This window comes from Panthera pardus, unplaced genomic scaffold (genome assembly GCF_024362965.1).
Source record: "Panthera pardus isolate Hobbes unplaced genomic scaffold, ASM2436296v1 HiC_scaffold_1, whole genome shotgun sequence".
Classification (NCBI taxonomy): Eukaryota; Metazoa; Chordata; class Mammalia; order Carnivora; family Felidae; genus Panthera; species Panthera pardus.
In genome coordinates this window covers 33,609,572-33,753,750 of record NW_026526654.1, presented here as the reverse complement: position 1 = coordinate 33,753,750, position 144,179 = coordinate 33,609,572, and positions in this window count along the sequence as shown.

Here is a 144,179-nt window from a genome sequence, read left to right as displayed (position 1 = left end):
GTGTTATATCATAAAGTTAAACAATAACAAACACCACCTAATTATAGCCATATTATAGTAGAGATAGTAACTCTTCCACTAATTCAGGTAATACTTTTTGGCATTTACAATGTACCAGAGATGCTCCAACTGGCAAGATTTATACACAGAGAGAATATCAATCATGTGAAAGTTTTATCAATGCCATGATGGTATATGCACAAAGTACTTCAGCAACAGGGATGTAATACAGATTGAGAACTGATCAGAAAAGTCTCTTCAGGGAGTAAGGGGACACAAACAGAAAGAATAATTGGGGTTTGCAAGGCATAAGGGCAAAAGGATCTTTCAAATTAAGGGAACAGAATACGAGAAGGAAACCATGCCAAGGATCATGGTAAACATGGGGACATCCTTCTGCAAGTGAATCATTGCTTCCCTGTCCTTAAATTATACAATGATACTGGTGAACATGGAAAGTTCTCCTACTCCTGATTCTTAGTAGGTATTTTCTCACTAAAAACATGTTTTTATATTATGACATAAATTAATTGACTACTAAACATATTCAAGACACCTTAAAATAATAGAGTGCTTTATGATTTTCAAAAAGTATCAACTTTCTTCATTTCGTGCCCCTTAAGAAATTAAGTGAGGTGTGAACAGTAAATATGATCTCAATTTCAGAGATAGACACACGGTAAATGATTTGTTCAATAACACAAACCTAGTAAGTGACAGTTTTGACTCTAAGACTCTCTTTTAATCTAGGGCATAAATAATACACTAGAAAACAGAGGATTTTAATTTGGATGATTCCAGATTATAGTTCAAGATCTACTACTTAGTTGGAATGTAATCTTCATGGGCTTTATATAAACATCTCTGAGAGTCTCCTTATCTGTGAAATGATAGCAGCTTCTGAAAGAATGAAAGCAAAACATATTTTTGGTCACTTAGCATATAGTACAAACTAAATTAATATTATTTTCATTCCTCCATGTCATATGTTCATAGAAATTACATTAATAAATATCTCAGTTAAATTGTATTATATAAAAGATATAAAGTTTGGGCGCCTGGGTGACTCAATCGGGTGAGCATCCAACTTTGGCTCATGTCATGATTTCACCATTTGTGAGTCTGAGCCCTGCATTGGGCTCTGTGCTGACAGCTCAGAGCCTGTAGCCTGCTTCAGATTCTGTGTCTCCCTCTCTCTCTGCCCCTCCCCTGTTTGTGCTCTCTCTGTCTCTTTCTCTCAAAAATAAACATTAAAAAAGAAGATATAAAATAATAGACCTTATATCTCCATTATATCACTATCACAAAAGAAGATGTATTGCTAATGAGGTTTTTTCTTTCTTTTTTTCTTTTTTTGAAACAATCATGCACCCATCATAAAATAAAAACAACAGATCATCAAAACAACAGTTTTATTTTAAAGTGACCAATAATACTACTGAAAGGCTTTAAAGAATAATCTCACCTATTAATAACAGAGTGAGAGAATAGTAATAAGGAATCTCATGAAATCTTCATGTCCAGGTTAATTTTATGTCATGGGCTTTATTAAATCTCCTTAATAGAAGTAACTACTTAGATATTTTTTTGTACTTAACAACATATACACTTGCAGAATATTCAGGGCAATCAGTGTATATGCAAATTCAACTACTAATGTATTCATTTCAATCAGTAAAGTATGCAGAAACCTCACAGTTGAAGCATTCAGCTTAGGTAGTAAACAGTATGCAGCTGGTTCTATAAAAATAAAATATGACTATGACATAAAGGGAATTTATAAAATGTTTAAATCCCAAAACTACTGTCCAAATTTTCAACTATATTATTTGATAAATATGTTAATTAGCAGCAAATCAGAACAATTAACAGTTTGGTTTTACTGTCAGTTTCAGTGACATTCCCTTTATCAAATGAAGCAATGTATGTTTGTAAAATCGTAAACCAAAAGCAGGAAAAAAATGAAAAGAAAACACGTCAAAATGTTGAATGTTACGATACATTTCTGTTCTACATGTATAATCTTTTTGGGCTCAAACCTCATGGCATATGCTTGTGAATAACTATCATAAAACAACTACTGGCTTTTCATAGTTCCTCTTCTCTGGGTGAAGACATGCAAATTTTGGTTGCTACTATCGGGTATGTAAAATAAATGTTTAATATTTTCAGATGTCTCAAGATTTGAATCTAGATCATTTATTTAACCAAAGCTGATAAAAATTGTAACTCTAGAGATTTAGTTAGTAATGTTTTAGTTTTAAAGCCTTAATTGACAATATGTTGTCATAAGGGAAACATCCTTTAACCTGTTGTATTTAGGTAAGAAATCTATTTACTACTTTTCCTTAAATAGCTCCTTTGATTAAAAATAATTCATTGTTGGGGCGCCTGGGTGGCTCAGTCAGTTGGGCGGCCGACTTCTGCTCAGGTCATGATCTCGCGGTCCATGAGTTCGAGCCCCGCGTCAGGCTCTGTGCTGAGAGCTCAGAGCCTGGAGCCTGTTTCAGATTCTGTGTCTCCCTCTCTCTCTGACCCTCCTCCATTCATGCTCTGTCTCTCTCTGTCTCAAAAATAAATAAATGTTAAAAAAAATTTAAAAAAAAAAGAAAAAAACAATTCATTGTTCTTTTACCTTTTTTCCTTTTTGATTTGTAAATACAGATTTATCAGTTTGACTTTTAAAACTACGTTTTTATATTACTTCATGGATTATCTGCATATCAATCCACTTTACTTTTTTTTCATATTTTTTCTTATATTAACCATTTAAGCAACTATAAAACATTATCTATCCCTTGAAAAACTTCCCTTGATGGCATAATATTATGAACTATCACACTTCCATGCCAATCTCCTAGTGGGAGGAAAGTAGAAGGGTAAAAACTGTATTTCATACTGGTTTTTTTTGTTGTTGTTTTGTTTTGTTTTATTTTGTTTTGCAATCAGGGCTGTGGCAGTTTAGTCTAGGAAGATGAGCTAGTTAAGTTTTGCCAATCAGATGCACTCCCATGAAACTGGAATTCATTATTAGTTATGCACTGAGAGGCACAGGGAGCGGAAAATCCATTTTACTGTTATAGATTATGGCAGAGGTGATGTTTAGAAGCCAGAGACAACGGTAGCAGCTTGGTTTTTGACGAGGCACAAGGTCTGGAAGCAGTATTCACGGTGCCAAATGTAATATTCTGCCTGATCTTTCTGCAAAGGCAACAACTTCTATGACCAAGTGCTATGGAGGTTTGAGATTTGTTGTTGAGGCACCAGGTGATCATCTGTTGAAACAGTCCTCCAGATCACCCTGGGAGAATGCTTCGACTTTGCATTCTCTTTTACTTGAACTGGCCAGAGAAAATTAAGCTCTCTTAAATTGAGAATACTGATAAAGAAAGTAATTAGATACAAGCAGTGTGGCACACTGATCTTCCAATTAAAAGTGTGGTCCTATAATAGCAGTACTGGTATCAGCTGGGATTTTGTTAGACATTACAGGTCTCGGGGCTCACACCGGAACTTCTGATTCAGAACTTGAATTTTAACAGGCTCCCCAGATAATCTGTATGTACATTACAGCTGCAACCTAAAAGAAAAAAAAAAAAGTGTATATATTTCCAATGAATTAATGTAAGAAAAAACAAAAAAGAATGTTTTGGCTTCGTGGAGGTAAGCAGGAGGTGGGTGGCAAGGGTTCAGATACTACGGTTAGAAAATGTCTGATGCACAGTACGGGGTGGCAAAATCATCAGATTGTTTCCTGCTGTAAGCTAGAAGGCAGACAGTGTGCTTAGGCAGTCAGGGAAATAGAAGGAAAAATTAATAATATTGGCATGTTTAGGGTGTTTCCCAAGGCTTTTAGAAAGATACCAAAGAAAGAGATATTTCAAAAAACCTAGATGTGTTTTCTCTTAAGTGAAAATGGAAAAGTACATGGCTACAGAAGTCCTGAGGACTGCAACCTAAGTTGCCCAAAAGTTACATGATTTGGAGCATTCTATGGCTGAAAAACCAATTGCAGCCATACTGCAAAGTGCTGAAGCAGTAATGAAAAGTGGCTGCAGAACTGCACGTTAAGTAGAAGTCAAGACTGGAGGCACGGTTTTATTTTGCTTCTGGGCTTGTGCTTGCTTTCTGTCAAATGTTTGTGGAAAGACAATGGGATCTAGCACTCCAACTAAATCAGATAAAATGTGCCATGTTCCCTCCAAGGCTTTATGAGAGCTGTCATTCATTTGAAGAGAGGAGAAGGGAGCAGGGCACAGAGACTGCATTTAAAAGACGGGAGTATTCAAGGTTCAGGTCTTTGGGTGTGGTAACTTCCCCCATGGAATTGATTGAAGGTAATAAAGAGACACTCTTTTCCTTCGGAGATAGTGAGGTAACTATACTAACAAAGGAACTTGTATGTGGTTTGTACAACTCACAAAGTAGTCCCCATGCTGCCCAAAGCTCTATGTCCAGGAAGCATATAGTTCCCAAAGACTACCTCAGATGTGACCACGGAAAACAGTGGTCAAGGAGTAGCTTCCAGGAAGACAAAGCCAGCAACAAAAGACAGGAGAGTCAGTCCTCAGAGAGCTTAATCAGAGACTGTTAGACAAGCTGAGCACCTCATTCTGTTGCCACATTCCTGCTGGCAGGGTCTTATTACTGCTAAAAGCACTGACCACTGTGATTTTCCAATTCTTTGTTTCCAAACAAAAGTTGTTTTTTTATTCTAATTATCATTTTCCCTTTCTGATTTACTGTATTGGGTATATGAGGATAGATACCTGAACTTTTAGTTTATCAGTTGATCTTAGGATGTACCATATCCCACACCCATACCTGATGGGGAAGATAACATTGACACTCATTTGTGCCAAGTTTGTTCTCAGGGAGGTTTGGGGAAATTATTCCTTTGGTTCAATTAATATTGTAAGTCAGTTCTGTTTATCAGAAAAGGAATATATGTGGAAATGTGAAGAGCAAAGGTGTAGATTTTGCAGAGGCTGTTTGTTGTCAAACCTATTATAATATTTGCCTTTGTCCTTTGTGACAGAGCCTCAATTTATCAACAGGAAAGAGGGAGATGATTATGGCCCTATCCTTTCAAGGAGACATCCTTGAAGTCCTACTTCTGATCTTTGCCCCTCGTTAGCCAGAAGTTACTCACTTGGTCACATCTACCACAAAAAAATTGCTTCTTCCTGCCCTGTTTTCTGCTTCTGCTTCTTGCTTAAGAAATTGTTTTCCTGGATTAAACTGGGTGCTCCTAACCTCTTTATTAGTTTCCCCATTTATTAAAAAAAGGGGTCCTCTCAATACATTTTAATAATAAAATAGTTCATTTACACTCTTTTTTATCTCCCTTTCTTCCCTAACACTTATATATACATAAATATATACACACATATATATACACATATACACATATATATAAGTGTTAGGGAAGAAAGGAAGATAAAAAAAGAGTGTAGAACTATTTATATACATATATAACTACATATATATATATATATATATATATAACTACATACATAACTATATATATAACTATATGTAACTATATATATTTGTAACTATATATACAATTACATATATTTGTAACTATATATATATATACTGTCCTAGACTAACTCCACTCATCCATCAGTTGTATTTCTGCTTTTCCAAATGAGTCTACAAGAAACACTCCCTCAAAATTACCACCAACAGTTTCACAAATCAGATGGTTCTCATGGTATTTGATTTATCTTTAGACTTACTGTCATGATTGGCCACATGGTCCTTGGCATGTTCCTTCACCTTTGATGACGCTATACTCTTTTTTTTTTTTTAATTTATTTTTGAGACAGAGAGAGACAGAGCATGAGCGGAGGAGGGGTAGACAGAGAGGGAGACACAGAATCATAAGCAGGCTCCAGGCTCTGAGCTGTCAGCACAGAGCCTGATGCGGGGCTCGAACTCACGAGATGTGAGATCATGATCTGAGCCAAAGTCGGACGCTGAACTAACTGAGCCACCCAGGCGCCCCTGTGACACCATACTCTTGTCCCATTCCTCCACGTGAAGGTGGAGATACTACCCCAAAGTTATCACCTCTCTTTTCTTCCCTTGCAATGTATCCCTATAAGGACATGAATGTTTCAACAAATATTAGTTTATTATATGTGTCCAGAAATGTTAGATATAGACTTACATTTATATGCATGCTAATATTATTATTTATATTAATTTATATTATTTTAGGTTGAATAGGGGATCAAAGATATAATGTATAATCATAATATCGCAGTGATACTGTGGTTACTATGTAGTAAATGTAACAGAAGCATTTAAAATATGTAGATTGACTACAGCCTATCTAGAGAAATGTGTGACTGAGTTTGCCTGAGAGATTCAAGATGACTTCGAGATAATGAAACTAGGGACATCTGGCTAGCTCACTCACTGCAACGTGCCACTCTTGATCTCAAGGTTGTGAGTTTGAGCCCCACGTTGGGTGTAGAGATTACTTAAAATTAAAATGTTTTAAAGAAAGATAGTGAAACTAATTAAGGCAAAACAGAATTTATTAAATTTGTTGGTCAAGGGACTGCCTCTCTCAGTGCTGGAACAGATCTTATATATGTTATAGAACACAGCCATTGAGAATTTTCATTGGCTCCAAGAAAAGCGGGAATAATTTTGATTGGCTTTTGAACCAGAGGGAGATGCTTTCGCATTCTCATCAGTCAGTTTATTTGGGGCTTGCAGTTTATGATTTAACGTAAAACAGCAAAGTATTTCAAAGACTTACATTTTTGAAGAAGAGATTTTCTTGGAGTTGTTTTGTTGCTGTTTCATTCTTTCATATTCACTCAACTGAATTAATTTTAAAATTTTATAAGCAAGAATAGAAGCATCCTCCTCCCAGGCTTCAAAGACTTGAAAATTTCAAATATTACTTCAAACCTCTTAATTAAAATTAGCCATTTTTAGCTTTTCTTTTCTGCATATGAAGCATAAGAATTATTATTATATGTTAAGTCAAAATGCCTCTACTCGGTGTGTAGCTGTTAAGTATCTGTATCCTTAATCCATCATAAACTTGCCCTTGATATTGCAAGATCAAGTTTTTAATATCATGGCATCCCCCTCCCATACTTAGAGCTTAGCTCTTGCAAATCAAAAAAGCTTCTAGTTCCACATGATTACGTCTATAAGGGAATGAAGCCTTTTTATTTTATTTTATTTTATTTTATTTTATTTTATTTTATTTTATTTTAATTTTTCAATATATGAAATTTATTGTCAAATTGGTTTCCATACAACACCCAGTGCTCATCCCAAAAGGTGCCCTCCTCAATACCCATCACCCACCCTCCCCTCCCTCCCACCCCCCCATCAACCCTCAGTTTGTTCTCAGTTTTTAACAGTCTCCTATGCTTTGAAGCCTTTATATTTTAAAACTCAAAATTAAAGTACAGTATTTTAGTTCTACCCTGTTACTTTCTCATTGAAATAATATTTGAGTAAATCGATGGTGAGCTACAGTATTACTTGTATGAATTATCCTCCAAAAATGTCAATTAATATGTCAAAATATGATGTCCCACATGGAATTTCAGCTACCTATGTGTTATTTCATGTGTGTATTTCACATGCAGACTCAAGTGACGTAAACATAGAATATGTCTTCTGGTACCTCATTTCCTTATCAACAGTCCATTATGGAGGGTCATGGAGTAAAACCACAAGAAAACAAACACTTAGAAAACTTTATCACTATTTGAAAAAGGTATGTTTGACATTCTAATACTTAGCAGAGATGCTACATGTTAGAGATACTTAGTTTGGTTACAAAATGGGTGACAAAAACAGTAAAGTAAGATGTGTGGAGGGAGGAGATCACTTGCTTATCAGACATAGATGGCCTAAAGATAACTCTGGGCAAAGTATAGTGGTTTTAGAGTTTATCACAGAAACGGAATATAGAGGCTTAAAACTTGCAGCACTTCGTGAAGAAGCATTGTGGAAAGTTCTTAAACTTTTATGCCATGGTATTTCATTCACCTCCTTATCATTTCTTCTAGGCCAATATTTATTAAACTAGTTAGTTATCTTGGAATTCTTAAACAAAGGGTTTCATGTTTCTCATAATTATTTTCATTCACATTTTGATATATTTTACCTTAAAATCTACTATCAAGGACATACAATATAAAACCTAACTCTTACTTTCTTTGGCAAAACATCAAATATGATGTCTTTTATAATTTCTATTGAATTTAAGGAAATGGGTAGTTGTGCTGTTAAAAGTACTGGATGCAAACTGATTATCTGTGACCTCACTTTTTTTTTACTTGACATGAGCTTCCGGTTAAAATTACAACTCAAAATATTAAAACCTCCATTTATCATTCCTTTCAACTCATCATTCTTTTATTTGTCTGACACTGATGAGTAGCATCATCTACCATCTCTGAGATGACAGTGTGTCTCACTTATAGGTGATCAGTAACTAACTGTTAGGCTGAAAATCACTGCATCTTTACTTTTCTCACTGTTCATATTCAATGTATATTCAAAATATCAATTAAATTTCAATATTTTTATAACTATTCTGCTTATTTATTACTATTCTCACTATGCCACTTAAGTTCTAATAATCCTTGCCTAGTCTACTATAATAGTTAACTAACAGATCACTCGATTTCATTTTCTCCACTCAGTGTTATGAAATTGTTTAATTTCAAAACAAAAGCACCGTCTTTTCACTGTTTTGTTCTAATACTATTAATAGCTTCTAAACATGTTCAAAATTAAGTCCAAACTTCCCAGCCTACAATGCAAGCTTTTCCAAAACTAACCCTAAGAACTTTTTAAACTTGGGTGCCTGGATGGCTCAGTCAATTAATCATATGATTCTTGATTACAGCTCAGGTCATGATCTCGTGGTTCATGGGATTGAGCCCCATGTCAGGCTCTGTGCTGACAGTGTAGAATCTGCTTGAGATTTTCCCTCTCTCTCTTCTCTCTCTCTTTCTCTCTGCTCCTTTCACCTCAAAAATATATAAATAAACATTAAAAAAAGAATTTTTTAAACTCATCTTCCACTTCACTGGACACCTATGCAGTCTTACTAGATCTTTTTCCATTCCTTACCGACAATCTGTTTTCCCTGCCTGGTTCTGATTTTTCTTTCTTTATCCTTAGATCAGTATTATTCCCTTTACATCTCCAACTGGCTAATATGTTTTTTCAAGACAGTTTACATAGTAACACCTCCAACAAATCTACTTTTACTTCTATCTGTCTTGTACCATATTACCTACATTTATTATTTTTACTACTGATAATCATTTTATTTAGCCACCAGGTATATCAGCTTTGTTGTCATATTTTGTTACAGACATATCCAAATCTCAACTATATCATAAAATTCTTGAAGAATAATTCAAGACATTTATCTTGACATTCCCTCTGAGAACGTAAAAATAATTTTGCAATTATACATTTTCCAAAATGTATACATCTATGCCAAAGGAATAGAAACAATACTGATAAATTTTCCCATAGAAAGAATAATGAAAAAGAGATTAACCTGGAATGAAAATACCTTCTTTCATTCATTTAATAACATTTAATTAATTGTTTCCATAGCCAAAGATTATGTGAGTCAGTCAGAAAGAAATATTTTTTTTCAAGAATGTATAATAAATTATGTGGGGACAGATACTAAAATATAAATATTTTATAAAAATGTTAGAATATTTATAAAGCAAATAAAAAGAGAGTGGTTACTTCCCCCTGAAGCCAAGGATGAGGCAAGGAAAAGTTTCACAGATGACTGAACCTGAGTTGAAATGTAAATAGATATGTACAAATAGAAAACATGGGGAAATCATACTCTGGGTAGATTAAACAACATAAACAAGATCTTCAAGTCATGAAACTATATTATGAACCAAGGAGTTAGTGAAACTGGATCATGTAGGTTTGGGGGTCAAGACAAGTAATATGTCAGTACTAGAAATGGTGGAATTTGACTGTCACAAAAAGCATTTTGACTGTATACTGAAGGCAACAGAGATAAACACTTGATTTTAGAAAAGAAGTGGTACTTTCTATAAAGATTATTTTAATATAAGTGCAATTAAAATATAAATAAAATAAAGAAGACAAAAACTCTCTTCTAGCCCCAAAATAGCAGGTCAAAAAAGGAAAGAAGTAAGCCCCTCATGTTCTAGCAGGTAAAATATCATGACTTCGTTCATAAAGTGGATTTGAGGGGCACCTGGGTCAGCTAAGCCTCTGACTCTTGATTTAGGCTCAGGTCATGATCTCACAGTCATGAGACTAATCCCCATGTGGGGCTCCACACTAGGCGTGGAACCTGCTTAAAATCTCTCTTTCTCTTTCTTTCTTTCTTTCTTTCTCTCAAAAAAAAAAAAAAAAGTAGATTTGAGAATACAGAGAAAAGCAGGTATTTAGACTGCCTCAGATTCTCAGATTACTGGTTGATAATTGAGTGAATAACTGTGTCTTTTATTTCGTCTACTGAGAGGGACAAAGTTTATTTTAAATATTTGGCATTTGAAGTACGTAAAAGGCATAAAGGAAATCTATTGGAATTTGGAAACAGGACTTATATTTTGGTCTGGCTCTTTCTAAATGGAAACCTTAAGCTATTTTAGTTTCACCTCTCATACTTTACATCTGTAGTATGTATGAAACAAATGTGATAAAATTGTTGTGAGAATGGTACATGCATGGTATAATGCCTGGGCATAGTAGAGGCTTTACAAGTGATAGATGATAAGGAAAACTATTATCAACACCTAATGGGATGTACATGGCATTTTAGGATACTTGTTTGGGTTTAGAAACAATTTCTGTGATAGGTGGCAGTTTGTAGCCTAGAGCAGATATACATCTTCAAGATCTGGAACAGTTAAGTTTATTGTTATATAGCCACAGGTGATCAAATGCCCTAGCAACTGTGAACATGAATGTAATAAGAATATAGCTAAATCATGAGAAGTGTTCTTTAAAAAGCTCATCATTTTGTAGGGGGAAGATAGACCTGACTTCAGCAGCTTCTATTTAAACTGATTTAAAAAAATAAGCAAGCAGATTATACTTTTCTCATGATTTATTTTTAGATTATCCCAATCTTCCCAATTTCTTTTAGTTGTTGTTGATTCCAACACTTGATTCTCACAATCTGAGGTCCATATCAAAGTTATGGGACAGCTGTGCTACACATACTTTTCAGATACATCTTAAATGTTAAAATATACATGGAAATCGAATTAGCAAATGTATCTCATTTTCAAGGCAATGTTATACAGACAAACAAAAACACTTTTGTAAAAAGTTCAAATTTAAAGCCAAAATGTTAAATACCAGTGGAAACATTTAAAAAATAAAAGAAAATATTCTATCTGTTTTTCTAAAGACTAGCTGTATTTTTCATAGGCCGGGTAGATTTAAGAAAGGTACAATCCAAGATTGGGAACAATCCCAAGTGAGGGAACTCTTTGATTCTGGAGATTTAAATTTGGACGAACTTCAGTGGCATTTTAGCACCTTCCCAACATCACACAATTATTGTAAATTATCTTCTCTCTCTTCCTATCTTTACACAAGATTCCATCCTCGTTTATGGCTTTTCTCTTTGTAGAGGACTCAAAAACCTACACTTCCAACGCAGACTATTCCCCTGAATTACAGACTATAGTCAATTGCAACCAGCTACCTCCACACCTGTATGCCTCAGCACACATTTATCCTCTAAACTGCTTCTCCCAAATAACTTAACAGGTGTGTGATACAACCTGCTTTCACCCATCAGAAACTTGATGACCATCTTAGGAACTCCTCTTCACCATAACACAGCCATCAATTATTGGCCAGGAACTTTTGATTCTACTGCCACACCATTTAGAATATATTTTTCATTCTTTCTATTACTAGTTTCATGGATAAATTTCAGGGTCTTATATTTTATCCAAACCTTTTCCCTGCCTCAATTATTAGTCTTCCTCAATTCATGTTTCTGAAAATGTATCTTCTCTTATCAAAAACAAATTTTTGAAAACATAACTATTGATTATGTAATTTCCTACATTAAAACACATCAATGGCGTACAAATGTCTATAAGAATAGTCTTCAATATATCCTATATGGATTCCCAAGATTTAGCTCTTTCCTGTGTCTATGAGCTTTGTATCTTGCTAAATTTCCATTCTATTTTGCTCTTCCCAACTACATAAAGTTCCCCAGCAACTTCAGATTCTGTCAAAGCCTGTGATTTTTCTTGCTTCTAAAATTGTCCTGAGATCATAATTCCTAACCTTGGCCCCTCCAGTAAAACTTTCTACTCTCTTATGTGTATCTCCCATGTTTCTCAAACATTATTTTCCATTATCAATTTGTTGTGCTGTTATCTGCTAATATACTTACTTTGCTTTACCAGATTGGATATCTTTATGGTAATATGCTGATAAACAAACTCAGCTCCCAGCATCTACTGGTAATAATAATTACCACTTATTGAGTTCCTATAATGAATCAGAAAATGTTGAGGAACTGTGACTATACTAACTCATCACTCTGTTACATGCAATTTATTAGACAAAAAGAGGTTACAAAAATTAAGCTTCTTCATTGAATGAGTATCTATGCCCAAACTTGAACTGAAGCATACTGGCTCCAGAATTTGTAACTACCTCTCTTGCTGAGGCCAGTGATTATTGACTAGATGACTGAAATGTATCAACACCCTTGGTTTTGTGCAAGAGTTGATGGTTTTCATTTTTACTTCAGATACACGTAAAAAGAAGTGAAATGTCACAAGTTCTCAGTTATTGTGATTACGTGAGTTGATTTCTGTGAACTACTTTGAACACTGTTTAGTATATATGTAGTCAGTAAATTACTTCTACTATCACATCTGCCATTTTTTTGAGAACTTCCCATAAGCTAGGTGCTTTCAAAACCACTTTACATAGATTATCTATTTTTATCATTTTAGTAACTTTGAAAGCGTGATATTATTTTCTCCTGTTCATCAGAGACAGAAGGCTAAAACTTAAGTAATCATCAAATGTCACACATATAGTAAATGTCAGAGGCAAGATTTTAACAAAGGTCTATCAGTATCTAAAACCCATGTTTCCCGTAGTTCAGATGATCCACTAAGAAATGTATGTGAAATTTCTGATTACATTATATTATGTATCTGATAACATATATTATATACACATACATACATACATAAATACATACAGAGAGGGAAAGACAGAGAGAAATTGTTATTTAAAATTTCATGTTATGTCTTTTGCTTTATCATTTAACTTTGAGACAAATTCTATACTTTTACCTGCTGATTTCTATATGCATCAGGGAAAATATGTTAACTATGGTGAAATAATTGATATAATCTCTCATTTTAAAGTAATTTTTATTTTTCATGTGCAAAAATTACTATCAACATACATTTAAAGTTTTTAAGTAGAAAAAATAACTGGAAAAATATTCAAGTTCAGAGAGTGAGCCCTGTTAGCATACTTGATTTTTCTGTTAACTATATTATCTTTGAAATATTATTTTAAAACTCTGAAAGTCTTATTAAACTGAACACATAGAACTTCAGTTTCTATTTCCAGACCTAGATACCCCTCAACTGCTGTCATCATGCTGTTAATTGAATGTTTGTGTGAAGATGATAGCATTTTCAACAGCAAGAGCAAAAACATTGTTTTCAACTCTTTGATTTTTGGTCTCTTCTTTTTTTGGACGTATCTAAAGCTGGTTATAACTTTATTTCTCAGTCTCTATTCACTTAATGTTGGCTTTGGCTTTCTATCTGACAACTTCACTTTGGTGTGTGCCACTGCTTGTCACTCTAATATGTTTTTCTTCAAACTTCAAACACTGCAGCAGTCTCTCTAGCATCAATAATGAGACAATATTTTTAAAAATAGAGTTATAAAGAAAAATGAACAGGGCAAATTAACTCTGAAGAATGGAATCTTCTTGACATGTATGTTCATCATTTTAAAAAGCTGATATCATACCAACAAATAAATACAGTGTAATAGGGAGAGTCAAACCTGTAGGAAGTGAAAAAAGACTCAGTGAAAATATTAGGATAGAGGATTCTGGGAAAATAGCAGAATAGGAAGTGTCAAGAATACTCTCCATGGGGGTATCTGGGTGGCTCAGGCTTAGGGTAAGCATCTGACTCTTGATTTAGGCTCAGGTCTTATCTTAAGGTCCTGACATTAAGCCCCCTATTCCCCACATCAGGATCTGTGCTGGAACCTGCTTAAGATTCTCTCTCTCCCTTTCCCTTTGGCCTTCCCCTGCTCACATGTGCACTCTCCCTCAAAAATCAATAAAATAAAATAAAATAAAATAAAATAAAATAATATAAAATGAAATAAAGTGAGATAAAATAAAGAATACTCTCCATCTAAAGGATAATATGTGTGATGTAACTATTTTGGAACTCTAGAATCTATTGATGGCATGCAACTTCTAGGGGAAGGTTTAGACACAAATTGTAGTTAATTTCTGTCAATTTCATGACTGAATCCCTCAAAAACCCCTGGACAACTAGGCTCAGGTGAATTGCTTGGCATCACTTCATACATTCTGCCATGCATAGCAGAAAATTGAGTGCATGTCTATGTTACTCCACTGGCAGAGGACACTGGAAAGCTTGCATCTCAGTTCCACTGACCTTCAACCCATGTACCTCCACCTCTTCCCTTTGCTGATTTTAATCTGTATTATTTTGGTGTAATAAGCCATAACCATGGTTACAATAGCATTTTTTAAGTGTTTATTTAAGGGCACTGCGTGGCTCAGTTGGTTAAGCGTCGTACTTCAACTCAGGTCATGATCTCATGGCTCATGAGTTCAAGCCCCACTTCGGGCTCTGTGCTGACAGCTCAGAGGCTGCAGCCTGCTGGGATTCTCTCTTTCTCTCTCTGCCCCTCCTCTGCTTGTCCCCTCTCTCTCAAAAATAAACATTAAAATAAAATTTTTAAACGTTTATTATTTATTTTGAGAGAAAGAGAGAGAGAGAGCAAGAGAGGGAGACAGAAAGGGAGGGACAGAGAGAGGGACAAAGAAAATTCCAATCAGGCTCCGTGCTGTCAGTGCAGACCCCAATGTGAGGCTTGATCCCTATGAACTGCAAGATCATGACCTGAGCCCCTATCAAGAGTCGGTCGCTCAACTGACTGAGCTATCTGACGCCCCTACAATAGCATTTTTGAGTGTTAAGATTTCAAGTGATTATTGAGGCTACAGGTGATTTTAAAAATTCCCAAGGCAACAGGATTTACATATTAACGGATTTTTTTCCCATGTCACTAAAAGACATAAGCCTCTCCATTCAATTTTCAATGGGTATTTAGTCCATGTGGTAAGTAAATCTAGAAGTAAATCTAAGTAAATCAAGGTGACCTATTATTGTTCTCGTCTCTTCAATGTAGCAAGAGTAGGTGAAGTGGCCTGGACTTGCCTTGTCACACTGTTAATTTTCCTTTCTTGGAAAAATGTATCCCTTCGAATGACATTTTTCATTTTTGAGTAGATATAAGACTTTCCTTAAGCTTTAAACATACACTATACATAACAATTAGGCTTCTATTGGAGCTGTGAATTGGAGGAAAAAGGGACCTTGAAAAAAGACTGTAAAAGGAGTATTTTGAATCTATTGTTTTACCTCATATGTATAGCTCATTGGTAACCTCAAGGAATAGAAGAGTAAATTTGCTGGGGACCATTTTGTTCTAAGATTCTTGGAAGCTATAACTTCAAGTAATACCAAACACTAAATTTTATAAATGACAAGACTTACAAAAATGCTTTAAGTCTTGCAAAATGAAAGAACAATGCTAACTAGTGCTAATTAATTGTAATAGATATGTCAAATAGGGAAAGTACTCAGTAATTCTCTTTTAATTTTTTGGTCATGAGAACTAGTGAGTCGGGTGATCATAGTCTTTTTTTTTTCTCTTCAGCCATTAATTTTTGTGTCATTAGGCAATTAACCTCTTTGTACTTCAGATTTTCCATCTGCTTGGTAATAATGTTGATTTCACACGAATGTTATGACAAACAGTGTTACATTTTAGGACATCATTTCTTCCTGTTACTCTGGACTTAAATATTGCTCCTTACTCTCAGCCCCAGAAGCAAAAGACATTGATAAATTTTAGGGTGCTACTTAAATGTTTTTCTTTTGGGCTGTGTGTTGAAAAACAGGACCAAATAGTCAGATCTGTAGCAACAAATTTAGTTGTCTCTAAGTGGCAGTGCATGTATGACTGTTCCCTCTGTAAGGATGCCATACTTTATCTAGAAAGCACTTGTCTCAAAGAGAAGATCACACAATGTTAATCCTACTTTATGTAATAATAATAAATTATCTCTAGAAAAGCAAGGTTAATGTCAGTATCTCATAACTAAAGACTATTTCTTACCAACTCCGATGGACAAAAATGTTAATACATGTCTCTTCTAAATACACAAATCTCAAATGACTATCTGTCCACTTTTGGAAAGTTTATAGTCAGTTCATTATTAGTTCCTTTGATGTCATTTTCACTAATTTATTGATGTATCACCAGGTAATTTTCTCAACTTATTTTCAAATGTGTGGTAGGCAATTCAAATTCTTGGAATGGATTCCATAGTATTATTATATCTGCTAACATCTTCCATTCAAAATTCAAAATTCAAAATTTAACCTTAGTTAAACCTACCAAAGTAGAAAACAGCATGCCCTAATAAAGAATTATTCCTTCATACATTCATAGTACATGGAGATACACACTCAAGCAAAGTGGAAATTTTATATTTACTTAAGTAAGTAATATTATCAAGTCAGATATATTTCTCAAAACAGCTCTTTTGAGGTATGATAAATTAAAAAAAACAAACATATTTAATGTATACAATTTGATGAGTTTGGAGAGATGCATATACAATGAAACCATCATGACAGTCAATGTAATAAGCATATTGATCACTTGCAAATGTTTTCTCCTACTCCTTTGTTTTTGTTTTGTTTTGCTTCTGTGGTAAGAACACTTAACAACTGAATATTTTATCCACTATGTTTGCTTTAGCTATTTATATTAAACAAATTAATCTCTAGAACTTTACAAACACTTCAACTAAGAAATCAAAACCATTATATTATGGTGGTCTATTTGGTGATTCCCATTTTGTGGTTTTCATCAGTAACATGCAATAATGGTAATAATAGTGAATATTTATTCTGTGCTTAGTATAAGAGTGTACTTTCTTAACAGTAATGTACAAACTACGTTTATTCATAATTCACAGGTGAGAAAGCAGAAGTCAAGAGCATAAAACTAGTAAATAGCAGAAACCGTACGCTTAGCTCAAGCCACTTGATTCTAGAGGTGGCACTCTGAACCACTTACCCACGTTTTCTTCCTATTTATCTACAAATCCTATGCTTCCTTCCTATTCATTATCAAATGAATGATTGACTTTCATAAGAATGGTATTAAAAATAAAAATGTTCAATGTATTTTTAGGATAAACCATGGTCTGTTTGCATTATTTTATAAGACATTAATGCTATTATTCAACGTATTTTGTTTTGCATTCATTGTTGTTATGCTTGATGAAGAATGAGTATCCAATACTGAGAAATAGCCTAACTGGTTAAAAAGTTAATTGCAAAGTTATCAATTATATTTCCCATCTTGTCCCACTCATTGCATTTTTCATTCTTTCACCAATGTAATGAAATAAAAACACCAATATGTGCTAAGAATTCACTGTTCATTATATTTAAGAACGATTACTTGTATTAATGTATTTAATGCTATTCATAACTCTGTGGGTAGGTATTATTTTTTTGCCCCCATTTCATAGACATGAACAATGAAGAACAGAGAGGTACAATAAATTACCAAGGGTCATTTGGCTAAGAAAACAAAGAGGGAGTTCTGTATATAGTACACATGCATGCGAGTCCATCTTTTGCAGCTTTCTTAATGTTCACAGAGAAAAATAAAAGGAAAAAAAAAGATCAAGAAACAGAAACCAAGGAACTGAAGGCAATAAAAATATGCTATAAATAAATTTTAAAATATTTCATTTGAAAGAAAAAATTACACAGAAACAATACATCTTTTTTAAAATTTAAAGAAATACTTGTTACCTCTGTGAAAAATGTTTTTATTTGCTAATGCTTTATTTCAAAATGATTAATCATTTTATTTAATAACTCACTGAAAACATTCAATTAAAAGATTTGTTTTCAGGGTGCCTAGGGGGTTCACTCAGTTAAGTATCTGACTCTTGATTTCGGCTTAAGTCATGATCTCATGATCCTGGGATTGAGACCCACATCAGGCTCTGCACTGAGTATGGAGCATAATTAAAATATTCTCTCCCTCTCTCTCTCTTTCTGCCCCCTCCCTGCTCACTTTCTCTCTCTCTCTCAAAAAAAAAAAATATATGTATTAGAAATATATAAGTTTTGTTTTCATTAAATAAAGTATACTTTATATGAAGACAATTTTCAAAATAATTGTACAGAATTTATTTTAAAATGCCTAAAATGCATGAACAATTATCAAAATCTTTACCCAAAACATCTGGGACTTTTTAAGTCTCCTAAATTATTCCTTAAAATTTATTATAATTTTTATTTAAGCACTATGCTTATGAGCATCAATTTTCTTGTATTCTTACTATTCTGTAGTTTTGTAATGGATATATCAAACTTTAATACTTAAATTTGGAATAATGGAACTAATTACCTAACACTGACAACTTATTTGTCAATTGTGTTCCCTTTGTATACTTTATTTAGAGGAACAGGAGAAGCTAAGCGATAAAAAATAATACAAAACAGGGGCGACTGAGCCACCGACTTTGGTTCAGGTCATGATCTCACTGTCTGTGAGTTCGAGCCCTGTGTCAGGCTCTGTGCTGATAGCTCAGAGCCTGGAGCTTATTTCAGATTCTGTGTCTTCTGCTCTTTCTGTCTCTCCCTGACTCATGCTCTGTCTCTCTCTCTGTCTCTCTCTCTCTTTCTCTGTCAAAAATAAACGTTAAAATTTTTTAAAAATATTTCAAAACAGATGCCATATTCCAATTTAGTACTTTAGTGAGAGAATAAGTTATGATTTAAAATTCTGATATCTCATTTACATTATAATGAAAGTGAAAGTAAGTTCTTATTAGTTCTTTCATATTGCAAAAACTTTTCCCCCCTACATAAATTTTTTACAAAGAAATCAGTAATATTGAATGTTCTTGTATTTCTTTTTAATGACACTGCTGATAAAGAGAGAAATAGCTAAATACTCATGTTTACAACTAAAGCTGTTTTTATTTATTATAGAAATGTACTCATGTCCCATGGATGTTACATGTGATTACAAGGTTAACTAAGAAAAATGAATTTCTTGTTTTTACTCAGTAGTATGATAAAAGGATTTAAGGAATTAATGAATTGTATATTATGCTATTTCAAATTGTTAGGGTAAGAAGTTGGCAAGTACATAGAATTCAAAGATGCTGAAAGTTTGCATGCTAGAAAACCACACACATACACACACGCACATGCAATACACACTGAATGATATGCAGGTCTATTTAAACATACATCCAAGCTAAAATGTACACATTCATTCTTTCAGACATTCATTCAAAAGTATTTGAGTCCCTAAGAAGTGTTCACTCTACCAGTCAGCACTAAGAGGTATAATGTACAAAACAGGCATGTCCCGAGAAAACTGCACAGTTCAATGGAAAGTTCATTAGGTGTCAAATATGGAAATATATGTATATCAGTCTCAGTAGTGGGTGCTGATTAAAAACTTTCTGAAAAAAATGAAATATGAAGCTGAGAGCTTTAACTATGTGAAGAGGAAGGAGATGAGTTCTTCAGGCAGAGCCAACACATTAGTACCCAGCACTGAAGGTACCCTGACATTTTGGTGAAATTGAAAGAAGCACACACATTAAGCTGGCAATAAATACAAGGGAAAGTGGACAATGAATGGACTTCAAAAGTAAAGTTAAGGAATAGGACCGTATTCTAAGAAAACATGATGAACACTGAAGGAATGAGATAGGTAAGAAGATCAGATTTGCATTTTGAAAATTAATTTCAACTATGGAGTGGGGGAAAGGGTTTAGGAAAGAAGTATGGATGCTTGTGGCCATTAATTGGTTGCATTTATCTAAAGGAATAATGAGAAAAATTCTGATTAAAATGGTACCAGTGGAGAAGGAAATAAATGAAAATATTCTTTTACAGGATGGAATACACAGGGAGAGTCAATTATGGTCTCTAGTTTTTACATTGATGAACTAGATAAATGATGCAAAAATCACTGGCAGAATATAAACCAGGAGAAGACCATGTAGGACAAATAAGTGGGAAATTAGGAGCCATATTATATTTATTTAATTATTTGAAATATGTATGTATGTGAGAGTTTATTAATGAAGTTGAAAGTTGGTATATATGATAATCACTGCTGAGTTTAATGCCCTAATAAAGTAATGATAAATTATTCAACTTACTTTGAAGCAATGTGCTGCAAATTAAATCAATCAAATTAGTTTTTTAGCTGAATTTATCAAATCCTTTAATTGTACACATGACTACTGTCTCCAATCACTAAAAAATAACAGATGATTTAGGAGACAGTTATTTATTAATGTATTTTATCTTTCTTAGAAGGTGAATGAAAATATAACTAATTATAGTGAATATTTCTAGATATACTATTAACAGCAATTAATAGTTGCTAATTTTAAAAAGTTTAATGTTTATTTCTGAGAAAGAGAGAAAGAGAGACAGAGAAAGAGTGAGAGCAGGGGAGGGGAAGAGAGAGAAAGGGAGACCCACAATCCGAAGCAGGCTCCAGACTCTGAGCTGCCAGCACAGAGCCCAATGTAGGGCTCCACCTTACAAACTGCGATATCATGGCCTGAACCAATGTCAGATGCTTAACCGACCGAGCCACCCAGGTGCCCTGATGCTAATTTTTAAAAAATAATTGACCTAAATATTTACTGCCCTAAACCTGGGAAAATATCTTCCTTTCTAATTGTTTATACAATTTTTATCAAATTTGCAAAGTTGATTATACACTAAGTCACTTGGAAATATTAATGAAGATTGACCTATTTTGTTAAAATTAATCTTCCTTCTTGGAGCAAAGTTAGTTTGTGATCATAAGTGACTCTTGTCCTTTCCTAATAAATAGGACCTGAACAAAATATACTTTCTTTTTTGCACCACCATTTGATGTATAAGTGTAATGGTGAAAATGTATGAAAACATGTTATTTTATCATTGTATTGCAGCTTCAAAGAAATTTTATTTGAAAATTTATGGTAGATTATTTTCTGACCTGTAGGTCATAAACATTGGTTCATCATGGTGGTGTCTTTTATTGGATTTGAGTATCTCAAATAATATACCACTTTTTGTTCTTTTTCCAATCCCCTTTCTTTCCTTTTCTTTCTTATTCCTTTCCCTAATACACTCTCTGAAAATCATCCTAAAAATATCAAGATGTCTCTGGCCTCTCCAATGATTCCATTTATCTCACTCAAGCCCATCTTTCCCAGTGGGGGAAAAAATATCATTTACCAGTTTTAAGGGTGAAGATTGGTTGAAGAGGATTCAAGTCAAAGGAAGTTGGGGCATCTTGGTGGCTCAGTCAGTTAAGCAACTGACTCTTGATTTTGGCTCAGGTCATCAAGTCCCACATCAGGCTCTGCACTGATGCGTGGAGCCTGCTTGGAATTCCCCTCTCTCTCTGCCCCTACCCTGCTCATGCTTTCTCTATGTCTCTCAAAATAAATAAATAAATACACGTTTTTTAAACAGTCAAAGGAAGCAGTGAAATCTAGGAAGGGCAATCCTTCAGTAAATCTTTTAAAGGACTGAAATAAATGTACAATAAAGATCTGAAATAAAAATCACTTTTATGATGATATTAAGACGTCAATGATTCAATTTTCATTGAAGATGCTTATGCTACATCAAATTTTTGTAAAAACTTTCTTTTATATATTTATAGTTCTTAAGAGTGTAAGAAAACAATGAATAAGTCAAGCTTCTATTTTAAGAATTCTTGGTCTAGATCAAAGACTTTCTGAGCAAGTGGACTACGAATATAACAATATTGAAACTGATACTAGTAACTTCTGCATCGTAGTCACCACCTATAAAACGAATTTTTTATGAAATGAATAAAGAATGGTAATTATTTCTTTGACACAAAAACTGAAGTTGACTATCAATATTGCAGTTGATCAAAAAACACCCACAGTTTTTCAAAAAGTTCTCAAATTATCAATGAGAGAAGGATTATTTGAATATAGAGTCAGATAAAACTATCAGGTAGCTTGTAATTACCCCCTCACAAATATTAAGAATAATATTGCATCAAACAATATTTTTCAACACAAAGCAGGAGAGAAAACACTTGCAAATCATATTTCCATCATGTATAAATGACCTACAACTCAATAATAAAAAGATAAATATTCAAGTTAAAAAATAGGCAAAGGATTTGAAAAGACACTTCTTCAAGGAATATATAAAATGGCAAAGAAGGATATGAAAAGATGTTCAACATAATTAGTCATCAGGAAATTGAAAATGAAAACCACAATAAAATACCACTTTACATTCACCAGAATGGTTATTAAAAAAGAGAGAGGGGGAGGCAATAACAAATGTTGTTGAATCTCCAGAAAAATTGGAACCCTCATACTTTACTGGAATATATAAAATGCTACAATCACTTTGGAAACATGTAAATTAAATATAGAGTTACCATACAACCCAGCAATTTCATCCTTTGGTATAGCAGGAGAGAATCGAAAAGATACGTCCATGCCAAAAATTATGAATGAATATTTATAGCAATATTATTCATAAGAGCCAAAAGTGGCAACAACTCATATGTCCATCAACTGATGAATGGATGAAAATATGTGATACATCCACAAACTGGAATATTATTTGAAAATACAAAGGAATGAAGTACTGATTTATGGTACGACACAGAAAACCTCAGGAAAACACCAAGCTAAGGCAGACTGGGAAGATGGTAGAGAGGGGGTCCCTAGCCTTGCCTCCTCCCATGAATACAACTAGACAGCACTCTCACATCAGCTTAAATATCCCAGAAACCCTGAAGACTGACAGAACGAACTCCACAACCAAAGGTAGAGAAGAGGCCATATCAAAAGGCAGAGACATGATTTGAGACCTAGAGGGACCATGGCTGTTTGTAGAAGGGAGAGAGACAGGAGCGTGGTGAAGGACGAGGAATACATGATCATACAAGGGACTCTGCATGATGATGAACTCCAATAACATTTGACTTTGAAAGCAAGAGGGACTGAATTTCATGAGTTCTTACAGCTAATGGGATTTAAAGCCTAAAATTCTTAAAATCAATCAATCAACTCTGGAGATAAGTTACTGTGGCCGAGGTGAAAGAGGTTTTTGCCTGTTCTCTCCTCGAGGATTTTGATGGCTTACTGTCTTACATTTAGGTTTTTCATCCATTTTGAGTTTATTTTTGTGTATGGTGTAAGAAACTGGTCCAGGTTCATTCCTTTTCAGGTTGCTTTTTCAGTTTTCCCAACACCATTTGGGGGAGAGACTATCTTTATTCCACTGGATATTCTTTTCTGCTTTGTCAAAGATTAGTTGGCTATACTTTTGTGCGTCCATTTCTGGGTTCTCTATTCTGTTTCATTGATCTGAGTGTCTGTTTTTGTGCCAGTACCATACTGTCTTGATGATTACAGCTTTGTAATACAGCTTGAAGTCCGGAATTGTGATGCTGCCAGCCTTGGTTTTCTTTTTCACGATTTCATTGCCTATTTGGAGTCTTTACTGGTTCCATACAAATTTTAGGATTGTTTTTTCTAACTCTGTGAAGAAATTTTGGTGTTATTTAATAGGGATTACATTGAATATGTAGGTTGTTTTAGGTAATATTGACATTTTTTAACAATATTTGTTGTTCCAATTCATGAGCATGGAAGCAATCAGCAAAACTAAAAGGCAACTGACAAACAGGAGAAGACATTTGCAAATGACATATCAGATAAAGGGTCAGTATCTAAAATCTATAAAGAAGTTATAAAACTCAACACCCAAAAAATCAAATAATCCAGTGAAGAAATAAATGGGCAAAAGACATGAATAGACACTTTTCCAAAGAAGACATCCAGATGGCTAACAGACACATAAATAAAGGCTCAACATCACCCATCATCAGGGAAATAAGAATGAATCCAAACCATAATGAGATCCATCTCATACCTGTCAGAATGACCTGTCACCAACGACAATGTTGGTGAGGATGCAGAGAAACAGGAACCCTTTTGCACTGCTTTTGGGAATGTGAACAGCCACTCAAGAAAACAGTATGGAAGTTCCTCGAAAAATTAAAAATAGAGCTACCCTGTGACACAGCAATTACACTACTATGTATTTAGCCAAAGGATATAGGTGTGCTGTTTCAAAGGAGCATATGCATCCCAATGTTTATAGCAGTGCTATTGATGACACCCAAAGTATGGAAAGAGCCCAAATATCCATCAACTGTTGAATGAATAAAGAAGATGTGGTATATACATATACAATGGAATATTCCTCATCAATCAAAAAGAATGAAATCTTGCATTTGCAACAATATGGATGGAACAGGAGTGTATTATGCTAAGTGAAACTAGTCAGTCAGAGAAAGACAAATACCATATGACTTCACTCATATGTGGAATGTAAGACACAAAACAGATAAACATAAGGAAAGGGAAGCAAAAATAATATAAAGACAAGGAAGGGGACAAAACAAAAAACTCTTAAATAGAACAAACTAAGGGTTGCTGGAGAAGTTTGGAGTGGGGGGATGGGTGAAATGGGTAAGAGGGATTAAGGAGGACACTTGATGGGATGAGCAATGTGTGTTATATGTAGGGGATGAATCACTGGATTCTACTGCTGAAATCATTATTGTACTATATGCTAACTTGGATGTAAAATAAAAAATAATTAATTAAAAAATAATGTGGGACTGACCAACACGCTCCTCGCACATCAGTTCAAGCTAGCTGGTCTTAATATCAGTGGCTTCAGGTCTCAATTAGCAAGCAGACCAAAGTGTACCTTCCTAAAATGTACCACACACCTGCTGTGGACCAAACACTGCCACAACAGGCACAGAGAACCACTGCAGATAACTGAACTGAAGGGAAAAGAGGCAAGAACACAAAGGCATATACAACAAACACAAGAGACACAATCTGAAGTGACAGTTCCTGGGGAACACAGGACACAGCACTGCAGGGCATTTCAGAACCTCTTCTTCATAAGGCCACTACCTTCAAGAGCAAGAGACATAGCTTATTTTCCTAACACAGAGAAACAGACACTGGGAGTTAAAAAAATATAAGAAGACAGAAAAATATATCCCAAATGAAAGAAATTAGCATCAGTGCAGCTGGGTGGCTCAGTCAGTTAAGCATCCGACTTCGGCCCAGGTCATGATCTCACTGTTGGTGAGTTCGGGCCCCACATCATGCTCTGTGCTGACAGCTCAGAGCCTGGAGCCTGCTTCAGATTCTGTGTTTCCCTCTCTTTCTGCCCCTCCCCCGCTCGTGTTCTCTCTCTCTGTCTCTCAAAAATAATAAATAAAAACATTAAAAAATGTTTTATCAGGTGATATATTTTAACTTTATTAATTCAATTATATTAGAAAATAAATTTTTGGCTAAAATAATTTTAAATAATGTGGCCATAATTTATGTTTTGTGTTATAAATATTTGTATCTGAAATGTGCTATGTATTTTCACAGACTCTTAGACTTTTAAATCTGAATTTTTTATCACATTTTGAGTATGCTAATACATTCAATTTGCCCCAAAATTACAATTATTATTTACATAATATGTTGAATTTTTAAGCAATTATTTAAAAATCACATTTAAAACACTAAATTTATGATAAAATAGATATTCTGGCATAAGATACATCCTTTTGAAAGATACAAATTATGAAATGTGTCATCACTTATCCCTAAGTATCTTTATTCTGTGCTTCCTTACTGTGGCTTTTCAGACGTTAGATTATAACATTATTATTCCTATAGGTAGTGAATTGATTTTCTGTCACTGAACTACTCTTTCCAAGTATTAACTGGTTCTTTGATATCTGATACTAGAACATGAAAAATATCACAAGTTCTCCCAATTTTCTTCTATTAATTTTTCTAAAGCACTATCAATGAGTACTATAATCACTACATTACCTCTAAAGAAATGTATTTTTGAAGTATAAGTATGATATGTAGTAGTTGGAAAATGTGAATGCCAAAATTAGCTCATCTGGCTTTGGTAGCTATATGGAGGACAGGACAAGAGCGTGTGAGCGCTATGTTACTTTGTGCTTGTCTGATCACTGCTGAAAAAATTATATTTGGTCCAAAGAGCAATATTTTAATAATAAGACTTTTGCTTTTAAATCACATCATGCTAAAAGTTACTAATTTCTCCTTTCCCATTATCACATAAATGTCTCTGGAGGCATTAAGGCAAAATACCAAGTGTTTCTGTCAGATTCGAGAATTATTCCAGTAAAGTTTTATCTACCAAAGGAAAGAAAAAAATACAAAAATATGTAACAAAATTGCAATTTACTCTTTGAAATGAATTGACATCAACTTCCAAGAAGTAGTGAATATATTCGGCTTTTCCTCAATACGTTTAGCTTAAATGTTCAACATTTTCTTCCACCAGAAAATGGATTAAACTCACTAGCCAACTGTTCTAGTACCTCAGTCTATCCAGACAAGGTTGTTTCCCCTCCTTGCGATTTGGGTGGAAACAATGCAAAGTGTAAGAATGAATGGTTGAGAAGGACTAATGTCTGTCTGGAGAAATCAGGGGAAGAATAATAACAGGGTTTAAGAAAAAAAAAAAAAACACTGAAATACAAAGAGAAAGAGGTATCACTATGAAACTTGGAAAAAAAAACTATCTAGGGAATGCTGAGGAAAATTTCAAAGAACTTCAGCTTCATGTCCACAATACGATATAAAAATATATCGCTTTTATGAAATTTTTATCGCTTTTATGAAATTGCGCCTGGAAATTGTAAAGAAACAAAATGTGATGACAAAGACATGAAGTCAGGTTAGATACAGAGTAATAACATCCAAATCAGACCAGTAAGTCACACTATACATTCAAATACATTTCAATAAGAGTAAAATTTACAGGTAAAAAATAAATGTAAATATAGATTACTTAAAATTTTTTAAGTTTATTTATTTTGAGAGAGGCAGAGAATCCCAAGTGGGCTCTGCACTGTCTGCTTGGAGCTTGAACCATGAAACCATGAAATCATGACCTGAGCCAAAACCAAAAGTCAGAGGCTTAACTGACTGAGCCACCCAGGCTTGCCATAGATTATTTTAAATGTAAACCTGGAATAAGGAAAACATTTCTAAGTATAATTCTATGGAAGAAAGATTGATATTTTCAAATAAATAAAAATGTAAACTTTTCCATCAACTGAAATGATATATATAATCTGAGAAATAAACTGCGAAAATACTTGAAATATTTATGGCAATAAAGATTGAATATCCTTAATTTATCAAATTGTCTTATAAACGAAGTTTCCTGCATGTACAAATTATGTGCATAAATTTGAGAGCAGGTAGGAGTTTAAGAGACTGTAAAAATGAGACTTAAAAGTACTGCTCTTCAGAGCCCAAATCCTGATTTTACTTTTAGGTTCTATGGTGAATCTTTCATATGTTATCCTCTACTTAACTTGACCACCAAATAAATCAAATACAATATTGCTTTGTATATTCACTGTCAATACACATCTGTTATTTCATTAGAATAATCCCTGGCTTTTTTTGACTAAGTGCAATTATCCTCCTGTGAGATCTTTTCTTTCATTTGCATATGGAATAATATAAGGGGTCGGGCAGTCAGAATTAATAGATGCTAACCTATCTTCACAATTTGTCGTATATCATTCAGGGTTAAAGTATATTACCATTTTTTACATTTTCACTTACATTTTCAATTTTGTTTACTTTTTCTGTCACTTTTCTTTATTCCTATAACTACAATATTTTTCAACATTGATTCAGGCCATTTCAAGGTAGCACCTTAGCGAGATGGCATCTGACATCCTTGTTTTGAAGGGTGGCAGATTAATTTGGCTTTTTTTTTCAATTTATTCACATTAATTATATGTGGTGAGGACTAAAGCTGAGTGAGATTTGGGTATGGTGTAAAATTCAGTTAAAATGAAAATGTCTTTTTCTCATGTTACTTGAAGATAGGAATGATTACATGCAAACGGTTTCTGTTTTATGCTGCCTAATGATGTGGGCTTATAAAACTGTTAACGTGTCTTCTTAAATATAGCCCTACTTTGAAGTAATAGTTGCAAAACAAGTGCATCTCAATCACTACGTGAACGTTTCAATGTCAAATATACTTTTTTCAGTCACTTAAAACAATCTTTATACTTCATACACTCTCCTGGATTTCCTGACCATGAATGTGCAAGATGATTATTTGGCTCTCTCAACCTCCATTCCACTTTCCCTCTATCTGAGGAAAGAAGCAAGCTAAAAACCTGTACCTCTCCTCCTTCCCTGTCAACAGAGTTCTGGAGGTGAACTAGGTTGTATCTTTTAGGCACTTTAATGAGATTCAGAATGTTTCACCTTGAATGAGTCAAAAGAATAGAGTATTCACAGTGGCTAGACTACTTGGTCTCCAGTTTTGTGGGTATGGTACTGTGTGGTTGGTGAATGATGATGACCACAGGAGAACATCTTCCTGACTCTGGATTTCAGCTGCAGTGTTTGACTTAGATGCAAAGAGCTTATGGTAGTTCATTAACTTCCAGTCCTCTAACCCTTCAATGATTTTTGTTTTTATTGTTATTATTACTATTATTTTACTTAAAATAGTAACAGTGGTTTCTGTACCTCACACACCCTTGATTAAACAAATTATAAAGATCTCTTTTTGAGAATATGAGATGTTTTGTGTCTGAGGAAAGTTTGCATGCATAAAAGACTAGAGTTACTTAGTTTTATTAATCACTTAATTGAAATCATATGTTTCAAAGGTCTACCAGTCTTTAATTCTTGTTATTCCATTGTAAATACATAACTTTTACATAAAATGAAATGTTTACTATTGGAGAAATTTTTATTGTTTGATCATCTCAAATTCAACAGAATACCTTTAAGCAATCAGCTATTTAGCTGAATTTATATGTTTAATGCTTTTAATTTTATTATCGAACTTATTGGCTTTAAGACCTTGACAAGGTGTTTGTTTGTTTGTTTGTTTGTTTGTTTGTTTGTTTTAGGTGTACAATATAATAGTTCAACAACTCTATACAGTACTCAGTGCTCATCATCATGGTAAGCATACTCTTAATCACCTTTTTCTATTTCACCCTACCTCCCCTCTGGGAACCACCAGTTTGTTCTCTGTATTTACAATTCTGTTTTTTCATTTACTTGTCTCTTGTTTTGTTTTTTAAATTTCACATATAAGTGAAATCATATGGTATCTTCCTTCTCCATCTAACTTATTCCACTTAGCATTGCACCCTATAGGTCCATTCATGTTGCTGCAAATAGCAATATCTCATTTTTTATGACTAATATTCCATTATATACATATACCACACCTTCTTTATGCATTCATCTATTGAGGGATATTTGGATTGCTTCTATATCTTGGCTATTGTAAGTAATGCTGCAATAACATAGAGGTGCATATATATTTTCAGATTAGTGTTTTTATTTTCTTTGGGCAAATACCCAGTATTGAAATTACTATATCATATGATAATTCTATTTTTTTTTTTTAATTTTTGAGGAACTTCCACACTATTTTCTAGTGCCTGTACCAATCTGGATTCCCACCAACAGTGCAATGACTTCAAGAGCTTGATAAGGCATTTCAACAAATAAAACAAGAGTGTCTTACAATTACTTAAAAACCTCTTAGAATTAATACATTAATGTGAATATACTGATAAGAAAAACAGTAACACATTCCACCATTACAATGCCTGTAAATATCATAAATACTTTAAATAGCAATCTTACAGAGATTGTTTCTAAATATTACACAGAGGTGTCCATGTAATAAACTGGGTTAACTTAATCACCTCTATATTTAATTCTAAGCCTGAAAAGATTTGAATAAAAAACACACAGATACTAAGAACAGATATTGTATAAAAATTCAAGTTTACTTGACAATTTTATTAATTATGATGATTTACGACAATTTTATTATTAGTTACTGAGATTTTAGACGGGATGGAGGAAATAGACCCTGAGGGCTATAATCTTCAGAGTAGATTATAGGTGTGTCAGAGATAGGTCCACTACTCCTTGTTTCTCTCATTTTTTTTTTCTTGTTTTCATCTCTAGACATCAGCTGATTTCAAGTCTGCATCTTTTCTATGGATTGGTATCACAGCCTGTGCCTTATACATTTAAGTTATATCCTTATGCAATTATTTATTTAATTTCTTGAATGGAGCTTACATATTTTTAGTCCTCTGAAGATATTTACTGTTTTGAGGAGGATTTCACTACCTCTTCCTTCCCAAACCAATTTATTTCCTTAATACTTTTTATTAGAGGTAGTTGCCCAAATATTACACATAGGATAGCCATCCCACAGGCCTGCAGTTGAATTTGCCTACTGTCCCACTTCTCCCTGGCTACCCAGAGATAAGATCTTACAGAGATTATATTTCCTACAAAGGGAACAGAAGGATGATTGGAAAAACAAAGGATGTACAAGAACTAAAGGACCAACTGAATGCTGGCTATTTGTCAATTTTGATTCCCAACACTGAAGTTTAATTTTGGGAAAAAGCAGGAAACAATATTAAGTAAAACAAGTATTTTCCAAGTTAATATACTGAATAGTTTAAAATACTTCCTCAAATTTGAACAAACTTCTTCTGTATTGATTATTCATTTCTTCATCTATTTATCAGAGCTATTCTGATTTTAGAATACCTAGAGTTCCATTTTTCCCCTAAACAATAAAAAAGTTATTAGAGCAAGGCTTGGATATTTTTGACAACCATTCAGTACTCATGAGATGGGCCGCATCTCTTAGAGTGTTAAATTTTTCTAATAATAAGATAATAAGCTCAAATTGGGGATAGAAGTTATTATTGCCTTACCTCTCCTCCTATGTCCTCTGATATCACCTAAAATTTCATGAATGTAAATAAGATGACAATAGGATATTTAAAACAGAAATAGCTTTAGATATATGGGGATAGGGAAAAAGGTTTTTGCTTTATCACATATCATCCATACTCATTATTTTTAGTTAGGCTACGGATGGTGTGCAGCCTATTGCCATAATGTCTGCAGACTTTATGACATCAGTCACAACTTCTGTAAGGTGTAAACCATTGTTGGTTACCTTGAGTCTTCATAGCACATGGGAGAGAGAGTAAGGAATAGGGTTAGCCAAGTAACTGTTAGTGGAAGCATGCATGTTCATGTAGATGCATATGCATATAGCATCATGTAGATGCTTATGCATATAGATGCTTATGTATATATAGATGCTCTACATTCCAAAAGACATCATAAACCCAACATTTTCAAGTACTCCATTGAAAGCTACTAAAATATTGCAACCTCTTTGAAAACCTGAATGATTAAGAGAAGTAAAATGAAGTAAACATAAATTCCCACATGCACACTTTTATATAAACACTGTCCTGAAATCCTGAATGTAGAAACAAGCTACATTAGTTTGGTTTAAACATAATCAACAGAATACATTAGGGAGGTCAACCTGCTTTCCTCAGCCTACTGATTGAAATATTAATCTCATTCAGAAACAGCCTTACGAATATGCCCAGAATCATGTTTGACCAAATATCTGGGCACACCATGATACAGTTAAGATGACACATAAAATTAAACATCACAGGGGCGCCTGGGTGGCTCAGTCGGTTAAGCGTCCGACTTCAGCTCAGGTCACGATCTCGCGGTCCGTGAGTTCGAGCCCTGCATCGAACTCTGGGCTGATGGCTCAGAGCCTGGAGCCTGCTTCCAATTCTTTGTCTCCCTCTCTCTCTGCCCCTCCCCCGTTCATGCTGTGTCTCTCTCTGTCTCAAAAATAAATAAACGTTAAAAAAAAATTTTTTTTTTAAATTAAACATCACAAACCCTAATACCTCCAGTAGTCAGTTAAGCATTGTATCATCAATAGAGCCATTTCATAGATCACATGATATCAGGGTAATTCTATTCCTTCATGAATCTCTTCTTTTATTAATGGATAATTATCCCCTTTTAACTATCATATTCTTACAGTTAGAACATTTAAGAGGAGTGAGAAGGTGGGGGGGAATCCAGCGAGCTTCTTCCCACCATGTCTAGCTTCTTTCTCTTATAACTTATCCCCATCTTGCAGCTTATGTGACCTCCAGGGGGAGAATCTCTTTCATTGCATTTAGATTTCCACCTGGGTTGTGTACTGTTTCTATGGCCCCTTGTGTCTAAAATAGGTGAATTAAGTCTACAACTGCCATGAAAGTATCATCTTTGAAGTTCCAAAGAAAAGTGTCCTAGTCAAGGCTGTCAAACAGTCAAAGCTTATTTCAGAGACACTGGCAACCCTACTCTTCAGAACAGAGCCAAGGAGACAGTATACATGTCTTAGAGCCAAAAGACTTGGCTTCAAATAACAGCTCTTTCAATTTTTAGCTTGCTCAACTAACAACCTTTCTGAACTGCATTTTCCCCTTCTACAAAAGTCTTGTAGGGTTACTATGAAATTAAATAAGACTATATGTGTGAACTGCCAAGTTCTTCCAGCCTGATTCTCAAAACAGAATCAGGCTGAATGGTGATGAGACATATTTATAGAGAACAATGTTGAAGTGACTAAGGTAAGAAAATTTGCAATCTGCTCACTTTTCCTTCCCAGGATTATTCTAATAATTCTCCTCCCTTAATTTTTCAATGTAAGATTTTTTTTAATTGTTCTCTGGAAGTCAGAAATGGCTACAGATTGTATGACTCTACAGAGTAAATAAGTTGTATGTCAAAAAGAGAGAAAAAAGTATTTTGAATGAAATACTGGGAAAAACATCTTAAAGAAATTTTATCTTCTAATTTATAGTAAAATACTTATGTTTATAATTTTAGGAGACAGTAGAACCAAGAAGGTATTGAAGAAACATGTAATTCATTAATATACAGCATTGTTGTTCACAGGACCTTACTGGAGATGTGGAATCTCAGATCCCACCCTAGATTTCTGATCACAATCTATATGTTAATAAGATCTTCCAGGTGATTCATATTCGCATCAGAGTGTGAGGAGCACTGCTGTAGATTTTACAGTGTGAAAATACTCATATAGATGTTTCTTTCCCTGAGAATACATAAGATATGGCATTTCCAGACCCTGTAATATCTAATATTATGAATTCTCCAGAATATGTGGTGATTATCTATTAGACTGGTTCATACTATTTCTGCGTATAGACAGGGTCTGCTAAGGTAATCACAGCCCTAATGTAGAACAGAAGTCTGGGTTAATAATACCTCCCAGATCAGATGACTTCTTTTTTGTTTTGTTTTGTTTTTGTTTGTTTGGTCTGTCTGCTGACCACTTTCTCTTTCCTATCTACCATAATTTTGTTACAAATATTCTAAAAAGTTCCCCAATGTTCTTGCTTTCTGCTTTTTCTGATGATAGATCTCTTACCAGAAGTTTGGAACAAGTACATTTGTTATGAATTATTCTCATTTCATTGTCAAAATTATTAGTAGAATAGCATGATGCTTCCTTAAAGTAATATCACAACCCTTAAGCAGGTCTAGGAAATATTAAAGATTTAAGCATATAATTGTATACCTGGAATGACATCACATAGATCCTGTCAACTGGACCTAATAAATTTATGCTCTGCTCCAAATGGAAGTGGTCATTATGCTAAATTTTAGTTTGATGGTCAAGGATACATATATATCCTTTAGTTTGATGGTCAAAAGATACATATATCTTCATTCTCTTAACTTTACTTTTAGAATTAATTTCCATTGAAACCAATTGTCTGAGTGGTGAGAACAGTTTAAATGGAGATCTCCAGATGAATTCTGATTCCTGTGTAGTTTAGAATTAGAATTGCAGTGGTTTCAAGATATGGTTTCTGTTACTCTAGCTATCTTTTTAAAGTAATTGAGAACTGTCAAAAAGCAAAGTAATAGCCAGACATCGGACCAGTGCATATTTTAATAAACTAACATGACTAAAATAATTTTATTTTATTTATTTTAATATAATTTATTGACACATTGGTTTCCATACAACACCCAGTGCTCATCCCAACAAGTGCCCTCCTCAATAAAATAATTTTAATAAAATGTTATATATAATGTTTGGTATCCTTACTACTTTAATTACTATCTGGTAATTTTCTAAAGGATAATAACCATCCATCAATTTTCATTGTTTATTGTATCAAATATATTCATATATGTTTAAACTTATGTAATAAAATTGGGACTTTAATGGGTAAATTAAGCTATAAAGTGTGTATATTTTTATAATTTGAACAGTATTTTTTTATACGTTTTTTTGGAAAGTTTACAAAGTATAAGGATGTTTTCTTTCTTACTGGCAACATGCTCATACTGAAACATATTCTATTTTATCTCATATATACATTACTTTTGATTTCTAACAAGATAGTGAAACAGGTATGCATGATGCATTAATTAGATAAGAGTGTTAATCTGCAAGGGAAGTTTCCAATTTAGAAACTCAAAGAAACTTCTGAGCAAGGTTTGATTATCGTAGATAGCATTTCAGCTCATTATACCTAAGACACCCTCGGTTATAAGAACTACATATAATAGTGAACAGCTTAGTGACAAGATAAATAAAAGGAAGTTATTTGAAGCTGTATTTTTTCCTTTCAAGAAAGTGTAAAAGTCTATAGAAGAACAAAATTTCAATCAAAAGTTTCAAATTGTACTTAAATGTGAACCTGATAATGATTTTTACCAAGTTACTATATATCCTGTCTTTTCTATCTACAGTAGAGCAGTATGCAGAAAGTGTGTAGTTTTTAAATAATTCACAAAGATGGTATCACCGTTTTCTTTATCTTGTATTTTATCATTATTAAATAATCAATTCCTACACACAAATAAAATGAAACTAAATGGTTTAACTGGAAATTTCAGAATGAGAGTTAGTTTAAAACCAGCTAACATGTTAAGTCTGAATCCTTCTTGAACATTTATTTATATCACATATATTTAGAAGACAAGGAGCTCTTGGGTGGCTTAGTGGGTTGAGCATGGGACTTCGTCTCATGTCATGATCTCATGGTTCTTGAGTTCGAGCCCCAAATCTGGAGCCATGCTGTCCACCCAGAGCCAGTTTCAGCTCCTCTGTCCCCCCTCACTCTGCCCCTCCCCTGCTCAAGCTCTCTTTCTCTCTCTCTAAAATAAACATTAAAAAAATCACATAATATTTTGGTTCAGAGCAATAAGTAATCACATAATTAATAATTTAACATGAAGTCAATTAAATATTTTATTTTTAATGCATCAGGTATTTATCATTTTATGTTGTCAGATAACCTTTCATTAATGGGCTACTTGAAAGGCCACTGTTTGCCCACAGGATAATATTTAAATGTAGAATAGTATTCTTCTTGATTCTTATTTTCCTTCACTAATACTCTTCATGCTAACTGTGTTCCTGCCTATTCTATATACACACATATCTCTCTTCTCCTTAGGACTTGTGCCATAATTTATAGCATTTAACTTTATTTTATTTTACTATTATGACACCCAGCAGGTATTCCTTGGAATACTTTTATAGATTAATAAAAGTATTCTTCATCAGGCCATCATCTGCTAGTTTGTCCATTTCATCTTATCTTTGCACAATGAAGTAATACAGGGCTTATAAAATCTTCTCAATAGTAGAGTTAATTTTGGCACAGAATAATTATCTTTTTTCCTTTTCCTCATCAATGTCTATCAAAGTGACTAATAGTATTCTCTCCTAAGGACTTAAAAGAAGCACACTCATGCATGAAACAGACACCACACCAACAAAACTTCTCTCTTCCTTTATGTGGTCTAGAACCGTTGAAATTTCATAATAGTTATTTTTATAGATCTTTAACATAGGCTAATTCTATATGGTCTCTTAAGTTCCATTAATAATCTCTGGCTGTCCCTCCACTAACCTGAAAATCTACATTATATAATTTTTTTGGTTTAACATAACCATTTCTGTTAAATGTTTTATTTGACTAACAAAACACTTTTTTTTCCAAAATAGTTTTAAATATGTGAGGATGTCAACAAATGAGTTTAACATAGTTTACCAGGTATTTTTTTGTATAAATCAGACTTAGGGAATAATCATTATCAAATTACAAAATAAATTTGCTGAAAATAGAATTTGTGTAGTTGTATTTTGGAGAAGATTTGTTGTTGATTTAACATTGGCTTTGTTTCTGCTTCATGTTTTACTTTTCTTTTCATGTCTTGTTCCAGTAAATATCTAGTTATTTTTTCTTTTAGAATGACATTTCTTAAGTGAAATATTTTTTGGAAAAAAGTGTTAATTCTCTAGGTCAGTGGAGAAGTGCAAACACTATCAAATTTAAAGATGAAAAAATAAAGCAGATAATGTAGAAAATAGGTGTAAGTGATGCTGCTTTTATAAACTAAATTATATTTACACACTAACATTTTAGCCAATTCATGACATTCATTATTATGTTTTTAGGATATTTTTAAAAGTAACATTAGCTTTAAATTTTAAAACACTCATAAACATGTATTTCCCTCATTTAAAATTTAAATAAAATTTATAATCACATTAAAAGTATAAAAAAAATTTTTAATGTTTATTTATTTTTGAGAGAGAGAGGGCACAAGCAGGGGAGGGGCAGAAAGAGAGGGAGACACAGAATCCAAACAAGCTCCAGGCTCCAAGCTGTCAGCACAGAGCCCAACAGGGGGCTCAAACCCATGAACTGAGAGATCATGACTTGAGCTAAAGTCTGAAGCTTAACCAACTGAGCCACCCAGGTATCCCATTGTATTAAAACTTTCAATTGCATTATGTATCTGTTTTCTAATATACCTTTGGAAGTGTCCTGTCAGGATATATTTAGATCATAACTACTGTTTTCATAGAAATAAAATCTTAACCAAAGTAATAATTAAATGTTATTTAAAACTGTGATATTATCTCCATGATTTATTTTTTTAAATTTTAGGTTATTTGAGAGAGAGCTACAGAGTGTGAGTGGGAGAGGTTCAGAGAGAGAGAGAGACACAGTATCCAAAGCAGGCTCCAGTCTCTGAACTGTCAGAACAAAGCCTGACATGGGGCTTGAACTCATGAACACTGAGATCAGACCTAAGCTGAAGTCGGACGCTAAACTGACTGAGCCACCCAGGCGCCCCTATTATCTCCATGATTTAGATGAAAAGTAAAAAAAGCTTAAAACTTGAAATAGTCTTTATTTGTCAAAATATGTCTATAATTAAGTCATTAAGCAATAAATAGCTATAGTTTAAAATGTACAGCGATCCTACATGAGATGCAAGAAAGGAGTGAAGTTTATGAAATAATTTGGTGATGCACTTGAGAATAAAGCGATGCTATTTTGTTTTCTTTTAATTCATCTCTTTAATTAATGGTGATGATCCACATCTCTTAATTTTTTAATGTAAAGAAAATAATTTTTAGTATCTCTAAACTACTGCACTTTTTGACTGCAACAGACAATACTCTTTATAAAGACAGCCTTTTCAAACAATTCTTACATATACACCATCATATATCCACAATTAATCTTTTTACTTCTACATTGGGATATCTTTTATATATTCTTAAATATTTTCAGAGATATATGACAAACATATCCTTATAAGATACTGCATGTGTGAGTATGCAATCTAAGAAAGTGGTGTAGTATTTTTTGACAATGTTATTGCCGCATTTATGTTCACTGCAAATGGGACCAGAGAAGAGATCAGAAGTAAGGCACACCAAGGAGACCACGTTTCAAACTGCCAAGAAATTCCAAAGAACTAAAGGGTACAAAAATTAACCCTGTTCATCTGGAGGTCATATTTAATATGAAATTGAGGGGACTTGATTTAGAAGTAGATAATAAGTTGAGTATAATGGTGAGGGTCAAGGGAGTTATCTCTTTTCCCATTTCCTATTGAGAGATAGTATGCATTATAGTTACTATAATAGTACTATGGAATCACGAGTACAGGATTAAAACCAACATGGTTTTAAATTCACATCTTTCTAATTATAAACTGGGTGATAATTCTGCTCTAATTTTCATTTTCCTTATCACAAAAATATCACAATTTTTGTGTATTGCAAATCAGATGGTGTATGTGAAACTGCCTGATAGAGAACGCATTAAGTTCACTGTTATTTGTGACAGTTTCCAAAATTAATACTTTATAGAGGACAGTAAACTTGCATTGGAATTTGTATCACAAAATGGTTCATCAGAATTTGATACTTTGTACATACTCATTTTATTGGGTAACATATCTGAATATTTACTTTAATTTTTTAATGTTTATTTATAGTTGAGAGAGAGAAAGAGAGAGAGCATGAGCAGGGAAGGGGTAGAGAGAGAGAAATGGAGACAGAATCTGAAGCAGGCTCCAGGCTCTGAGCTGTCAGCACAGAGCCCAACGTGGGGCTAGAACTCACTAACCAGCAAGATCATGACCTGAGCCAAAGTCAGATGCTCAACCAACTGAGCCACCCAGGCACCCCAACCTGAATTAATATTTAAATGAAGTTCTAGTATCTCTCCTTAGAGTAAGGTTGAGTAGAATTAAGAGTAAGGTTCTAGAATATGTGTACATCCTTGGTTGTAAGCATAAAATATATCATTTAATTTACCCAATGTATAAACTAAAAGGTGTTCTTATTCTGATTTCTCCCATGAGGAAACTGATACCTGGGATGAACCAAGCCAACTTCATACAGACAGTAAACGGTGAGACCAAATTTGAAGACAAGTGAAAAACATGTCTTTCTGACTTCAGCTATAAAGTACACACATATGAAACTGAGAAAATGTGCCCAGAATTATTGGGGAAGTACAAAATATAATAAGAATTTTTCCATATCACTGTACCAGAAAATTTTACTTTCTTTTGCCCCATAAAATTACTTTAAATTTTGCTTCTACCAGTCATCATTCTTATATTGCTTTCAGCTCAGTGATGGCCACATAGTGTCTTCAGGTCAAAGAAAACTATGTCAGCTACTAATGTCCCCCTAAGCCAGAATACATGGAATCTCATCTATTCTGGTTTATTGTTTTTACTTTTGCCAGAGACTTTGCTCCCTGATCATATGCTTTGTCAGCCTGCTCCTGCTACTAACATCTATCTTTTTAATTATCGACATACTACATGCTTTTGCTTTATGGGTTATACACATGTATACACATGTATAACACATAAAGCAAACTGATCTGATGAACATAAAATGAAAATTAAAATATACTGCTCACTGTGGTGCCTTGGTGGCTCAGTTGGTTAAGTGTCTAACTTCTGCTCAGGTCATGATCTCACAGTTCGTGGGTTTGTGCCCTGCATCAGGCTCTGTGCTGGCAGCTCAGAGCCTGAAGCCTGCTTTGGATTCTGTGTCTCTCTGCTCCTCCCCTGCTCTCTCTCTCTCTCTCTCTCTCTCTCTCTCTCTCTCAAAAACAAACATTGAAAAACTTTTTAAAAATAAAATAAAATATACTGCTTACTATACCCCATTCAATTTCTCAAAAATAATTGCTTTTATTTTTTGTTTATGGTGATTACAACCACTCTCTCCATGGGTATTGCATCTCTTTCCTTCTTGCTAACAATTTAAAATATAGGGATAAGGTATAAGAAGTACTCTGAAGACAACTGTCATCTATTTCAAATGGCCATCTTCAATGACAGCCCTAACACCTAGTGTCAGAATCCTTCAAACAACACCAAGCTACAAAAGAACAGAAATCCCTCCCCACCACCCTGTGTCTGTTTCTCTCCCAACATGCTGGTGATAGAAGGGATTTGGCTTGGTATATAGTTTTGAGGAAAGGTGTTTGAGGAACAAGGAAAGAGACCAAAACCAATAGCTCAGAAAACAGTGTTAAGATATACAAGAAAAAAGGAACTAGGAAGACAAAATATTAGAGCACAAAGTAAAATTAATGGCTAGACAAATGATCAGAATTCAAGCTCTCTTTAAAGTTACAGGCATACCTCATTTTATTGTGTTTTGCTTTATTGCTCTTCACAGATATTGGTGGTGTGTTTCTGTTTTTGTTTTTGTTTTTTTTTACAAATTGAAGGTTTGCAGCAACCCTGTGTCAAGCTACTTTTCTGACAGCACTTGCTCACCTCAGCACTTGCTTACTCTATGCCAAAGTGTAATTTTCACAATATTTCAAACCTTTTCATTATTATTGTATTTGTTGCGGTGGTCTGTGATCAGTTATTACAACTCACTGAAAGTTCAGATGATGGTTATCATTGTTAGAAGTACTTTTTAATTAAGTCATGTACATTGTCTTTTTAGACAGAATTCTATTACATACTTAATAGACAACAGTTTAGTGTGAACATAATTTTTATATGCACTGGGAAACTGACAACTTTTTTTTATATGCTTTAAGGTGATATTCACTTTATTGCAGTGGTCTGGAAATGAACTCACAGTATCTCCCAAGGTATGCCTGTATAGACTAATGTTTATTTATTTATTTATTTATGTATTTATTTATGGTCCCATAAATTTAAAAAAAAATTAATGGAGAGCTGTCTAGTCCCTTTTTTTTGAGTTTGCTGATTTGGAACTTCCATGAGAATAAAAAATGGGAAGAAGGCAGGACACACACAGCTGAGCAGCATGGCTGGTGACAAATTACAAAGACCCGCCTCAGGTTCTCATTGAATTGAATTTAATGTGGTGATGTTGTTCCTTTTTTTTCCCCTCTCAACAGACTGTTGAGGTTATGAAGGCAAGTAGATAAACAAAACAGATAGATACTACCAGCAGCTTTCTATGTTCCATAAGTTTCTAAAATATCCTGTATGCTGATGACTGCTGTCTCCTGTTCTCTTCTCTATGGTAGGCTTACTCTGTTTTGTTTTCTGCCCTTCTAGCTCGCTCACACATGAGATGTGGAGAGCAAAAGAAGAAACAGTACACAGGTGGTCTACAATCTTGATGAGAGAGCCTGATTTCTGATTATTCTCTGTGTTTTAATCACCCATCTTGCATATTCTCTAATTTTTTTCTCATATCTTTAAATTGTTTATAGACTAGTTGCTGAAATATTAGCATTAATTTTTGGCTGGTATAACATGATAATTATTTGCCACTATTTACATGATTTTTTTTATTGTTTTTTGATTGCTTTGCTGATTTTTGTAACTCCACGTCTGTCTTAATTCCAACTTCTCAATTCTCTCATGGTCCAAATTTTTTAGTATCTTAGATTTCCATCAAGAATTTCTTTGTTTATTCTGATGACATAGCTTGCTGTCAAAACTGTGCTAATGATCAAAATCCAAGGGCTGACAAACCACAAAACCAAAAAATGAAACATTAATTTGAGGTGAATATAATTTAATTATATCCCCATAATGGTGAAAACTAATTTAACATGATTTACATTTAAAAGATTCTCTTATTATGGAAATATGTTGAATTAATATATAGATTTAATAATTTTCCAGTAACTGGGGAGTTTATGAACTGCCTGGTCACATGATAAACTGTAAAACAAAGTCATTCAGTAATTGAAGAAAGTTATTACAAAGCACAACATGCATGAATCACTTTCTTACAATGAGCTTTGGAATGCAGCCTGTAGTTAAAGCTGCACTAAAACTTACTTTTAAAATCATAAATTGCAGTTACATTAATATACCACTCCTTAAACCATTTATCAGTGACCTGATCAGGATAATAGGTCATTTTCTGGGAACTAATATTAAATTGTTCGTTGAACATATTAGAAACTTTATTGGATTAAATGAAGTAATACCATTTCACCCCTTAATATATTTACAATTAAAGTGAAATATTCAAAATGTAACACATAATTTAATAAATATTTATTTTGAACCCACCCATGTGCCACTCTTCTAGGTACTAGCTGTGATAGAATGAAGGATAAAATATTGCCTTGTCCTCCAGGAAAAGGACTTACAGTCTTGCAGAAGATAAACACACATAAGTGACTACAATGTAATGGGCCATGATAAATAGTGCAATAGATTCCAGTATAAGAAATGATGTTTGTTTGTTTTTCACTAAAACACAGAGCAAGCAAGGAAGGAAAATTTATTTCAGTTTGACAGGAGACCCAAATTGTGCCCAGGAACAAAAGAAACTGCAGACTTGGACTCCAGAAATGCAACTCAGGGAATATTTAAGAAACAAGGAATAGTTAGCATTCTGCTGAATATAAGTAACTGAAAGTTAGTTGAGTTAGTCTCAGTTTAAAGAGAAATTCGTTGTAACACACTGGGGCCTTTTGTAGAACTCAACAATAGGTATCCTACTAGATCTCAGAAAAAAGTTGAAGTCAGGAATTCATACATCAACAGGTCTCTCATTCCCTCTATGGCCTCTGCTTGTCTTTCTGAGAATGTTCATTAATTTCCTTTTGTTTTCAACACCTAGAATCTCTTTTCTGTTTCACCTGGCCAAACCTGGATATTGACAATTTCTTGTTTTCGTATGTAAGGGTTTCAGCTACCATAAGAAATATTGGACTTATTCCCTAGTTTATTTTCCAACATTTCCAGGAAGGGACTGATTGGCACAATTTGGCTATCCCATGAACTAGAGAGGGGCTGTAGATCTTGCTCCATTACTAACACATAAACAGCCATAACCAAGCAGGTAAAAGGAAGAGGGGCACTTTCTAGAATTGGATGCTTGAGGCAATCCTGTGTCACCAGAAGATGGATAAATCAAGAGAATAATTTTGGAAATGGTAAGCTCTGATTTATAATTAGGTGATTTCTCAAGAGTCTGTCTGGACTTTGAATAAGATGGAATAACCCTCCCATTTAACAGGAGGGAAGACTAAGATAATGATTTCAGAGAAAGGTTGAGTTTGAGATTTAGAGATAAGAATTTGAGATGGTTTTCCCCAATACTTTTCTTTTCTCAAGCAATCTGAGATGAAGACTTTAGCTGAGAGGAAAGAGGAATAGCAGTTGGATATTGAGGAAAGAGCTAAGGGTATAAAACAGTTTCAAGAGTGGAAAATTATTATACTAGAGAGATATATTAGATTTCTAGGCAGCATCAAGTTCCCATTTGAGGTCTGTGGTCATGAATTTTAAGTGAAACCAGTAAGGAACAAAATCAAACTTTGCCTTGGGTTTGAATCTGCTCTGCCAGAGTATTTTATTATTTTTTTATGCATCCATAGCAAAGCATGACGCAAAACAGCCTCTGCCCAGATGAGAACCTACATAAATAAATCTGATGACTTAATTTACAGAATAAGTGAGCAAATTCCCATACTAAATATTTTAAATTAAACAAATATATGTAACTTCTGATAACATATAAAGTTTACTAATTTAATGGTCACCACAACCTCATGGTTAAAGGTTATAGTCAGAGAATATTGAAAATGGATTCTATACTTAAAATTCTATTTTGAAAAATCTGAATTACAGACATTAATTTCTTTGAGTTAAATATGGAAATATAAGTTAAAATTCCATTAGATGAGGAGCCTTGAGAGGAATATAATCTTGTCAGCATAATTATCCTGGTGCTATTATGAAATTGTTCTTCTCAGTTAAGGATGAAGGTTAAGGATGAAAAGGTTAGAAAATGTTTACATTTCAATAATACTATAAATAAAGTGATTGTCAGGGTAGCCTAAAGTCTTTTTCAAGTTAAATGTGTACTTGGTTTTTTGGATTGTGCTAATGTCAACCTGGTTAACATGGAAACTAGGTTTCTCAGATTATCTCTCCATCTATGATTTTAAGTTACAAGTGGCTAAAAGAAGACCTTACCTGAGATTTGGAGGGCAAAGCTGAAGCATTGTCAATTATCCTACAAAGGTCATTATGTTCAGATAGATGACAGACACAGACATGACCCCAGTCATTCTTTGTTCTGCATTTAGCTTGTCTTCCCAACTTATGATCCAGTTGACCAACGGTGGCCTTATGTCACCCCAACTGCTTGTTTGTGGAGCTATCGAGGTGTTTGCTACACAGAGTCCCTATTCTTGAACCTTTCTTTCATGATTTTCCTCAGGAAGATGGACATTTTTGTTGTTCTTCTTGTTTGTTTTGGTTTCTTACTTCTGAAAACTTCCATGTTTTCACCTGTCAGTCTTTAAAGTAGAATCTTCAGTGGCTCTGAGTATAATCTTGTGATTTCCACTCCAGACATTCATTTTCTCAGCACTCCCCATTTTTGTGTAAGGTTTAATTCCTGTATTAAATCCCTTTATCTTGAAGTACTCATCATGACTCTGTTTTTTTTACTAAGCCAGAAAAATACACTATTACTGATTATAGCATTTCTCTAATATTCAAATTATATTTTCCATGTTACACACTAATGATGATCTTAAATATTTACATGTGCCAAAAATTGTTTATGAAAGAAGTTGCCTTTTTGAGTTGGGGTCAATACCCCTCAGAGGAAGACAAAGTGTTGTGTTTGGATGCAGCAGCTTACAACTGGTTAAGGTTTAGATTTGATTTACAGATAAAGATATAAAAAATAATTTTTTCTGAGACTGTTTCAAATCAGGCAGATACAAAATTTATGGTCATCAATGTGTAGAATGCATTTATTTATTTGTATTTCAGATTATGTTATCAGTTTTAAATGTTCCAAGAGGATGCAAGCACCTGTTTATGGGATCAATGTTCTTTGAAATGTTAAATGCTCAACATCACTCATAATCTGGAAAATACAAATCAAAAGTTGGATGAGGTATCACCTCACACCTGTCAAATGGCTAAAATTAACAACACAGGAAACAACAGATGTTGGCGAGGATGTAGAAAAAGAGAAACTCTCTTACACTGTTGGTGGGAATGCAAACAGGTGCAGCCACTGTGGAAAACAGTATGGAGGTTCCTCCAAAAATTAAAAATAGGGGCAATTGGTGGCTCAGTTAGTTACGTGTCCAACTCTTGATTTTGGCTCAAATTATGATCTCAGGGTTGTGGGATGGAGCCCCATATAGGGCTCTGCACTAGGCAAGGAGACTGCTTAAAAGTCTCTCTCTCCCTCTGCCCCTCCCCCACTCCTCTCTCTCTCTCTCTCTCTCTCTGTCTCCCAGAAAAAAAAAAAATCAAAAATAGATTTACCCAATGACCCAGCAATTACACTACTTGATATTCACCCAAAGGATACAAAAAATACTGATTTGAAGGGGCATATGTACCCCAATGTTTATAGTAGTGTTATGAAAAATAAGCAAATTATGGGAAGAACCTAAATATCTATTGACTGATGAATGGATAAAGAAGATGTGGTGTATATATAAAAATGGAATATTACTTAGCCATCAAAGTGAATGAAATGTTGCCATTTGCAACTATGTGGATGGAGCTAGAGTGTATTATGCTAAGCAAAATAAGTCAGAGAAAGACTAATATCATATGGTTTCACTCATATGTGGAATTTAAGAAACAAAACAGAGAGAATGAAGAAAAAAGAGAGAGAGAGAGACAAACCGTAACAGACTGTTAACTGGGGGAGAGAACAAACTGGGGTAGATGGAAGGAAGGTGGGTGGGAGATGGGCTAAATGGGTAGTCGGCATTAAGGAGGGCACTTGTTGTATTGGGCACTGGGTGTTACATGAAAGTGATGAATCACTAAATTCTACTCCTTGAAATTCATATCATACCACGTGTTAACTAACTAGAATTTAAATAAAAACTTGAAATGAGGAAAAAATAAAAATAAAATAATAAAAATAAAATGTTCAGTTAGACACAAGTCAGTGGCCATTAGAAAACTGCCTCTTAAATGTTTCTTAAAGTCATTTAAAAATGTTTCAAGGGCCAAAAATAAACTGAACCAAAAAATGGCCACAGATTGAATTACTGTGTCTTATCTTTGGGGTTCTGGTTATATCCCTATCCTTTGTACCATCATTTGACTTATTTCTGTATTTTCCATTGCATAGGTTTTAAACAATGGTTGTAGGTGACTGGGAACCAGATGGAGATCAAACACAGTGAGATAGCTGATGTTATCAATGAACACATAATGAGTACATTGAAGTTAAACAGCAAGTGCTTCTCACATTTCTTTCCTTTGGAATTGGTTAGCAATGTTCATTTTTTTACAAAAGAGGTTTTAATATGTTAGGCCAAAAAGAAGCTATGGAAAATAAATACATACACACATACATACATACATATATACATACATATATACATACATACATACTGAATGCAATGGATTCTTAAGAGGCAAATCTAGAATTGCATGAAATATAAAATAAGATCAAATATCTACCTGGGTAGGGTAGTTCTAGGGAATATATTTTCTTAAATTGTTAGTGAGTTAGGAAAGGGAGCTTGACCTCATAAAGTAGAGAGATTTCAGAAAGTTAATGAGGATGTCTTTCTCAGGTGAACCTACGGTATACAAAATTATTGGTGGAAGACTAAAATCTGCAGACAGAATTCAATAATCTACATAATTAGGTAACCATAATATGATGACCCAGGAAGTTATTTTATGATATGATGAGTCACTCAGGTGGTTATTTTAAACTTGGACATATTTAAAAGAGTATGTATGGGAATATTTTTTAAATCATTTAAGTAACATTGGATGTTAGAGAGCTAATCTGAATGGGCAAACAATAGTGCCCATGAAATAGAAGGAAGATACTAAAGAAACCCAATCAATCAATCAGTCAATCAATCAATAATAAAAACAAGTAAGTCAATCAAAAAAAAAAAAAGTATGGCCCCAATAGATGGAATCCAGACCTCAGCTGATGCTAGACGTAATGGGAATATCTGTATTGGGTGGCTTTTCTTACACTGGGAGGCAAAACTGAACAATATTTGCTTGAACCATGGATATTTTTTGTAGACCCATAATTTATTTACTTACTATGAATATATATGTTGCATAACCTTAACAAATGTGTTAGGAAAACAAGTATCTGACATTTAAAGCAAAAAGGAAGGAAATAGACTAAGGGCACTCTGTGCTTAAAGAAGAAACATAGAAAAATAAGCAAAGAAAACATTAAAACAACAGGACTATTTAATGAAATGAGGGCCTCAATGGAGGAAACAGACCCCAACTGCTTACCTCATTGCTGTAGTGTGAATGGTGCCAATTTAGATGTGGTAATGAAAAGTGTTCAAAATGTTCAATGTTAGTAAATTAGTAAATTTCAGGGAGTAGGCATGTTCATTAGGTGGCAGTAACTATAAGCTACACGGGGAAGCATGAGAAGTCCCTGGAAGTAATTTGTTTTTAAATGCTTTAGATTTTTAGGAATAAAAAAGAAAATCAGAGATAAACAGACATTGGGAATATCTGATCTTCCCAATCATGTTAAATTCTTTTTCAAATTGATAATAACAGCTTGGAATAAAGATGATCAAATTTTTTAATTCATTCATAGTACTTATATTATTTATCATTTGCCTTTAGTCTCCCCTACTCCTTCCCATTTACGTTATAGGCACCTGATGTTGTTATTGCAAACAATTTCAAAAAAATTTTTGGATAGGTGGGTGAATTAATACTGCCTTTATAAGACAACATGGAAATCAGTGTGAACTGCCGGGGGCCTGAAAAAAAGAGTGAAAAGAGAATTTCAGAGTATTTTCCCTTAAAGGGTAACATTTTAGTCAAATAATTTATCAGATCTGTATTTATAATTTATTTTAACCATATTACTTGAGTTTTGTAAGGTAAAATATTGGATATTTTATAAATTATGGTATGGGTACATTTTGCAATATTCCACCAACATGTAACAAAAACATCAATTCCTATTTTTATTCTTTGATATCATTGGTTCACTATAGAGTATCCCCCCAACATTGCTAGGAAATGAGATTCCTGTGTGTGCATTACTATAGTAATAATGCTGTTCATTGAAGCCAATTTACCAGGATGTGTTTCAAATCCATAAAAAAATTACACTATGCTAAATCTTGTTATGTTTATCATCTTTCACTCAACATTGTGTTTCTGAAATTTATGAGTTTTTATATCCACACATTTGTTGTATTTATTTTCATTTCTGCATGGTAATATATTATATACAGATAGTAGCCTTCACCTATGATGACCATTTTCATATAGACGGAATTTGTCACCAATGATTCTCTAATACTTAAAAATGTGAAATATAAGTTACAACTCTATTCAATGAATAGACTTCAGAGATACATAATCTTATAATGACATAGTGACTCTGGTGCTATTATAAAATTTTTCTTTTCATTAAGTTATTTTCTTCAAAGGAGATAAATGGGTACTAGGGCCCATGTTATCAAGGTCCAGACCTGGAATACCCCATTCAGATGGCACTGCCAGCCTCAGCTGTCCCAGCATCAAAGTAGGACTTGGAAGTTTTTGAGGAAAGCATTCTGAAACCTGAGTCTCTAGAGGCATAGGACTTGGGCAGGAAGCCCTCTTCTCAGGGTGTAAGGGCAATGCTGCTCAGGAGTACCTCCTTTGACATCTATTACTACTGCATACTCCTTTAAGAGTCTCTTTATGATTCTTATTTATAACACTTTTCTCAGTTGCAGTTTTATATTTTTTCTGCAATTATTAAATTAAGAGCTTTCTGTGCTAATAGACCAGTAAGTTTTATGATGACAAATTGTGTGTTTTGTTTTATTTCTTTATCATATAACTTCGACTAAGCTGTCTTGCAGAAAAAAGTAAACTAAGTTCTCATTAGTTTACAAGAACAAAAGTTGATTTCTCAATCATGTTAATGTCCCTTGCATGACAGTTTTGGCTTTGTGGCAAGTGTTTTTCATTGCTGAACCCAAGCTAAAAAAGAAGCCTTTGTCTGTGATTATCCAGACTCATGACAATTGGGAAAATGGAAATTCAGAATTCATGATGACTCTTAAAGCCCTTGCTTGAAGTGCCACATTCACATACATTGGAGTCAATGGAAAGTATCGTCCTCACACAAGGACAGGCCTGGTACAGAGTATAAGCAAATATTTCATGATTCCATCCAACAGAATCTTTCTTCTTGTTCAAGGACCCATTCAGTCACAATATCAGACTCAAAGTTCAGAATATTGTAATGGTCCCTACATAAGATCTGAATACCATGGTGGTTCTCTTCCTCCTCCTTTTTTTTTTTTTACTAAAATTTGCACTGAGAGCCAATTAATATGGCTTTTCTTGATCCAGAATGCACACACACACACACACACACACACACACACACACACACAAATGTCCAGTTACTATTTCTCATCCCCTTCTCTAAGCCCTGAATCCATAGATAGATAGAGAGAGAGAGAGAGAGAGAGAGATAGATAGATAGATAGATAGATAATATATAGATATAGATAGATGATATAGATATATAGATATACAGATATATCAAGCGTATTAAGCATTAAATAGTAAAATGGGGATAAGACAACCATAATAAATACTAGCATTCAGAATGTCAAATAGTAGTTACTCTTCCTTAGCATCCTGAATTTTTCTTAGCAGAAGTTGCAAAGGGAGCCTCCACTGAAGGTTGAGAATGTTTCTTGATTAGGTCCCAGTTTGTGACCGTAGGCCATTTTACACTTCATCGTTCTCCATGGCCTTGGCTCCACCATTCTTTTTTATTGTGTGTGTTTTGTTTCTTTCGCCATTACATAAACTTAGCCCCCAGCAGGGTGTTTGGCTTGTAGTCATTGCACAATAAATGCATATTAAGAAAACATTTCACCAAAAAAGTGAGGGTAAAAAAGGGGGGTGGGCAAAGAAGTGCTATATAATGTAGAACAGATTTATAAGCATTGTAGAAACTCAAATAATAATGAGCAGCTCAAATAATCAATTAATATTGTTATTTCAGTGAAACCTGGAAGGTAAGATATGATATGGTAAGAGGGTGGCATTTCCAGAGAATGGTAAAGATGAGTAAAGTCATGAATGAACACAGTATGTATGACAGAAGCTTGATGAGGATTTTTAGGGAAAACAATGTACATTTTTGTAACATTTTGTAACATTTTGCACATTTCTGTAACATAAGTATAGCTTGTAATAGTTGATATAAACTTTCAAATTATAAATCAAAAACTATATTTAAAATATTTCTAAGAAGTCAATTGAAATATTCTTTATATAATGAACATGATTTTTGATGGAAGATAACTGAAATTAAGGTTGCTCCTGTTTCCCTTAGAACCTTGTTCGCATATCGAAAACACAGAAGGATCTTATTAAAAATGACACTGACAACAATAAATTTACAAAATGTTCTGGCTCTACCCTCCTCACTAAGATTTATGATCATGTACTTAAAGTGTCTACCCAAAGCATTGAAATGATTAAAGTTTCCAAGATCACAAAATGCTGCCACTGAAAGCTTAAAGGAATGAGAAAAGAAGTCTAGGAGGGAAATAATGGAATTTCATTTTATGACTACATTGACCCTCTTGATTTCTGCTCAATTTTTCTTTAGCATTTCTGATATTTTTGTCTACATACCTAAATCAAACATCTGTCTATAAACTAAATTCATTCCCACATGAGGGGGAAAAAACTGTTGAAATTACCATATGCTAGTCTGTACATAAGCTTTTAAACTTAAATCTTGATGCCTCTCTTGTGAACAGTAATTAAGGAGACATGATGAAGCAGCTTCAAGTACTTAACTGAATTATTTGTATGTTCCCATGTCTGCTCATGTATTTCCTCTATCTCATTCAACATTCAACAAACATGTTAGGTACCTGCTTTGAGGAATTCACTCAGCTGGATGCTGTGTTTTTTATTGAAGATATTAAAATGGAATAAAATTTATACATGCTGTGCTGTCTCTGCTGTGTACTAGATGCAAGACCTTGTGCAAGTTGCTTAACCATTTCTGTTTCCTTACTTTGTAATACAGGGATGTTAACAAGTCTATCTCAGGGCTGTTATTAGGAATGAATATTTGCATGGAGTAGCACCCAAATGCTAGCTTTTATTAATATTGTTGGAAAAATATTTAATCCCAGTAGATATCAACCTCTATGGGACTGTGAAGGAGAGCTTAACTCTCTTTTCAAATGAAGATTCATAGGAAAAGTAATTTTTGAGCTGGCTATTGGAAAAGGAATGAGAATTAACCTGATTGGTAGAGCAGAAGAAGGGCCGTCCAGAAAGTGAACAGTGTATGCTACCGAATAGATATGCAAGAGCATCGCACAGTTTGAAAATTGCAAGTCATTGTGTATAGCCGGAACCAAAGTTTCAGGAGGAAAACTTCTGTAAATGGTGCTAGAAAGTATTTCTCAGGGTCAGGTCAGAAAGAACTATTTCAGGTTAAGATTTTTAGTCACAACTTTTATTTTATCTCTAAATATGCAATAGCATATCACTTTTGTAGAAAAGTCATGTATGCGGAAAAACACTAAGATAATCATTTAGGATGTTTATTATATGGCCTTATACTAATTTGTAAAAAAATATTGGAAAGAAAGAAAGATATATGAGGAATATTTCAGAAATAGGATCAGTGGCAGAAGAAGGTAGGGGAAAACACTGACTTATGTCAAGAAAAAGCATAAGGGTGGACTTTTGTTTTTTTGTTTGTTTGTTTTTTTAACCAACTTCAAAGCAACCAAAGAAATGAGAGAGGAACTTCAAAGGAGTTGCATCATGGCAACCATGGAAAACTGAGATTGTCCAGAGGAGGGCGTCATGAGCTATGCTATATTCTACTGAGTGTCAAAGAAAAACGATAGAGCAAATTAAAACTCGTCTGTAGATTTTGAAGGTGTGATGGTGTTAATAACTGAGCATTCCAGTGAGATGATCATAACTCAAATCATATTTCATTTCATTTAAGTATGAGTGAGAAGTAGTAATCTGACAATGTAATTACTATAGATAACATTTAAAAAATACACAAAAACAAAGCAGCTTCTTAGGGCAAGAAGTAGTATTTTCCAGAGAGAAATTGAGTCACACAAATATTTAGATGGAACAACAAACCTATATCTATAAAGTAAATGTCCAGAAATAATAGGGAATCATAATAGAGTGGGACCCCAAGGCCATAAAGAGAAATGGATTCAGAACACTGAAGAAGGAACTGCTCAGGGCTCAGGTTCTAGAAAGGGATAAGAAGCTGAGGATCTTTTCAACAATGACATGAGGTCTTTGCCTTGGAAAGAAAGTGATGGCAAGAGGGAATCAATAAATTGGCATAAAAATAATTTGGTTACAAGATTAAACATCTCACTGAGAACAAGGATCAACTTGTCATCATAAAGAAAATCAAATATGAATTGAGAAGGTGGATTATTTCAGTTAACATTTTCAGAAAGGGATTAGTTTGAGATGACCGGACCCATTAAAATATCTATGGCAATGGGTTGCTGTAATAGTGTAAATGTGAAAACCATTGGCTGAAAATGGTAAATTAACTCTATTTGCTGCCTTCACATTTTAACCTAATTTTACTTCAACTGATATCAGCTCACATGACCTACTCTTCTAAAATATTCCCAGAACCATAACAAAGGTAATTAAAACAGTCTAACTTCAAAATTGGAATTAACTTAGAATAATGGGTATATAAAATCTGATTCCTCAATATATTAATCATACTTAAGAAGTCTTTCATTCCTTTTATCGTCAATTTGCTTAATTTTAAAATTGTGGTAGTGGTGCTTGGGTGGTTCAGTCGGTAAGTGTCCAACTTTGACTCAGGTCATGATCCCATGGTTCATGGGTTCAAGCCCCACATTGGGCTCTATGCTGACAGCTCAGAGCCTGGAGCCTGCTTCAGATTCTATCTCCCTCTCTCTCTCCCCTTCCTCTCTCCCTCTCCCTCTCAAAAATAAATACATAAAATATTTTTAAAGTAAAATGCAAAATAAAATTGTGGTAGTGTTTTTATCAAATTCAGTTATTTTCAAAGTAAGGTTACACCACATGTCAAAATACTATGTATCCTATATCAGTATTTCCAAATATTAAGTATGATTTTATTTATCATCATTAGCAATAGCATATTCAAAGTTGGATTATCCATATAAAATAAACAGAGATGTTCAAAATTAAGACTGAGGCTAATCAGTTTTGATTGATCTCTTCTTCACCCAGGACCGATGAATTTACTGAAAGTTGTTAACAGATTATCGTGGGACAACACTTGAATTGCTTCCTTTTAAAATATGTCTGCATACTAATAGATGCTTGGTTTTTCTTCTAAAAAAAGTAAACCAAAAATATGTAAAAGTTTGTTCTTTCTAGTGAATAATTATTGCTATGCGTGTTGTTTTTGACAAGATGAAAAGTGTTAATTATCAGAATTTTAAACAGTTTGGGATTGTGTTTAGCTATACGTAATAGAAAAGTGCCCCCCACCCCCACCCAATGACTCCTCATATAAGGAAACATGTATAGGCAAGCAGCCCAGAGCTGCAAAGAAGTTTCTATGGTATCAGCAATGTTCCCAAGCTCCTTCTTTCCACTTTACCATCTTTAATAAATGACTATTTTTACAGTTTTCCTGTGGTTGCAAGATAGTGCTCTACCTATGGCTTCATGCTTGCAGTGCCAAAATAAATTCAAGGATACATAAGCAACAAAAGGAAATAAGTGATGCTCGTATCAGGAAAGTAAATTTTCCCGGATATCCCCAGCAGGAAATTCACTAGAAATAATTCTGTTTCATGACAGGACTAAATTGCAAAGGAGTCTGAGAAATATAGTTTTTCAACTGGGCACTATGGTACCTTTTACAAAATAAGGACACAGAATAGATAACTGAGTAGCAACTAACAGAGTCGGCAACAAAGTGCATGTATTCTATGATGATACCAAAAGAAGGCACATGAAACATTCTACATAATCACTGAGTTACAAATTCATTTAAAGGCTTTATGACTATCTGGTAATTCTTAATATCAAATAGTAGTTAGGTATACACATATTAATGTTTGTTTAATATTATATTTTTAACAAATTATTGTTTTTCTAAAATAAAATTCAGATTTGTACGCTTATTGAAAGAGCGGACCTAGGCCGGCCGACTCCATTTTGTTCTGTGTCCTCCATCTTGAGTGACTATGTCCCCGACATGGGCCCCTTTCTGGGAAAACCACAGAAAGAAATTACAGCTCAAACCTCAGACCACACCTCCTCCCCTTGAGTAACTTCCCACTCACCCGTTCAAACTTCCCCTTCAAACCACGCCTGGCAGCCTGCGCAATGGGACTCTGACCCTTCCCCAGCCAATCGGCTAAGGCCACGACCATTACCCCACCAACCGCCCCTAGATCCCTATAAAACCTTTGTGCTTTTGAAACTCGCTCTCTCTCCAGCATCTCACCGCTGTGTCGGTGCAGGCAGGGGATTGAGCTCGAGCTAGCTCTAATAAAGGCTCTTTGCTTTTGCATCAGACTCAGCTCCCTGGTGGTCTTTGGGGATCACGAATTCTGGGCATAACACTTATCATATTTGAAACTTCAAATTTAAGACTCAGAATTTCTGCAAATACTGTTACCTTACCTTATTCTGTAAATACTGTTACTGTTACTGTTTGCCTTTAAATAGAACATTTACTTTTAGTCTGTGATGCAAGTACTTTTGATGTTAAACTGTACAAATGAATGTTCCTTTTGTCAGTGAAATATTTCAGAAATATGCAAAGTAATGAATATCAAAGTGACTGTTGTTGACAGACCTAATGTCAGGTTCTTTTAGTAGATATTGGTCGTTTTTGACTACCACATGGGAGATATATCCAACTTCCCAATCTTGCCAACATGGACCATGCTATAATGAAAGTGAGCCTCAGACTGGATTCTGATAAAACACACAAATATTTGTTACCAAGCATGTACAGAAATAATTATGTAACTTATTCTGTAACACTGATACTTGCTATCTTTTAGGCACTCTTAAAAATACGTTGAAACTTTCAGTTCACTCTAAGGTACATAAAATTATAAATTAAAGGCAGGATAAGCCAGCCTTCTAGGTGGATCAGGAATTAGAGTCTTTGATTAAGAAAGAGATGGAGAGACAGATCAAGAGATCAAAAGAAAGAATGAATGTGTGTGTATTGTAAATGTACTATACCATCTTCCTAGATAGCTATACATCATAATCATCACTTATTTCCTCCAAATAAAACATTTTTAATCTTTATTTTAATCATGAGTTTTCTGTTTCATATTAGTAATGTGTAATGAGCTTATACAGGAGCTCTAAATTATGAATTTCTGATTACAGAAACCAACTCTGAATTGTATATACCTAATTAGGGTCATACAAATATTATTTAACCATCCCAAGGGTGTAGGTTAATATTAATCTGTCTCTCTGTCTCTCTTACACATACACACACACACACATATCACTCTAAATACTGAGGTATCTTAAATTTCAGATATAACCAGTGAATATACTGGTTACAAAGCTAATGTGACCATTGTACTGCGCAGTAGCTAGGGATTGGATACAGGACACAGGCAATACTCAGGGCTCTCTAGCACCTGCCAAAGGCCACGGCAGGCCAAATGAGCTTGAGAATGTCTGAGGATGAAAACAGTAACACATTAAAAGTGGCTGACATAGGGAAGGGCTGAGACCAGCCACACTGCCTGAGACCAGTTAGCATCCCAAGTCTCACTGTGGCTCTGAGAGCCCTGTCACCTTTTGGGTCTTGGACTTTCAAGACTTTTTTTTTTCTTTAGTTTATAGCCTAAAGTGCTATGAATTGGCTACCAGATGTCTCCCTAATCCTCTTTTAAGTATCACGTGATTTATCAGGTATGTATTATAATTTGTGTTTTACCTTGTGGATATTTTCATGTTTAAAATGATTTCTGAGATCCAGCATGCTATTGTATTCTGCAAAAAAAAATGACAGTATAATAAAACATGTTTGTTGAAAAAATTACTGACTTTCACATTTTTGGATTGCAAAGTCAATATAATTACTTTATATTCATACCTGAATGTTAAAATATTCCCTTTTGGAATTCACTATAGCAGTAAAATTTGAACTTGGCAGTACTGGTATTTAAATATAAGATAAACTATGAAAAAACAACAAGCAATGTAAAGACTTTACATGAGTATTTCAGTTGTTTTACCATATGTGTCCCCAATAAAAATATAATGGTTGCTTAGACAATTACTGATGGTATGCCATAAACTGACACTATAAAAACTATTTTCACTCAGTTAAAAGCTTGCTGTGCATTGCATTGCAATTTTCACTGACAATGAGAAATCAACATATTTTATAATAATTACTTACCCCATTAAAATTTCAAATGGAAACATTTAGCATACTTAAATCTGATTGTTACAGCTATTACCCACAAAGCGCTGACGTTAGGGTTAAGATAATAAAAACAAATCCCCAAAATACCTAACTTCTTTTAATATTCAGAATAGGTTGAAAATTTCAGAGTAATAAAGTTACTTTATATTTTACAGTGTACATTATACTGTTTAGTTGTCAAACTTGTTGCTTGGACCAAAATTACGAAGCATGCACTTTTTTTATCTGTTACTCAAATGTCACCTCCACTGCACAAGCAGATGGTCAACTCTCCCTTGAAGATTATTAATTACTGTCATTGCAGCTTGTTTACTAACCTGGTTAGTTGACTATTTGAAGTTTTCTCAACTGCTACTCAGTTGATTGAAGGTGCCAGCCTTCAATGTTTAGGAGATATTTAGTAGGAGTTTCATTTTGTAATTATTTTTTATTTTGGGATTTTTGACTCTCTATTCTCTCAGAATACACAGTTCACCAGGATTTCTAGAAGGGGCATATTCAAGTGACCACAAGCTGTAACCATTGGTTCCTATGGGGTATCCTATGGTATATCATTCGACTTTCTTGCTTCAGGTGGTTTGTTTCCCAGAGCCCAGAATCTCCCCTTGTAATTTGACCTCAAAAGTGTGCCCTCTACATGTGTCTGCCTGAAATCTTTTTTCTGTGTCTAAGCACTATCGTTGTTCCAGGTAATTTCAAAGAGGACCCTTAGCGCTCAAAGTGTTTAGTCACTTGGTCAAATTAGACACTGAGATAAATATTAAGGAGGGATTCTACTTAACATTTCAATTTTAATTTTTTTTAATTGCTAGAGAGAAATCCAAATATCCCTTCAATCTGTGTCTCAAACTCTAAAGTGTATTTAAAGAAACCTGGTGAGCTTGTTAGAAAGCCAGATAATCAGGCCCCACCCCAAATTTACTGAATCCAAATCTGCATTTTAACAAGACCCCCGGGTGATTCATATGTACATTAGAGTCTGAAAATCAAACTCCATTTTCATTTGTCTACAGAATCAGAGAATACTTGAATCAAACTTGAGCATGTATCAGTTTTTCAGATGTCTAATACTACATGTGTACAATATTAATTTTCCAGATGATACTTTCTTATGGAATACTTAATTTTCACTAATTATTTTAAGCTCTGAGACAATGATTATGCTATATAAAATCTAAGGAAGAGTGTTCATAAATAAAACACAATATTTCAATAAATTTGATTGCCACATTAAATATGTACAATTTCATGGTGCTGCATCATAATTAGATATAAGTCTCTTGCAGACATGATTATAAATGACTTTAAGATAGCCATACCTATTTGTTAATGTAAAGAAGCAAGAAGCTATCGGGATCTCCCTCCATCCAAAGACCTATTACAGTTAGTATGCTCTCTTTACGCTTCTAACAGGAAATACTATAACTTGTTATTTTGGAAACTAATTTTATAAATTCATCTAGTTCTTTAATGTAACATTCATTAACTTCAAACTATAACCAAGGTTTGTGTTTGATGCCAAGGAACTAAATAGGACACAGTCTTCTCAAGAATTTCAGTTTTTTGTGGAGCCAGACAAGAACCAGAAAACTACTGTAGGAGTCCAGAATATATCACCCTAAACATACCACTTGGGCATACTGGCTATTTTGAATTAAAAGTACTTGAGAAACAGATGGCACAAGAACACCCTGACCCTGCCTTTTCCCCCTGAAAGCAGAAGATAACTTTCCCATGTAAAAGTTACCCTCCTTTTTCCAGGAGGATAAAAAGCATCTTTATCATCAGAGATAGAAAATCTAGGGTTGAGAAGCCTTTATAAACAAAACTTGTTACTTTTTTATCAATTTAGCACACCAAGCCCAAACCCCATTGTCTTTCCAGTTCTTCACAAATCTACTGTTCCTTTGCCTAAAATGTATAAAATGTTTCCTGCTTTGGTCATTTAACTTTAAGTCTCATATTTTTATGGGGCTCCCATACATACAAAATCAAATTTTTGTCCTGTCAATCTGACTCTGTCAATTTAACTGTTAGACCAGGCAAAGAACCTAAAAAGGATGAAAGAAAAATTTTGTCTCTCCAACACTTTAATAGAGAAAAATGCATAGTAGGGGTATGGGTATAAACAGAATGCTGTAGGAACAAATAATAGGAGACTCCATTGCCTCGTACAATCAAGACAATATTCATAAATAGGAAAAACCTGAGTTAGATTCTTGAAGGAACAGAATATGCTACTTAAAAAATACACAAAGCAGGGAATGCATGTGCAAGTGGAAAGACAACATGTGCAAAATTATACTGCTGTGCAAACACAATATACATGGCAGTTAGCACGTCTGAGTACTTGAGCAAGAGGTAGTAGGAAATGAAGCTTGCAGAAAGCTTGCGAGGGAAGCAGATTATATTTTGTCTTATTTACCATGCTAAGTGACTGTCATACTTGAAGAACAAAACTCATTATTTCTCTTTCCTTCCAGGTAGAAACCCTATTTTTCTGGAATTCGATCCAGGAAGATTCTTGTTATAGTTCTCTCTGCCTTCATACAACCATCAAACGAGAATAAAAAATTCCTTTAGTAGGGTTTTTACCAAAGTGTCTGTCATAGCTAAGAATAGCAATTGCTATTGCTATTGGCATTCCTACTTAGGGCTTTCTCTGTGGACGTAAAGATATTTAAATATCTGTTTTGCTCTGGGCTGTGGAGTCAAGTGTCTTCAGAAGGAATTTACTCTTTCACTTGCTGTCTTGCCACTCTCTAATTCCACTCCTCTATGCTGTTAGATTAAATAGAGGTACCACAACTACTCCCATTTCATTTTCTATTTTTTTTTGCCAAGTTTATTCATATACATTGTCAGAATAAACCAAGTTGCATGACTAATGAAAGGACACATTTGACCAAGTTTCACCAAGATTTGTTAAAAAATGTGCAGGGGTCATGGAAGGAGCAGAAGAAATTAGTTAGAAAACGGAAGCTGAAATTTTAGCTTAGGCACTTATCAGCTGTATGATACTCGGCAAAACTTCCTGAAGTTTCTGAGCCAGACTGTCTTCATTTGAAAATGATGAATAGTAATACCTGCCATGTAAGATTGCTCTCAAGAACTCAATATGATTATGTAGTTGGAAATTAGGTTATACATAAATGTAGACAGTGGAAAAGGAGCTATTTCTTTATCCCATTCTTAGTGCTAACAGTTTGGGAAGAGATTTTGTTTAAACAAATTTACTTAAAGGGAACAGAAATTGTAATTAAATATTTTGCCTCAGTGACTAAGAATTTGGCATGGGGTCAGAAAACTGTCCATGTGGCTGCAGAGTAGGATACTAGTTGTGGGACCTTGCATGAGTTTCTTCAACCACCAAAATCACAATATCATAATTTATAAAAAAAAAAAAAGTGGATAACAAGAGGATTTACTTAATAGAGTCTCTGAATTAAATAATAGCTAGTATAAGCACATAACTAGTATCTGTTAGTGTCTGATATATAGCAATGTTAGCTAACAATAAGAAAGCAAATGGGAAAGTAATTTTGGAGTATTTGTTCATTAAAAGAGGATTACTTGTGAAATGAGAAAAGAAGTTTAATATGTGACAGTATGCAGTCAAGGATGCAGAATGTTGGTGAAAGACCACTGAGACACAATATAAGGTTCTTGAGAGCTGCGTTTGTTCATATTCTCCTTTTTATTTTTAATATTTTAATACCTGGTCACTCAGTAAGGCACATAGTAGGCTACGTGTTTTTTCTTAGTTAATTCATTTTTTGTGGAGATGGAAACAAACTGGGTTGACCCAGGATCAGTCCCTCGACAGAGCAGACATTTCCACTGTGACAATCTCGCTTGCATCCCCCCAAACTAATCTTCTCCTACAATGAATTATGTTCAAGGTGAAAAAGACGGAAGCACAAGGTTAAAAAAAATGAAACAAAGAAAAACGAAACAAAAAGGAAAACAATGGGAAGCTTATTTTGTGATACATGCTTCCATAGCTGCACACATATGCTTAAGGATGTGATACAGGGACCTGAATTATATACGCAAAAAATCTCTTATAATTAATACACTAGGTGCTATCATAGAGTCAGATTCATAATTGTCTCTCCTTTCTTCTTTGAGGAAAAGTGTTTGACACACAGTAAAAGCAAGGATGATTTGTAGCACTAACCTTGAGCATGTATAAATAAGTTGCAAGGATAATTCACTGATAACTAAATTCTAATATGAATTAAATGAACTATTTGCTTTCATTGCATAAGGGTCAGTTTTACTGACTATACAGATCAAGTTCAACCCAAGATTTATGAATAATGAACAAGCCCACAGAGGGTCATTTACAAATTCTTTGCAAGATTATAATTCTAAAATGAAAGATATTGTATCAAATTTATGCCTTAAGATAGCTAAACTTGTTTTTGAAAAATACACTTTTAGAAATGGGAAAAAACATTTTAAAGGAAAGGTGTATTAATATAATTATTCTGATAATTTTATTTATGTATGAAATATGTTTTAAAAACTTTATCAGTGATATTACCTGAAATGGCATGGAACTTAATCTTATTTCTAATTATTAAATACAACATATATGAAGTACAACTGTTGAATAAAACACAAAATTATTTTTAGAAGATTAAATGTAAGTTTAGTTCAGTTTAGTAACTACAGTTATTTACCACCTGCCTAATAGAGTAGCACCTCCTTCTCTGCAGGAGGTATGTTGCAAAACCTTCAATGAATGCCTGTGACCACACATAGTAAAGAACCCTGTATTTTCCTATACATACATGCCGATGATAAAAGTCAATTTATAAATTAGGCACAGTAAAAGATTAACACCAATAAGTTAATTATAAATAAAACAATTATAACAGTACACCGTGCTAAAAGTTACATGACTATTATATCTTTCAAAATATCTTACTGCACTGTACTCACCCTTCTCCTTGTGACGCTGTAAGATGATAAAATGCCTACGTGATGAGGTAACTTGAGGCAGAATGACGTAGGCATTGTGATGTAGCGTCAGGCTACTAATTGACCATCTGATGATTCGTCAGAAGGACGGTAAGATGCTTGCAGTCTGAGATTGATGGCAGGTAACGAAACTGCCGGAAGCAAAACTGCGGATAAGTGCGGACTACTATACTTTGGTAGTCTCTGTTGTAAGAAAATAGGGAAATGCGTAGTCCTTTCCGGGAATAGAGTTGTCATGTTCTCAGGACAGGTGCTATATCCTTCTGAAAAAAAAAATACATATATGTATATGTATATGTATATATATATACATATACATATACATATATATATGTGTGTGTGTATATATATATACATATACATATATATGTATATATATTTCTATGATTATTTGGTTATCATTCTGTTCTAAGCAAAACTTAAAAGAACGTCTTTAGCAATTAAAATAATACTTAAAATGAATATATCAACTTATATTAATTATTATAAGAAAGTGAGTAATGCTATCAAATTAAATTTGTCTTTGAATAGGAAATTCTATTTGGGGATAGAAACAAATACAGAGGTTTATGTAGAAACATGTAGTTAGCCCTTAAAAAAAAAAAAAAAAAAAAAAAAGAGGTGGATTTATCTAGTAAGTGTCTATCTAGAAAGGTAATTTAATATATTAGGTGAGAAAAAGTTGCCAGAAAAATAGAAAGTTATTTAGAAAGATAAATCATCCCAGTGTAAATCTAAAATCCTAAGGATGTGAAACTTATCTTATTCCTTTGAAAAGGTAAACATGTAGTTGAATGCATTTGGTATTGAATTTGTACTCAAAGTATAACCTGTTGAAACAAGTTGTAACATAAAACTACTATGACACTGAACTGTTCAAAATAGTCTTTCTGTAAGTTGGAAAATTGAAGTATTTTCTTTGAAATATAATATGTTGGTATATAGAAAACTAAAACAAAACAGTGGGAATAGGAAGTGAAATTAGAAAACAGTAGGGCTCTGGAACCAGTTTATGAAGCTGAAAACCAGCAGTTATAATTTCACCTTTCAGTGAAGTTTCAGTGAAAGCTATCTCCTAGGACATCCTACCATAAAAGTGTTTTAATGATCATGGACTAGAATCGAAGTTTACTGTAGTGCTTTCAACTAAAAGATGTCTTTGAAATTTTAAATTCAAGAACTTTACAGAATTTTACACCAAAGTTCTCCAAAGTCACCTGCTTGTAGCAAGGAGGTGCAAAACAATATGTATTAGGATGCAACAAGAAACTATTCAAATATGCAACATTACCAAAAACAAAAACATTCTCTTCTCCAAAATTTAATCTATAGATCTACTCTGTCTCACTAACTGCAACTTCCATATTAGCATCCTGAGGCAACAGTGGGAGTTTTGCCATGTAGAAGGCTTGAAGATAGTGCCACCAGAGTCTGTTCGTTTTCATTGTACTATTCTAAGGAAAGAACATTCATAAACCAAAGTTTTGGAAATGTTGATATAATTATATGATTTTGTTGCAGGAATGTCTGCCCGTACAAAGTCTCCTATTACTTGCACAGGAAATTTAGTAATATTCTTTTTCTTGTTTTAAATTTTTGAAATAAAAGTTTCAGTTAGTTTTAGATCCATATCATAATTTTTAAAAAATTATCCTTTCTAATTCGTTTTCAGAAGAAAAACATTAATGGAATATGAGAATTCAATGTTCTTTCCACAGTTAATAAACTCATGCAGGTTGTCTATTTCTCTGATTTCAATCTGTTGTGTTTTTGTTTGTTTGTACATTTGTTTTTGGTCATTAGTTACTACCATTTTGAGCTATGATAGTCAAACTAGAAACAGTGGTATATTTAGACAAATCTAGTATTTTTCTAAATTTAGTAGTTCGTATTCCCTTCTCATTTTCTTATTCTACTACTATAGATTAAGCCAAATTATTTTCCCAAGCTAACCTGTTTCTTAGGGCTGACTTGTGACAGAGTTCTAACCATAGAAATACAAGCACTAGGTGTGCTGGAAAAAAACTTAAGGACATGCCTCTTCAATCTTTACCTCTGTGCCTCTCACCCTGATTCTACCTCTTGCCCTAGATAACAGGTGAATATGAAAGATGCAGCATTGTATGAACATAAAAATGTTGAACGTGTTGAAAAAAACAGAATTGGAAGATAGGACAGTGGTCCTTGAAAACATACTCGAAAAGATAAAACAGGATGGACTTCTTACCTTTTTACTATTTAAAAAAAGAAAGAATAAAATTATTTGTTCAAGTACTGTTTTTTACTATAAAAACTAAGATATTTCTAAAAGATACTGTAAGTTTTGATATAAATTAAACTAAAACCAGAATTTTAAATTGTTCAGTTATCCTTAAAAATATTTACACGTTATTATATAAGCATTGTTTATTTCATATTTACAAAATTATTTTCATTTATATATTTTAAAGATACTAGATATATTGTTGTAGTAGGAAATGGGGATTGCATATTTAAAATATACAGGGGTGCCTGAGTGGCTCAGTTGGTTAAGTATCCAGCTCTTGATATCAGTTCAGGTCATGATCTCACAGTTCGTGAGATTGAGCCCTGTGTCAGGCTCTGCACAGACAGTGAGGAGCCTGGATGGGATTCTCTCTCTCTCTCTCTCTCTCTCTCTCTCTCTCTCTCTCAAAATAAATAAACATGAAAAAAGTTAAAAAATAAAATTAATAAAATGTACATATATTCAGAAAGGATTATCTCAACTTAAACTTCTGGAGACCACTAATTTGATTATTTCTGTAAATTTTTTTTTCAGCAAAGTATTGAGAATTAACTGTATGGTTGGCCCAGTGATGTATGCTAGAAAGGTAATTTAGTCTAGCAGTTAAAATATGACTTTTGTTATTGCTGAAAAGGTGATAGGGCAGTTACAAAATGAGTATTATAAAAATTTTTCAGTCTTTGCTTTTTTTTTTTTTTTAACGTTTATTTATTTTTGAGACAGAGAGAGACAGAGCATGAACGGGGAGGGTCAGAGAGAGGGAGACACAGAATCTGAAACAGGCTCCAGGCTCCGAGCTGTCAGCACAGAGCCCGACGCGGGGCTCGAACTCACGGACCGCGAGATCGTGACCTGAGCCGATGTCGGCCGCTTAACCGACTGAGCCACCCAGGCGCCCCAGTCTTTGCTTTTTTTAAGCAAGTAAAATACCATATACACTAGAGTACTATGAGACATGTGGCTTCCTGGGATATAAAGACACAAAATTATGCTTACTCTTAAAATCTTCCAAGACTATGGGATTTGTATACAGCTCATTATCTTCTACTATAATTACTTCGGTACTCTAATGGTATGTTTTCTCCACTAAAATCTGAATTCTTTAGAACAGTGAGTAACATCATTCATTCACCATATATACCTTTGTCTATTATCATGCATAGAAGGCAGTAAGTAATAAAAAATATCTGATGTATAGCTGAATACATTGATCCACTTATTTATGCAACAGATAATTATGAATACATTTCATGACAGAAGAGATTACAATGCAATTGGAAGAGCAAAGATGAGAGAGTCCTAGCTTTTGAGAGCATACAGTATAGTTAGGAGAGCAGAAATCAACGCACAATGTATTGAATTAGAAGTAAAAATGAAGGAACTCACATATCTTTTTGAAAGAGTCAGTAAAGACTGCATTTGAACTGAATTTGATGGAACAATGGGAATTTGCCGCGTGATCCAGATAAAAGGAATCCATGCCAGGAAGGGAGAACAGATGTTAAAATTCAGAGGGCCTGGCCCCTTGTAGGTACTTAATAAAGATTTGTTGCACTGAGTTGAGTGTATGATTCTTACCATGATAGATCTGTTGGGCTCAGGGGAAGCTTTTGGACCAGGAAGCAAGACGTGGGTTTTGGCAAAGTGTAAACCTAAAATAACATTTTTTCTATGTCAAGCTTTATGTTTAGAGACAGGGTGTTTCAAAGTACTTCACGGGAGTTTTGAGATTTTGACTAATCTAATTGAATATGCTCTTGATGCTTGAATATAAAGATAACCAAAATTGAGTCCAATGCCAAGACATGGAGCTCTGTGACACAAATGTAGCTTTTTTGTCATAGTCACACAGGTCCCTAAAGCTCTGTTCATTTTTTTTCCCGGTCTATTTTGCTTTATCATTCAGATTGGGTCATTTCTATTATTCCATTTTTAAGTTCACTATTTCCTCAGTCTCCTCCATTCTGCTTCTTAGCTGTCAATCTCCTTCATATAGGTGTTTCTGTTTATTTGTTTGTTTTGGCTATTATGTATTTTTCAGTTTCAAAATTTCCATTTGTTTCATCCCTATGTCTTCTATTTCTTTGAGTGTTTTTACTTTTGTATTTATTTCAATTTTGTTTGTAATTGGTCATTGAAGCATTTTTAACATGGCTACATGTGTCCCTAACATCTCTGCTATCTCAGTAATGACATCTATTGATTATCTTTTTTTAAATGTTTATTTATTTTGAGAGAGAGGGCAAGTGGAGAAGGGGCAGAGAGAGAGGGAGAGAGAGAATCCCAAGCAGGCTCTGTACTATCAGTGCAGAGCACGACACAGGGCTCAAGATCATGACCTGTGCCAAAATCAAGAGTCAGACACTTAACTGACTGAGCCATCCAGGAGCCCCTGATTTTCTTTTTAAAAATTTATTTATTATAACATTTTCCTTGTTCTTGTATGAAAAAGAATTGTTTGAAACCTGGATATTTTTATATTGTCTCTGGACTCATGGGTGTTAGACCCACAGGTTCTCTTTTAACTGGCTTTCTCTGACACCACTCTAGTGAGACAGGGGATGGGATACTGTCCCATTCCTGACAGGTGGAGGTAGAAGCCCACTTATCCTCTGTTGATACCTGAGATGGGTGTTGGTTCCTCCTTAATGCTGGTGTGGGTGGGCATTCTAGTTTCCCATGTGGTTTCCAATATATTGGATTGGGGATGGCTTTCAAGCACAAGAGATGGTAAAAGTACTGATTCCCCAGTGTGGCCCCTTCTGACACCATCACACTGTGGAGGGAGCAAGGGTGTATCATTACTGCTAATGAAACATAACAGTCCAGTCTCCCCATGTTGTCTCTTCTGACACAACAGGGTGTCAGAAATGATAACCTCAGGTATTTGCCCTCTCTGATACTGCTCTGGTGGGATTTTGGAGGCCTTATCACAGCCTAGCATGTCTAGGGACCCCACTCAATATTTGCAGGTGTAGATGAGTGAGAAGCCACAGGTTTCTGTTTGTTTTGTTGTTGCTCTGGTTTTGGATGCCCCAGAGCAGTTATTTTCTCAAAATTTTCTGTCATGCAAAGATGCTGTTTTCCCTTGTCTTTTGTCTAGAGGACAGGCTTTTGTTGGGGCTTTTATTGTGCATACCCATTGGCATTTCTAGGTTGTCAGTTTCTCCAGTTCTAAGTCTGGAATGTATGAAGCAGAAAGAAATAAGAAAACAGAGGTGCAGCACAAAACACATTTTGCATTAAGGAAAAAAGAAATGTCACTTATCTAGGGCTTTTAGTTGCATTTAGTGTAAGAAATGGGGAAAAATACATCTACCCCATCTTCTCTGACACATAAAATATATGTTAAGTTTTAAGGAGAGGTCTTTTCCCTTAATAGTGCTTATAAATTTTATCAAACACATTGACTATATTTAATAAATCAAACAACTTTCTGGCTTTATTAACTACTTCTAGAAAATGTACGAGATAATAAAATAAATCACATGTAGGTATGCAGTGGTTGATTTTAGTCTTTGTATCGGAATGTTGTGTAATTTCACCTTGATGCCGATATTTTTAAAAATTTTGCTTTCATTTGTGTATTTATTTAAATTAGTAATTGAAATATTTTACAATTATTTAGAATAATATTTTTGTAGAAATGATAGAAATGACTAGATTGTGCACTATTTATTGTTTGTGTTTTTCTCCAGTTATTCACAGTTGATTCATAACCACATTAGGAAGACTGAAGATCAGGAAATTTATTTCCTAAATAAAATAACTATACAATATAGTTAAATACATATTAAATACATAATGTTATTGGTGAGATTTTTAATATAATTTACTACCATTAAATGTTGTCTTCAAGGAAGTATAGTTACAGAAGGTCACCATTAAAAATTAATACAACTGAAAAATTCTTCCTCAAAAAATGAGAAGGGAATATAACTAATTCTTACTTTCCCATTCTTTTGCTTTTTCATGGATATGGGTCAGGTCAAATCTTGAATCTAACAGGACAACTACAGTGACACTCCAACAGCCTACTTCTATTCTGGATCTTTATAGTTAAACAGGAATATTAATTGGAAACTTCCTTTCAGAGAAAGGCATGACTTAAAATTATGGTTTTGCTTATTTAACTGGTAGTATATCCAAAGATTTACAGCTCATCTTTTTAGCAGAAATCAGAGAAATAACACATACACAACTTGTCACATTGAGGGAAAAAAAAGTCATCTATTCCCTGAGGAAATGAAGATGTTTTCATTCTTTTAATTCCTATATAATTAAGTATCTACTCATCTAAGTTAATTGATAGCCATATAAAAATAGTTTTTCATCACAGAAACCAGAACAGCAAGCACATTAGCTTGAAAGGTCTTTGTATCTATCACCTACTTTTTTGACAGGGCTTCAGAAGTATTGCAATAGAGGATGGGAATTGCCCTCCAGGGTTGTCTTTACAGTTGTCAGACCTGGAAATAATATGTCAGGTGTTAGAGTACTCTCAGACATTGTGATTAATTGAAGGTTGGCTTACTGACAAAAGACTTCACAGAGTCATGTGTTGGAAGTTCATGAAATAGCATAGCTTCAACCTGTCTTTTGTACAACCTGCTAGCACATTGCAAACATTCCGCAGGAGACAGATTAAAATGAAAAAGAAAAACTCAGCCTTCAGCAAAAACCGTATTTTATCATTTTTTGACCATATATATAATTTTGGGGTTATATGGCATACAAATATACACATATGCACATTATCACTCTATTAATTTTTACTTTCCCATGATTATCAGAATTCTAAAAACAATCAAGCTTTCTTGTAGCTCCAAAGAATTTCATGATGTCCAAGATATAATTAATTAAGCCAATAAATCTTAACAGATATCAGCTGGGTTGAAGTATGTAGGAAAAGCTTTTGAAACAGCTGCCTCCCAACACTGTTATTAAATAAATAAAATATAATTATGTCTGAGTATTAGATAAGCAAAAGCGAGAACGATTTCTTTTAAAAATGTTTACGATAGCTTCTGAAACAGCATCATGCTGATAATAAAAATGACAAATAACAAGATAGAAAGAGGCAAAAAGCAAATTTCATTTGTGAGAATGAAGGAAGTCTTGTGGATCAACTACAGAAATGAAGCTTCTAAAAGTAAGACAGCAATTCCACTCTGCTTGCCTCTCTCTTTGTCCAAATGCCCAGTCGGCCATTGGATTGTATGAAGTTAAAGTAAAACTTGTTTCTCATGAAGTATTTTCCTCTGACAGAATGTTTTTAATGTGTATTTATTAGTATTAAATATTGTTTTAAAGTACATTAATGAGAATTACATTGCTCGAATACCTTTGGTTAGTCTGTAGACATTCAATCCCCATCCCAACATCATGTTTTTCGAATTAATGTAGGATTGAAAGTACAATAACATATCATTTATGTTGATTAAGGTCATCACTGACCTTTTGTATACTCTTCTTGACCTTGGCGATTGGAGTTCCCTGCTCAATATTGACTTCTCTGCATCACATACCCTATGCTTAATCTTATGGCAGGTGTGTGTGTGTGTGTGTGTGTGTGTGTTTCTTAGATATAATTACATGGCATCTCAGCACATATTTTTGTTATGGGAAATCTTTCTGGGGCTTAACTTTTCAAACTCCCCTTCCTCCTGGCATGATCTTGCCCCTCAAATATTCCTCATCATGTGTAATCATTGAGGTACATTCATTAGCTCTCTTTTCAGGTGTAAATGCGACCCATTAAAAACATTCTTTACACTTAAATGCACACACTAATATTTTAAGTATTGAATATGTTAGTTATTTCACTAAACATTTGTAAAAGAAAATTTCTAATTTAAAGCTGAGAACCTGGCGCCAATGAAAAGAAGGATGTGATACAAAGCTATATAGACTGGTGGTGAAAAGGAATTTCAAAGAAATGCTTTAATACTTAATATTTCATACATAAAGCAAATATTTACACTCTGTGGTAGAATATTCCCCTCTTTCCATTAAATAATTTGTCCACTCTGGCCATTCATGAAAATGAACTCATCAGTTAAGTTTATTTCATTTTTTAGGAAATAAGTCACACTTTTCATTTTTTTTTGGTTCCCCAAACACTACATACATACATACACTACATACAAGTCCATAATACTTTTCAATTAGGATTGGTATTTTAGTATTTCTTTTAAAAATGAAGAGAAAATTTTAATATAGTGTATGTTAACTATGCTCTATGACATCTTAAGTACATTATTCCAAATACACTTCACAACAACCTATTGAAGGGGTTATTATTGTTTTACAGATACATTTGAAATGTGGGAAGTAAAATATTTTTTCACAAGGTGACATAGCTTTTAGTGTCACACTTTAAATATTAATTCCCATTCTTTGCCCTGAGTAATTCTTTGTAGTTAATTGTAACAATCTATGAAGAATAATATAAGAGGAATCTTATAGACTAATTATTTTCAAATTGGTTGTCTACTTATTTCTCCCTCTGTGACGATGCTCTTAGTTACAGGCAAAATATTTCATAACCTAAAGACTATAGATAATACCAAAGTTATATATGGAACTGCATCTGAAGCAGAATATGCATTTCTAGGTCTGTGACACTACATCGTATGCTCAAGGTGACTAAATGGAAATGTAACTGCAGAAGGCCTGTTTGAGGCATGCAAGTACAGCATATTGTCTAGCTTTCTTTTCTCTGCTTATCTCCTGTGGGCCCTCAAGAAACAAAGTTTGGGGTTGAAGGATTAGCCTCAGCAGATCCACTTATTTGATTAGTGTCCTGCCTGCTCTGCTTTTACTCGGGTTCATTGATCAAGATGATTGCATTCTCTGTCCTTTGCTGTGCAAGTCAGGCAGAGGAAAGGGATCATTTGCTGAGATGTGAGTCCTTAGGGCAGGCCCATGTCTTTGAATGCACAGTCAACTGGCTAATTCACTATGGTGTTCAGTAATAAAAATAATAAAATGAGTCAAATTGCCCTTCTGTTAGAAGGAAATTCCACTCTACTCTGATTTCTAGCCAGTAAGGCTGGACTTTGACATAGCTAGTGAACTGTATTAGATGGTGGAATAGTCTCCCCAAAGAGTAGAGAGATGATCCATAGCTTGGAGAATTTTAAAATGAAATGAACACTGCCTGACAAAAAAAGTAAATAAGAAAAACTTGTGCTGTCTGAGGATAGCCAAATGTGAGTTTGTGGCTTGGCTTTTATCATATCTAATTCAACTTCTGCTGTATTTAAACTCTAAAGGAAAAACAGATTTGTATCTTTTCAGGGTTTGGAGAAAACATATCAACTTCAGTTACAATACAGTAGAAGCATATTAAAAATTTTATACATCTCACACTGAAATACATTAGTCAAATGCTTATCAGGTTTAAACGTGTTGTTAACATAAGGACTCAAAACATTGGATAGAAATTGTTGAAATATGAGATGTTTGTTTTCCCAATGGAAACTCAAAGCATATTCTGAGTTTGGGGTGAGACATATCAGTGCCAAAGGCACTGAGCAAGCAGGAGATTTTTTTGCAGAGATTTTATGTGAATTCATAGTATAACCAAATGAGTAAGTCACTAATTCACTTTGGTTGTTACGAGTGAAAATCTGCATTTAATGAGCCAGCTAATAAAATCAGTAAAATTTAAATTAAGAAATACTGTATGCTAACAAGAATAATAATTAGTCCTATTGAAATTTATTAACTATTCCACATTTTTATAGTAAAATGTAGCATCCTAAAAATATTTCTGAACTACAGTATTAATGTAGGTTACTTACAAAGCCTGATTTTAAGATTTCCTTAATGTATCTACCTCAATCGTCTACTTAGTATAGTAAAAACCATATATAATTAGAGCCACAAATGCATAATTCATGAGAATGTAATGAAACTTATGTTTCATTACATAAATGCTTCCCAAGCACATTAATGGTATAAGTAACATTTCATATGGCATCTAATTTGAAATAAAGCAGTATTTTGAGGTCTTTATTGTATATGAACAAATAAAATTTTAAGTACAAATATTCCTTTGTCTCTATTAATTCTAGTAAGACTTCTACTTAGTTACATCTTATTTACCAAATAGGCCAGGATGAAATTAAACGACATTTATTTTTCAAAAACCATTGCTTCATGATTCTGTTATTTAAAACCAGTTTCTATGGGGTGCCTGAGTGGCTCAGTTGGTTAAGTGTCTGACTTTGGCTCAGGTCATGATCTCACCTTTCATGAATTCAAGCCCCGTGTCAGGTTCTGTGCTAACAGCTCAGAGTCTGGAGCCCACTTCAAAATTTGTTTCCCACTCTCTCTCTCTGCCCTTCCCCCATTCATACTCTGTCTCTCAAAAATGGATAAATGTTAAAAAAAATTAAAACTGGTTTCTTCCCCTCAAATTTATTCATACTGGTCATATTTTATGTATGTGTGAATACATTTATTCTCTAAAATCATGAAGCTCTTCAAAAATATGAATTTATTATACATTTTACTGGGATAGCCTTTATCAATATTAAAGAAAACCTTTAAACCTACTATCATCCCTCAGAATCTGCTTGTTTTCAATAGACATATTAAAGTAATAGACTTCTGCATATGAGGCTTTTTTAATGTATATAGACATATTTTCTCAACCTGTCTCTGTTTTTTCAGTTCCCTACTTGTTTCCTCCTTGCTAGGGGCAACTTACTGTGTCCAGTTTCTTCCCCAAAACGCATGATCTTAAAATATTTATTCTGTTTGGGGCACCTGAGTGCCTTAGTCAGTTGAGCATCGAACTCTTGATTTTGGCTCAGGTCATGATCCCTAGGGTTGTGGGATCAAGCCCAGGGTATGGACTGTGCTAAGCATGGAGCCTGCTTGGGATTCTTTCTCTCTTTCCCTCTTCCTCTCTCCCCTGCTCATGCTCTGTCTGAAACATTAAAAAAAATAGAAAAAGATATTATTCTGTTTTAAGATTTTTTTTGAGAATTTATCCACATTTTATTTAAAGTATTACATGAGATAGAGAGTTAAGATTTTTCTAAGATTTCATTTTAAGGTTTATTTATTTGAGAGAGAGAGAGAGAGAGAGAGAGAGAGAGAGAGAGCACTATTAATGGAGGAGTAGAGAGAGAGGGAGACACAGAATCCAAAGCAGGCTCCACGACAGATGACAGCTCAGAGCCCAATGATGCAGGGCTCAAACTCACAGACTGCGAGATCAGTACCTGAGGCAAAGTGCGATGTTTAACCAACTGAGCCAAACAGGCACCCTTAAAATTTCATTTTAGACATTATGTTTACAGCAAAATGGAGAGGAAGGTACTGAGATTCCCCATTCACTCCCTGACCCCATACATCCATAGCTTTCTCCTATTATCAACATCTACCACCAGAGTGGGATTTTGTTACAATTGATGTACTTACATTGATGTCATAATTATCCAAAGTCCATAGTATACGTAAGGGTTCACTCTGGGTGTTGCACACTCTATCAGTTTGGACAAACATAGTGACACATATTCATCACTATAGTATCATACAGAGTATTTTCATTGCCCTAAAATATCTTTTTTCACCACCTATTTATCCTTCCCACCTCCCTAATCCAGGCAACTGCTGATCTTTTTACTATTTCCATAGTTTTCCTTTTTCAGAATGTCATATAGCTGGAATCAGACATTGTATAGCCGTTTCAGATTGGCTTCTTTTACTACTAACATGCATTAAAATTTCCTTCATGTAATTTCATGACTTGATAGCTCATTTATTTTTAGCAACAAATAATATTCAATTATCTGGATGTATAACAGTTTATTCATTTACCTACTGAAGAACATCTTAGTTGTTTCCAAGTTTTGACACTAAACTTGGTAAACATCATGTGCTGGTTTTTATGAAGATACTAGTTTTCAACTCCTTTGCACAAATATTAAGGAGCACAATACTGAATCATATGATTAGAGTATGTTTAGCTTTGTAATATATGTGCTGCTGAAGCGAGCACTGTTTAGCTTTGTAATAAAAAACCAAAGGGGCTGTACCATTTTTCATTCCCACCAGAAATAAGTGAGAGTTCTTGTTACTCTGTACATCCTCACCAGTATTTGGTGTCATTAGTGTGATGCATTTTGACAATTCTACTATTTGTGCAGTGGAATTTTTGTTGTTTTTATTATTAACATTTTCCTTTATTAGCATTTTCCTGATAATATGGTGTGGAGCATCTTTTCATGTGCTTATTTTATTTATCTTCTTTGCTGAGATATCTTAAGTCTTTTTATTTTTATTGTCACTTGTGTTTTGATGTTTTATATAAGAAACTATTGCTCGATACAACATACTTCTAAGCTTTCATATAAAAGTTTTCTAGTTTTAGCTATTATATTTAGGTCTGTGATTCACTTTTTTTAGGTATATTATAAAAGGTCGAGGAGCAAGTTCACTTTTTTAAAGTTTATTTATTGAATCTGAGAGAGAGAGAGAGAGAGAGAGAGAAAGAGAGAAAGAGAGAGAGAGAATCCCAGACTCTGTGCTACAAGTGCCAAGTCTGAAGTGGGGCTCAGTGTGGGGCTTGAACTCACAAACTGAGAGATGTTGATGAGTTGAGACAAGATCAAGAGTCGGACACTTAACTGACTGAGCCAGCCAGGTGCCCCCCATGAAGAAGTCTCCAACTTCATTCTTTTGTGTGGATATCCCATTGTCTCAGCATCATTTTGTTGAAAAACAATATTTCCCTTCTTAATTGTCTTGGCACTGTTGCCAGAAATCAATTGACCATAAACATAAAGGTTTATTTCTGATCAATTCCAGCTTATTGATCTATATGCCATTCTTTATGTTGGCACCACACTGTCTTGATTGTTATTGTTTTATAGTAAGTTTTGGAATCAGGGAATGTGAGGACTCCAACTTTGTTCTTTTCAATGTTGTTTTGTCTCTCTGGGACCTTTGCATTTCCATGGGAACTTTAGCATTAATTTACCAATTTCTGCAAGAAAGCTACCTGGGGGGTTCCTGAGGGACTCAGTTAGGCATCTGACTTTTGATTTTAGCTTAGGGTATGATCTCACATTTTGTGAGTTTGAGCCCATATCAGTCTCCACACTGACAGCATGGAGCTTGCTTGGGATTCTCTCCCTCTCTCACTCTGTCATTCTCCCCTGCATGTGTGCTGTCTCTAAATAAATAAATAAATAAATAAATAAATAAATAAATAAATACACTTTTTAAAAAAAGGCCAACTGAGATTATGATAGGGGATGCATTGAATCCATAGATCAATTTGAACATTATGTGATTGTGATAATATTAAATCTCTTAATCAATGACCTTGCGATATCCTATTTATCTAGAGATTTTTTTCGTAATTTGCTCAAATATATTTTGTTGTATTCATTGCACTTTTTTATGAAATTTGTTAAGTACTTTATTCTTTTGATGTTTCTGATGTTTAATAGAATTGTTGCCTTAATTTCATTTTTGGATTGTTCACTGTGATTACGTAGAAATACATGTCATTTTTCATATCAATCTTTTATCTTGCAATATTACTGAACTCATTTTATTAGTTCAGCAATTATTTTGTAGATTCCTTAGGGTTTTATATATACCATATCATGCCATCTGCAAATAAAAATAGTTTCACTTCTTTGTTTCTAATCTGGATGCCTCTAATGTTTTCTTTTTGCCTGTCAGGATAGAATTTCTAGAAGAAATGTTGAATAAAAGTAATGAGATGTTCTTTTTCAGTATGACAGTATTTCATTTTATTCTTAATTTGCTGAGTGTTTTTTTATCAGAAGTTAAAATTTTTTTATCATAAGTGTTTTTTTATCATAGTAAATAGATTTTTTTCTGTGTCTTTTGAAACGGCCACATGCATTTTGCCTTCTATTCTGTTAATATGATATGTTCTATTGATTCATAAATTACTATTCTTGAGTGGTTTTTCATTCTGACTTTGTGCTGGTTGGACTGTGCTATACACCAAGATATACTTTAATACTGGCTGATTCGAATTGTTAACTCTACACTATTTATATGCTGTTTGCAGTGTCTACACTTATGGAGACATAATACCAGTAAAGCAGCAAATTTGGACTCAGATCCAAAACATGTTTTCCAAAATATTTTTTGTTATTAGTAATAAGCAGGGTATTTTTAGCTCTTGCTGACTGGTATATCTGTTTCTCTTTTGGCTTAAAATTTGAGAGAGATGTGTGGTTAATTGGTTATTTTCAAAATACTGTGAATCTGAGATTTCCAGTGGCTACTATGAATCTAAGGTATAATCCCATATTTTCCAATTTTAGCAATAATTACATTGACTTGTCCTTTAGGTCAAGTTAAATATTGCCACAATTTAAATATTATCCTCATATAGCATCTATTTAAAATCGGCCTTTAAGTAATATTCACTGAGCAGAAATTTTATTAAATTGAAGGATTGTTTATCCTGATCTACCCAAAAATAAATTTGTAGTTATCCCATGTATTTCTACTTTTAGAGAACAGATATTTTCTATATTAGTAAAATTAAAGTTAAAATTTATATTTTAAATTTAACACAGAACTGAATGTTAGCAGGTTACCACATTAAATATTAATTTTACTCCTATTAATTTTATAGTTTTCATTAAATAAATGTATAAATTTGCATTAATTTTATAGCTTCACATTAATTTATGCATAAGATATTTTAAAATGATGTTTCAGGGGTGCCTGTGGCTCAGTCAGTTAAACTTCAGGCTTCGGCTCAGGTCGTGATCTCGTGGTTTGTGAGTTTGAGCCCCACGTCAGGTTCTGTGCTGACAGCTCAGAGCCTGGAGCCTGCTTTGGATTCTGTGTCTCCCTCTCTTTCTGCCCTCCCCTGCTTGCGCTCTTTCTCTCTCTCTCTCTGTCTCTCAAAAATAAATTAACATTAAAAACATAGTAAAATAAAATCATGTTTCATGTTTATAGATATTTAGTAACAATACACTTTGGCATAAATCAATGGGAACTATGTAAGATTTATTTTCTGTTTATTACAGTTTCTTACATTAGTCAAATTTGAGAATCTGCGCTGAATAATCTAGACTATCTGTATATCTCTGTACTGGTCTGACTCTTTAGTGTTTTTTATTATGTTATCTGTTTCTTACTCAGACTACCTGGTGGATATCTATTGCTCCTTTAGGGTGCAGTCCAAAAGCTACAGTCATTCCCAGCTTCCCACTAATCTTTACGATTCAATCCACGTGTGTGTCCATGTGTATGCAGGTGCGCACGTGTGTGCGCGTGCGCACACACACACACACACACACACACTCATCTTTGATTTCTAGTCTATGTTCCTATTGTATACTTTAAAGTCTATATCACTTACCCAATTCTCTTACTTACTGTTAACTCATTTATCTCCTTTTTTATATTAAAATTTTCTTAACAACAAGCGCCACATCTCACTGTACTCTATATCCTCCCTTTTTAGCTTACTACTTAGTTCAGGGTACATTTTCTTGATTATGAGTTGAATTAAATAAACATTTGACCGGTATTTTCAGTTTTAGAATGAAGTGCTCTTGAATGGTATTATATGCTTTTGCTTTTCATATATTATGGAATGTGTAGAAACTTTTTTTTTTCCTGAAAATGTACGAAAGGGATATTCCTCTTTAGGATATTACATATTTCATTTTAAATAGTCAGCTTTCTGGGGCGCCTGGGTGGCTCAGTCGGTTGAGTGTCCGACTTCGGCTGAGGTCATGATCTCACGGTTAGTGAGTTCAAGCCCCGCGTCGGGCTCTGTGCTGACAGCTCGGAACCTGGAACCTGCTTTGGATTTTGTGCCTCCCTCTGTCTACCCCTTCCCCGCTCATGCTCTGTCTCTCTCTGTCTCTCGAAGATGAATAAACGTTAAAAAAATTTAAATAGTCAGCTTTCTAATAAGGAATTAATGCCATTTTATAAGCTAGAAGATGTTATGATTCAAAAAAGACTAAACTCTCTTTACACTATTCATTTTAGTTTTGGAAAGCTTTGCTATTCCTACTCATGATAATAAGAGAAAATCCAATTCTTATTTATAGATAACTTAATGATTTCAATTTTCTCATTGCAATTCAGCTTATTTCCCTAATGACAGAACACTATTTTAAAGTAAATTACCATTCCTACTAATGACGTCATCTCTATTTACACAATGAAGCAATCAGTAAACACGTTTTCTCTCCTATATGTGTCAATCAATAAGCTATCTACCAGATACAAAAATGAAAGTTATATATTCTTTGTGCATCAGTACGAAAAGAACAAATAAACACTTATGAAATACAGAAATATGCACAGAGAATAAGGGCCAAAGATCAGTTGTAGTGTAACCTGAGCAAGGAACATTTTGCTGTTGTTTTGTTTTTGTTCTTTAGTTTGTTTTAACCTGAATTAGACTGAAGGATATGAAGCAATTAAGGGAGTCAAGAGCCATGAAGTAGAGCATTGAAGATGGAATAACAAGTGCAAAGGCACTGAAGAGAGAGAAGTTGATGTGTTAAAAAACTCTAATTGGTTTTCTGTCTGTAGCTGAGATGTAAGGTACTCTTGGTGAGAAAGTAAACATTAGCAAAGGGGAGTCAGTGCAGTAGGTTTAATAATGCCGTCCCACAATATATGCATGTCCTAACCCTAGAAATCTGTGAATATTACATTTTATGGGCCAAAGATGTTGCAGATGTGATTAAGTTAAGGATCTTGAGATGAGTTTTACCAGAGTACCTTTGCTTTCCCTAAATGCAATCACATATATCCTCTAAAAAGGGAGGTAGAGAAAAAAAAATTTTACACACACAGAGGAGAGAATAATTTGGCCACCAAGGCAGAAATTGTGGTGATGCAATCACAAGCCAAGGGAGGTTTATGGTCACCAGAAGCTGAAAGAGGCAAGGAATGGATTCTCTAGAGCATCTGTGGGGATCGGGGGAGGGGCACAGCTCTGTTGTCACCTTGATTTCAGCCAAGTGGAACTAGTTTTGGACTTGTGGCTTCCAGAACTAGAAGAAAATAAATATTTGTTATTTTAAAACCTCTAATTTGTGCTAATTTGTTACAGCAACCCCAGGAAATAAACAGTTGGTAAGATCCACATCCTGTGGGAACTTGCAGGATAAGCTAAACAATTGTATTGGGAACCTCTGGTTAATAAAAAAATGTAATAGAGATTTTATAATCATAAAATTAAGTAAGTAACAAAAATATATATTCAATTACAGTCTAAATATATACTCCTACCATGTATGTTTAATAAAAATCAAGTAATTTTTATATTAATCATTCTATCTACCTATACATATATAAATTAATATTTTATTATGTGTCTGTGTGCTTTGTTTTACTGAAAATGTTGTGAAATTTAGACTTATTAGGTCATTTTTTTCTTTTGAAAATTTTATCACATCTATCCATATGCCACAGGAAAATGTACACATAGACAAAATACCATACACAAATTTCAGGCCTTAAAAAATTTGATGAAACAAAACCATCCACTCCATGGGAATACATAAAAACTTTGGTTAAGACAGACTTTAAAACAAGAAATCAGTGTTAAGAGGAAGAGTGAACAGAGCAGAGAGCGAATGAGCACACTGTATCATTTGCTGATAGTGAGTTAAAGTGAAAAGCAATTTGGTTTTACTCCCCTTCTAACTAGCAACATGATTTCTGAGAAGCTCCTTTAAGGTTTTCCCTTTCAAATTCTCATTTATACATTACTGCAGCTCCATAGGTATTGTGTAAGGCCTGTTTCGATTTGAATCCTCTACTTTTCTCTAACTACAGTGTTCTACTTTTCTAGCTAGAGCAGAACCAGATAATAATTTTAGAACAACTTAACTATTCAGGAAATGTCGACAAAGTGCAATGCAGAGTTAGAGCAGCCAAGAAAGAGGTGAACTGTGAAACGATTGGCATTGTTGTTCTTTTCTATGAGTTGGGAGAATATTGTTAGATTTTGACACATAAACTTACTTCCTAAAAGTATGTGCGTGTGTTGCAACGTAAGAACAAACTGAGGGTTACTGGAGGAGTTGTGGAAGGCGGATGGGCTAAATGGGTAAGGGACACTAAAGAATCTACTCCTGAAATCATTGTTGCACTATATGCTAACTAATTTGGATGTAAATTTAAAAAAAAAGAAATAAAATTTAAAAAAATAAAAATATATTATATATTTTATTGCATATATGTATTGCAATTTCAGTATCATTACCCATGAGATGATGACATAGATTATATATTAGTATTATATGAGGTTATATATGCATATATAACTTGTGAATCACTCTATATACTATCTGATCCCTGCTCATCAGGCAGATGTCTAATTCCACCTTGGTATGTGTTAGTTATTGAAAGTCTGTTTCATGGGCACAGATTCTACCAACGCCAATGATCAGTCATGTTGAAAGTAATCTCTCTTGAAATAAATGTGCAAACTTAGCTAGCTGAGATGTGCATAATTCTCAATAGTATTAGTCCCTTGAGTTAAAATAACTCAGGATATCAATTCCCTACAAATGCTGTATCTAAAAATTCAAAAGAGAACAGCATTCATTTAACATTGATTACATTTCTGCATTCTCACATTTTCCTATATGTTGACCTATATGTTTCCTATATGTTGACTAAAAGGGTGAATTAGAATGTACAGACTGTATTGGCTCTATTGTTTCTCTACAGTGGTTAGCATAGGGCAATAGACAACATGACCTAATACATGTTTTGATCTTATTTGATGATTTTGAATTATTCTAGCTTTTCCTCACCTCATATTATGGGTAACAATAATGAAAATGCAATGGTCTTTATAAAATGGCCTGAAATATTTATTTTGATTAGAAAAAATATTCATACACCAAGAATGAAGATTTTAATGTTTATAAACAGTGCACTTCATGAAATCTTGTATTGTTCATGTAAACTTTGTATGGTGTTACTTAGGCTGTGCTTCTTAAGTGGTGGCAATCAACTATAGCACAGTTTTGAAACTATTTATGGAATTAAATTTTACCTGATGTATATACCACATGTCAGAAATATATACATTCACTAATGCTTCAATAAACTGTGCCAGCATTTGCAAAATTAAATTAATATAATATGTGCATTGTCTATAAAGGTTAAGATGTTTGTACCTATTTTAATAAAATAATTTTCATACTTTATACAAATTTAATTTTGCAAACCAATTAATATCCTAATATCCTGATATCAAAAATAATATCAAAATATCATATAGCTAGCTCCTGTAGTAAATAATCACCTCCCATTAATCATTTGGAGTGTCCCTTTTGTAATTCCAAATTTTTACATTTGGAGTGAGTACACTCAAACATATTATTACTACATAGCTATAATAAGATTATGAAACTACAAAATGGATGAAATCATGAGATAAAATGAATCAGAATTCTGTGCCTGCCATTTTAAATATACTGTTCTTCAATGCTAACATTATATTTAATCCATTTGGCAGATTGAGAACTTGGGTAAAGAGAGGTTATATGATTTGTCTATCACACAAAGGAGACTTTTTGATCCAACAATTACCTGTAGTTCTGAAGACTCCAGCTACTGGAATTCATTTCAGTTCTGATAAATGAAATAAGAATGTTTATTTATTTCTGACCTCTCTTATTTACAGAACAAGTGAACAATGTAGGTGGAGAACACAAGAGATATATTGTAACAGACAGCATGCATATATGAATCAATATGTCCAACACACCTACATTCTAAAGCTCTTACTGGTTCAATCAAAATACTTCACTCAAGCATATTGACAATTCTGATTCTGTGGATAAATTTGTACTGCCTATGCCATAGACACCAATCACCTCTTTGAACCAAGTGAGGATATAAATCAGCAAGCAAAGACAAGTTTTCAAAGCTTGTTCCAGACAGAACTTCAACAAACCAACAAAGCTGTAAGCAGCAAAGATATTACATGGATCGCCCTGCTGTGCAACAAACAGAGGAGGTCGCTTTGTTCAACTCGGGCTTTGAGCTGACCTGGGGCTTAATAGGCAGTCACAGTGCCAGGTTTTGCAAACTTCAACACTGACCACAAATCAAAAAATAGTCTTCCCTGGCATCCATGATTTTAGCTAGAGCTAAACATATGGGCAGTTAGAAAGGACAGTGTCATAGTTCTGTGGGCAAGAAGAACACATTATCTAGACATATGTACATGTAAGTATTTTTGTAATATTCCAAATATATTAAATGTAAATATTTTTGTAAATTTCCAAGTATATTAAAGTATTCCAAATAAATATTCCAAATATTTATACTCAACAAAATGTACATAATTATTTAAGGGATTGAAGATGCAGAAAAAAGGAATAGAAGTCAGTTTGAGGACTTACTAAATTCGGGGACAAAATCTCAGATTTTCAGATTAAAGTGAATAGTAAGAAAGAAATTCACATTTTAGAATTTGGGATGATTGCAATAGAAGATGGTACTATCTTCAATATTAACACAGAAGAATGGATATCTGTTTTATCTTATGTTTTACTACCCCATTTATTAGAAAAATCTCTGCCCAGCATATATGGAAATAGGTTCATTGCTTTTCATTGTAGTCACCTTATTGAAAACCATCAACTGAACTGCCAGCTGTACACCTATGTTATCCTTATTTACCGTGTTTATAATTTTGATTACCAAACTTGCATTACATTGCAATTATCTTGGAGTGACATATTAAAAAATTTAAAAGCACATTGTGAGACAAATGTTGTATTGTTAAAAGTCTCTAAATATAAAATGGTGCAGATGATTAAATTCTGAATCACAATTTGAGATGGTAGACAAAAAATAATTATTTTAATTTCTGGGGATATCATTTGGAACTTTAATACATGAGAGATATTCCTCACTCAGAGCAATGACTTCTTCAGATTTGTTCCATATGCATGCATGCAATGCCTTTACTTCAGTCTCAATTGTTTGAAATATTTCTTCCAAATTTAAGTCATGGTTAGAATCATTGTTATCATAATTACATTTTTGCTACCTTCAAAAATATTCACTCTCCAATATTCTGCTCTTTTTCATAAAATTCACATTTATTTAAAAAGTTTAAACAATGATGTCACAAATCACTTAAAGTGAATTAATCAATTTAAAGTTGGAATTAGGTAGTACTCAAAGCATTCCATTAAAGAGAGAAAATCAGGGGTGCCTGGGTGGCTCAGTTGGTTAAGTGTCCAAATGTTGATTTTTGAGGCAGGTCGTGATCTCACAGTTTTTAAGTTAGAGCCCCGAGCCGGTCTTCCCGCTGGGTGAAGGAGCCTCAAGTGGAGCTTACATGGGATGATTCCCTCTCTGCCCCTCCCAGCACCCACGCTCTTTCTCTCTCTCTTAATATAAATACATAAAAAAAAAAGATAAAATCAGAATTCTAACTCTACCAATAAAGTTATTTGTGACCTTTTTGAAGTCCTTATTTACTCTTTCTGGAACCCACTATACAAGATGATCATACCATACTTCATGATGTCTAAAACATCTTAGAAATCTAAAATTTGACTCTTTGCTATCATTTAAAATTTATTTGCTAGGAGCACAAAATCTTTACTACCTAGAATTGATTATATTAAACACTGCAAAGTCACATTAAAGAGCTACATTGATTGGGGGTGCCTGGGTGACTCAGTCATTAGGTGTCTGACTCTTGGTTTCAGCTCAGGTCATGATCATCTGGTTTAGTGAGTTCGAGCACTGCCTCAGGGTCTGTGCTGGCAGCATGAAGCCTGCTTGAGATTCTCTCTCTCCCTCCTCTGTCTCTGCCCCTCCCCCACTTGCACTGTCTCTCTCTCTCTCTCTCTCTCTCTCAAAATAAATAAATAAATAAATAAATAAATAAATAAATAAATAAACTGAAAAAAAAAGAGCTACATTGGTTGATTTATCTCATGATGAGAATACTAAGGTCAATATTTAATATAAAATGAGCACATGGCTTTCTTTCAACCTCTGGAAAATAGAAAGAAAGAAAGAAAGAAAGAAAGAAAGAAAGAAAGAAAGAAAGAAAGAAAGAAACAAATTCATTTGTGAGGAAAGATTTTCTTTACTTACCCAATGTAGAAGAGAAATTCTGCCCTTGGATGGCTTTGCTTCTGCATTTCACAGAGTGTGGGAATACATAGCTTATAATACACAAAACAGCATTAGCATATAAAATTACATAAAATAATGCAATTTTTTTGTTCATAGATTATGTGTGTGTATGTGTCTTTAATGTTATGAAGGGAGATATATCATGTTCTTAATTTTCATTATCAGTAGTAATAGAAAAAATAATACCTTTTAAATAAATATTTTATTTAAATAGTTTTCTTCACTCTCTGAGTAAATCTTTAAATTAAATTTAATAATAACACTTATGTAAATACGGGAAATGTTTATGATATAGATAAAAAATAATACTTAAGGGAAAGCCAGCCATTTGACTAAGCATCAGAAAAGCTGATTCTAATTACTCAGCCATCAAAAAGAATGAAATCTTGCCATTTTCAATGATGTAGATGGAGCCAGAGTGCATTATGCTAAGAGAAAACAAGTCAGTCAGAGAAAGACAAATACCATATGATTTCATTCATTTGTGGAATTTAGGAAACAAAACAAATAAAGGGGCAAAGATGGGGGTGGGAAAAAGGGTGGCAAACCATAACAGACTCAACTATAGAAAACAAACTGAAGGTTGCTGGTGTTGTGGTATTAAGAGTGCACTTGGGATGAGCACTGGGTGTTATTAATTCTACTCCTGAAACCAATATTACAGTATATGTTAACCAGAATTTAACCAAATACTTGAAACAAACAACAACAACAACAAAATGACCCACTATTACTGGTTTTGAAGATAGAGGAAAAGGGGTCATGAGTCAAAGAGTGTGTGTAACCTCTAAAAGCTGGAAAGGTTCAGGAAATGGATTATATTCTAGAACCTCCAGAAGGAACACAGCTCTGTTGACACCTCGATTTTAACCCAGTGAGACCCATTTCGGACTTCTGACCTACCAGGAAAATAAAGTTGTGTTGTTTTAAACCATGAAATAATTTGTTACAGCAGCAATAAATAGTTAGAAAAATATATAAATACCGATTTTGAAATAGATTAAAAATAACACAAGCATTATGTTAAATAATTTATTTAAAACTAGATTGAAATATCTTTAGGAAGTCATACAGCATATGGTTTCTTTCTTTCTTTCTCTGTTTTTTTTTTTTTTGAGTTTACTTATTTTGAGACAGAGAGAGAGAGAGACAGTCAGCAGGAGAGGGGCAGCGAGAGAGGATCCCAAGCAGGCTCCACACTTTGACTGCAGAACCTGACAGGGAGCTCAATCCCAAGAACAGAGAGATCATGATCTGAGCCAGTACCAAGAGTCAGACGCTTAACACACTGAACCAAATAGGTGCCCTGGAAGCATATGATTCCCTAAACAAGACTCAAAAAAGCATAAAGCACAAAGTGAAATTAATTAATTTGATTACATTAAAATAAACATATTCTCTAACAGTTTAAACAAAGTAAAAAGACAAGCTATACATTGTGAGAAACAAAAGGCAGCTACAATCCATATGGGTAACAAAGAAGTCTATAAGGAACTCAAAAATTATAAGACATAGAAAGGATGCAGAATTCCCTTAAGCATCAAGGAAATATGTATTAAAAATAATTTAATGAAATTGTTCACTAGGCAAAAATTTACATTTTAAATTTTGCAAAATTTTAAAAATCTGAAAATTTTAATCTTACTAGTATTTTTCTTTTTTAAAATATTATACAAGGCAGTGCTTTAATTTCACTTGTATTCAACTGTATATCTAATTGTGCAGACTATATTTATTGATAGTCACCATTTTGATTTTAATTACTAATGACGCCCAGTCATATCCTTTCGTCTCTATTACACACACACACAAGCACACACATGCATGCACACATGTACAGACATACACATACACACAGAGAACTATTTTTTTATTTCCTTTTTAAAAATTTTTTTAAATGTTTATTTATTTTTGAAAGAGGGAGACAGAACACAAATGGGGGAGGGGCAGTGAGAGAGGGAGACACAGAATCCAAAGAAGTCAGCACAGAGCCTGACACAGGGCTCAAACTCAAGAACTGTGAGATCATGACTTGAGTCAAAGTCTGATGCTTAACCAACTGAGCCACCCAGGCACCCTGCTTTTTTGATTTTCTAAACCAATGGTACATTCTTTCAACTCTATGATGTCTGCATTTTGTATCATTTTAGGGAAGTTTTTATTTTTCAAAAGATCAGCTTTATCATTCATTTTTAAACTTTTCAGAACTTTACACTTACAAAATAATACTATAACCAAATCCCTAAGATTTGTGAATGGATGTGCAGGAATTGTGATGAAAACTGCACATTGTTTCAGCAGTTTGCCTCATTATCTACATCATCATTAAACTATAATTTATCTACCTTAAAACAAAAATTAAACTACATCAATAGCAAAGACCCTTCTAGTAAATAAGCTGTTTCTCTGTCCTTCTTTATAATAAAAATCTCTGAAAAAATCTCTGACAGGGAAGTCCATAATGATTTTTTCTTCTTTTTCTTTCTGGAACCACTCCAATGAGCTATTTTTACAAAGAAGTTGATTGAATGAGATTTTGTCAAGGACAACAATCACCTGGAAATTATTACATCTAGTGGATAATTCTCACTCATATAATTTCACCTGCAAACAGTATTTGATACAGTTAGCCACACATTCCTTCCTGAACCATGTGGTTTTCCTTGTTTCCAGGATATCATACTCTGTTTTTCCTACCTTACTGGTTACTTCTTCCATTTCCTTTGCTAGGTTCTCCTCATATCCATGTTAGAACGTCTTAGAGCACAATCTTAGGTCCTTTCCTCTTGTCTTTCTTATCCAATCTCAAAGCTTTAAACATTATCCATAAATTAACAATTGTAGACTATATTTTTACTGAACTTTTCCCTCGAATTCCAGACTCATTTATCAAAGTGCTACTAGATTTGTATTTTGATATCTAATAAACATCTCAGCTTAAACCTGTACAAATCCTGATACAATGTCCCTGTGCCCAAATTCTTCTTAAATTTTATCCAACCTAATAAATTACAATTTCAAATTTCTAATTCCACAGAGCTAGTCTGCTTCATTTTGTCCTCATTACAAATAACAACACTGAAAAGTTAGTTTTTGCAATCATTTAGTTTCTATTAGATGGCAGAAAATATCACTCTTTGAAGTAGTAGTAAGCATTACTGATTATCTTTTTTATATTTGTTTGTTTGTCTTGATGATTTTCATATCTCCAGGCATCTGGAATACAAAGGACATTTAAAATTGTTCCTAATTATTTATAATATACTTAGTGCTTTTTATCTTGTGCTGTGTATTCAATTTTGTTAGTTTTTCCTCTGATGTTATTATTTTTAAAAATCGCTTCCCAAAATTAAAAGTACTTAGCTTTTTATAATGTTCTGTTTATAGTTGTGGTGGCTCTTTCATATCATTGGAAGACTTTTTTAAACATTTGCAGGTTAGTTGTACATATCAATTTGTTATTAACATATTGGAGCACCTAAATACATAAAGCAACTGTTAACAGACATAAAGAAAGAAACTGACAGTAATACAATAATAGTAGGGAACTTTAACACCTCTCTTACATCAATGAATACATCATCCAGTGAGAAAATCAACAAGGAAACAGTGACTTTGAGTGACACATTAAACCAGATGGACTAAAAAATATATACAGAACATTCTGTCAACAGTGGAATATACCTTCTTTTCAAGCGCACAACGAACATTCTCTAGTATAGATCACATGTTTGGCCACTAAAAAGTGTCAACAAATTTTTAAAAATTGAAATCATATCATACCACTTGCCAAATGACAATGGCATAAAACTAGAAATCAATCATAAGAAAGAAAATCTGGAAAGAATGCAAATAATAGAAACTAAATATACTGCTAAACAACAAATGAGTCAACCAAGAAATCAAAAGGAAATTTTAAAAATACACAGAGACAAATGAAAATAAAAACACAACAGTCCAAAATATTTGGGATACAGCAAAAGCTGTTTTAAGAGAGAAATTTATGGGAATACAGCCTACCTCAAGAAACAAGAAAAATAAACAATCTAAACCTATACCTAAAAAAGCTAGAAAAAGAAAAATAAACAACACCCAAAGTCAACAAGACAACCTACTAAATGGGAAAAGTTATTTGCAAATGATATATCTGACAGGGGGTTAATATACAAAATACATTAAAAAACTTAAACAACTTAACACCAAAAATTTAAATAATCTGATTTAAAAATGGGCAGAGGATGTGAATAGACATTTTTCCAAAGAAGACATACAGATGGCCAACAGGTGCATGAAAAAATGTTCAATCACTAATCATGAAGGAAATGCAAATCAAAACCACAATGAGACATCACCTTACACCATCAGAATGACTAGAATCAAAAAGACAAGAAATAACAAATATTGGCAAGTATATGGAGAAAAAGGAAACCTCATGCTCCCTTGGTGGGAATGCAAACAGATGCAGCCACTGTCAGTATGGAGGTTCCTCAAAATATTAAACGTAGAAATACCATATTATCCAGTAATTCCACTACTGGGTGTTTACCCAAAGAAAACAAAAACACAAATTTGAAAAGATACATACACTGTCAGGTATGGAAGCAACCCAAGTGTCTCTGTCTCTCTCTGTCTCTGTCTCTGTCTCTCTCTCTCTATATATAACATACATATCATGAAATATTACTCAGCAACACGAAAAAGAAATCTTGCTGTTTGCAACAATATGGATGGACCTAGAGAGTGTAATGCCACATGAAATATGTCAGACAGAGAAAGATAAATATCATATGATTTCATTCATATGTGGAATTTAAGAAACAAACAAAAAACAAACAGAAAAAAAGAAACAAACAAAAGAACAGACTCTTAAATACAGACTACACAGGAGGATTTGCTAGAGGGGAAGTGGATAGAAGGATGGGTGAAATAGATAAAGGGGATTTAAGAGTACTCTTATTGTAATGAGCACTGAGTAATGTATAAAATTGTTGAATCATTATATTGTACACCTGAAATTAACATTAACACTGTATGATAAATATACTTCAATTTTTTTTAAAAAATGAAAAAAAAAAGAACAAGAAAGGTATTCAATGCCTCAGAATTTGAAATTGTAGCTAGAATTGACATAGGAGATTTAAGTGAAAAAAAATACATATGGGTTATTAAAATTCAGCCAACTCTATGATCTCCTGACAGAACTTAGGGATTTGACTGTGCAGTGTAGGCCCTCAGAAATATCAAATCAAATTTAAGAACTAATGTATGGAAATTAACTTATGTGTAGATTGTAATTTTTGTTTCCTTATAATAGAGCTGTTACTCAAGAACCAGGCTAATGTCTCTGCAGGAGAGGGCCATGTGGAAGTAGGAAGAGGAGTTTAATTCACAAAGACTGATGGTGAGGAGGGAAGAAAAAAAAAAATAAAGCTAAGTGAAGGAACTCAAAAATTTCCTACAATAAATAAATTTAGCTTCAAATACTGTAAAGTGTCATCCCTTCAGAAAAGTTTCAGACACTGAACTATAACCCTGATTTTTTTTTAAGTTTATTCATTTATTTCAAGAGAAAGACAGAGAGAGAGCATGTGGGAGAGGCAGAGAGAGGGGGAGAAAGAGAGTCCGAAGCAGGCTCTATGCTGTCAGTGTAGAGCACGATGTGGGACTTGAACTCATGAACCATGAGATCATGACCTGAGCTGAAATCATGAATCCGACGCTTAACAGACTGAGCCACCCAGGAACCCCTAAATTTTGTTTAACTTTAGCTAGAGATAAAATCACTGTAATTCATAAAATAAAAAGTAAGGAAGTCAAATCAAGCTGGCAAGGAGTTGAAAAAATGTGATAATTTTAATATATTTATGCAATAATTGAAGATTTTAAAACTATATACTATGTCACCTATAAATACAAATAAGTCATATAATTTAACCTCAGGAAATATCTCAAATCAAGGTAAATCTCTGGACAATGTTTTGATTAAACAAGGTAAATCTCTGGACAATAATTTTGATTAAAATGTTTGTTTTAACCATTCTTATAGAAAATACATTCTGATTTTATCAGAGTTTAAAAATTAAATGATTGTATAAGCCTGGGTCTACTTTAGTGTTCTATTCCAATGACCTATTTTTTTATCCTTATGCAAGAAACTCCCTCTGTCTAGATTATTGTTAAGTTTATAATCAGGTACTGGTGTTCTAACTTTGTTCTTTTTCAAGATTGCATTAAATAATCTAGGTCATTTACATTTTTGTATACATTTTATATTCTGTTTATTAGTTTTACAAAAAAGGCCAACTGTAATTATAAAAGATTTAATTGAATACGTAGAATGATTTGGGATAACTTTCCTCTTAACAATTCAGTCTCATTATGTAACCATGGTTTATTTTCTCATTTATTTAGCCTTTTTGCTGTGCAAAGTTTTATAGGTTTCAGTGTATCATTGTTATATATCCTCTGTTAAAGGTATTCTTTCTTGTATTTTTGATGCTGTGAATGAATACAATTAAGTCACCCTCAGCAAAATGACTTTTGGCTGAACTGTTAAACATTTTTCAAGTCAACAACCAGTAAAAGCTCAACTGTACTGACTGGGTGGGATCAGTGGAACTCTTACACTACACATATTTTTATTGCAGTCCCATGCTATACCTATTCCCTTGCATCTGACATTGTCAGAGAGCCCTTTTGCTGGTGGCCCGTGCCTCTCTTCCAGGGAATGCTCTTGTTTTGCCTATCCCTGCATGAGAAGTAAACCTGTATAAGCCTTGTAAATGCTGCTTTGGTGCAGTGTGTTTTCACATCCCATAATTTAAAATGGGGAAGGGATGTTGCACAAAGCAAAGGATGGGTGGTACCCTAAGAGACTTTTTTGTAAATAAAATACTTCTCATAAGTTTCATATTCCATTAGCTTGCCAAACGTATATAAAAATTGCAATTAGTTTTGTGTGCAATCTTACAGCTTTGCTGAATTAACATTCTTTTCTAGTTTTTGTTTTGTAGATAGCTTAACCATTTTTTCTGTAAAATAATCATGTCATCTAGGAATAGAGACAGTTTTATTCACTCCTTTCTGAACTTCCTTAAATCTCTGGTTCAAGTATCCAATACAGTGTTGAACAGAAATGGGGAGAGCAGACAGCCTGGTGTTATTTTCAACTCGACGGCTCCATTTTTTTTCAATATTCTACCATTAAGTAAGTATATTGGTAACTGTAGAGCTTTTCTTTTATTTTCTCATGTCTCATTAGCTCTCTTTTTCTTTAAACTACCCTTGAATATCTGGAATACACTTCTATTGGTCATCATATATTGTTCATTTTATGTATTGCTAGAGTCTATTGACTCTATCTGTGTTTATAAGTTATTTCATAATTTTTTTAAAAGTTTTTTTTAAAAGTTTTTGTTAGGTGTTTTATAAAGATTATATTGGTCTCAAAAACAATTTAGGAATGTTTCCTTCCTTTAGCTGGAAAAGTAAGATTGGTGTCATTTCTTCAGATTTATTGAAATTGTAATTTACCAATGAAATCAATGTTTTTAATTTCTTTAAGGGAAGCTTTTGGGAATGAATTCAATGTATTTTACAAACATTCTTCAGGTTTTTATTAATCACATGTTAGTTTTGGTCATTATAATTTTTAATATGAAAACTGTAATTTATTGGCGTAATTCCCTTTATAACATTCTTGTAACATTTTCTATGTATTGAATCTGCATAGAGATTTCTTTCTCATGGCTGCTGCTGGCAGATGTGTTCTCTCTCTGTGTTCCTGGTTACTCTAAGATTTATCAATGTTCAACTTTTCAAGAGTCATATTTTGTGTCACTTGATTTTCTCCACTGTCTGTTTTGTATCACTGACTTTTCAGTCTTAACCTTTACTATTTTCTTCATTTTATTTTGTCTGGGATTTATTTTGTTTTTCTTTTCCTAGCTTTCTAACTTGGACAGTTATACCACTGTTTTTTATTTTTCTTCCTTTCTAATATAAGCTTTTTTAAACTGGAGATTTCCCCATAAGAATGTTTTTATCTATATTCCACAATTTGGATACCTTATTTTTCTTATAATTCAGTTTGAAATAGTTTTTAAATATCTCATATGATTTTCTTATGACCTACTATTTATTTGGAAGTGTGTTATGAAATTACAGTGGTTACTGTGCTTAGGATATTTTATTTTTGGTGGTGTCCAGTTACTCTGTCATGGGCTTGGACATGGATTAAGTTTTGCTTTTACTGCTCAGAAATTACACTTCTTTAATTTGTCTGTCATCAATCTGGAAAATTCTCAAAAAGAATTATTGCTTTTTTCTAGTCTCTCTTTTAGAATTCATATTAAATATTTGTCAAATTTGTGATTTAAACTTGTATTAATCTCCTGGTACTGCCATATAAAATTACCACAAACTTGGTGGCTTAAAAAGCGGGAATTTATTCTTTCATATGTTTTGGGGCCGGAAATCTGATCAAGGTGTGGTCAGGATTACACTCCTAGAAGAGGCCTTATAAACTTTAAACCATCAGAGTCCAAGGAGAATTCAAATGTTTGCTATGACGTATCTAGTCTAGCTATCCTGTCATGGGGTGTATTCCACAAATTAGTGTCTCTTGGCCAAAATGTTTGGGCATCCCTATGTAGATATTTTATCTCCTGGTCCTTGGTATAGTGCTCCAGGTATCTCATTAATTTTCCCCATTTCTGATGGCAAATGGCCAGTACCAGAATTTCTAAAGTATGTTAAATTTAAATCCCACTGTAAAATCTAATTAGTCAGAGAGGGAACCACATTTACTACAGCAAAAACCTAGAATAATTTTGATTTCATATATTTAAAAGTACTTTAAATTTCTTTTTTTTTAATGTGTATTTATATTTGAGTGAGAGACTGAAAGTGGGGGAGGAGCAGAGAAAGGGAGACCCAGAATCTAAAGCAGGCTCCAGGCTCTGCACTGTCAGCACAGAGCCTGATGTGGGGCCAAACTCATAAACCTTGAGATCATGACCTGAGCTGAAGCCGGATGCTTAACTGACTGAGCCACCCAGGCGCCCCTAAAGTACTTTAACTTCTTAATACAACAGATGTCTATGGGCTAAAAATGAATTTTGTGGTTGCAAGTTTATGATGGTTTTTATCCCACTTCATCAATTTCATCACCTTTCCTAGAAATATCAAAATTTAATTTTCATTGTATGCTGCAGGGAGTATGGCCAGAGTCGCAAAAGATGAGTCCACAAAGTGCAGTTAAGTGAAGGTCCTCATAGTCCAGTGAGGATGAGGCCCCTACTCCAGAATGAAGCTTTTTTTTAATTAGGATAATTGCTAAAGACTACATGCATGAAGTCAGCTAAGCAAGTGTGTTAATCAGCCTAATGGTTTAGCTTTTCAAGGTTGAATTTTGAGTTAATTAGTTTCTATAACACTAAGAAGGGTCAGGTGTGAAGGAGGATCCGGCCCTGGACAATATTGATAGTTCCAGGCGTTCCTTACAAGCCGAAACCTCGTTCAGCTGTGTAAACATGTCCTAAGGCCTTGCACCTTCTCCAGCCCTTCCCTTTTGAAGTCTTTTCCTTTGATCCTTCTCTCCTGCATCTCCCACAATTGTAGCACCTACAGTCTCAGACTCTCGCCCATGCCACAATTGTACTTACTGGTTTCCTATGATTTTAGAGCCTAAGTCTGACTCATGACAAGGCTTTAAGTCAGAAGTCTAATAATAATAATAATGCAGTAAGAGAGGGAGAATATTATTCCCTCAAGTTCATGTAACAATTCAATCCAAGGTGTATCTGAGAATTTATTGTACTTTAAACTAAAACAAACAAAAAAAAAACCAAAAAAAAAAAAAAACCTTCACAATGTATTTCAGAAAATTGGAATTTCCTTAGGATAGTATTACAGTAAAAAAAGACAAATCTGATGCTAATTTTTTTAAGTGCAAAAAGGAGTGGGATTTTGGAAAGAAAACACTAAGTGAACAAATCTGTAACATTTCTTTTGAAATATATCCTTATTGTGCCCTTTTACACTTTGCTGCTGCTAAAATGTCTCATCTGTTCCCTAATTTTCTCTTTCTCATTGTTACCCCTCCCTTACTCTTTTCTCTTTCTTCTACTCCCTCATGTGTCTCCCTCCTCTGCTCATAATCGCTAAGGCATTATTGTTTCCAAATACTAACCCTCCTAACTATTGCACATGCATGCTTGGAAAACATTGTCTTTCTCCTAACATTTTCGTTTTCTTTTGAGAAGTGTCCTATTGGAATTTAGTGATTAAGTCATCTATTATGTTTTACACATAAACACTAAAGTCTTTTCTTTGACTTTTTTTTTGAGCTGCCAGCAACATTATCCCATGAATTTTGCATAGATTTCTTGCTGCATAAACCAATTTATAAAAGTCTCATTATTTAAGAACATACTGTACATCAAAGAAGTGTCTGTGAGTACTAGCAGATGATTTATAAAAATGTAAGGATAAAATGAGTTATAGAGGATCTACAACACATGTTTCATGCTGATTTTAATGGTTGAGTGGGAATATTGCATTGCTGACTTGGAATAACTCATTCCTCCTGTGGGTCACATCAATGATTATTTACGGGAATTTTCAAAAATTAAGTACTTTTTAGAGAAGTGTAAGGTTCACAGCAAAATCAAGGGGGAGGTACAGAGGTTGCCTATATACCTCTTGTCCCCACAGATACATAGTCTCCGCCCATTGTCAACATCCTCCACCAGAGCAGTACATTCGTTATAATCAATGAACCTACATTAACACATCATAATCATCCAAAATCTATTTAAATTAGAGTTCACTCTAGATGCTGTATATTCTCCTGGCTCAGACAAATGTATTCACCATTATGGTGTCATACACAGTAATTTCACTGCTCTACAAATTCTCTCTGCTCCATTTATTTCCATCCCACCAACCATTAGCAACTACTACCTTGTCACTATCTCCTGCCTTTTCTAGGATGCTATATAGTTAAAATCATACAGTAGTAGCCTTTTCAGATTGGCTTCTTTCATTTAGCAATATGCATCCAAGTTTTGTGTATGCTTTTTCATGGCTTGATAGCTCATTTCTTTTTATAGCTAAATAATATTTCATTGTCTGGATGTAATGAAGCTTATTATTTGTCTATTCACTTACTGAATGACATCTTGATGCAATTTTTATTATTCATATATATTTTAAAGACTGTCACCACTTATAATGTTTCTAGTCTACAGACAATTGAAACAATTCTGAAATGTTTTTACTATTTTCTGGAGAAATTGAAACCACCTAAAACATAGTGTGAATCTAATAATACTATGGTTTTGTTTACAAGATCATCATTCTTTCAAAAAGAGAATGACAAAAGTAATTTTTTAAACTTTTTTAATGTTTATTTATTTTTGAGAGAGAGAGAGCGATAGAGCATGAGTAGGGGAAAGGGCAGAGAGAAAGGGAGACCCAGAATCCAAAGCAGGCTCCAGGCTCTGAGCTCTTAGCACAGAGCCCGATGTGGGGCTCAAACCCACAAACCATGAGATTATGATCTGAGCCGAAGTCGGACGCTTAACCTACTGAGCCACGCAGGTACCCCGACAAAGGGGCAAAAAAAATTTTTAAATGGTTTTAATTTGGAGGGCACCTGGGTGCCTCAGTTAAACATCTGACTCTTGATTTTGGCTCAGATCATAATCTCACAGTTTGTGAGTTTTAGCCCTGCATCAGGCTCTCTGCTGACAGTGCAAAGCCTGCTTAGGATTCTCTCTCCTTCTCTCTCTGCCCCTCCCCTGCTGATGCACTCTCTCTCTCTCTCTCTCAAAATAAATAAATAAACATTATAAAAATAAAAGGGACTTAATTTGGGAATAGTCAAATTCTGAATGTGTTGACAAAAAGGTATAAAATGTGATAACATATAGTTATATTTTTATCATTGACAGGTAAATTTTTTCACATTTTTTGGCTTTCTACAGATCCTATACATACCTTTAACTCTTTTCTCAAATAAGAGTTACATTAGAATCTTCTACAAGCTTCCTTCACAAAAAGAACTAAAAAGTTACTAATCATGTGTTTGCCTACATTGCAGATCTGCTGAGGGTGTAACATTTAATCTTTTAAAAATAACACTTGATGTTTTTACAAATGAGTTCTTAGTAAATTTTTATTTTCTCCAATAAGAGTAAAAATTGTAAATATTTCATAGATTACTCACATGATGTTATTATTACTAATATCAAAAATTCTGCAAAGACACTATTTAAGGAAGTATGTACAATGAAAAGGTTAGATTTCACTGTTAAAGCTTTGTTACAATTACATTAAAATATAATGTGCTTAGTTGATAGTTAACATTTTATTGTAGTTGTTTTGCACCTTGTTGATCTGGAAACTGATATTTCAGCATTCTAGAATGGGTTACTTCACAGTTTATAACATAATCTAATATTTATCACATTATACATGTACATCATTCTACCTATTCAAAAATAGTTTTTATTACTAAATAATAAAGCTTTTTGAGTGTACAAAATATCATGAGATTTGTGGGATGAATTAACTGCCTTGCAAATGACATAAGAAATGTCACATTTTATGATTCAGAGTTAACAAGATCTAAAACATGGTATGCCACAATTTTCACAGTGCATTATAGGAATATTTTATTTGAGTGTATTTTAGGTTTTTATGATTAAATTTCAAGGCATCAGCAAAAAATGTCTTTCTGGCAAATTTTTTGAAGTGATTTCATCAAGATGAATCTAAATATTAAGATCTAAGATGTTTTTACATCACATGCATGAGAAAATATCAAGGAATGTGTTTGGTATTGTATATCTGAAATATACCCATTTCTTAGTTTCTATAACTTTTTTAATCCTTCATTGCCCAGTGAGATATTTATTATATATTTTATTTTTTCTAAAAGATAGTGACAATTATCTGAGGTGTTCTGAAGATATTTCTGCATACTGAAAACTTCATGCATCCTTAGAATTCCATAAATGTGAGGCACATAAAATCTATTAGAGCTCTGTTTATATAAATTGGCTTTATCAAGGAGATTTTTACATTGTTTTTGATTATCTTATTTTTGAAAGATCATGTCTGAATGAGAAATGTATTATGCAGTGCAACTACAATAACACTTTCCCTTTAATTTCCTTAATATTTCAACTGAAGGCATTTAATAAAAGGAATAGAACTCGGGGCACCTGGGTGGATCAGTAGGTTAAGCATATGACTCTTGGTTTTGGCTTAGGGTATGATCTCAGGCTGCCAGCACAGAGCCTGCTTGGGATTCTCCATACCCCCCTCTTTCTACCCCTCTGCCACTCATGCTGTCTCTGTCTCTCTCAAAATAAACTTTAAAAATTAAATAAATAAGAATAAAACATAACTCATTTATAAAAACAGTTACTACATGATAAAAACTGTTTTTTTTTAGAACTTGAGTGTCCCTTATTTGAAAAAGATGAGTCCAAACATATACCACATTTTTTTTACAAAACCAAAAATATTGTTAAAATCAAAAGATATAAAAGTAAGAAAGCAGTTGGATAATAATATAAATTGATCCCAGAGAAGTTTAATGAAAATATAATTTATTTACTTAATACTTGCCTTAGCTAATTATTTGACTTTTTTCTCCCCCTATACTGCTATAATTATTTTACAATGTAATGTGGATGGTCTAGATTTTCATACACCATCCTTGCTGAAGATAGAACAAAATAATCAAATCTGTGTATGCTTGGCAGCTAATAAGCTGTTACAATGATAAAAGTACATTAAGAAAATAATGATTATCACACCATTCCATACACATGATAAAACAAACTACCTTCATTTTTATGTTTAAAAACCATAAACTCTTTTCATTATAACACCTTTGAAAATTCTTAAAAATGGAAGTTCATTGGCTCACTGTTGAAACCAAACAAAGTATATTCCTAATAGGCTAATAAGTTAACATAAGTATTTATTCAAAATGGGAATCATTAAAGATCATTGCACAGTGTTTAGATGATACCAGATAATGGTTATAAATGTTCACCAATTAAACAAACTAGACTGCAGGTTGCTTATTCAAAATTGCCTACATGCATAATTCAGGGGACATTGTAAAGGCTACTGTGAACAATAAAAAGAGCATTCCTATATGTAGTCTTAATACTTCTTCTGTTTCTAATTTAACTTCATACATGCCTCAGTTTCTTTCTGGTAGAGGGTAGAGAGCATTAATATTAATACAATTACCAAAATTTTCTGGATCTTATGGGACAGCTTACAGAAAACACACTTCAGTACAAAATCTTTTTATTTATTTATTTATTTTTTTTTTTTTTAATTTTTTTTTTTTTTAACGTTTATTTATTTTGGAGACAGAGAGAGACAGACCATGAACAGGGGAGGGGCAGAGAGAGAGGGAGACACAGAATCCGAAACAGGCTCCAGGCTCTGAGCTGTCAGCACAAAGCCCGACGCGGGGCTCGAACCCACGAACCGTGAGATCATGACCTGAGCCGAAGTCGGACACTCAACCGACCGAGCCACCCAGGCGCCCCACTTCAGTACAAAATCTTACCACGTTAGGCCTGAGAGTTCTTCTGGCATGTCTCATGTGCCATGGTCTTCATTTCTTGCTTTAGCTGAACTCTTCTCTGGCATGTGCTTGTGCTGCTATTTACTGATATGTCACCAGGACTTGTGAATACAGTAATATAAATATTGGTGTCATATAAATGGTACCAATGTTTCAGAAACTGGAGTTATGTACTTCAAATAAGTGAAATGAAAGCCCATTTCCTCCATCACTAAACACTCTGGATCATGCTAAAAGCAAATTTATAATTTATGATAGAGAGTGAATTAGTTTATCAGAAAATACCCTAATGTTTAGCCATCATCTCTATTTTTATTGCTTCTTTCTCTAATTCCTCCATTATATCTATCCTTCCCTCTCTCCTCCCTGCCTTCTTTATTCCTTCTCTTCTTCTTTCCTTTCTATTTTAATATATTGCTCTTTCTGTTTATGTTGGTATTAGAATGTCATCCTACTTCAACTCTCCTCAGTTCTCAGTTCCCTTCTCTAAACATTGAACAGATTTTTCCCAAGAGGCATATTTTGAATTACGTAGTTTATTGGAATTAAGAGTTTATTCTGACATATTTTACTGATATTACAGGACAGAACAGGGTTACAAAAACCACACTGCTTTAATTGAAAAATATAAGTCAAATGAAGAAAATTTTGAAGAGAAAACAGTAATCTGGTGGTCAGGAAAAGTAAGGACTAAGAATTGACCCATGGCTTAAGCAACATTTACGTTATTGTCAACAAAGTTGTGTGTGTGTGTGTGTGTGTGTGTGTGTGTGTGTGTGTGTGCATTTTAACATGAAACAAATGACTTCATCTGAAGTTTGAAGGAAAGGATACAGTTCAATGGGAAAAAAGTAGAGAGAGAGTTGAGGGGGGTAGATTTAGAGATTAAATTACAAGAGTGATATGAAAACACAAAGGAAGATGGTTCTATAAACACGAAGACATAATGGTCCTAAATAAGAAGAGAGATGGGTTATCTTTAAATATAGGAAGAAAATAATATGGTTAATGATGCTGAAAGAGGAGTGAATTTTTTCCTCAATAAAAAAAGAATGCCAGTAAGTAAAGGAAAAGTGTGATAACTCAAAACAATGAAGAAGGTGGGAGGTCCTTAAACAAACTTGGGGAGAGGGGAGAATATATAAGGCTTCTAGAAGAATAAGATACTAAACAGATTATGAAACACTAATATGCTTACTGGGCAGCATTTAGGGCCATCTTGAGATTAGTGGCCATGGATCCAAGTAAAACCAGTTAATCTTTTATCAACATTGGAGTTTTCCCAAGAGACTCAGAAGAAATAGAAGGCACTGTATTTGAAATTATATGTAGAAAACTGGTTATAACATTCTAACAAATAATTTAAGCTAGATAAAGATAAAAATGTAGAAATGAAGATAGCTAAAAGTAGTGAAACATTGTGAGATAAATGAATTTTAAGTTCTTGTTGTAAGCAGAAATCTAAGGATTATTTACTTGCATTATTCTGTAGATCAGAGTAGAAAGATATTGATACTGAAATAATGGATGAGCTGAAGTTATTTTTAATTCTATATTACCACTATGGGAATGGGTGGCTAATGTTAGATAGAATATTGAAAGATATGAGGTCAAGGAATGGGAAGTCAAGAGTATTGGAAGGAAGGACAGATAAATGGATATTGAACTCACTCAGATACACAAATAAGAGTAGTGTTATAGAGTTAACAGACATCTAGGAGTTAAAATATTGACTGAATGAAGGCAGTTAACCTGGGGATTCTACAGGTGACAATAATAATCAGGAATATTGGGTCCTATGGTATGCTGACATGTGACTCAATGTTGAGAATGTTTAATGGAAAAAGAAAAAAATATTTGAAACCAGCAAGAGGACACCTACTTCATTTCTTAGCCCAATCATATAAAAAGTGTGCAGAGAAAGTAACTAAGAGTTTTGAGAAAAGGAGAAGACATGTTCCCAGGGGAGAGCCAGCAATCAGTTAGATCAATAGATCAAAGGAGGCATTTAGAACATAAGTTCAGAAAATAGGTGAAAATTCGTGTCTGGTGTTCTCACTGTAAGCATCCGGGCCATAAGATCTTTGCTACAAGGATTTTTGTCACAAACAATGTTGCTGCAAAACTAATTGGCCTTAGGTCAATTTTGCTATAATAGATAAAATCATGAAAAATAAAAGGAGACATTCGTTAAAAAAGACATAAAGAAACATGAAAAATAAATAGCAAAATTAAAAGTATTTTATTGAGAAATATAAAATATGTGAATACTTTCAAAACATGTAGTGTAGATTCACAGCCACATTGTACCAATATTATTTTGTGGATTATATCTATGCACTTATCTTTGAAGTCTTTCATTCCTAGCGTTGTATTTTTCTTTTTCTTTGTTGATCTGTCTCCTCATTTGCCATCAGACTTTTCTTTTTATAGCTCAAATATTTTCCCTCATTAACAGAGGTATCAGAAAAAGGATATAAACCATATAGTCATTTCAAAAGGTACACAGAAAGCATTTGACAAAGTACCACATCCATTCATGATAAAAACCTTCAATAACATAGGTTTAGAGGAAACATACCTCAACATAGTAAAAGTCATATTTGAAAAACCCACAGCTAATATCGTAGTCAATGGGGAAAAACTTAGAGCCTTTCCCCTCAGGTCAAGAACAAGACAAGGATGCCCACTCTCATCACTTTTATTGATTATAATACGGGAAGTCCTCCTAGACATAGCAATCAGACAAGAAAAATGAATAAAAGGCATCCAAATTGGAAAATAAGTAAAACTGTCACAATTTAAAGTTACATTATGCTAGAGAAAACCCTAAAGATGCCACCAAAAAACATTAGAACTGATAAATGAATTCTGTATGGTTGTAAGATACAAAAGCAATATGCAGAAATCCGTTGCACACTAATAATGAAGTAGCACAAAGAGCAATTATGAAAGCAATCCCTTTTACGACTGCCTCAAAAAGAATAAAATACTCAAAAAAAACTTAACCAAGGAGGTGAAAGACCTGTACTCTGAACACTATAAAACACTGATGCAATTAATAGAAGACAACTCAAAGAAATGGAAAGATATTTCATGCTCATGGTTTGGAAGAACAAATATTGTTAAATGTACATGGTACTTAAAAGCAGTCTAAAGATTTAATGCAATCCCTATCAAAATCCCAACAACATTTTCACAGAACTAGAACATATAATCCTAAATTTTATATGGAATCACAAAAGACCCCAAATAGCCAAAACAATATTGAAAAAGAAAAACAAAGCTAGGGACATCACAATTCAGATTTCAAGCTCTATTACAAACCTGTACTAATCAAAACAATATGGTACTGGCATAAAAATAGACCCATAGGTCAATATAACAGGATAAAAGCTGAGAAATGAACCCACAATTATATGGTCAATTAATCTTCAACAAAAGAGATAATAATATGCAATGGAAAAAATCTCTTCAATAAATGGTGTTGGGAAAACTGAACAGCTACATGCAAAAGAATGGAACTGAACTACTTTCCTACAGTATACACAAAAAATAAAGTCTAAATGGATTAAAGACCTAAATGTGAGACCTAAAACCCTAAGAATCCTAAAAGAGAGCTCAAACAGTAATTTCTTTGACATTGGCCATAGCAACATTTTTCTAGATATGTCTCCAGAGGCAAAGAAAGCAAAATCAAAAATAAACTATTGGGAATACATCAAAATAAAAAGCTTCTGCACAGAGAAGGAAACAATTAACAAAACTAAAAGGCAACCAACTGAATGAGAGAAGATATTTGCAAATGACATATCCAATAAAGGGTTAGTATGCAAAATATATGAAGAACTTATATGACTAATACAACAACAAAATTAAAAAAAAAATTCTTATGTAGGATGTTCTTTAACCTCCCTGCATCTGGAGGCTTCAAATTTTTTCTTGTGGTTGATTTCAAGTTTCATAGCATTGTGATCAGAAAATATGCATGGTATGATCGCAACTGTTTCATATTCATTGAGGGTTGTTTTGTGACCCAGTATGTGATTGAGTTTGGAGAATGTTCCATAATGTACTCAGAAAGAATACATATTCTGCTGCTTTGGGATGAAAATTTCTGAATATATCTATCAAGTCCATCTGGTCTAGTATATCATTCAGGGCCATTGTTTCTTTATTGATTTTCTGACTAGATGATCTGTCCATTGTTGTAAGTGGAGTATTAAAGTCACTTACAATTATCCTATTATTATCCATAAGATTGCTTATGTTTGTGATTGATTTATATATTTGGGTTTTCTCAAGTTGGAGGTAACAACATTTACAATTGTTAGTTCTTCTTGATGGATAGACCCCTTAATTATGATTAATGTCCTTCCTCATCTCTTGTTATAGTCTTTAGTTTGAAATGTAGTTTGTCTGATATAGGTATGACTACTCCAGCTTTCTTTTAACTTCTAGTACTGTGTTAGATGGTTCTCCATCCCCTCACTTTCAATCTGAAGGTGTTTTCAGGTCTAAAATGAGTCTCTTGTAGACAGAAATTAGATGGATCTTGGTTTTTTATCCATTCTGATAATCTGTGTCTTTTGATTGGGGCAATTAGTCCATTTACATTCAGAGTGATTATTGAAAGATACGGATTTAGTGTTATTCTGTTATCTGTAGGTATCATGTTGTGGTGATGTTTATGATCCTTTGTAGTCTTTGCAGCATTCCACTCACCAAGTCACCCTTAGGATCTTTTGCAGGGTTGGTTTAATGGTCATGAACTCCTTCAGGATTTGTTTGTCTGAGAAAGCCTGTAGCTCTCCTTCTATTCTGAATGACAGCCTTGCTGAATAAAAGATTATTGGCTGCATATTTTTCCTATTCAGCACATTAAATACTTATGCCACTCTCTTCTGGCCTGACAAGTTTCAGTGGACAGTTCTGCTATGACCCTTATGTGTCTACTTTTGTAGGTTAAGGCCTGTTTGTCCCTAGCTGTTTCAGAAATCTCTCTTTATCTTCATATTTTGCCAGTTTTGCTATGATATACTATGGTGATGACCTATTCTTGTTTATTTTGAAAGGAGTTCTCTGTGCCTCCTGGATTTGGATGTCTGCTTCCTTCCCCAGATTAGGGTAGTTCTCAGCTATAATTTGTTCAAATAAACCTTCTGCCCCTTTCTCTCTCTTATTCTTCTGGAACTCCTATGGCACAGATATTATTACATTTCATTGAACCACCTAGGTCTCTAATTCTCCTCTCCTGGTCTTCTAGTATTTCTTATCTTTTTCTCAGCTTCATCATTTTCCATAATTTTATCTTCCGTTTCACTTAATCTCCCCTGTGCCTCCTCCACCTGTGCTGTCACTGCATCTAGTTTATTTTGCATTTACAACATTTCTTAATTTGTTGTGACTATTTCTTAGGTCTCTGATCTCTGCAGCAATAGATTCTCTATTGTCTTCTATGCTTTGTTTCAAGCCCAGCTATTCAGTTTATGACTATTATTCTAAATTCTTGATCAGGTATATTGTTTATATGTGTTTTGGGCAATTCTCTGGCTGTCATTTCTTCCTTAAGTTTCTTTTGAGGAGGATTTTTCCAATTCATCATTTTGGCTAGTTTTCTGTTCTTTACGTGTTTTAACAGCTTGTTATGTGTCCTGAACCTGCAAGCACTACTATATTAAAAAGGGGTAATACACTGTCCAGTGCCTGGCCCTTCAGGAGGTATTTTTGGAGTGTGTTGCATGTCCTCTGTTGCCGTGACTCTGGTTGCTTTATCTCCCTACTCGTAATGGTGGTTCAGATCTTCTACCAGGTGTGCTTTGATTTGTTTGTTGAAATAACTCCTGAAAAGATTTAAAAGGGGGGTGGTGGCAGAAGAAACTTTATCCAATATAAAGAGAAAAATGACAGGGGTGGGGAAAAATATAACAAACAAAAAACAATTGACCAGGCAGAGAATCAGAAAAGTATACGGTTTAATCCAGAGAGACAGAGAGAGAGAGAGAGAGAGAGAGAGAGAGAGAGAGGAAAATAAAGAAGGAGATACAGAAGAGGTATAAAAAGAATAGATTAAAAATGTCTGTTTAAACAAACCAACAACCAGAATAGAGAAGGGAAGAAATAAGGGGGGTGGGGGGAGTGGTAAGAATTGACCAAGAATCAAATCAGAAAATGCAAAATCACTGCACTGATACCTGATGGTGCCTTGAAACCAGTGGCTGTGCTGGTCTGGAGGTGGGGTCGTCTGGTTCGGTCAGTGTCAACCTCGATCCTATAGATACTCAGTTACCAGGCAGCGTGTGGGCAGGGTTTGGTGTAAGTAGGTCCGGCCTCCGCTGTGGGCCTGCTGTCCTATTCCCTGAAGCCCCATCTTGTTGGTGATGGGAAGGAAAATGGTGCCATCCCAGTCTCTCCTCCCTGGACTGGGTGTCCCAAACCACTGTTCCAGCAGACCTGAACAGGAGTGATTGGGCTGGTTTGTCTTGCTCTACAGTCTCCCGTGCCTCTCTTGCACCTGGCTTGGATTCAAAGCCTGATGTCTTAAAGGATCCTGCTTTGCGAGCTCTGGTTCTGGGGTAGCAGCACTCCTCCCAGCCAACAAAGGGCCTCTGGCTGATGGGCACCTGCAGCGTCTTTTGTCCTTGAAATGGCTATATACCTTCTTCCCACAGCACTTGAGGGAGGAGACTACTGTCCCAAGGGAGCTCACTACTGAGCCTGGGGCTAGCTCCCCTTACCACCCAGGTGTGTGAACAGGGTGGCTGGCCCCAGTACGGAGAAAGTCCTGCAACCCTGGATCATTACTCCTAACTAAGGCTATTTGAAAGTTAGGAATTGGCCTTCTCTCCATTTTTTTCCATTCCTCGGTCCGTGGTCCGAAGAGGTTTTTCTCTTGTCAAAATATAATAGGCATATAGCCTCTCTTTCTCTTCCTTTTGTCTCTCCACAGAAAGGGATCCCTCTCCTCTGTACCTATGCTGCCCATTTTATCTCTCCTAATTCACAATCATGCACCTATGGCCCGCCAAGCTGTCCCCATGGGCCCCTGGAGATGTTTCTGTCACTCTGTAGCCCAGATTCCTGGAATTCCAAGTCTTCTGGCCTCAATAATGTTGTGTTTCAGAGACGAGGGACCTTCGGGCCCCGCTATTTCTCTGCCAGGTTGACCCTACTCCTCTTGATAAACTTTACCTTGTGGTATTAGGAGATATGAGTGTCTTGCTGAGAGAACCCTTTGTCCTAGACCTTCTTATTGACTCCATGCTGGTAGATGTATGAACACCAGAGGAGTAATAATGGAGGTTAATTGGGGAGTATAAGGCTCTTAACATTCCACTTAATGGAGAAGGAGAAGAAAATAGTTGGTATGGTACCGTTAATCAACTGATATAAGAAAATGGAAAAGAAAATATAGCTAATGCATTCACACTCTGACTTGGTAACTTTTCAGTGATAATATTCACGCTAAACATTATCTAAATTCAAGAAAGAAGGAGGGGACAAAGGAGAGCAAGAAAAAGTTCTATGGGAATTTGGGAAGTGGGAGCAGTAAAGTAGAATAAGAACTGGAGATACATGTGATTCATGTATATGAATATAACCTCTGTATTATAATGAGGTATATAATCCAAACTATTTTTTTCATAAGACAGAGACCACTGTTTCATTTGCTTGCCTATGAAAATTAAGTACAAACATTTAAAATCTTCTGTACTGTAGTTATAATGTGATAATGACATTTCATAACGTGTTAAATAACTAGGTTTCTCTGTATAGAACAGAAAAGATATGAAGACTAATATCATTTGAATATGAATATCTAAAACTCACATTTCTCCAGTTAATACGTTTAGGAAAGAAGAAAAGAAGATAAACTATTAACATAGACATTCTTAGGTTTTCTGCTGTTTGTGATAGTTGCTGCTGTCACTGCATATTTTTTTATGAATTTTCTACCTTAGTAGCAACATTATTTTTATATGTGTATCAGAATGTAGATTTCTGCAAAAAAATTCCAAAGCATAAATGGGCATAATTTTATTTAACTAAAAACAGTGAAATTTTTCACACTTTCACCTTTCACACTGAGATAGTCATCTCTTCTACCTTCTGCTGATGGGATTTGCTCACATGAATTTCAAAACCTGCTGTCTTTTTTATCTACTAGTTAAGTTAGGAAGAGGATTCTTATATTATATTAAAGGTAAGTCATGCAACTCCATTTCACATCCCATAATTATATAGAATTTTATATAAAATTGAGGAGTTTAGAGAATCACGATTATGGAGAAAACCGTAATTGGTTTAAATATATTTTCTACTCTTCTCTCATATTCAGCAAGCATCAAAAGTTCTATAAATGAGGTCGCAGTGATGATTTCAAATCATTTCCAAAATTTGGCTATCAGACATATGTGTTTTACATTTTTTTTTTATGTTGACTCATTTTTGAAAGACAGAGAGAGACAGAGCACAAGCAGGTGTGGGGCGGAGAGAGAGGGGGACACAGAATGTGAAGCAGGCTCCAGGCTCTGAGCTGTCAGCATAGAGCCCGACGCGGGGCGCCAACTCACGAACCTCGAGATCATGACCTGAGCCAAAGTCGGACGCTCAACCAACTGAGCCACCCAGGTGCCTCTCAGACATATGTGTTTCAAAGGCAAGATACAATACTAAAAAAAAAGAAGGAATTAAGGCAACATTTTGTGCTTATCCTGTAGGCTGTATAGATTGTAATTTGTAATCTATTGGATTTCACATTCCTAACCTTGAACTGAGAAACAATGCAAAATGAAAAATGAAGTATGGCATGCACATTCCTTTTTTTTTCCAGATAACGTACATCTTCAGAGATTTTTACAAAAAGAGGTATTTTGTTCTCTATAACTTTATGTTTCTTCTCTCATTCTCAGTTATTTTTCAGTTCTGTATCTTCTTTAGTTCTCATTTTTCTTGTGGTAACTTGCAAGAATATTTTTCTGCCATTAAAAATATATATAAAGTTTTATACTATAAAAAAATCGCACTTTTCTTACAAGGATGATGCCTCTGGCAATAACATACATCTATATTTTGAGAATGTTTTTAAAAATTCTGTAATGTTGAGAAGTCTTTGTTTTAGTATGCTTAGTGTGTTGAAGTGACTTATAAATTGTCTCTAAAGTTGAAAATAAAACTAAATGTATAATAAATTTTTATCAAGGTTTCAGTAGTAGCCCTTTAGCATGCAAATGTGCTTTAAATCCCAGCTCTACAAGTATCTAAGTCTTTATTCTTTGGCAAGTTATTTTTCTTCTGTGTCTTTTCATGTTCTCCTTAATAAAATACGGATGATAACACCTATCCCAGTGAATTATTGCAAAGATTTAATGAAATAATAGAGGTAAATTACATGTGACAGGTTTTGTTACATAATGAGCATTTTGGAAGTACATTCACTTTTAACAGAAAGAATAGATGCTAAATTAAAGCAAAATGAGATTAAGAAGGCAAGACAGGATTAGATATATATGATTAAAAATTATATGTCCATTACACCAATTCAGTTATATCTGAATGGGTTTTTATTTGAAATTAATCCTTTAGGAGACTAATCAAAATCAAAAATTCTACCAGAGTATTATTTTAATAAAATGTCCAGTGAGCCTAAAATGTTCAAGATGAGTCTTTTTCCTAAGCAAAGGTTGACTTTACACCCCAACTACCAAGAGACATTAATTTCTGATGACACAGAAAAGTATGAAACACCATAAATTTGTTTATTTAATAGACACATCCAAGAACTTATTATATGTTAGGTATTATGTTATGTATTGGGTGTGTATTGGTGAATTAAATAGTCATGGTCTGTTCCCTTAATAAAATATAATTAGATGGCACTCATGATGGAGAGACAGATAAAAAGCATGTAAAAAACAAAAATCAATGTCACTGAAAAGTATTATAAGTGCTCTGATTAAAAATGGAAGATGCTGAGGTAAAGATTAATAGGATCAGAGATGGCAAGGCTTCTTAGAGTTTTCAAGGTAGACAGAGGTCAATGAGAAATATGAGGTAAGTCCAGAAACCCCTTATCTCATCAGAACTTGGGGAGCCCAAGAATACTGTCTGTGATAGGCTCCAAGGCTCTGTGGAGGAGGCTTCACAGCAACTCTGTACAAGTCTCCCATCCTCTTGTGTTCTTTCTGGAACACACTGATCACAATGAATTTTGCCAAGACTCAAATTAGCAGTGGTTCAAATCTTTGCCTTGGTGATCTATTTAGATGTATATAAAATCAGCGGGGCTCCATGGTAGTGCTTCAGCCTTATGGACAGCATATATACTGGGATCCTATATGCAAGCAATGTGTGAGGTCTGATCCAGCAATATTTCAAGACATTTTGAAAGTGCTTCTCTCAATGGTTTCTTTGAGTCCGTTTTCCTAGTACCTCCAGGCTATTCCCTCCAATTCCAACCCATCTCACAGCATTACTAGAGGCCTTCCTCTGTGTTCTTCTCCTAATCACTTTCCTCATAAAGTGTCCCTTGTTTGTATCATAATAGACTCAGATAGCTGTCTAGGAAAAAAAAAAAAAGGAATGAATTAAAACTAAAAAAAAAAACAAAAACTTTTATGAGATTAGCAACTGGAAAGATTGATATGATTTTGTTAACAGTTTTTATTTTTTAAAGTTTATTTATTTTGAGAGATTGGGGAGGAGCAGAAAAAGAGGAAGAGAGAATCCCAAGCAGGCTCCATGCTGTCAGTGTGGGACTGGACCCTAGAAACCATGAGATCATGACCTCAGCCAAAATTAAGAGTCAGATGCTTAACCTACTGAGCCACCCTGGGGTCACTCGTTAACAGTTTTTGTAAACAACTTGAAGAAAGAAGGTTTTTGTCTGATCATTCTTTTATTCTCTAAAATTTGTATCATATTTACCACAGTAAAGGAAAAGGAAGAAGAAGAGAAAAAAGAGAAAAGAGGAAAAGAAGAGAAGAAAGAAAGCAAAAGGAAAGGAAACTGCTTCATCAGTGTGTTATAAAATATATCATATAAAAAAAAATATATATATATATATATATATATATATATATATATATATATATATATCAAGCAGCATACCCTTCCACATATGTGTTTAGTCATGGAATGGGTAATGGGTAATGCGTTCATCAGAGGATGAACAGGCTGAGGGGAAAGGAGAAACCAAAAAGAATTCACCTTTCTGATTTAAACATTGATTTGACTACCTTGTCAATGACTCATTTATGCAGGGGATATTTATTTTTTCTTCACTATATGGCAGGTGCTGTTGTACATACTAGAAAGACAAGAGTGAATAATATAGGCAGAAATTCAGATCAGCAACTTGAATTAGCAACTTAAAATTTGAGAAAGAACAGGGGCGCCTGGATGGCTTTGAGCAGTTGAGTGACCAACTCTTGATTCTGGCTCGGCTCATGATCTGAGGGTTGTGAGATGGAGCCCTGCCTCAGGCTGAAGGTAGAACCTGGTTGGGATTCTCTCTCTCCCTCTCTTTCTCTGCTCCTTCCCTGAGAAAGAACAGTTTTAGGAGTCAGCTTTTAGAAGTTTATTTTGTGATTCTAAGAGTCTTAAGACATCCAAGTGATTTGAGATCAGAAGTTGGGTATGTGGCTGGCACAGAAATGGAGTAATTTCTTTGGCTCTGCCATTCTGCCTCTAGTTTTTTAACTCTCTTAAACATAAATGACTTAAAGAGATAAGGGCAGGAGGTGGATATCCTTAGGCAATTTGCTAAATTATTTATTCCTTACCTACTTTTGTTCGAAGCTTATTTTTCTCATGACTCTGCAATCTTGGTTGCTCTGAAATTGATCTTTAGCAATTCAGCTCAGGCATTTAGTGTTAATTTATATATATATATATATATATATATATATATATATATATATATCAACTTATATATATTTAAACTTTGCTTTACTTAAAATACTACATCTTGAATTGTTTTCACCTTAATGGACCATGACTTCACCAGATCTTTGCCCTGGAACCCTCCACTTAATGTGAGTAGAATTCAGAAAGCTTAGGTTTTCTTTCAGCTCAGTTGAAAAGGCAAATATCAAAGAGAAGTGTTTTTTTTTTGTTGTTATACTTTCCATATTTATTTCTTCTAATAACTAACTTCTTATTTACACTCTCTTTCTCCAGTGGTTCTCAAAAGTGGAATGGGATGTACTGTGGATTCTTGCAGGGATAAGGGTACTCTGATAGCACTTAGTGGGCAGAACCCAGGATGCTAAATATTTTGGATTGGTGGAAGCATCTTCAACAAAGTACTGTCTTATCTGCAAATCTACTAACATTGCAAAATACAAATGGCTTGCTATGTTATAATTTAAATAAGTCCATCTCCTGTCACCTATAATAAGAGTTCTGTCTCTTGGTTATATTAGCCAAGGTCTTCACTAATCTTTCTGATTGCTGCAATTATCTCTAATCACTTCAAGTCAATCATATAGAAGTTCAGGCTTTCAATCTGGATTTATTCAGTGTTAACACGTTAGCAAGAATGACTTCTATAGACTTAGCACTATACCAAGTACTATAATATAAGCATGATCAAGATAATGGTCCCTGGCCAGCAGGTGCTGGAAACAACAGAGATATTATCCAATAAATAATACCAGTGTGATAAGTACAACAAAACTATTTATAAGTTTAAAATCTAGTGGCCTTCATGCACTCCTTTCCATTCCCTACACATGCAAATGTAAGGTCTACCCTAGATCTCAATAAACAGAATAACCATTAGGTGATGGATGTTGATTGGTTCTCAGAATTGTCAATATTTCAAAATTACAAATTTCACAAAAATATCTGGATATTTGAAAAGCAAAAACTGTGAATCTATAATACAGATGCAGCTATGCTATTGGCAACAGTTAACCAGAGATGAGCCTTAGCTCTCTGCTTTAGATAATGTATGAGTCTCCTATTTGCCATGGTCATCCTATATCCAGCTTCACTCACATGTTTTACCTGCCCAACTCCTAACGGCGTTTGAATTTATACCTAATCTACATCTTCGGGGATGACAACACTTTTATATCAATCAACAGTTTTGATTCATATATTTCTTTATAATTGTACATAAACTTTACATTTTAGACTGCTTGCATATTATTTCTGTGTTGTTATTTCATAATACCTGTTTATTATTTATGCCACATGTCACATTTCACATATTATAAATAATTTAATATATGTGAGCAATTCATTGTGACTCAATATTACCTTCCTTATTTCACAATATTTGGGGAGGCTAGCAAATGTTTATTTATAGTAGGTGCAGCAATAGATATACATGTATATACTTTTGAGGACTGTATGGTAAGGTAATTTTACAGGTTTGAAAACTGAGAATTAAAGTAATTGGTCCATTTTTCTAAGGTCATGGAAGATGTGACTGAGCAAAGATTTTATCCCAAATCTATTTGACTTCAAAACTTAAATCTTGCCAATTTGCCTTAATTATTGTATATGATTTAACTTTTTTAAAAAATATTATAAACAACTTGCAAATAAAAACTACCCATATTTAGGTGACTCGTGATGGTTAAAATCAATTTCTTGATATAATAAAAAGAGCTGAAATCTCAATACAAAACTTAGCTTTTTAGAAATGTTTCGATTTGCAATCATTTTAAACCTATGTGAGCTTCAAAGGAGAATACACTTAGCATTTCATAATTCCCCCTATAAGACATAATAATGTTACTTACTACTTTTATTCACTCAACAAATATTGAATACCCACAGTTTATTAAGCACTATACTAGATACTAAGAAAAGAGAACGTTGAACAAAGTCCTTAAAGAAATTAAGTTCCAGTTGAGGTATAGAAAATGATGAAAAATAGAACGTAAATTCAGAGCAAAATGCTAGGTAGTCATAATAGCCATGAACCAAATAAAACATGGTGACAATGGTATAATCTGTCTTAGAAAGTGGTTTGGGCAGGATTCTCAGATAAGATGACATTTGAAAAGAGACCTAAAAGAAACAAAGTCACAAATGACATGGAATCCTAAAAAAAGATATTTTAAGTGGTAGGAATAGACTTCTTTGAAATGTGAACATGCTTAGACTGCTGTAGTCAGGAGTTTAAAAGAAGAGAGAGGAAAGAAAAGAAAAGAAAGAAAAGGAAAGAAAAAAAGGAAGGGAAGGGAAGGGAAGGGATGGGAAGCGAAGGAAAGGAAAGGAAAGGAAAGGAAAGGAAAGAAAAGAAAAGAAAAGAAAAGAAAAGAAAAGAAAAGAAAAGAAAAGAAAAGAAAAAAGAAAGAAAGAAAAGAAAAGAAAAGAAAAGAAAAGAAAAGAAAAGAAAAGAAAAGAGAAGAAAAAAGAAAAGTCAGGAGTTCAGTGTAGCTGGAGGAGCAGAATATTAAGAGATCAGAATAGCCAAGTTACCTGTGGGTACATGTATGTTACTGGTGCAGGATGGAAGCTTCTTTTCCACTCCCAATGTTTTGTTTTGTTTTTTTTTTTTTTTGTTTTTTGGGTTTTTTTGTCTTTTGTTTTTTGGGTGTTTGTTTGTTTGTTTGTTTTTTAGGGAGATACTGGTTTTCTACTGCCTTCTCTGCTCTGTGTCTCATGTGCCATAGAGAAGTAGGAAAGATATTTGTGATTTCTTTAGAGATTCTGTGAATGCGCTAGTTATGTTCCTCTCTATCCTTTTTCTTGGAAAATAATCTATCTGCAATCAGCCTTCTTTTCCATTTCTCTACTCCAGGAATAATAAAGGAAAGTTCCAGTAAAGTGGATGTGGATAGGAGCAGGATGCTAAAGCTTGGGAGAAGAAGCTCAAATATCAGTACTAAGATCCCTCTTACTTTTTTATTATATGTGTGATGGGAAATCAATGCAGGTTTCATTTTTAAATGGTCACCTTAATCAAAATTATTGGAATTCTAAAGAATTCCAAGAAAGGAACTCAGGAGTGTGTTAAGGGTAAAGAGCCCTAATGTAAAAAGGTCTGTGTTATATACTGATAAAGGATTAAAAAGATACTTTCTTGAAATTAGACAATCACTATCTCTCTATCAATGCAGTGTTTGGTGCTAGCTCTGCCTACTTCTTAGTTGGAATGATTTTCTTTTCTTTTTTTTTTTTAATTTGGGAGAGAGAGCATGCATGTGAGTGGGGGAGAGTGGTGGGGGAACGAGAGAGAGAGAGAGAGAGAGAGAGAGAGAGAGAGAGAGAGAGAAAGAGAAACTCTTAAACAGGCTTGTAGGGCCCTATGTGGGGCTCGATCCCACAACCCTGGGATCATGACCGGAGCCCAAATTAAGAGTCCAGTGCTCTACCAACTGAGCCACCCAAGGGCCTAGTGAGCATAGATGCAAACTAACTGTATAGGAGTTTATTAACTTATGAACTTGACTCAATTTAGCTTTGCCAGGTATCCATCTCAGCCAACATTCTAAGCAAGAGAAAATCAGGGTCCTGTCCATTATGTTTTCAACAATAAACTGCAAACCCAGTACTCTGTCTGGAATATTTAACACATTGTTGCTAAATGAATCAATATTATTGTGTGTTTGTGTGAGAAGGAAATCTGGTTTAGCATCTGTTTCATTGTCTGAGTATAATGCATGTATAATGATCTGCATATGGAAATGAGTGGCTATTGCACTTCGTTTCCTGAATTTTATCTTTAAATTGTAAATTTTATATGTAATATTAATATTTTATATATTTTAGAGGGATCTGTGGGTATATTAAGTTTTGACAAACAGCAATCTCCATACACATTTAGAACATAAATTTTGGAAGAATGGCTCCCTTAGTGCTGCTTGAAAACATCTTACTTATTTGGCAATAGAAGCTGTTTCCCAAAGCACCTTTAACCCAGATTCCTTGCCTGTAAACACAAAAACATAAATGTATAAACACTAATTCACAAAAAAGTCAATTAAAATGCTTTAGAAGAACAAGAAAAAGAAATGTTTTAGCAATAAAAATATATGTACATCAGGTTTGAAAGCAATAGACCATGTTGCTGGTTGTAGCATATTTCAGTGAGCCTTTCTGTAGTAGTGAATTCACAACGCTAATGCTGTCCAACACTTTCTATAAACTTTCTTTCTGTTTATAGAAGTAAACTGATTTCTGTAAGTTACCTTTACTTTTTCAATGCATAAAATCTTTATAAAACCTACTTTTCAAGACCTAGAAGAAATGTAAATTCTGCAGCTTTTCTTGCTTTTCAATTCGGTAAAATTTTGTTATACTGCCTGTGTCTATATATTTGTTCCTGTTTTATTGCATATGTTATTTTATTTTAAAATATTTATTTATTTACTTTGAGAGAGAGAGAGAGAGTATCCCAATCAGGTTCCGCACTCTTAGTGCAGAGCCCAAGGTGGGTCTCAATCTCACGAACAATGAGATCATGATCTGAACTTAAATCAAGACTTGGACGCTTAACCATCAGTTTGCACAGGTTATCGTCAGAGTCTTACTCACTATACTATTCTTTTTCTTATCACCCATATCCCCAGAATTGTTATAGAAGCCAAAATAAGTTGGTTGGATCTCACAACTAATCAGAATAGCAATCAGATGTGTAATGTTAAAAAAATAAAAATAATTAAATTCTCTGTTTTGGCCATGTTGAGCATTTACATAATTATTTTGTATCAAAAGATTCATTATAGGGGTTCCTGGTTGGCTCACTCAGTTAGCCATGTGACTCTTGGTTTTGGGTCAGGTCACGATCTCACGGTTTTATGAGTTCCAGCCCCATATTTGGCTTTGTGCTGGCAGTGTGGAGCCTGCTTGGGATTCTCTATCTCCCTCTCTCTGCCCCTACCCTGATCCCACAGTCTCTCTCTCAAAATAAATAAATAAACTTAAAATTTTTTGGAAAAAAAAAAGATTCATTATAAATCATTTAGGATTTTAATCTCATCACAATGTTTATACTAGCCTGGCAAAAGAAAGCTTTAACTGCATTTCACTGTAATCAGTTTGATCCAGGTTCCAACACTATTATCATACAAGTTCTATCTTTTTTGTCATCCTTTTTTTACCGCCTTTTTTTCATATTTTTTTGTTTGTTTGTTTTATTCTTCTACATCTTATCACTGAGGAATCTCAGAGCAGGACAAATTACTAAATCTGACTTTATCATAATAAAAAAGTAAAGTTTAAATTTCTATGCTTGCCATTGGCATAAAATTGAATGATAAAGGGGCGCCTGGGTGGCTCAGTCGGTTAAGCATCAGACTTCAGCTCAGGTCAAGATCTCGCAGTCCGTGAGTTCCAGCCCCGTATCGGGCTCTGGGCTGATGGCTCAGAGCCTAGAGCCTGCTTCCGGTTCTGTGTCTCCCTCTCTCTCTGCCCCTCCCCTGTTCATGTTCTGTCTCTCTCTGTCTCAAAAATAAATAAACGTTAAAAAAAATTAAAAAAAAAATTGAATGATAAATATGATCTTGTGACTAATCCTTGTTAATAATGATTTATCAGACTAAAAATTTGAATCCGTTACACTATTTTCAAATTAGGAGGAGAATTATTAATATACAACTTAATCATTGGATATAAACCTCAAAATATTCATAGAATTATATTTTAAGAATATAAAAGATCTTAAGGATTATTTAGTTCTGCAATTTTGTTGAAAAGGGAATAGATAGTGGAGACATCTTTCAGTTGTCAAATTATAGATTTTTAGATTTTTTACATTATATAGGATATTAATATAATTATTTTACTCTATAAGAAAGAAACTGAAGACTGGATACGTTAAGTATCTTGTTATTGGTTACTCTGCAAATAATGTATATGCTTGGCTTACAACATTTGGTCTGTTTTGACTTCTATCCAAACATTTATAGTGGGTTTTTTTGAGAACAATTCTTTCATTATATTTTTCAAAAAAACAAATATATACTATAAAATATTTCTTAAAAATGGAAAATAAGTATGTAGAATTCTTCAAAATTATACATTCAGATGTCACCATAGTCCATAATTAGTGTTTTTTGAATGATACTCTGATAAAGACAAACTGAATTTTCCTATCACCCAGGAAAGACAATTTTTTGCATTTCCCTCAGGATGGGTCATCAGATACAAGACACTTTACATATTGACTTGAGACTAGAACTCACATCTTACTGTTTAATCCTGAATTCATGTTGACTCATGGTCAGTCTCAGGATGATGATCATTGAGATTTGCAGAATGTGGAGTCTTTTTAAATGGTTGGTACAAAGTAAATAATTAAACCAGGAAAAGTTGCATTAATACAACTAGGTGAAATTTAAAACACTTCATTTTAACAAGGATTATTTAAGTAGTTCTACAGTAGATATTTTTTTCCAAATTTTTGTATTTATTTAAATGACCTTGCATAACCATTACAAGTAATCTGTGTGCTTTGATGAGGGTTTTTTTTTTTTTTTTTAAATAATGTGTCTCAAGTTTTGGAATATTAAACTTTAAACCTTGCAAGCTAGAACAGATATAAAGGCAAATGTGTAAAGTGCTATTTATATTTATAATAATACAAACATATGATAGATGTTGCACCCCATAAACATGGTCTCATAAATTATTTCAAGGTGATGACATAGGCATAATAAATCATGCCATAAAACACCATTTTTCAGACTGCATTTGAAATGTTGTTAGTGTGGAGAAAAATTCATGATATCTCTTATCTCATGAGTGATACCTCATGAATAAAGGAATGATTTAGAATGCTTAATCTTAAGTATTTCTAAAACTAACACATTAATTTACTAATATAAAGTTGAATTTTGTACTATCAATGAAAAACTTCAGAAAGTCTCTTAAATGTTTACTCATTGTGAAATTAATTGATCTCTAATTTGCCTGCTGAAAGTATAATAATTCAGCAAACTCCTAACAAGTAAATCTATTGTATTTTTTTAAATTTTTTAAATGTTTATTTATTTTTGACAGAGGGAGAGAGAGAGAGAGAGAGAGAGAGAGAGAGCATGAGCAGGGAAGGGGCAGAGAGACAGAGGGAGACACAGAATCTGAAACAGGCTCCAGGCTCTGAGCTGTCAGCACAGAGCCCGATGCGGGGCTCAAACTCACAGATGGCGAGATCATGACCTGAGCTGGAGTCGGACACTCAGTCGACTGAGCCACCCAGGTGCCCCAAGTAAATCTATTTTAAAGGGGATACATTCATGCAACAACATTTTTGGAACATCCACATGAAACAGATATTAATTCTGTAGCCACACGTGTTCAAGAAAACAATAGACTTTGCCTTTCCTGTCCTCATTGGACAAACTGTAGAAAAGGCTGTCTCATTGGTATCTTAATAGCCACCAACTTCCCAAGAAATGCGTTTCTTACTTAAATCCTCTACCTTTTTATAGTGTGATTCTCTACACAGATGAACTTGATATATTTTTACTATTAAAATTATTATTATCTTTATGATGTTTCTTACTGTTCTTTGTATATCTCTAGGGAGAATTCTAAACTTCTAGTAGGCAGGAGTCGATAAATTCCAAATTTTTTTACATGAGGAGACTTATAATAAAGGACTGTTTTCTGGAATTTGGAATAACAAAATGGATTACTGTTGCCACCTCCAGAAATAAAGAAGTCAAACAACTACTAGAGTTGCTGGAATACAGGAAGAAAAAGAAAGGAATACTAGAAGGTGCACTTTAAACCAAGGTGACATACTGTCACTTGCATATGGGTCCAGAAAAACCTGTTCTATTGGATAAAAGGAAGCACTTTATGGTGTCGGATATCATATAAATCCAAGTACAGAGATGAACACTTGTAAATGGTAAAAAATAAAAGAAAAATATGGACTATGTTTCTTTTGGTTGAAGAAATATTGATATAATAAACTATATCACTAAAGTCTATAATTCAAAACATATGCCATTAATACAGCTGAATGATTCTAAAATGGCTAATTTAAATTTGATGGGAAAGTATTTTAGGGTAAAAAAAAGTGCAACAATAATAATCATACTTTGGGTCTTTTTAAATATAAGCACAATCTGGGGCACCTGAGTGGCTCAGTTGGTTGAGTGGCCAACTCTTGATTTCTGCTCAAGTCATGATCCCAGGTTTGTGGGATTGAGCCCTGCATCGGGCTCTGCACTGACTGTGGAGCCTGCTTAAGATTCTTTCCTTACTCCCCCCCGCCCCATCCCACTTCCCCACTTGCACTCTCTCTCTCTCTCAAAAAAATAAAATAAAATATAAATAAATAAATAAATAAATAAATAAATAAATAAATAAATAAATGTATAGCCTTTAACCCATAAATTCATGTGTTACTTGTAGGAACCATAGATAATGTCAGCCATCATGACTCAAAGGTTCCTTCATTCATTCTGTACCACTTTGTTAAGTTACTAAGGGTAAGGCATGTGTGAAAAAGGAAAGGAATATTTATTAGCACAAACTGTTTGAAATTCATGCAATGAAGAGAATATTTAGGAACACTGTCTTTGAATATTCTGAAAAAATGCTGTTTACCATATCGGATGGCACAGGTCAAAAACGTTTGTTTATTAAAAGAAAGTTCAAATTAAAAACTTACCCAGAAGGAAGTTTGCCTTCTTTTCCCTTCTCATTGTCTTTATTTTCATTTTCAGTCCTATTCCAGAGACTACTGAAGAAACTCAGAGAAAAGGCTCAAGTAGCACTGTTTCTCAGATACACTCACAACAATACTTATAAAATCATCTTATTAGATTATAAAATAATTTTTACAGTATTTTTGCAATTTTTGTGTAGTATTTATAGCAATTTTTGTAGTATTTGGGGAAATATTATATGACTTGGAATACACAGCATAGAACCATAGAATTTTAAATGGATATAAGATAATAAACAGAATTAATTACAGAATAAATACTGCTTCAATCAGATTCACTTAGGAAACATAAAGGGAATGGGTTAACATTTTGTTAATTTAATAGAATGATTAAACTGGTGAATTTTAATCATGTACTTTTTGTTCTATTTCAGTCTTTAGTAATTAACCATAATAATGGAGGAGAAATTGTGTAATTTAGGTCTTTCTTCCTGCTGAAATGATAGAGGGAAAATTAGGACACAAACCTCTATGGCCAAAATCATGTCTCTCCTAAATGAGATTGCCAAGTAAAATAAAAGACATCCAGTTAAATTTGAATTTCAGATAAACAACAATTAATTTTTTTTAGTATAAGTATGTCTCAAATATTGTACAGAATATTTACAATAAAATCTTATTTGATGTTTATCTAAAATTCAAATTACCTGCGTACCCTGAAATTTTATTTGCTAAATTCAGGAATCCTTACTCCTGAAGTCTCTAGAGCATTATGTTTCAAGTGCATGCTTTTCTATTTACATCAAGCTAAAATAAATATGCTGGCTCAGAATTTATGACTATGCATTTATAATCATTTGTCTTTCACTATTCCTAAATACCAAATTGGAAATAAAAAGGAGAAGGAATCACAGGTTTTATTCTTAACATGGGAACGAGGGGTGAAATTATACATGAGGTATTAAGTATTGAGAACAACAGTAGGAGTATAAAATAATATAATGAAGATCATCATCAGATATAAAATAGATGAAGGGCAGCTTTGTACATAGACCAGATGAATCTTTTCCATCATCTTGATCAACCAAAAAAAAAATATATTTCCTACCACCCAGCCATTTTCTCTCAAAAGAACCACAGGTGCTTTATTTATAATTGGCCCCACGTCCTACCACATGAAAGCGAAAACACACATGCCATCAATGTAGCTATTAAGTAAAGGATTTCAGGGGAATTCATTTGGGGTTTTTGTTTGTTTGTTTGTTGTGAATGAACAAATAGGTCTTTGTGTACTGAAATGGCACAGTCAGAGATCACTGCTAAACCTTTTTTGTTTGCAGTCTATCCATTGTGAAGACTGGAAGCTACAATTTGTTTACATGTCTTTTTCATTTTGATTTTTTTCCCCTTTTTCAGGTTACTTCACCACTAACAAAAACAATAATGCCAGAGGAAAAGATAACTTGAACGAGACTGCATGATTGCTTTTCCAACTGAAATGAGTAGAAAATGAAAACACTTTAAATGAAGTGTCTCAAATAAACATTTAATTTAGGATAAGACAGCAACTGCATATATACCACCATATCAAATATTGAAAGAGCATTTATAGAAGAGTTGAAAGACTCATTTGTGGAAAAATAAGTGTAGCTCTAAAAGTGAGCTGCTGAGAGTAAATATGTAAAACCACATTTAAGCGGCATGCAATTAACGTGGATTTATACTAAAAAAATGAAAAACACGAGGAGATTTTAGGAATTACATATTTGAACAAGAAACTGTTTCGTTTTTCATCAAACACAAGCCTAGCTATGCAGTGGATGCTCTTTAATGAGCTGTAGATTTCAAACAAACTGGAAGGTTATACATTCATACATTAGGAAAAGTAGATGCGGTATTTTCTCAATGCCTTTTATGTCTTTAAATATCCTATTCTTATCCACACTACATGCTTAAATCCCACTCTCTCCAGCCCTTATGATTTTACTCTTCTTTCTTCTTCATAATTCCTGCTTTTTATTGTCTCCCTCTCTGCCCTACCCAATTCTCATGTTTTCTATAATTAATATTAGCTTCTGTTCCTTGTCCTTGTCCATTATTTGGTATCAGTCTCACCTCACTTTATCCTCATATTTATTTCTAGCACATAATTTACTTTTGCCTTAATATCTGGGTATTTTAAACATTTGTCTATCCACTCAAGGCTATAACCCTAATAAACAGACAGAAAGTGTTTTATATATTTGTATGTGTGTGTGTGTGTGTGTGTGTATACATATATATATATATATATATATATATATATATATATATATATTTATGTTTTATTTTGAAAGAGAGAGAGAGTGTGTGTTTGCATATGTGCACGTGAGCAGGGGAGGGGCATAGAGAGAGAGGGAGAGAGAGAATCCCAAGCAGGATCCATGCTGTCAGTGTGGAGCCTGACATGGGGCTTGATCTCACTCACCAAACTAACCATGAAATCATAACCTGAGCTGAAATCAAGAGTCAGACCTTAACTGATTGAACCACTCAGGTGCCTTAGAAAATGTTATATTTTTAATATATACAGAAATAGTATTGTCATAGAGTGCTTTGGAAGAGTGCTTTGTAAATCATAGAGCATTTAAAAAAGTTATATAATAGGTGCTTTTATTAGTTGCATTAATTGAAAATGATGTCATATCATACATGACTATAATAACCTTCTAACACTTACACTAAGTAATAAACTATACCTAATTATATACAATATATAACTCTAACTATATTTAAAATGATATTAGTCACATATGTATACACCTATCAAATTAAAATATATAATAGTTCCTAATAAACTAAATAGCAAACACCCTAGTAAATGATAGGTTATCAAAATGTTAAGCAATTTTTCCTTTTATTAGTGCTATTTTTATCAAACAAGGAGGAGGTGATTACCAATATATATGTTTATAGAAAAAATTGGAGCTGTCCTGACTTCTTCTAGAGCCAAAATACATTAGCAAAATAGAAACTCCAAATGATTTGCATTCATTGCCAAATGTTTTCTTGGCCCATATCAGTTATATTATTTTCTGCTTGTTCAGCATTCCAAAGATCAATTAAAGAAATGGAATTAAAAATGATAAAGTGGCTTTAGTTTTCTGATCTGATGTTAAAAAGAGACCTTCAGCTATTTCTTGCCTTGTTTACACAGAATCCTCTGTCAAGATATGATTTATTTTATTCTTACATCTTCCTACATAAATTTTTATATTTTGCATCCATATAAAGCTCCTCAATCTTTAAAGTATCTGTAGATCCATGATCTATTTTTCAAATATTTTGCAATGGAATGAAATTATCCATTAAAATAAGTTTCATTTCTGATGATAAAATACAAATTAAACTCTAATTATCAAGCCTAGATCAAAGGCCTATTCTGTCACTTAACTCACTGATTTATTCTTCATTTTTTTCAAACTTTAATCATCATTGTATCAAGCAATGAAAAAATAAACAAATCCTATAGATTGAAGGACATATTAATGGTAATTGGATTATCATTGTTTCATACTTAAATACAACCTTTTTTCAACCCATTATATGATCTTTCCACCTGGATTATTTAATTTTGCCCAGCTAAATTTTGTTATTGGGTTGGAGCAAATTTCATCTCACTTAAATTTATTAAAAATTGTCTCATTTATTTAAACCTCTGCTAGCATTCAGACATCTTTTTCCTCATTGCAAATATTTGGGAATCTAAAAGATTAGATTTTCTCTGAAAGACATATTGATACATTGGAGATCTTCTCCCTGATGAATCTACATATCTGAGCATGAACAAGTAATGTTTACTTGTATTTAAGGGGCAAATCCACAGACTGTATTAAGAAGATCATGCCACCCACCAACTTCGTAAAATTTTTTTTGTTTTTAATTTTCATTTATTTTTGAGACAGAGACAGAGTATGAGTGGGGAAGGGGCAGACAGAAAGGAAGACACAGAATCCGAAGCAGGCTGCAGGCTCCAATCTGTCAGCACAGAGCCTGACGTGGGGCTTGAACTCATGAACCGTGAGATCATTACCTGAACCAAAGTTGTACACCCAACCAACTGAGCCACCCAGGCGCCCCAGCTACCCACCAACTTCTAAACTTCAATAGAAGTAAATCTGTAACTTCTAACTCTAACTTCAGTAAATCTCTAACTTCAGTAGACCAATCCATAAGTCTAACAAGATCTTTTGTCTGTATCTAATAGCACCAGAAATCATAGCGTGGAAAAAGATGGTGATTGGTACAGTCTGAATGCTTGTGACTCTTACCAAATTCATATGATGAAATTCTAACCCCTAAAGATAATGATGTAAAGAAGCCGGGCCTTTGGGAGGCACTTAGGTCATGAAGGTGGAGCCTTCATGAATAGGATCAATGTCCTTATAAAAGAGAACTTACAGAGATCCCTCACTCCTTTTGCTATGTGAAGGACAGCAAGAAGGCACTGGCTATGAACCAGCAAGAGAATTTTCACCAGAATGAGACCATGCTGGCATCTTGACCTTGGACTTCTAGCCTCCAGAACTGTGAGAAATGAGTATCTGTTGTTTATAAGCTACTCAATCTGTGGTATTTGATTATAGCAGCCAAGTGGACCAAGACAGTGATCCGTCACACTTTTCATTTTGAAAATGCTCACTCTTTGAAGAGCGTGTGTATATTCCATTGTGTCACACTTGTTTGCTCTTTCGGTACTTCTTGATACAGATAGTCATAAAAGACAAAAGAGCTGACATTATTATTGATATACACTGATATAAAACAGTAGTTTATAATACAAGGTAAATATGTTTCCAGCCTTGAGTCTTACTTTCCCAGGTGGTATCCTCTACAGAGGGTACCTGACCAATTGGGAGACATGCTTATGGTGGACACACTCTCCTTTCTCCTCTCCTGTGGTCAGTGTCCACATTCCTGTAGATGCTTCCTGTGGTGTTGGTACTTTTAATAGCACTCACATTACCTTTGACATTAAGAGGGACCTGATCTATATCAAGTTTCTCTGCTCATAGGTGGTAAGAAAATAGCTGAAGAAAAATCTCAGGACATAATAATCTGTAAACTGAAGTAGGAGATTTACAGAGTCACATGCAAAGAAATTTTATTTTCTGTGTTGTCTTTTAAAACAGACCCAAGATATCTGCATGGCAGGACAAAGCTTTTATCTCTGTCATAGCAAAGAGACCCCTGCCCGAGTGGCATAGCTCTCCAGCTCAGGAGAAAGACTTTCCTTAAACATTTATTCACAGAAATATTGCTTTGATATTTTATTTTAAATTTTATTTTTTTATCAAAAACTCACAAAATTACATCTACATTTTTATATCTGGAAAAAGAATATTAGAGTGATATTGTTATTTTATTTTAGGGTGCAAGCATTATAGTGCATTTGGCACAGATAAAAGAAACACGATCTGGAACCCCACATGCTGGCAAGTGTGGTCCAACAGCAATAGTCTGTAACCCTCCAGGACTGTGTACCTTCAGTGAAACCAAATAGCATAAGCAGAAATTGATTTCCCAGGAGCCTAAAAAAGGCAAACTCTGTACCTCTCAGTGACCTTCTGTCTCAGGCCATTCACATTTAAACTGGGACATATGCAGACTTTTCTTTGGGTGTGAAAGCAAATCTCACCTATGTAGTTGACCTCTAATTCTGACAGTGGAAATAGATTAGAAATCACTAGCATATAGACATTAGATTCCAGGGGCACCTGAGTGGCCCAGTTGGTTAAGCATCTGACTTCAGTTCTGGTAATGATTTCACAGTTCATGGGTTCAAGCCCTGCATCGGGCTCTGTGCTGACAGCTCAGAGCCTAGAGCCTGCTTCAGATTCTGTGTCTCCCTTTCTCTCTCTCTGCACCTCCCCCACTTGCACTCTGTCTCTCTCTCTAAAAAATAAATACACATTAAAAAAAAAGATTCTAATCAGTAGAGGGGCACCTGGGTGGCTCAGTTGAATCCAAATTTGGCTCAGGTCATGATCTCATAACTCCTGAGTTTGAGCCCTGCTCTGGGCTCTGTGCTGACAGTTCAGAGCCTGGAGCCTGCTTCCGATTCTGTGTCTCTGTCCCTCTCTCTCTCTGCCCCTCCCCTGCTCATGCTCTGTCTCTCTGTCTCTGTCTCTGTCTCTGTCTCTCTCAAAAATAAACATTAAAAAATTAAAAAAATAAGAAAGAAAATAAAATATTCTAAGAAGTAGGGACTCTTGCAGTTGCTGTAGTGCCATCCTTAAACTGGAATGTAGCCAAAAGTGAGACTGTCCAGGATTAAGATTCTTCAGGTATCCCTTCAGAGGGACTCTTTAGCCCACATAACCAGTGGGTCTCAATAGGTATCATTTGAAGGCACCTTGGGCCAACAGAATATATCATGACATTATCTATAAATAACTTGATGTAGTTCAAAACCTTACATTGTTATCCCACCTTAAGAAAAACAGTGCCGAATATACAAACTATCTACTTGATAGTCATTTCACGTCCTCTAAAGTTACCTTTTCACCAGAAAAGGTAACACACTAGATATGCTGAACTAGTCAATGCTGAATCTACCCACAGCCTACCTTCATTGCAACATTTTTATTTTCCAGAATATTGGTTTTATAACTAGGTGTGTGACCTGCTAAAAGTCCTGTTGCTTTTTGCAGCAGAAGATAGTGATAATAATATAAGTTAAATCAACTATGTACTTTTGTGCTCAATTGCCTGCATATAAGCCATCCATAAATCCTTTTGAACAGTGCCTTCAAAATATATCCAGAATCCTGATACTTCCTACCACCTTCAGTGCGCCCAATCTCATCAGAAACACACTTGCTTCTCGCCTGTATTACTCTTGTAGCCACTCACTTGCTCTCTGGTTCCAATTTTGCCATTCTTTGTCTTCAATTCTGAATACTGCAATAATATTAATTATTTTAAAACTTAAACCAGATTACAACACTCTTCTGTTCAAATGCTCCAATGATTCCCATTTTCATTTAGAGTTTAAGCCAAAGACTTTACAGCTAAACGCCTATGCAATTCTGTGCAATCTGGCTTCTGACCTCATTTCCACTGTTATCACTCTTAATTTTCTGTTGTAGCAACACTGTCTTATTACTATTTTAAATATTATTTCCTTAGAGATTTTGCCCTCACAATTCCCTTGCCTATAATCTTCTTCCCTCAGATAGTTGTATGACTAATTGTGTGTTTCTATGTGTGTATAAGATATACATTGCCAAGGACTGAATTGTGCCCATCTCAAATTCATATGTTGAAATTCTACCGCCAAATGTGATTTTATTTGAAGACAGGGCTTTTAGGAGATAATTAAGGTTAAATGAAGTCACTAGGGGTGGATTCCAATTTGATAGGATTGGTGCTCTTATGAGAAGAGGAAGAGAAAATAATCTCTCTCTTTCTCTCAGGACACAGTGAGAAGGCAGCCATCTATATAAGCCAGAAAGAGAGCTATCACCAGAAACATAACCCTGCTAGACTTTGATTTTGAATTTTCCAACCTCCAGGACTGCAAGAAAATAATTTTCTTTGTGTAAACCATGCAGTCTGTGGTAGTTTATTATGGTAGCCTGAGCTAACAAATTCATAAATATATGCATTGTGTGTGTGTGTGTGTGTGTGTGTGTGTGTGTGTTTGCAAATGTTGATACATACCACCTGATCTTAACTTGGTAGTATTTTTGGACCAGTATTCAAATGTTTCCTAGGAACATTGCTTGAGGACTTACATTTGAGACAGCATAGTATGCCAATTTAAGCCTATTATAAGTTAATATTCTGAGATCATTTTAATTAGGCTGTTTTAAGTCTGAATAAATCCATTACACCACCCAAAACAAACTCATGAAATCCTCAAGGAAACTCAGACAAATGAAAAAGAACACAGTAGGGAGAACAGAATGATTGCCCTGAGGAAAAAAGAGATGGAGACTATAGTGCTAAAGAAGGCATATATATAAAATAAAAAAGAGCATCTGCACATATCAATAATAGTTAAATGTCATGAAATCTTGTTTTGATTTTTTCAGTCCTCTTCACCTGAGGTTAAGTAATGTATGTACATTTAGCACGTTGTTAAACATAAAGGATTTGAATATCTTTGAGAAAATTTAAAAGACTTAAGCAGTGTTCTGATAAGCAGTCATCATTAGCAATACCTATGAGAATGGCTTAATTAGTGTATGCATTTCTGTACTTAAGATACCAATACTATGTATTTGTGCTTCCTCAGCTACTGAGAATGATAGTGTGAGAACATCCTTTCCCTGCTTAACTCTTCTCTAAACCCACTCACAATTGCAACTTTAATTCTGGTTGGCAATTGTGGAGCCAAATACAGGGTGAGAAAGCAATAAAGGTAAAACTCATTTTCTTGCTATTTTTCATCAAAGTCACATGCCCTGTTCCTCCTACCTCCCATACTAAATGTTGGAAACATGAACAAAGGTGAAAGAAGGGAAAGTGCTCTTTTTAAAAGTGTTTTTCTTTTCTTAGGCTCTTACATCCATCCTGTTTTTTAGTCCTACAAGCTCTCCTGAGGAGCAGTTTTTAAAGAGGTAATGAGGGCAAAATGTGGAAATAGTGTAAAAGTATAAGAAGAACAAATAGCACAACAGAGTAGTTCTGATTAATTCCACCCCTATCTTCCAATTAATTCAATCATAACTTCTCCTTACCCTTATATTAGGACAATTAATGCAGGGTTTGTAATAAATGAGTCCAAAATCTCGGTGGCAAAATACAATAAAAATTACTTCTCACTTACACAAAGTTCATTTCAGATGTTCTTGGTTGGGAAACCATAGCTCTACTCCAAGAAGTAATTCAGGAAGCTAGACTCTTTCCAATTTGTGATATCACCATCTTTTACATGTGGGCCCCAATGACTCAAAGGAAGGTGAAAGAGTATAAAGGAGGTATATTGTGGCCAATGTCATTTAACTTTACATTCTGTTGCCTACAACTGGTCTCACATGGATGTAAAAACACAGACACTCACCATCATCAGCTCTATAGCTAGGTCTACAAGCCTTAGATGTCCCACTAGCCCTCTGTCCCTGCCACACACCCCACCAGTGATTAACATTTATCTGTACATCAAATGTCTGTCTAGTTGTCTACTTTATTCCCAGTCTTTTCACCAATTTATAATTTATACATAAGCTAATAGTTCTTTATGGAATAGCTTGTGGTCTTGAATGTTTGCATTGCACTGAAAAGATATATTTGTAGAATTCCAAGTTAGGCTTCTTCTTCAAAGGATTATTGATGAGTGAAATTATTTGGTTTTATGCTTTTATGAGAACAATAAAATACGTTAGGGACATTATGGACCAAATAGGATTTCTTAGAGAGGAATTAGAATCATCTTATATAACATCTTAAATCATCTTATATAACAATTATATTAAAAATGCTTCCAATGAACATTTAATGTTAAACAAAGTATATACACTGATGTTTGTACATCATTTTTTTTGGAAGAGGATCTAAGTGGAACTATGTAAGGACACGATGATCTTTTTATTATAGGAACAAAGTGATTTCTGGGAGAACAGAAGTGCTGCATATACACATGTTCTTTTATAGTATGAGATTTAAAAAAAAATAATGTTTATTTATTCATTTTTAGAGAGACAAAGAGAGACAGAATGTGAGTGAGGAAGGGGAAGAGAGAGGGAGACACTGAATCTGAAGCAAGCACCAGGCTCTGAGCTGTCAGCACAGAGCCCAACGTGGGGCTCAAACCCACAAACTGTGAGATCATGACCTAAGCCAAAGTCGGAAGCCTAACTGACTGAGCCACGCAGGGGCCCCTGAGGTCTTTTTTTAAGATAATTTTTTGTATGTTTATGAATCCTTTTGGGAGAATAAACATTAGATTTTTTCCCCCACAGAGACTGCAATATTTTATCTTGATAAGCTCAGGTCATAGCACAATGTTTGGCATATTTTAGGAGCTCAAATGCTTGCTAATTTGAGTTCCACAGTTGGAAGGGGGATTTTGGTTCCTTTCAGCTCTGCAGAACAGAGCTAAAAGCTGCTGGAGAAAGGTCATTGATTTTCATAGATAAAATAGAGAAAAATATCCTGCATCCATTTCTCTGATGAGGTGTACAAACCAAGCATAGGACATGGACTCTGTAGCCAATAAAAATGACCATAGAGATAATTTTCTTTTAAAATTTTTTTAATGTTTATTTATTTTTGAGATAGAGAGAGAGCATGAATGGGGGAGGGTCAGAGAGAGGGAGACACAGAATCTGAAACAGGCTCCAGGCTCTGAGCTGTCAGCACAGAGCCCGTCGCGGGGCTCGAACTCACCTACCGCGAGATCATGACCTGAGCCGAAGTTGGCCGCCCAACCGACAGAGCCACCCAGGCGCCCCGACCATAGAGATAATTTAAAGAAGGTTCTTTAAAGATGCAAAAATAAATTTTGGTGGAGTCATTTTATCCAGAGAAAGTCCTCATACAAATTTTTGGTTGTTATAGTAATATAGTAAGGTATCATATTCATACTACATGATGACTAGGAATTTATTAACATAAAATATATGAGCTAGACTTCTTTTCATTTTTTAATATATTGTGGCTTCGACATTTTTATGTTTATTTCTTCTAATTTTACCTGATTAATTTACTGATAATTGTGTAAACTATTTCTTGTTCTCCTTAGAGGAAGAACTTGATTTTATGCTAATCCATATTTTAAAAAAATCTCTATGTTTATTATTATCATATTATAATTCTATTATATTGCTTATTATTCACAGCTTGTTTTGTGAAGCATTGGAGACTGAAAGGAAAAAGTAGATAATTCCAGCCATAATAATACAGGGATTAGTTACAGAGGAAAAAAAATCAATATGATAAGAGCTTGAACATACATATAGCAGTGGAATACAAGAGTTATATTCAACCTGGGGAAGACAGAAGTTATGTTGGAAAAAGAAACAAGGTGTTCCAAATGGAGAAAACTGCATACAAAGACACTATGTCACAACTTAACCAAATTATATAGTATTTTTGTTATTTGTCCATTATTTGTCATCCTTTTTTTGGGCATTTTTAAATTGTATTTTTTTAAATTTACATCCAAATTAGTTAGCATATTGAGCAACAATGATTTCAGGAGTAGATTCCTTAATGCCCCTTACTCATTTAGCCCATCCCCCCTCTCACAACCCCTCCAGTAAACATCTGTTTGTTCTCCTTATTTAAGAGTCTCTTACGTTTTTCCCCCTCACTGTTTTTATATTATTTTTGCTTCCCTTCTCCTATGTTCATCTGTTCTGTGTCTTTAAGTCCTCATATTGAGTGAAGTGTCATTCTTAACCAACTGAACTAATTTGGGGTCAAGAGTATGACCTATTCATTTATGAAATCCTAGAACCTCCATGTCTGGCTTTGATTTATATTGTTCTTAGTAAAAGATTATGGGGTTGTTGAACTGGCAAAAAGAAAAAATCTGATCTATGTTGATATTCTCCCTTAATCTTCTGGTGAATGTTGTCAGGACCATGGTGCGTTGTGGTGGTAATCAACGTTAAAGGGAAGTCATGTTTCTTTGAGGCCTTAACTATGAACCTAGTTAAATGATTTTGACATATAATCTTATTTAATTTTTTTAAGTTTTATTTATTTATTTTGAAAGAGAGAGAGAGAGAGAGAGAGAGAGAACATGAGCAGAGGAGGGAGAGAGAAAAAATCCCAAGCCGGTTCCACACTGTCAGTGCAGAACCTGATGCGGGGCTTGAATTCACAAACCGTGGGATCACAAGCTGAGCTGAAATCAGGAGTCGGACGCTTAACTGACTGAGCCACCCAGGCTCCCCATAATCTTATTTAAACTTAAACCCTGTGCTATGAGGTACATTCTATTGTTATCTAATTTTTACAGGTAAAAAAAGCAAACTTTAAATAAATTAAGTAACTTGCTCAAGGTCACACACACCAAATTTGGGCATTATAAAAAGGTCATACACAAGATACTGATCTCTAAACTACACCATTTCCTACTCTCTACTTTCTTCCATTTCTAAAATCATGTTTCCTTATGGTCATGTTTTTGCTAGGCTTTTACTGTGCCAAATTTAATTGTTCTCTTAATTTGATTAGAAATTTTCATCTATGGTAGTAAGTATGGCAAAACTCATGACTCAAATTTCTTATATGGTCTCAGATATTTTCTCAGTAGATACACAAACTAAAATAGTATTATTTAACTTGTGAGGTGCTTTTACATGTAATATGGTATGCATTATGCCCAAAAATGCACATAACAGTTAACATTATACACATATCATAAGTGAGGACCCTGTACAAAACTAGCTATGACTTGCCAAACAGTAAAGTATGAAAATAAAATAAAGTAGCTTTAGAAAAAAAATGAAATAAAATGAATCATTGACTGTGATAGGATCCATGCACACAAATAGAACATGAAATCTGAAAGATATTGGGACCAAGAATTATAGAGCTAAGAGCATGTAGATATAGTGTGCATGTATATATGTACACACTTTTCACTAAAATTTTGACTCAAATTTGCCTGAGATCATTGCTCCTTAGGATTAGTTTTTCTTTCCTTTCCATTTCTATTTGGGAAACTGTCCTCACCTTCTGTAATGCTTGCATTTTAGACTTGCTAGCATTTACTGAGCCCAATTTGCTCTCTGACAATCCCACTTCAAATTCTCAAATTTAATAGTCTTGTGATTAGATCAAATGTATTTCCAAAGAGCATTTAGTTACTCAGTTATTAGAGAATAAGGTCACACAGTACAAAGAGGTGAGGAAACACTCCTCTATATGGAGAAAGCAGTATCCAGAAAATCAGAACTTAATCATAAAAAAAAACCCAAAAAACATTTGCATTATATTATATCCCTTGACTGCTCAGGCACAAATGCTTTCCTCCAAATATGTAATTCTGATGATAAAATATTATCAAAATATAACAATTTTCAGTAAAATGTCAAGAACATCCCTTCCATTTTTGGGAAGCAGCTTAAAATCTGATAAATCTATTTCATTCATAGTCATGACATGAAGTCCCTCTTTTTTTTAAGTCTGTGACACTACGGTAACTTCCATATTTCCATTAGTGTATTCTCATTTTAATACAAGTGTGAGATTTTTATTCTGCAGCTTATGGACACTTCCAATAATCCCAATATAACCACTAAAATGTATTAAAGGGATACCTAGCTAGCTCAGTCGGTAGAGCATGTGATTCTTGCTCTCAGCATTGTAAGTTTGAGCCCTGTGTTGGGTATAGAGATTACTTAAAAATAAAATCTTAAAAACAAGTAAATAAATAAGTAAATACATACATACATACATACATACATACATGCATACATAAATAGATAAATAAAATGTAGCTTGCATTTAGAAATGAGAACGTACAGAGACATAAATTTCATATTATAGATTGATCAATAATCTAAAACACGTAATATTTGCAGCTTTAGGTGGAAAATGACATGCATGATAACATCAAATATCAAGGCCATCTATTTGACTCCCTTGGATTGCTATTCTGGCCATCACAGTATGTTTCTCATTTGGATGATGTTCTTTGCCCAGGGGTTTTTAAGGCTACCTATGAGAAAATAATTGGGGATAAATTCTGTGTGTGTTGGGGGTGGGGGGGCATGTGTGGGGTGTGTGTAGGATGTGTATGTTGTGACATGGTTACTGCCATTATCTTGCTTTGAATCAGATGTCAAAAAGCTCTGAGTTGTGTTGGTTTTGATAAGGGCTTGTTTTATTTTTTCTTCCCGTTGTTCTTTTTTAGTTCTTTTCCCCCATTTTGGGCTAACTAAAATTGAGATTAATTTTAAGGCAATTTTCTTTGGATATAGGGGTCAGTTTGCTAAAAGCCAATAAAATTGCAATCATCTATAGGCACTAAATACTGTTCATCCACCCAATTTCCATATTACTGAAAGCAGAATTTCATTGGCCTAGCTTATGTCAGATGCGCATCCATTTTTTTTCCATCAGCTATTTTCAGGAAACAGATTACGCATCAGCATTGTGGTGGCTAGAGACATAACCTGTGAGCAAGTTGGAGTTTTCCATTAAAGAATGAATGGATAGAAATTTCAGTATATAAATCCACTCAAAATTTCAATACTCTATCCACCATGTCAGTGTAACTATTGATTAAATGTGCAATTGAAAGATGTAACTCTGCATTTCCAATGAAGAATTTAGCAAGAAAACTACAACTCTTTATTTGATGCTACCATTTTCTACTTTTTCATATAAATAAGAAAATTCATTGGGAAATTATGAGCACTCTGAAATATTACTGATGGTCTAAAAAGGACATTCAATGTTCTATGTGGAATCAAAGGAAAAATGGAAGAACCAAAGTGATGGAGATGCTGACAATAGGACTGAATTAGAAAGAAATCATGGCCATCTGGGGACAGATAGAAGAAAAAGTATGGTAGAAAATTCTGAGAAAACTATCAAAAATATCAATGTGATGTGTTTTGTGTCCCTAGGACTTTTAAGTTGTTTTTTTTTTTTTTAATCTTTATTTATTTTGAGAGAGAGAAAAGCAGGGCATGAGTGGGGAAGGGCCAGAGAGAGGAAGACATAGAATCCAAAGCAGGCTCCAGGCTCTGAACTGTCAGCATAGAGCCCAACGTGGGGCTCAAACTCACAGACCGTGAGATCATGACCTGAGCTGAAGTCAGACCCTTAGCTGACTGAGCCACCCAGGCGCCCTGTCCTTAGGATTTTTAAAGTTCAATCCTTAAAGTAAGGAAAGCTATTTATCTACTTTCTTACTCCTTTATTCATCATCTCTTCTCCTAGTTTTTCTCTTGTCAAGAAAAAAAGTAGTTTTGTTTTATTGACAATATAGAGTTTAAACTAGCTGAACCCAAAGTGCCAATTGTAGAAATCTTTATGTCTGACAGCTATATTTTAGCCAATGAATAGACAATAAAATAATGGCTTTGCTTCCCCCCTCTGGCTTCTTTGACGGCAATGCACACTACAGATTGAACAATAACCCAGTATACTTGCCATCAGTATGTGCTGTTACTTGGTACTAACTTTTACTATCCTTTGGCCATCTTTCCATTTATATGTCAGGATAATAATGTTAATTATATGTACTCGCCTACCTAATAAATTATGGTGCAATAATATAATGGAATTGTATAGGACCAGTAAAAATATTGAGACAGTTCTATAAATACTAATAAGAAAAATATTCCAAGAGGGGCACCGGGATGGCTTAGTCGGTAAAGAATCTGACTTTGGCTCACGTCATGATCTCACAGTTTGTGATTTCGAGCCGCATGTTGGGCTCTGTGCTGACAGCTCAGAGTCTAGACCCTGCTGGGATTCTGTGTCTCCTTCTCTCTCTGTCCTCTTCCTACTTGTTCTCTGTCCCTCTCTCTCAAAAATAAATAAATATAAAAAAAATTAAAAAAGAAGAAAAAATTCCAAGATATAGGAAAAATACAGTATGCTGTCATTTTTGTACATTTTATATATTTGTAGTAATTTTTGCACATTAATATACATAGAATTATCTATTATATTTATATATATCTATATATCTATATATCTAATATAATATCTATATTAATATACATAGAATTATCTATCATATTTAAACAACCTGTATCTCTGGGTGATAAGATGATAAGATATGTTTATAAATCTGTGTTCTATGTGATTCTGTTTCTCCGTATTTATTTGTAAATGAAGCTTTTATTGTTGTAGTTATTTTACTCTCAGTGTACTAGCTTTTTGAATCCGTAAAATAACTTCTAAAAACCCAACTAATTATAATTTTTATAAAAGTTTTGTAATATTTTCTGCAAAATATATTGATAAAAGTACAGTGATACTATTATATATGGGCAATAAAAATACAAAAAAATTAAAAGTAGATATCTAGTGATATGAAATTTTCATTATATTTATATGCTAAGGGTTATAGTATTCTAGAATCACAACACAGTTTGAATGAAATTATTAAAAACATAGCTACATAATTAACTTAGTACCATATGTTGAATTACAATATAAAATATTTCAAAGATATTATGAATAAAATACAGGAACAAAAATGTAAAATAATCATAAAAATCATCTTCATGTGAATTGTTTCCCATCAATATTTCAATTCATCTTTCCAGAATAATAAACACTTTAAGCTGTATATTTAGCTATTTCTCATTTTCCTTAGTGAGAGCATGAGAACTTCACCTAGCACCTTGTTACTTGGGAATATAGACTATGTCATTTGGAATAACATGGTGATTTATCTAGTCTGGCATTCTCTGGTCTAAAAATAATTTTGAAGATCATTCTCCCCTCTGTGCTTGTGAAGACAACATGGTTTAGAATTTACAAAAAAAGGTTAGAGATTTATCTTAGGCAAGAGTATGCCAATTGCATATGACATTTATCGTCTCAAGCCAGATGGCAGCGGGATGGAATTTGGGTCTTTCTTTTTCCTTTATATATTATTCACTAGCTAATTCAATGTTCAAATGATAAAACCAGCAGCAAACCTGAGCAGTCCCATTGTGTAATCAGTGAGCTCTTTTAGTGAAAGGAAGAAAAGATTCTAGTCAATATTATTAATACATTACATTTTGTTTAATAGATTTAATAGCATTAATAATCAAAACTTCAATATCAATGTAAAATGCTAACAAATTTCCCAGTGAGATGTTATATGAAATTAATATTGTTTCACTAAGGAACTTTGAATCTGCTGATCATTTCCTTTTCTTTCTGCCCCTTTCTTAAACAAAAATAGCCTTTTACTTTTGGATGTTTCGAAGTGTTCCAGGAATGATGTGACTAACTGTAGAGACAGTCCTGACCTGGTGGTAGTTTCACTGAGAACAGAGAGATACGGATACAATAAGGAAGGCGACATCCTAAAAATTGAAATTGGCCTAGAATATATTAAAATTGAAGTAAGCTAGGTAGACCGTCAGCACAAGTTTCCTGAGAAATGATTATTTTTGCCATAATTATTTAGAGAGCTCAAATGATCGGTTAGTACAAAAAATATACTTTGCAAAAAAATACTCCTCCAAATTCTTTTCATAAATGAAGATTTGATAATAATATAATATTTTAGAATAATAACAAATACATAGTTCTTAACATTGACAGGCATATATAACTTTTTCAGTATTAAGTAACTCTATGAAATGAATGCTGGAATTATCTCCCCATTTTAAAGAAGATACAACTTTTAAAAGCTCTTCAGGGACACATATTTAAATTATTTTAAGAGTCAGATTTGAACACATTCTGGGTCCAGAGTTTGTCTTGTCACTGGTTATATACTCTAGCTTTTCAGTGATGAGAGAGTGCAGTGGCCCTGCTTATCCACAGGGAATAGACTGGATGCCTGAAACTGCAGATAGTACCAAACGCTGTAAATATTGTGATTTTGTCTGTACATATACTATGATAAAGTATAACTTATAGATTAAGCCCAGTAAGATTAACAACAATAACTAAAATAAAATATAACACAATTATAACAATATACTGTGATAAAAGTTACGTGAATGTGGTCTGTCTCTCAAAATATCTTACTAGGCTTTACTCAACCTTCTTCTTCTTGTGGTGATATGATATGATAAAATGCTAACACAATGAGACAAAGAGAAGTGAATGACGTTGGCTCTGTAACATAGTGTTAGGCAATTACCGACCTGATGATTTGTCAGAAGGAGGATCATCTGCTTCCAGATCACAGTTGACCTGACTGTGGGTAACAAAACTGCAGAATGCAAAACCTCTAATAAAGGAGGACTACTGTATTCCTTTAAGGATAATACATTTTCAGAAGTAGAAGGCATTATATTAATTCACTGTGCCTTTGGGGGAGTCAAAGGATACTTGAAAGTTAAATGGCCTCTTGGAAACTAATGAAAAGCATTAACTTGTTTAAACTAGATCAAGTTCTAACAATGCTAACTTGTGACACTGAGTGTATTATGATATCTAGAATGAAAGGGTCACTTTCAGAAAAGTACTTCTAGAAAATTAAAAATGAAAAACATACACTGGGGAAGGGGAAATAAGAGGTAAATGAATGTGAATATGATCTAGTTTACTATCCTGAGGAGATGCTCAGACAAATTAGAGAATCTTCTACTGTGATTCTCTGCCTAAAGAAACTCAGCATTTTATACTGGATATTTGATGGAGGTCTTAGTCAATCGTTGGTATATTACAGAAAGGCAAATTCCACTCAAATTCATTTTAGTATCAGTTAAAGCTTTGAATAGTATGCTTGTTTTTAATTTAATTGAATAAATTTTAATCATTCACATGATAGGCCATGGTCAGGCCAATGATACCATGTATTAGAGAAGTTTCAAGGATGTGTGTGTACTAAACTTAGAACGTTTTATGTTATGGAGAGTATACTCTTGCCTCATTAATTTCTTCACCTACATAAAATGTCTATATTCTTTACCTCATCTTCCACATTTACTTGCTCCTTACCTTAATTTCTTCCTTTAATTTCATTTCTTACCAACAGCATCAGCTTCCTAAAATGGGATACCTGAGTATATTTCAATTCCAGTAATAGCATCCTCTATGCTTTTGTCATCATTCCTGTTGGGGAAGATCAAGGAAGCTATTTCTTGATAAGAAAATCCCTTCATTTAATCAACTGTTGAATTAAATTATGTTAGCCTCTCCCACATAATTTGTGAAGTTACATGCCTTTGAAATTCTAAAAGTTCCTACGTTTATGACAGACTATACTTATTTTTTAACTTATGTATTTATTTTGAGAGAGACAGAGAAAGAAAGAGAGGGAGAGAGAGAGAGAACTGTGGGGGAGGGGCAGAGAGAGAGGGAGAGAGGCAGAGAGGGAGAGAACCCCTAGTAGACTCAGTGTTATCAGCACACAGCCAGACATGGGGCTCAAACTCATGAACCCTGAGATCATGACCTGAACTGAAATCAAGAGTTGGACAGCTAACTGACTGAGCTCCCCAAGCTCCCCAATGACATACTGTACTTATATTAGCCTTAGTTCCATTACATCTCAATGTCATGTATAACCTCTGGATTAGATGTTTTATTTTTATTTTTTTAATGTTTATTTATTTTTGAGAAAGTGCAAGCAGAGGAGGGTCAAAGAGAAGAAGACATAAGATCTGAAGCAGGCTCTGCACTGACAGGCTGACAGCAGCAAGTCCAGTATGGGGTTCAAACTCAATAATTGTGAGATCTGATCTGAGCTGAAGTCGGACGTTCAACCAACTGAGCCATCCAGGTGCCCCTGAATTAGATGCTTTAAAGATTATAAACAAAAATAAGGAATATAGTAGGATAAGAATTAAAGGATGAAATTGATTTTAAATATATTAAGATTGACCTGTTTATGAGACAATGGTGTAGAAAATGTACTTATAGAAATGCAGTTTCAAAATAGAGATAATGGCAAAAATATATAAAAATCAGAATCATCAGCCTAAAGATTTTGTCTCAAGCTACAGAATTTACATGAAATATCTAAAGCTAATGTGTTTACTTATTTATTTTTTTTCTTTTTGAGAGCCCAGTAAATAGCTCTCATTTTTGGTATTCAAGTTATGAATAAATTGAGGAAGAAAACCTCACACTCACCAGATAAGACACCAAAATATAATTTTTATGACTGGTAAAGCTAATTATACCAAACTCTACACAGGATATCCCAGTCAAAGGGAATGCAGAATCTGCACTTAAAAACAAACACACAAACAAAACAAAACAAAACAAAACCACTTCTGTGTTTTCTGTTTTGTTTGAGGGACAAAAGAATGCACTGAATTCCCCATATGTGGTTATGTTCCTAAGTTAGCTTATTTCAGAAATGTGCACCAATTGTGGTCATCGCCTCTCCTAACATGGTAATTAACCCCCTTTATAATAGTTTAAAAAAAGAGAGAGAGATGGGGCAACAAACATGGAAAAAACAAGAAACTTATGGCAGGTCGTATAGAATTTAGAGCCAGAAATCTCTGTAATGGGTCAGAAGACTCAATTAATTAAGCACACTCCAAAATCATACATTACTCAAGATTATTTCTCAAATAATTTGCAGTCAAATTGTCCAATGTGGTCTATTAAAATTCTGCAATAAAATTAAGAAACATCATGAGAAGTACTGATTTTTTTTTAAACGCCATCCACATACTCACATGGTATATTAAGATATTTCATGGAGGGGAAATAAATGTCCACAACCAAAACTGTCTTGCAGATTAAAGGTAAAAATATTAAATGAAAAATAGTTAAGTCTGACATAAATTTATCTTATATTTGTCGGTCAAAAATCTCAAAAATTGTAATCATCCCAGTTTCTTTCTTTTTTTTTTTTTAATGTTTTTATTTTTGAGAGACAAAGACACACAGAGCACAAGTGGGGGAAGGGCAGAGAGAGAGAGGGAAACATAAAATCTGAAGCAGGCTCCAGGCTCTGAGATGTCAGCACAGGGCCTGATGCAGGGCTCCAATCCATCAATCTTGAGATCATGACCTCAGCTGAAGTCAGAAACTTAACTGATTGAGCCACCCAGATACCCCAGAAATCATCCCAATTTCTTAAAGAAATTAGTTAGATAGAATTAGGGATCATTCAATAGCTTTAGCCTTTGTGTTTCTCACCCAAAGATTGTACTTTCTTTAGGATTTCACAGGTTGAATTAGTTTGGTGCCTGATCTTTTATTTCCCGCACATCACATAGTTCAAAGAGTTGATAAAACACACAAGATTTTTTTCAGTGTTGGCTCCTCTAAATCATTTAAATCACCCTCTAAATCATTTATTCTAGGCAAAATTGTATTTTCAGAACACAGTGTTACAAAAAAATTGATTTCCTTCCATTTCTAACTGAAAACTGGCCAATTCTGCTCTGGGTTCATTTCTTTTGTGTAAGCAATCAACACACCAACACACAACACTGTTTTAGTTTTCTAACCCTCTCCCCTAGAACTCCCAGCTAAGCAAATTTATGATAACCATTTTGAGTTGTTATAGGCCATAGTTTCAATGAAGGTTTTGGCTCCCATTACTAACTTCTCTTATTTGAGGTTTTGTTATGGCAGAAACCCGCTTTTAGTTATAATTCATATAATTCATCCGTATATTAAGAATAACATCGGGGCGCCTGAGTGGCTCAGTCGGTTAAGCATCCGACTTCAGCTCAGGTCATGATCTCGCGGTTCGTGAGTTCGAGCCCCGTGTCAGGCTCTGGGCTGATGGCTCAGAGCCTGGAGCCTGCTTCCGATTCTGTGTCTTCCTCTCTCTCTGACCCTCCCCTGTTGATGCTCTGTCTCTCTCTCTCTCAAAAATAAATAAACGTTAAAAAAAAAAATAATAACATCAACAAACTATGCTGTTTTCAGATGGAGAGGACCATGAAGATTGGTTGGAAGGATATTTAAGGAATCTGTTTCTGGGCTTTTTATTTTATCTATTTTGAAACTATTCTATTAAAATCTACCAGATTGTTATTTTTATATCTTCAATTGATACATTTAAGATTTTAACAGGAAAATAGTGACTCTCTCTCTAGTAATGTTTTTATTTTTTTATTTTTTAGCCTGTTTTATTTATTACCAAGTGACCTATATGAACTTTGGTTGGGATCAGTATTATTTTGATATATATATATATATATATATATATATATATATATATATATATATTTATAGGCTTTTTACTGTTTAAGGTTTTGTGTCCTTATAAGTACCTTTGCTATAGACAGCATATGCTTTTGGTTTTGAATTCAGCTGGCATCCTCACCTTTTATTTCAAAAATTTACTACATTTATATTAATTTACAAGTTTAAGATTTTACTTTGTGTTTTATATTTGCCAGATATTTCTATACTTCTCTTATCATAGATGACCCAAAAACAATTCCCTAAAGGAGCTGATCTTAGTCTTTAAGTTATAACTAAAAAAGGCAGGAACTGAGGGAAAAAAAAAAAAAAAGCATCTGGCTGTTTTCAACACAGAACTGACCTTACTCTAACACAGGATCTACAATGTCCTCCTGAACATTAAATTTCAGAGAAACCAGCATCATATAAAGTCACTCAATGATTATGTTGGAACAAGACAAAAGACTATATTAATGTCTGAGCACATACAGAACTGAAAAGAACAACTCCAAATATACTAAGAGCAAGTTTCTGTTATTGTTGTTTCTTTAGGACTTAGAAAGTGCTTGGTAAAATCATTGTTTCTCTACCTTTTAAAGCCATAGCTTTTTTTTAAGATTCCACATGTAAGTGTTACCAGGAGATAAAGGAGGGAGGAATAGGACAGATGTCCAGGGTACAAACTTACAACAGTAGTAAATAAGTTCTAAAGTGCTAATATACAGTATAGTGAATTCAGATAACACTGTATCATAATCATCAAACTTGATAAGAAACTAGAATTTAGTTACTCTGAACACCAAAACGAAAAGTATAATTATGTAACATGACGGAGATGCTAATTATTGCTAGAATGACAATCCTATACAATATATAAATATATCAAATTAACACACATGTACACATGTAATGTACACAATGTTATACGTCAAATATATTTGAACTAAAAGAAACAAAAAATCCCATCATTTTTTGCTCAGTGAATCACAGGTTTTATGTGGGAGACTGCAGGCTACTTTTCACCTCAGTTTTGGTGTCAAAACTGTTTTGACTTTGTTTCTTTTACTTTTTCTGTTATCTTTTAGATGTATTCAAAATTTTTATTCTTTCTATTTTTTCTTTATTTGGAATTTATATGTTTCTATTCTTCTAACGATTCCTCCAGAAATGTGAACATACATGCATTTAAAAGTCTAAATTTGATGCATATTTTATCTTACAATTATCATTTTATTATAGATCCTCTATTATTGCTCAGAAAAGGAAGGCTAATTGAATTGATTTATTTTACTTTGGTCTTCTTTATTTGTTGTCATCCGCACTTATCAAGATTTCAAATTCTCTAGTTTTACTTATTTATCTTGTCTCCAGTATCAAGTATAAACTACATTAAAGTAGGATTTTGTCTATTTTGTAATATATTTTATCCTTACCACTTAGAACAAGGTTTGAAGCATAACAGGTTTTCAAAAATTCTTGGATAATTGAATAAATGAATGAGTAAATTAGTTGATAGTTTCCCTCTGTAAAGAATTATAAAACTTGGAATAAGACATCAAAATTTTGAAGGAAGATAACTATTTTGTAACTTTTGGTATTAGGTAGAGTAAAAATGTCTTTTTTTCCTATTCTTTGGATGATAAGGATTTTATTCTAAAATTTGGATGATTTAGGACTTTAATCCTAATGTTCTAATGTTTTGTATCAGTGTGAGTTTTTCTTCATTTATCTATGGTTTGCCGCTTAGCAGAGGACAAGTTCAATCAAGAAAAAAAATGTCTTAATTCTGGTAAGTAAAATATAACCCTTGAAAACATCCTCCTTATTTCCTGTACTCTCTTCCTGTTTCTCTTATTAACCACATGGTATAATATTTGCCCTGGTTCTCTAATTCTATACCTTCTCTCCTATTTTCAATGACATAGCTTTTTTTCTAATATGGACTATTTTCTCAACTTTATATCCTAATACTTAGCTTAATTGTTTTCATTACTGCTATCATATTTATTTTCAATGATGTCTTTAAGTGCTCTCAATATTTTACTTTACACAAGCTTTAGGATACATAGAATATCACTGTACTTTTTTTTTCTTTTTGAGGATACCAAGTATACAGTAGTTGTTGAGTTTTGGTTTGTTTTATTTTGTTTCATTTTTTTAAGATCTTTTCTATTCCAGGGTTCCTGGGTGGCTCAGTCGTTGTGTCCACTTAGGCTCAGGTCATGATCTCGCGGTTTCTGGATTCAAACCCTGTGTCTAAAGCCTGCTTTAGATCCTGTGTCTCCCTCTCTCTATGCCTCTTCCCAGCTTGCACTCTGTCTCTCAAAAATAATAAATGTGAAAAAATTAAAAAAAGATATTTTCTATTCCATGCATTGTCTGGTTCCATATTGTTTCCTCACTGCATTAATTAATCTTTCATATCAGAAAATTTCCTCAATTGTCTGATGATTTCTGGTTCTGTATCCTTGGTCAAGAATAAAGAAGGGTAAAATCCACCAGAATCTCTGTGAGGTTAGGTAGGGTTATGAATTGGAACATTTCTATAGATTGATCTGGCTGGGCCCCTAACTAAAGATATTTATAATTCATTATTTCTAATTAATTTCCTAAAGAGAAGCTTTTAATTGTACTTCCTGTGGGTAAGGATGGGTTTTCTAAACTTTCTACGGGGAGTCGAGCACACACTTGCTAACCCTCTCAACTTTCTACGTGCAAGTTTCCACTCATCTTCTTGTTTTTTAGCACCTGTTACCGCCATTAGCTGGGTACAGTGTCTCCAAAATTATTCCTGTTGTTCAAACCTTCCAGAGAGTAAACCTGCACTCTAATGCAACTTAAGTTTAAACTTTTTCTTGTCTCATAAATCAGTTACTACTTGTGCATTTATCACCAGATTCTAGCATTTTATGTTCCTCTTTCTACTGTCTCTTTGACTTTGTGAATTTCATACCCCTACCCAATGCTGACTCTGCTTTTTGTCTCCTTTTCTTACATTATTAGAATTTCAAGAGGCAGGAGGTAAAAATTTATGAAATAAATAGCTGCATTTTACCAACAGTTTGCATCATTAATAATAAGGAGACAAAACACTTATTTCCTGCTTCCATGCCCAAAAGAATA